This window comes from Mobula birostris, chromosome 15, assembly GCF_030028105.1.
Source record: "Mobula birostris isolate sMobBir1 chromosome 15, sMobBir1.hap1, whole genome shotgun sequence".
Classification (NCBI taxonomy): Eukaryota; Metazoa; Chordata; class Chondrichthyes; order Myliobatiformes; family Myliobatidae; genus Mobula; species Mobula birostris.
The window spans coordinates 20,286,555-20,430,733 of record NC_092384.1 but is presented as its reverse complement, the minus strand read 5'-3'; the positions used below and the strand labels follow the sequence as shown (position 1 = coordinate 20,430,733).

The window sequence follows — 144,179 nt, the reverse complement described above, 5'->3', positions numbered from 1 at the left end:
CATTCAAAAATTTATTCTTTTTTGGAATACACCTGTCTTGCAGCTTCCTCATTTCTCGCATAAACTCCAGCCACTGCTGCTCTGCCGTCCTTCCCGCCAGTGTCCCCTTCCAGTCAACTTTGGCCAGTTCCTCTCTCATGCCACTATAATTTCCTTTACTCCACTGAAATACCGACACATCAGCTTTCGGCTTCTCTTTTTCAAATTTCACAGTGAACTCAATCATGTTATGATCACTGCCTCCTAAGGGTTCCTTCACCTCAATCTCTCTAATCACCTCCGGTTCATTACACAATGCCCAATCCAGTACAGCTGATCCCCAAGTGGGCTCAACAACAAGCTGTTCTAAAAAGCCATCTCACAGACATTCTACAAATTCTGTCTCTTGAGATCCAGTGCCGACCTGATTTCCCCAATCCACTCGCATGTTAAAATCCCCCACAATTATCATAACACTGCCCTTCTGACAAGACTTTTCTATTTCCTGTTGTAACTTGTAGCCCACATCACTGCAGCTGTTTGGAGGCCTATATGTAACAGCCATCAGGGTCCTTTTACCCCTGTGATTTCTTAGCTCAAACCATAAAGATTCTGCACGTTCCAATCCTATATCACCTCTTTCTAATGAATTAATATCATTTCTTACCGATAAAGCCACGCCTCCCCCTCTGCCTACCTTCCTATCCTTCCGATACACCATGTATCCTTGGACGTTCAGCTCCCAGAGACATGCATCCTTTAGCCACATCTCAGTGATGGCCACAATATCATACCTGCCAATCTGTAGCTGTACGACAAGATCATCCACCTTATTCCTTATACTGCGTGCATTTAAGTATAACACCTTAAGATCAGTATTTTTTAAACACAAACAACATTTGGTACTTTTTGCTTTGATTTCACTGCAACTTTATTGCACTGCAACTCATCCCAATGACTACAAATTTGCCCCATCACCTGCCTGTCTTTCCTGACATCTTTACTGCTCACTATCTTCGATTTATTTCTGTTTTCCCCTTCCTCCGCTCTATCATTCCAGTTCCCATCCCCCCGCCAAATTAGTTTAAACCCTCCCTAACAGCTCTATTAATCCTTCCCGCCAGGATATTGGTCCCCTTCGGGTTCAGGTGTAACCTGTCCATTTTGAACAGGTCATACTTCCCCCAGAAGAGATCCCAATGATCCAAGAATCTGAAGCCCTGCCCCCTGCACCAGTCTCTCAGCCACGCATTCATCTGCCTGACCCTACTATTCTTGCCCTCGCTAGCACGTGGCACAGGTAGCAATCCCGAGATTACTACCCTGGAGGTCCTGCTTCTCAGCTTCCTTCCTAACTCCCAGAAATCTCGCTTCAGGACCTCCTCCCTTGTCCTATCTATGTCATTCGTACCAACATGTACCAAGACAACTGGCTGCTCGCCCTCTCCTTTCAGAATATTCTGGACCCGATCCCATATCCTGGCACCTTGGAAGCAACACACCATGCGGGTATCTCTATCAGGCTCACAGAACCTCCTGTCTGTTCCCCTGACTATGGAATTCCCTATGACTACCGCATTCCTCTTCTCCTGCACAACAGCGTCAGGCTCAGTGCCAGAGACCTGGTCACCGTGAGCGTCTCCTGTCAGTTCATCCCCCTCAACAGCATCCAGAACAAGATATTTGTTGCTGAGGGGACAGCCAGACAGCCATAGGTGTACTCTCCACTATCTGGGCATTTTCCTTCCCTCTCCTGACAGTCACCCAATTTTCTGACCCCTGTAGCCTAGGGATGACTACCTCCCTGTAGCTCCTGTCTGTCATCTCTTCACTTTCCCTGATAAGCTGTAAGTCATCAAGCTGCAGCTCCAGATCCCTAACACGGTCTCTGAGGAGCTGCATCTCGGTGCACCTGGTGCAGATGTGGCCATCAGGGAGGCTGGAGGTCTCCCAGGATTCCCACATCTGACACCCTGAACAAAGCACTAACCCTGCAGGCATGCTATCTAATTCTACCGGAATGGAACAGGAAAAATAAGTCTACTCACCCACTTACCTCGCCAAACAGACAAACTTTTTAAACCATTAGCTCGTACCTTTAGCTGTGTGAGCCCTGCTGTTCCTGTCTGTCCAGGGCAATTCGCCAAGGGGAGGGGGGCGCAGAAAGAGTTGGTGCTTCGCTCTCGCCTCTTCCCGTTTACCACCAAAGCCCGTTGAAGCCAAAGCCCTACACTCTGCTACCACTCACTCCGCTGCCCGCTGTATAAGGTAGTCTCCTTTTTAAACTCTCCGCCCTGTCCTGTCTACATCACGTGCCTGCGCAGTCTCGTCCTTCTTGCACTTGAAGAAGTTTTTTAAAAAAACTGCCTTCCTTCAGAATTCAGCTCCCACACCGCTCTGTTGTCCTGATCCAAATTATTATTTTGATGATAAATTTACTTTGAACTTGAACGTCATTACGAGATCGGTAATGGCCCACATCAGTGCCAGTCTCTCGGACAATCTAGAGTCTTTGACGGAAAACTGGTCTTCAAAGGACACATTGTACCTTGCACAGCATTCAGCTCTGAATCAGCTTGACAAGTAGGGCAAATGCAAGCAGGCGTTTTGAGTGATACTAGAAATGGAGGTCATAAGTTAAGGATAAAAGGTGAAGTATTTAAATAGAACCCGAGGTGAACTTCTTCACTCAGAGGGTGGTCCGAGCTGCCACTGAAAATGGTGGATCCAGTTTTGATTTCAGAGAAATTTGGGTAAGTACATGGTTGGGAGGGGTATATGGAGGACTATGGATCAGATGCAGGTCAACGGGACCAGGCAGAATAATCGTTCAACACAGACTAGATGGGCCGAATGGACTGTTTCTGTGCTGTAGTGCTCTGTGATTCTATGACTCCAAGAATGCATATGTCAATATGCTATTCATTGATCACTACACCATAGAACCAAATAGGCTCATCTGTGACTCCTGTACCCTGGTCTCAGGGCCTCCATTTGCAACTGGCTTCTCGGCCTTTTGACAGGCAGACGTCTGTCGGTTAGTACTGGTTATTCATTTCATTCAAAAGGTCAGTGTGCACTGCCCCCTGCTCTACTCCCTGCATCACTAAGACCATATGGCCAAGTACAGCACTCACTCAGTCTCCAAGTTCACCAATGTTACCAGTCATGAGGAGATTGAGGACCTTGTGCCATGGAGTCAGATCACTGACCAAGCCCTTCACGTCAGCAAGACCAAAGAGCTGGCTGTTGGCCTGAGGAAGTAAGGAGTGAACACAAACCTGCTCACATCAACAGGGCTACTGTTCAGATGGTCGATAACTTCACGTTCCGAGGCAACCATATCACCGGTCTCCTCACCCTGACGCAGTGATTAAGAAAGCAGGTCACTGTCCTTCTTAGACTCTGAGAGGATTCAGCTGGTTCACAAGGATTCTCTCAGACTTCAGATTCAGGTTAATTTATTTGTCACACGTACATCAAAACATACAGTGAATTGTGTAATTTGCATAAACAACCAGCACAGCCCGAGGATGTCACACATTCCGGCATGAACATAGCATGCCAACAGGCAATGATAACACAACAACAGCAAGAAAAGAGGCAAGGGGAGAAAAAAACCAGAGGACATGGGTTAAGGGTGAGGAGGGAAAAGGGAACATTAGGGGGTGCTTCTTCACACAGAGAGTGGTGGGAGTATGGAATGAGCTGCCAGATGAGGTGGTAAATGCGGGTTCTTTTTTAACATTTAAGAATAAATTGGACAGATACACGGATGGGAGGTGTATGGAGGGATATGGTCCATGTGCAGGTCAGTGGGACTAGGCAGAAAATGGCCAAGAAGGGCCAAAAGGCCTGTTTTTGTGCTGTAGTTTCTATGGTATGTTTCTAAAAGAATAGTAAAACAAACTCCTTTACTTCCTTTCTCTCTCTCTGTCTCTCTCTTTCTCTCTCTCTCTCTCTCTCTCTCTCTCTCTCTCTCTCTCTGTCTCTCTTCACCCCGCCCCGCCCCGCCCCCTCCCCCCCCAGACTGACAGTCATCAGGCCTCCAACTTCCAGGTAAGCCAACTCAGGGGCTTTGACCACTGGGCCTCAGTGTCTGATTTTTCCAACTTTGGTCTTCAACCTTCGGTATTCAGCCCAGCACTCATTGATCATGGGACTTTAAAATCCAGGCCCTGAACACTGGACTCGCACGGGACTCTTACTCCTGGATTTACCGACCTGGGGTATCACCAGCCCTCATGCCTCCAGTCTGTACGGACCTCCAATCCCGTCACAGGGGCCACTGGTCTTGGTCCTCAGCAGCTGGCGACCCAACATCCATCCACTGTGATCACTGGCCTTCTACTGCAGAGCGTTCCGATTTGGACTCTGACTCCGCAGCCTCGATCCTTTATTTGCCAGCCCTGACTCTCCATCCGTATCCCCAAAGTCGTCTCAAAACTCCTCACGCTGCCCCAAGACCATCCTCATGAACCTAAAAAGCAACTAAGTCTGAGCCACAACCTTCAGAGGTATTGCAGCTTGATGGCATATTGACCGAAGTCTACCGAATTTCTATAAATGTACTGTCCCCTTTCCCACTGGTGCTGCCACATTTTCGTCCTCTGAACTCTCTCCCTCCCAGTTGCTCTGTGATTGTCATTTTAGCATTTATTATTGCACTACTTCAGGTTGCATTATAATCTTGGCATTATTCTGTTGTTTTACGCCTGTTGCTGTATTTATTGTTGTATTTATTATTACTGTATACACTGTTTACTCTGAGAGTTTCATGTGAACAAGGCATTTCATTGCACCCTGGTAGATTTGACAGGTAAAACATAAAACAGCCTTGATACAGTTGATCATCAAAACCCTTCTGGCTCAGCAATACCGTTCAACGATGGAAATTGCCTCTTGTTTTCCGGTCTGGCCTCTGGGTGATACGTTTACAATGTGGTTAAAAAAACCATGCAAGCCACTCTGCTGAGAGCAATTGTGGATGAACAATAAATGGTGGGACTTGCACATCTGATCACATCCCAAATTTAAAAAAAAACACAACTGGTAAATTTCCTGCCTCTAAAGAATATGATCGGGCAGAAACATTAATCCTTCACAAACACTACCCCTCTTACTGATCATTGCCAGAATTTTCTGGATGGCACTGACACCACCAGCAAAACCTCTCAGGTTCATCAATGTATTTCAGTGCAGGAAATCCTCCATTAGATTAGATTATGAGAACACTCAGTCCTCTTTTATTGTCATTTAGAAATGCATACATGCACTAAGAAATGATACATTATTTCCTGGTCTGGTCTCTTATGTGACTTCTACATAAACTTTACGTAAGAAGTTTCTCAAGATGATAAAATTTAAATTGCAGACAGTTGCATTTCATCATTATAGATTTTTTCATGCAACACTGTTCTGTAAAGACAGAAGGAAAACCCACTTCTGGGGAGTTAGTCCAGGGCTGTGAACCTGAGGGGAAGCTCACCCCACAGACATCCAATGAAAAGCCCTCGTCCTCAGAAAAAGAGTCTGCCCATCTATCTGATCCATGTCCCTCGGTTATAGCAAACTCCTGAGACTCCAATGCTCGAACAGGAAACAGGAAACCCAGCCTCTCCAATGTGTCCTCACACACAACCTTTTTCCAAAGCCTCAGGATATTCCAAGTGTCCTACATATCGTGAGATATTTCTGTGGTGTTCACATGAACATATTAAAACACATTCCTCGATCTAAAACTGAGGAAGGGTGAATATAAGATGCATGGGTCATTCACTTAGCTTTAACTATTGTAAAAATATGAAAGCTTTCAAGCATTTAACACAAACAAGAAATAATGTATCTTACCACATAATATTCCAATAATGAATATAAACATAATAATGCTTCCTCTTTTCCATTTGAATATACCACTCCTTCGGTTCCCCATTATGTATATATGATCTGGTTCAAAGATAAAAACCAAACAATGAACAAAAACAGATAACATGCAATAGATGCTTTTCATGGAAATAATAATTTGAATTTTTGAAATCTAAATACAGCTTTGCATAAAATGTTATGCAGGGTGAATAACATTCTGCCTCTGATGAACGTTTCTTGGTTTGTATTGAAATGAAAATGTGGTGCATTCTTGACGTTACTGACATGGACAGTTCAAAGCAAATTTACATTACCATGTACTACTTGAGATTCATTTTGTTGCAGGCATTTACAGAGAAAAAACTGCAATAGAATTTTATGAAAAGTTGTATACAAACAATGAATGCCAAACAACCAACGTGCAAAAAAAAGACAAACTGTAAATAAAAATAGTGCTGTGAACCTGAGTTGCAAGAGTCCTTGAAAGTCAGTCTGTAGGTCGCAGAATCAGTTCCTAGTGGGGAATGTAGTTACCCACTCCAGTTCAGGAGTGACATAGTTGTAGGGAGGAAGGAGCAAATAAATGAACTCCCTCAGAACATTCAAAAATCTCCCAGTACAGTAGATCCACTCTTAAACTAACCCTGGTTAAACTGGGGAGTCATTTCTTTTGAAAACCTATTCAAATACTTCTAAAAACAGAAAATATTGCAGCTCTGACATTATCTGTGGAGAGAGGATCAGAGTTAACATTTCAGATTGATGATGTTTCACCAGAGTGGAAAAGGTTGGAAAAAGGCAAATATTTCTATTGAGAGAAACCTGAGCAAGTGAGGTAAATGCCGTGATTGAGACAGTTGAATAAACCATAAGACCATCAGACAGAGGAGAAGAAATAAACCATTCAGCCATTGTAGTCTGCTCTGCAATTCCATCATGGCTGATTTATTAACTCCCTCAACCCCATCCTCCTGCCTTCTCCTTTGTAATCAAGAAACTATCAACCTCTGCTTGAAATATACCTCATAGAGGGGGTTGTGGAAACCAACAACATAATGGCTCTGAGATATGTTGGAATATCAGAATCCATTGAATTCAATATTGTATCTTGAATTGTCAAAGGGCTTTGTTAGACTTACGTAGATCTTCACCAGAAGAGGTGAAGGAGACAAATCCAAGGACTTTAGAATTGGGGTGAATGAGGAATTTATGTCAGAGACAAGTGAAATTTAAAGTCACACTTGTGAACTGTATTACGTGACTACAAGTGGCTATCTAATCCACACTTGGCCTCCCAGAGGGAGAGAAGACTACAGTGTGAGGAACAAATGGAAGAAATACACCTGAAGAGTGCTTGAAGCTTGAGGAAAGAGTGAGACTGGGGCAAGGTTACAATCCTCTGCTCTGTGTGATACCATACCATGACAAAAACAACAGTTCAAGAGGAAAGCCCTAGTTTAACTTCAGGTACGGCTCAGGCTTCAGAGAAGCACATGCACAGAACCACGATCATCTTTCCAGATACTGCGGCATGTTGATTGCTCAGGGATACTGTACAAATTCTCCAGGATAGCAGGGAACATGCCTCCAGATACAGTTATCTGACGTATCAGACTGGAGGGGCTCACCACGGCAAGGCAGGTGGATGCCTCTGGAGCTCAAAGGAATGGATCTGCTGGGTGCTGGGACAGGCGAATCCTGTGCCCCAGTTACAAAGTGATAAATGTTGTATTTGTTCCTGCTTTCTCCACTTTCTCTGGCACCTTGATCCATATATGCATTTTCCTGCACATAAAGTCCCGTTTAACTCTTCCCGTCTCACCTCAAAGATCTACCTGATACAATTTCACTGCACCTTATCGTGACCTCTCTCTCGTACAGGTTTCCCGACCTGCAGGGGTGCCATTGAAGACCAAGAGGGTTCATTTCCAGCCACTGTCAGCTAATGGGTCCTTCACACATTCGTAAGGCAGTGAGTTGGTCCAGTAACAAACAATAGCTTGGACCATACACAAACACACATCACTGAGCTGCACTTGATCAGGTGGACATCCAAAAGGTTTAGACAACATGAAATCCATTGCAGACATGTTAAAGATGAACCTCAGCACTGAACATAAACTAAGACACAACCCACAACCTCATGTAAAAATAGTAAAGGAACAACATCTACACTTGATTCAGACAGCCACAGGGAGCAACGTGATGAGAATTTTTATCGAGTCATTCAGCAGGGAAACCAGCTCTTCTGCCTGACTGGTCCACGCTGACAAAGATGCCGGTCCAAGTTCGTCACATTTGCCTGGATTTGGCCCGTATCCCTCTGAACATATCCCAATGAGCCTGCCCGAATGCATTGCAAAAATTGCCATTGTACATGCCTCAACTACTTCCTCCAGCAGCTTGTTTCATATCCACACTACCCTCTGTAAAAACGATGCCCCTCAAATTCCCATTAAATCTTTCCCCTTTTACTTTTAACCCCTGTTCTCTAGATCCTGATTCCTTGACCCTGAGAAAAACACTGAGTGTATTCACCCTATGCCTCTCAAAGTACCTCAACATTGTATAAATCACCTTCCTCGATGTACGGTCACACCTTATAACTGGGAGTGTATCAAGGTCTGGGATAGTAATGGTTGATGTAAGCAGTCATTGAAAGTACTTGTCTCTTGCAAACACATCTGATTGTGTATAGGATCGAGCTCTCAGTACTCTAACAGTATCAAGAGGTCCTTTCCAGGGTACCTGGAAGTCAAGAGCCAAAGAAAGATGCAGGCTGAAGCAATCTGTAGTCATTGTGGTGGGAGGTGCTGGTAAGCACACTGTGGGGCCACTGTCTGCTACTTCTTTTGTGTCCACGTTTCCTCACAAATGCCCTGAAGTGGAATTTGATGCCATAGAGAAAGAGTCTTCTACAGACCACCTGAAGGTGGCAGTACCACCCGGGGCAGGAGAAGAGCTGCCCCTGAGCCCATCCCCACACAGCACCAGCTCAGACATGGTGACCGGGTGGGAAAAGATCAAATCAGAGGGGTGCAGTTCCAGAGGGGAGACACTAGCAACACTGGGCTGTGGGTAGGTGGGAGAGGGAATTAGTTACAGCTGCCAGGTTGAATCTGGTCAGTGGTCTAGGTTTGGAGAGATCTGGTGACCAACAGATGTGGAAGCAACTAAAATACCTGGAGCCTGTCAGAGCTGCTGCAGGAGATGCCAGAAGATGCTAGGGAGGGCAGAGCTGGCCGTGCTGACTTTTTCCCAGGGGTGGTGCCCAGCCAGGAGACCGTGATTCTGTCTTCCCTTCCAGGCAACATTAAGGAAATGTGAGGTTGAAGGAGCAGATTTTGCCTCATCTGAGTCCCCTAGGGATCAACAAGTCCTGCACCAGCATCTGGTTTAGTCCATGAACTCCCAGGCTCAGATGTTGCAGCTTCTGCATAAGAATGGAACTTTTGGGGCAGGGGTGGGGTGTGTTTTGCTGTTGATGACCATGGCCAAGTCAAGCAGGGCATCATGGAGGAAAGATTCCCTCTGGAATGTCTTTGGATGAGAACTCTCCACAGATTGATAGGCTGTCAGAAAGCACGTCAGCTTTATCACTTTGTTCACAACAGGGACAAGATATTAAAGCTGATGAGTGCATGTCAAGGACCAGATCCTGGCTGGGATCCCAGCAGTTGTATTTTCAATGTCAACTTACATGTGGTCAAGAAATCTAAACCAAGCATCACCTTCCAGCTATGGAGGTCAAACATTCAGTGAATAGGTCATGACATTCCCATTCATTAAAAAAATTTCTATATTGTATTTCCATAAGACCATAGGAGCAAAATTCAACCTTTGGCCCATCGTGTCTGACAATAGACAACAGACAATAGGTGCAGGAGTAGGCCATTCTGCCATTCTATCATAGCTGATAATATTCCTCTCAAGCCCATTCTCCCGCGTTCTCCCTGCAACCTTTTGATGCCATTACTAATGAAGCAGCTATCTAGCTCAGCTATAAATCTACACAATGACTCGGCCTCCACGGCTGTATGTGACAATGAATTACACAGATTCACCAGCCTCTGCCTTGAGAGATTCCTCCTCTTCCCTGTTCTCAAAGGACATCCTTCTCTTCAGAGTCTACACCCTTTGCTCCGAGACTCCCCACATCCTCTATATCCAGGTCTTTCAATATTTGATAGGTTTCGATGAGATTCCCCTCATTCTTCTAAACTCCAGCAGTAACAGGCCTGGAGCAATCAAACATGCATTTCCAAATCTCGTTGAAGGAAATTCCCTCTCGGTTGACTTGGCCAGTGAAAATATGTCTTGATATGTAAAACCTGGCAACTAATTGATCTGCCAATTTTATCTGACCAGGCTGTTCATTAGTCACGTAGATACCATCTCTTATTTCCTAATGTCCATTGTGGAAGTTTCCAATATCCCATTACTTTTCCAGCAGACGGACTGTCACTGGAAATATACTGTACCAGAAATCAACTTCCAGTCACTCTGATTCTCCCAGTTTTTCCTGGGTTCTCGTCATAAAAAAAGACTTTGTTTACATGGTTAGAGTTTGTTTCTTCAAATGAGAAGTAGAGGGTTCTCACATCAGGGAGAGAAATGGGGAATTAGTGATGAGCTGAAGTTCATTATTAAGTCACAGGTTGCAAACTACCTCACTCAGTTTCAGGTTGCTGCCAGGGAGAGGGATGGGGCTGGTGACAATGGAATGGAGTTAGCAGCTGCCCAATTTAACGTTCACTCTAAGAACAGCAAAGCTGATTCTGTTCTTCCACAGAAATGGAGACACTGATCCCTTCCATAACCATGGTCTGGTTCAGTTCATCCTTCACAAAGAGGTACAAGTAAGAATTGAAAGTGCTAATTAATGGCTTTGGGGCATTTGTTATGAATATTGAGTAACTCCCACACAAATCCATTTGTAACCCACCACATTAGGGACATAGTCTCATCAGCACTGACCACTGAACATCATTTAATAACTCACAAATGATTCGAAGATGAGTGAACCTCTTTTCACAGACAGGCACAGATGATGTGGTTGAGAGTTTCCTCACAGGGGCACAAAACCAGGAAGGAACGAAAAAATATTTCTACATCGTGCATTGCAGGTGAACTTGAATGTCAAATGTAGAAGTTATCCAAAACACAAAAATGATTTGGTATTTCATAGAAACTTGGCTATTTCTGTCAATACATGAAAAAATATTTTTTTGCTTTCTAACAGTAAACTTAAACCTCTAAAAGGAATTCCATACAGTTTGTTTTGTCTTGAAGCGACTGTACCTGTCAACAGGATTATTATTGTCTTTCTGGATAGTTCTTGGGCCTTCTGTCATGTCTCTTTGTTCTACATCTGTTCTTAAAATAAACGACCCTGTTGGTGCTTCTGAGCTCCAGCTTCTTGTACAAGTTTGGATTTCCCCAGTTACTATTGCCCTCCCATCTTTGGTAACTCTACAGCCTGTTAGGCACTTAATGTTTCCAAACATAATAAAAAAAGAGAAAGGCGTAAACACTCAGAGGGACAGGCATCACACGTGGAAAGCAAAGGTACTTGGAATGATTCTCTAGTTTTACCTCAGACTTGCAGCATCTGCAGTTTTCTGATTTTCAGTAACGATTTGCACCTTTACTTTTCCCCGGTGTGCTTCAGGAACTTAGTTGCTGTTTAGACCAGGTCTGGGTTCAAGCATATGAAGCATCATCAGGGTTCAGAGACTGGGAATGCATTCACTTCCATAGGGTCTCCATGGAATTCGAAGGAAACGTTTACCTTTGCCTCTCTACCACCAGCCATCTCTCAAACCTCTGATCCCTTTCAACAAAGTCCAAGGATCTTAAAGTTTACCTTGCCATTACAGTTGAATCGATGTATTAAATGCCTCCATTTCTTCTTCCCAGCATTTGCCCAGGCTCCCCACAGCCTAGAAACTGGCTAAAGACAGGCCATTGCCTATAAACATTAGCTCTGATTTTCTCTGTCTACATATGCCAGCTGAATGCTTACGTCTCAAATGAATAGTGTTACAACTTGAGGTAAGTTAACCACAGCAGGGCAATTTACAACAACCAATTAACCTACTAATCTGTACGCCTTTGGACTGTGGGAGGAAAACTGGAGAACCTGAAGAAAGCCCATGCATTCCTTGGGCAGGACATACAAAACCCTTCCAGGGGATGCCAGGATTGAACTCCAAACCCAGATGCCCCGAGCTGTAACAGTGCCGTGCTAACAGTTACACCACCACGGCGTACTGTGAACAAAGAGATACGGATGTACTATAGATCCTCGTTTACAGATAACACCAAGCTCTGGGGTGCACTATTTCAGCCCTTCTGTGAAAAAAATTCAATGCTCAACATTAGACTTTTGAGGTTTGAGGTAACGTGCTACTGAGCTTAGTCTGAGGCTAAACAGTAAAGTTTTTAACAAATAATGAAAAATAATGATGTACCGACACTTACCCTGGAGACAGCACTTTCAGATATGCAGGTGTACCTCTGACACCAGTTCTCTTTACTTCAGGAAAAAAATGTGGAAACAAAAGTCAGTCCTGCTTTTTCTTGACTAACTGATAATGTTCAGTCCTGGAGTTAGCCTGCTGAAGGTAATTAACCTCCTGATGAACTGGATAGTTTCTCTCAGTTGGGTTGGATTAAATTCATTTGCATAATCAGCAAAAATATTCAAATCTCCTAATTAATTCAGCACAATTGAATTTTATCTCACAAGATTAAGTAAACATTGTGAATATCATATTTGCATAAGACCATAAGAAATAGGAGCAGAACTAGACCATTTGGCCCATCAAGTCAGCTCCACTATTTCATCAAGGATCCTGCCTGCTCCTCATATTCCTTGAGGCCCTGACTAATCAAGAATCTATCAACCTCTGCCTTAAATATACCCAATAACTTGGCCCCCCACAGCAATCTGTGTCAATGATTTCCACAGATTTACCACTCCCTGATTCTTCCGAATTCCAGTGAGTACAGGCCCAGTGCCATTAAATGCTCTTCAGATGACCAGCCTTTAAATCCCAGAATAATTTTCATGAACCTTCTTTGAACCCTCTCCAATGTAAGCACATCCTTTCTTTGATAAGGGGACGAAAACTGCTCACAATACTCCAAATGAGGACACACCAGTACTTTAGAAAGCCCTAACATTACAACCTTGCTTTTGTATTCTTTACTTCCGCCTTTACTTCCTGAGGAAGCTAAAGAAATTTAGCCTGTCCCCTAAAACCCTCACTAATTTTTATAGATGCACCATAGAAAGCATTCTTCTGGGGTGCATCACAATCTGGTATGGAAGTTGTCCTGTCCAAGACCAAAAAAAGCTGCAGAAGATCATGAACACCGCCCAGCACATCACATAAACCAATCTTCAATCCTTGGACTCACTTTACACTGCACGCTGTCGGAGCAGTGCTGCCAGGATAATCAAGGACACGACCCACCCAGCCAACACACTTTTCTTCCCTCTTCCCTCCGGGAGAAGGCTCAGGAGCTTGAAGACTCATACAGCCAGATTTAGGAACAGCTTCTTTCCAACTGCGATAAGACTGCTGAACGGATCCTGACCCGGATCTGGTCCGTACCCTCCAAATATACGGACCTGCCCCTCGGTTTTTTTGCGCTCCCTTACTTTCCCTTTTCTATTTTCTATTTATGATTTATAATTTAAACTTTTAATATTTACTATCAATTTGTACTCCAGGGAGCACAAAGAGCAGAATCAAATATCGCAGTGATGATTGTACGCTCTAGTATCAATTGTTTGGCAACAATAAAGTACAAACGTTTGTATAAAGTGAAAGTATTCTGGTACTCTTGAAATGAATGCTAATGTTACATTTGCCTTCCTCACTACCGACTCAACCTACAAATGAACCTTTAGGCAATAGAAACATAGAAACATAGCAAATACGTGCAGGAGTAGGCCATTCGGCCCTTTGAGCCTGCACCGCTATTCAGTATGATCATGGCTGATCATCCAACTCAGAACCCTGTACCTGCCTTCTCTCCATACCCCCTGACCCCTTTAGCCACAAGGGCCATATCTAACTCCCTCTTAAATATAGCCAATGAACCGGCCTCAACTGTTTCCTGTGGCAGAGAATTCCACACATTCACCACTCTCTGTGTGATTGGGAATCCTGCATAAGAACTCCCAAGTCCCTTTGCACTTAAGATTTTTGAATTTTCTCTCCATTTAAAAATAGTCTACCCTTTTATTTCTTCTACCAAAGTGTAGCTTTTCGTCTTTCTCAAAACTATCTGCCCTTCTACCTACCTGCTATTCATTCACAAACTTTGCAACAAAGCCATCAATTCCATCAATTCCATCATCCAAATCATTGACATATAACATAAAAAGAAGCAGACCCAGCATAGACCACTGTGGAATACCACTGGTAACCAGCAGCCAACCAGAAAAGGCTCCATTTATTCCCAATCTTTGCTACATGCCTATCAGCCACTACTTTATCTACGCTGGTAACTTTCCTGCAACTTGTTAAACAGCTTCATGTGTGGCACCTTCTCAAAGGTCTTCTGAAAAATCCAAGTACACAACATCCACCAATTCTCCTTTGTCTATCCCGTTTGTTGTTTCTTGAAAGAATTCCAACAGATTTGTCAGGCAAGATTTTCTCTTAAGGAAACCATGCTGACTATGGCCTATTTTATCATGTCCCCAGGTACTCTGAAACCACACCCTTTTACAATTGACTCCAACATCTTTCCAACCACTGAGGTCAGACTGTCTGGCTTATAATTTCCTTTCTTCTGCCTCTCTCCCTTCTTGAAGAGTAGAGTAACATTTGTAATTTTCCAACCTTCCGGAAACATGCCAGAACCAATCGATTCTTGAAAGATCATGACTAATGCCTTCACAATCTCTTCAGCCATCTCTTTCATAACCCTAGGGTGTACACCACCTGGTCCAGGTGACTTATCTACATTCAGACCTTTCAGTTTCCCAAGAACCTTCTTTCTAGTAATGGCAACTCCACACACTTCTGCCCCTGACACTTGGAAACTTCCAGCATACTGCCAGTGTCTTCCGCAGTGAAGACTGATGCAAAACACTTATTCAGCTTGTCTGCCATTTCCTTGCCCCCTCTCCAGCATCATTTTCTTGTGGTCCGATATCTACTGTCACCTCTCTTTTACACTTTACGTATCTGAAACTTTTGGTATCCTCTTCAATATTATTGGCTAGTTTACCTTCATATTCCATCTATTCCTTCTTAATGACCTTTTTAGTTGCCTTCTGTTGGTTATTAAAAGCTTCCCAATCCTCTAACTTTCCACCAACTTTTGCTCGACTATATGCCCTCTCTTTGGCTTTTATGTTGGCTTTGACTTTTCTTGTAAGCTATGGTTGTGTCTTGTTGTCTTTCCTGCACCTTCCGAATTGCTTCCAGAAATTTCAGCCATTGCTGCTCTGCCTTCATCCCTGCCAGTGTTCTTTTCCAGTCAATCCAGCTCCTCTCTCATGCCTCTCTCAATTCCTTTACTATGACATAGATGGAAATAATTCTGTCTCTTGAGTTCATGCTGGCTTAAAGCCTACAAACTGCTTGAAAATTATTTTCCCTCTGTCCTCATCGAGTTTCCCAAGATGTTACAGAAAATAAAGATCAAACATAAGTTAACCTACTTCTTGAATTTGTGCTGTCAATTAATTAAATCTTAATTGACTCTGCCTCAAACCCATTTTACCTCCATACAGAAAATTGTGAGAATTCTCCCAACAAGTATATGTCACAGTTTTGGAGAGATCCAGTTGCCGTTCTATTCACTAATGTCTGAATATTGCTTCTACTGTTTGAGTGCAGTATATATCAGATAATCCAGTCCCCTCAATACCAGAGACCTGGAAGGCTACCCGTAGGAAGTGCTGCTCCTGACTGGCACTTTGAAAGATCTGGAGCTGGAGTTGGACTTGATCAGGATTGTCTAGGATTCTGATGGCATCATAGTCAAGAGCTTTAAAGAGTTGGTTACACCTAAGGTCCAGGTTGCAGATAGTTGTGTGAGAACTGAGGAGAGTATGTGGAAAAGGCTGACTGTCCATGGTGTCCCTGTGACTATTCCCCTCAACAATAAATGTCCTTTGGATACTGCTTGTGGGGGAGAACCTTTCAGGGAGCAACAGCAGTAACAGGTTGGTGACACTGTGACTAAATCTGAGGCTCGACACATAAAGGTTAGGTAAGGCAGGATGATGGTGATAAGAGACTCACTAGTTAGGAAGACAGACAATAGATTCTGTGGCCACAAGTGAGACTCCAGGATGGTATGTTGCCTCCTGGGTGCCAGGATCAAAGATGTCTCAACGGGGAGGGTGAGCATCCAGAGGTCATGATGCATGTTGATACCAATAACTTAGGTAGAAAGTGGGATGAGGTCCAGCACAGTGACTATAGGAAGTTGGGAGAGAACCTACAACACAGGACCTTAAGGGCAGTCCCTGGATTACCCAGGTGCCACGTGCTAGTGAGGGTAGGAATGGAAAGCCAGCTCAGAGGCATGTGTGGTTGAGGAGCAGGTGCAGGGAGCAGGTATTCACATTGTTGAACTACTGGAACTTAATCCTGGGTAGTGGTGATGTGTACTGGAGCGATGGGTTGCAATTTCACTGGAGTGCGGTAACAAGGCTGGGAGATTCACAAGAGACGACGTGGCAGCAGCGTGGTTACCGTAAAGCTATTACAGTGTCAGACATAAGATCAGGGGTTGATTCCTGCCCCTGTCTGTAAGTATAAAGCAGTCTGTGTGTCCTCACCATGACCACGTGGGCTTCCGTTTCCTCACACATTCCAAATACGTACGGCCAGGGTTAACATCAGTGAGTTGTGAGTTGGCGCCAGACGCACGGCGACACCTGATTTAATTTGATGCAAATGACGTCCTGACGAAGGGTCTCGGCCTGAAACGCCGACTGCACCTCTTCCTAGAGATGCTGCCTGGCCTGCTGCGTTCACCAGCAACTTTTATGTGTGTTGCTTGAATTTCCAGTGTCTGCAGAATTCCTGTTGTTGACGTATTTCACTGTATGTTTCCATCTATATGTGACAAATAAAACTAATCTTGTTCTCCTGGGGGTGTGTGTGTGCGTGTGTGTGTGTGTGTGTGTGTGTGTGTGTGTGTCTGTGTGTGTGTGTGTGTGTGTGTGTGTGGATGTGCGCGTGTGTGTGTGTGTGTGTGTGTCTGTGTCTGTGTGTGTGTATGTGTGTGTGTGAGTGTGTGTGTGAGTGAGAGTGTGTGTCTGTGCGTGTGTGTGTGTGTGTGTGTGTGTGTGAGTGTGTGTGTGTGTGTGTGTGTGTGTGTGTGTGTGAGAGTGTGAGAGTGTGTGTGTGTGAGTGTGTGTGAGTGTGCGTGTGAGTGTGTGTGTGCGTGTGTGTGTGTGTGTGTGTGTGTGTGTGTGTGTGTGTGTGTGTGTCAGGGGGTAGGGGGTGGAACCCTGAATGGCAGAGTGGCTGATGAGAAATCAGAAGATGATATGATGCCAGTGAGAGCAGGTTCAGTCATAATGATAGACCGGAGCACAGTAAAGGGAGAAGAAACGCCGATGGTTTAAACAGCATTTGTTTCAACGTTGGAGGTAAGGTTGATGAACTCAGACTGGCCAGAATAGAAACATGGCTGAGGGAAGGGCAGGACTGTCAGCTCCATGTTCTAAGATCCAAATGCTACAGGTATGACCGAGGTCCAGGTAGCACGGGAGCAGAGAAATCCCTTCTTGGTGAAAGAGGATATAAGAATGGCCCTTAGAGAAGATAATTTTTTGGGATCATTCAGTGAGGTCATACGAGTAGAACTTAGAAGACACAGAAACAAGAAGTGGACAGTCCCTCTGATAGGATTGTGTATGGGTCCCACTGCACCACCACCCCTGCCCACCCATCCAATGGTCAGTGGGAAAAATAGTCCGTGTTTTTCCCTGGCAGGCTCCATGAACATACTGCACATAAACTGGTTCCCCCTATTGTCCAGGTCTGGGCTCAAGCAATTCAAGCTTCATCAGGACTCTCAGAATGAGAATATGTTCACTTCCACAGAGTTACGATGGAACTCAAAGAAACCTCTACCTTTGCCTCTCCACTGCCAACTATCTCTCAAGCTTCAGATTCCTTTCTCTGGTGTCCAAGAATCTCAACGTTTACCTTGTAGCTATGATTGAATCCGTCCATTCAATGTCACAACCGGGGGTCATTTTTAAAAAAAAGATTTTTTTTCCGTTAGCATGTGGATGGTATTTTCTCCATGTCACCTCATGGGTATGCAGTGTTCCTTGGATTGCTTTTGTCTTTGGACTAGCTCTGTTCTCCCACTTTGTCTGATTTGGTACTTGGGGATTGTTAAGCTCTCTTCGTATTTATCATTTTATTCAATTGGGGGTAATTAAATCAGCACGGGATTTTCAATGAATTGCATTGTAGTTGCTGCCTTTGGGGGTTATTAGTTCGTCTGGACTCTGGGGCTGTCTGATTGGTCCTGAATTCCTACATGCTCCGGGATGTATTATAGCGGAGCGTGCCAACCCTCTTTGTTTGGTCACCGTGGATCCTTGTCTGGTGAAACTCTGATCGAGTTCTTCTGTGTATCATGAGTGATTTCAGTTCTTCACTATTCTGTATAGTTTACCTGAGTTCTCATGGGTTTTGCTGGTTAACTTCTGTAATAAATCTTTTATTTTGTTTGAATTGCCAAAGTCCCTGTGAGTCCTGCACTGGAATTCACTGGTGACCCTGACATTCAATGCCTCCATTTCTTATTCCCGACCTTCACCCAGACCTGACTATCATTGGAATATCAACCAACATATGGAATAGGTGGGAGATTGACCAACAACAGGCCATAGTTGACAAACAGTGCCAGTGTGATTAGGCACTGCTCAAACACTATCTATAGATTTGCCAAGGACAACTATTGTTGGCAGAGTTTCAGATAGTAATGAGGAGGCAATCAGGAATGAGATCGATGAGCTTGGTGAGTCGTGTTACAACAAAACGTCAGCAAGACCAAATAATTGATAGTGGAGTTCAGGAAGGGGGAGTTGAGGGAACACGTACCGGTCCTCATCGAAGAATCAGCAGTGGAAAGGGTGAGCATTTTCAAGTTCCTGGGAGTCAACATCTCTGAGGATCTACCTGGGCCCAACATACTGATGCAATTACACAAAAGACATGGCAGTGGCTATAGTTTATTAGTAGTTTGAGGAGATTTAGTGTGTCATCAAAGACTCTCACAAATTTCTACAGATGTACCTTGGAGAGCATTGTAACTGGTTGCATATATAAAAGAATTATAGTTTTTTTATTTTTACTATGTATTGCAATGTACTGCCACCACAAAACAACAAATTTCATGACATATGCCAGTGATATTAATCCTGATTCTAATTCTGAATCATTAGCTATGATTTTCTCTCTCTACATGTGCTAGCTGAATGCTTACATCTCAATTGCATGGTAATCTGTGTTACAACCTCAGAGTTGCACCAAAATATCAATGTCTTGTTGAAAGAAAGAAGAGATGTACGTCTCTGTTTACAGATAACACTAGGTTCAGCAAGGCACAATTTCAATCTTCCTGTGTAAAGGCTTGATATCAGATTTCTATGTTTGAGGTAATGTGCTATTGGGTTTAGTGTGAGATCAAACATTAACATTCTTAGCAAACAATGCAAAACACCCTGGAGAAACTGCTTTCAGCTCTGCAGGTACATCTCCAAAACTAGTTCTCCTTAGCTCACAAAAAATATAGGAACAGACATTAGGTATGTTATTTCTGGACTAGCTGATTATGCTCATTTCTGGAGGTTTAATTCATTTGCACAATAAACAAAAATATTAATTAATAAAGCAGAACTGAATTTTGTCTCGGGAGATTAAGTACACATTATGAGTGTCATGTTTCTTTACAACATAGACAGAATTCATTCTGGCTCAAGGAGCAATCACACTCTTCTACAAACTTCTTACGAACGCTTCCCTTTACATCCTGATTGACTTGCCCTCATGTTATCAGTCACTTTTGGGACAGGTGCAATTTGGACAGTCAATTCGGCCACCAACCCACATGTCTTTGGGATCTTTGGTAGGAGAGTGGAAACAGGAACACCGAGAGGAAACCCATATAGTCATTGGAAAAACATGTAAACTCCAATTCAGGAATTAAGTTTCCAAGTAAAAGACCAATTATTGTCACAATACATGTGGGATTGTGCAGACCTTTATGTGCTCTTCAATATGAAAAAAAAATTCCTGAAATTATTTTTAAGTGCTACTGAAAATAAAGAGTAGGAGTAAGATAATTTCCCTCTTGACTTTGTATTGCCAATTAATTAAATTTTAATTAACTCGACCTTCTGGCTACTAGCTCTATGCAGTAGGTGTGGAGCATTAGGGCACATCTTACTAGGTTCACGAACAGTTAATACTCTACAACCATCAGGCTCCTGAACCAGCACAGATAACTTCACTCACTCAATGCTGAACTCATTGCACAACCTGGTTCTGAGCCTGAGTCTGGTTCTGCCGTGCAGAAGGGAAGGTGGAAAAAGAGGAGAGCGGTAGTGATAGGGGACTCGATAGTTAAAGGAGGTTCTGTGGTCATGACAGAGAATCCAGGATGGTTTGTTGCCTCCTGGGTGCCAGGGTCAAAGATGTCTCTGATCGATTGCATGACATTCTGAAGTGTGAGGGTGATCAGCCAGATGTCGTGGTGCACATCGGTACCAATGACATAGCAAAGAAGAGTGAGGCGGTCCTGGAGACTGAGTATAGAGAGCTTGGTAGGACGTTGAAAAGCAGGACCTCAAGGGTGGTAATCTCAGGATTGCTACCTGTGCTAGGTGCCAGTGAGGGTAGGAATAGGATGCTCTGGAGGATGAACAAGTGGCTGAGGAACTGGTGTAGGGGGCAGGGTTTCAGATTTCAGGATCATTGGGACCTCTTCTGGGGCAGGTGGGACCTGTACAAGAGAGACGGGTTACACTTGAACTACAGGGGGACCAATATCCTTTCAGGGAGGTTTGTTAATGCTATTGGGGAGGCTTTAAACTAGATTTGCAGGGGGATGGGAAACAAAGTGCCAGAGATGACAGTGGGGCTGGGGTTGAAAATAAATGATGTTAAAAGTTCAAGCAAAGCCCCAAATAGAAAGGTTGTGAGTGGTGGTAAAAATCTTCTGAGGTGTATATATTTCAATGCTAGGAGTATTGCGGGGAAAGCAGATGAGTTGAGGGTGTGGATTGACACGTGGAATTATGACGTTATAGCAATTAGTGAAACTTGGCTACAAGAGGGGCAGGACTGGCAGTTTAATATTCCAGGGTTCCGATGTTTCAGATGTGATCGAGGCAGAGGAATGAAAGGTGGGGGAGTAGCATTGCTTGTCAGGGAATCTGTTACAGCAGTGCTCAGGCAGGACAGATTAGAGGGCTTGTCTACTGAGTCCTTATGGGTGGAGTTGAGAAACAGGAAAGGTATGGCCACATTAGTGGGGTTGTATTATAGACCACCCAATAGTCAGCGAGAATTGGAGGAGCAAATCTGCAGAGAGATAGCAGGCAACTGCAGGAAACATAAAGTTGTGATAGTAAGGGATTTTAATTTTCCACATATTGATTGGGACTCCCATACTGTTAGGGGTCTAGATGGGTTAGAGTTTGTAAAATATGTTCAGGAAAATTTTCTAAATCAATATATAGAGGTACCAACTAGAGGGGATGCAATATTGGATCTCCTGTTAGGAAACGAGTTAGGACAAGTGACAGAAGTCTCTGTAGGGGAGCACTTTGGTTCCAGTGATCATAACACCATTAGTTTCAACTTGATCATGGATAAAGATAGATCTGGTCCTATGGTTGAGGTTCCAAACTGGAAGAAGGCCAAATTTGAAGAAATGAGAAAGGATCTAAAAAGCGTGGATTGGGACATATTGCTCTCTGGCAAGGATGTGATTGGTAAGTGGGAAGCCTTCAAAGGAGAAATTTTGGAGTGCAGAGCTTGTATGTTCCTGTCAGAATTAAAGGCAAAGTGAATAGGAATAAGGAACCTTGGTTCTCAAGGGATATTGCAACTCTAATAAAGAAGAAGAGAGAGTTGTACAACATGTATAGGAAACGGAGTAAATAAGGTGTTTGAGGAGTATAAAAAGTGCAAGGAAGTACTTAAGAAGGAAATCAGTAGGGTGAAAAGAAGACATGAGTTTGCCTTGGCAGTCAAAGTGAAGGATAATCCAAAGAGCTTTTACAGGTATATTAAGAGTAAAAAGATAGTAAGGGATAAAATTGGTCCTCTTGAAGATCAGAGTGGTCGGCTATGTGCGGAACCAAAAGGAATGGGGAGATCTTAAATGTTTTTTTGGCGTCTGTATTTACTAAGGAAACTGGCATGAAGTCTATGGAATTAAGGGAAACAAGTAGTGAGATCATGGAAACTGTACAGATTGAAAAGGAGGAGGTACTTGCTATCTTGAGGCAAATTAAAGTGGATAAATCCCCAGGACCTGACAGGGTATTCCCTCGGACCTTGAAGGAGATTAGTGTTGAAATTGCAGGGGCCCTGGCAGATATATTTAAAATGTCGGTGTCTACGGGTGAGGTGCCAGGGGATTGGAGAATGGCTCATGTTGTTCCGTTGTTTAAAAAAGGATCGAAAAGTAATCCGGGAAATTATAGGCTGGTAAATTTGACGTCGGTAATGGATAAGTTATTGGAGGGAGTACTAAGAGACAGAATCTACAAGCATTTGTATAGACAGGGACTTATTAGGGGAGTCAACATGGCTTTGTGCGTGGTAGGTCATGTTTGACCAATCTATTGGAGTTTTTCGAGGAGGTTACCAGGAAAGTGGATGAAGGGAAGGCAGTGGATGACATTTACATGGACTTCAGTAAGGCCTTTGACAAGATCCCGCATGGGAGGTTAGTTAGGAAAATTCAGTTGCTAGGTACACATGGAGAGGTGGTAAATTGGGTTAGACATTGGCTCAATGGAAGAAGACAAAGAGTGGTAGTAGAGGATTGCTTCTCTGAGTGGAGGCCTGTGACTAGTGGTGTGCCACAGGGATCAGTGCTGGGTCCATTGTTATTTGTCATCTATATCAATGATCCGGATGATAATGTGGTAAATTGGATCAGCAAATTTGTTGATGATACAAAGACTGGAGGTGTAGCGGACAGTGAAGAAGGTTTTGAAAGCCTGCAGAGGGACTTGGACCAGCTGGAAAAATGGGCTGAAAAATGGCAGATGGAGTTTAATACAGACAAGTGTGAGGTATTGCACTTTGGAAGGACAAACCAAGGTAGAACATACAGGGTTAATGGTAAGGCACTGAGGAGTGCAGTGGAACAGAGGGATCTGGGAATACAGATAACAAAATTCCCTAAAAGTGGCATCACAGATAGAGAGGGTCGTAAAGAGAGCTTTTGGTACATTGGCCTTTATTAATCGAAGCATTGAGTATAAGAGCTGGAATGTTATGATGAAGTTGTATAAGGCATTGGTGAGGCCGAATCTGGAGTATTGTGTTCAGTTTTGGTCACCAAATTACAGGAAGGATATAAATAAGGTTGAAAGAGTGCAGAGAAGGTTTACAAGGATGTTGCCGGGACTTGAGAAACTCAGTTACAGAGAAAGGTTGAATAGGTTAGGACTTTATTCCCTGGAGCGTAGAAGAATGAGGGGAGATTTGATAGAGGTATATAAAATTATGATGGGTATAGATAGAGTGAATGCAAGCCGGCTTTTTCCACTGAGGCAAGGGGAGAAAAAAACCAGAGGACATGGGTTAAGGGTGAGGGGGGAAAAGTTTAAAGGGAACATTAGGGGGGGCTTCTTCACACAGAGAGTGGTGGGAGTATGGAATGAGCTGCCAGACGAGGTGGTAAATGCGGGTTTTTTTTAACATTTAAGAATAAATTGGACAGATACATTTATGGGAGGTGTATGGAGGGATATGGTCTGTGTGCAGGTCAGTGGGACTAGACAGAAAATGGTTTGGCACAGCCAAGAAGGGCCAAAAGGCCTGTTTCTGTGCTGTAGTTTTTCTATGGTTTCTATGGTTTCTAACCTACAGACTCACCTCCAAGGGCTCGACAACTCGTTGTCCCAGCATTATTTATTTCTCTGCACAACTTGTCTTCTTTTGCACATTGATTGCTTGTCGGTCTCTGTTTATGTGTAGTTTTTAAAATTCAATTGTATTTCCTTATTTTCCTAGAAATAAATCTCAAGATCGTGTATGTCAGCATACAGTGTACATCGTTTGATAATAAATTTTCTTTGCCTTTGACCTTAAGTTTACCCAATTACAGCTCCTGGCTGCCTGCATTTAGGAACTGAGGCTGGAGTTGCAGGTATGGGCTGACAAATGGTCGATGGAGCTTAAACCAGATTGGACATAGTGTAGGTCGGATGGATTGGTATTTGGTTTGCTCTTTTGATTCGGGTTTTGGTTTGTTCAGCACAGCACTGAGGGCCAACTGGCCTGTTCCTGTACTATACTGTTCTATGTTCTACTTAGAATAATTCAAGATGCTGACTGTACCATAGACAAGCCTTTTAGTTAAGTGGTCACATCTAAGCTGCAGGCTGCATGTATCTGGGCTGGAGTGGCCACCTTAGCAACATATAAATGCCCTTTAGACAAGCATATGGACGGGAGAGGTTAGAGGGCATATAAACATGGTTGATAGGAATAACTCTCTTGGCAGCAGTCTGCAGTCTGTTGGGCCGAAAAGCCTGTTTCCATGCTGTATGACTCTATGTTTATTGCTGAAAACTGGGAGATTTTCCTGCTTATTGAATATGAATCGTATTAATACAACAACACTGTGACAAGAGACCTAGGCAAGGAAGTAATCGAGATTACAATTGAAACATGATTTCAAGACTGAGACGAGAACAGGGCTCTTGACTAGAAGCTAGACGGAAACCTGACAGACACAAATCCTAAGTGCGATCACAGAGTGAACCAAAGTTGAGCTGATGACTGAGCACCGAACTCCAGTTCAGGTGCTCTTTAAATATCCAGATCTTGGTGCCAAAACATGGCCGCCCATTAGCGGAACGGGACAGAATCGTTAAAGTGACTGCGTCAGCCATCCATAATCCAGAGAATCTAAATCACAGAGGCTGGCGCGGTCAGGGGCGTACTGTAACAGGACCCTTACCCTACAGCCGACTCCTAACAGCTCTGGCTGCTCAGGGTGACGTTGACGGTAATTATGAATCAGTGCTGAAGGTAATTCGGTTGTCCTGGGAGTCTCCTCCATAAGTTCACTAGAGTCCTTAGTCCAAACAGTGTCCAGATCGGAGACCTTTAGCCGACTCCAGAGACTTGACCAAATCAGAGTCCAAATCCTCATCCATATCCTCGGACGACAGCAACCAGTAGTCTCTGACCTGGTCTTCTCACTGTGACTGGCCGCAGCCGATGAGAGATTCCTATACCCTGTCGGGCCCATGTTGGCTAAACCGTACTGTGACGAGAGGCCTAGGCAAGCTTGGTAAAGATCCCTGTTGGAGTGTCTGAGACTATAACTCAAACATGATTTTAAGACTAAAACCTGACCAGAATGCAAATGAGATAAAAATTCTAAACACAGTCGCAGAGTGGACCAAAGTTGAGCTGATGACTCAGCACCGAACCTGAGCTCAGGTGCTCTTTGATTATCCAAACCTTGGCGCCAAAACATGGCCGCCCATTAGTGGAGTGGACTGGAATCGTTAACAGGACCGAGCCAGCCACCCGTACTCTGGAGAATCAAAGCGCCAAAATCCCGGACGCTGGCACCTAGGGGTGCGTACCATAACAAGCGTCTTTTAAGTTTGCTTTTCCTGTGTTATTTAGTTGCTTAATAAAATTTCCAATGGTCCAGGAGAGATTAAAGGGAGTCTCGGGGGAAAACAATGTGGGTTTAAAGGAAATGTGGGAAGCAGATGCTGGAATCTGGAGCTACAATCAAGTTGCTGGAGAACTCAGTGCTTTGGTCAGCATTAGCTGGGGGAAAGGTCTTTGCTGGGAATTAGACCCTAAACATTGATAATTCTTCCAGTCTTCACAGATGCTGCTTGTCCCACTGACTTGCTGCAGCAGACTGTCTGTTGCTTTGGGAGCCCCAGTGAGATTCAAGATAGCATGGGAAAAGAGTCTGAGTGATCAATGGCAATGGGTTCCCTACCAGGAATGATCTGAGACTCATGGGCAGAATGGCTTCCTTCCCTGTCGTAAGAGGGAAAAAACATCTGCAGATAGAGATGTCAAAAAGGGGAGGAGTCAAATATGGACCATAGAAAATTGAAAGCTGAGTGAAAATGTCAGGAAATTTAAAAAAAGAGTTCTGTGTGCGAGTAAGAATCAGCTCTGAGGCAGTTATCACTGGAGGAAATAGGTGAGGAAGAGAGACTGAGTAGATCAGAGAGACAGACTGTTCCACATGCTTCACAAAGTGACAGGCAGAGCCTCGCACCGTGCAAGTTCTCACGACTGTGGAATTCGAGGAAAGGAGAGGAGTGAAAGGAAGCATTCTTCAAGACAGCTCCTGGAAGACCGTGTTAGGGATCTGGAGCAACAGCTGGATGATCTTCGGCTTGGACGACTCAGAGAGGAGATGATCAATCAGAGTTACAGGGAAGTAGTGACTCCTAAGTTGCAGGCGGCGAGTAGCTGGGTGACTGTCAGGAGAAATGAAAACGTGAATAGAACACTCCTGTGGCTAAAACAAAGGAGCTGGTTGTGGATTACAGGAGGAAGGGAGAGGTGCTAACCCCGATTGACATCAATGGATCTGGGGTTGAGATGGTAAACAGTTTCAAGTTCCTCGGCATCCACATCACCGAGGACCTCACGTGGTCTGTACACACCAGCTGTGTGGCGAAAAAGGCACAACAGCACCTCTTTCACTTCAGATGGTTAAGGAAGTTTGGTATGGGCCCCCAAATCCTAAGAACTTTCAACAGGGGCACAATTGAGAGCATCCTGACTGGCTACATTATTGCCTGGTATAAGAACTGTATCTCCCTTAATCGTAGGACTCTGCAGAGAGTGGTGTGGACAGCCCAGTGCATCTGTAGTTGTGTATTTCCCATGATTCAGGACATTTACAAGGACAGGTGAGTAAAAAGGGCCCATAGGATCATTGGAGACCCAAGCCATCCCAACCGCAATCTACTTCAGCTACTACCATCCAGGAAGTGGTACCGCAGCATAAAAGCCAGGACCAACAGGCTCCAGAAAGCTTCTTCCACCAGGCCATCAGACTGATGAACTCATACTGACTTGAGTGTACTGAATATTACATTGTCTGTTCTATTTATTATTAATTATAAATTACTATGATTGCACATTGCACATTTAGATGCAGATGTAACGTAAAGAATTTTACTCATGTATGTGAAGGATGTAAGAAATAAAGAGAATTCAATTCAATTCCTCAGCAATAAGTATACTGCTTTGGATACAGTCGTGGCGGATGACCACCCAGGGGAATGCCACGGAGACTGGGTGACTGGCACTGAGCGTAGGTCTGTGGTGAGAAGGGAAAGAGGGAGAAGAGGGGAATGGTAGTGATAGGGATCTCAGTAGTCAGGGGAACAAACAGCAGATTCTGTTGTCGTGATCGGGACAGCTGAATGGGATGTTGCCTCTCAGCTGCCAGGGTCGAAGAAGTCCCGGGTCGTACTGACAACACTTTGGAGAGGGAGGGGGAGCAGCCAGATGTCTTGATACATATTGGTACCAATGACATGGGAAGGAAAAGAGAGAACTTAGAGAACTAGATAGAAAGCTGAGAAGCAGGACCTCCAGGGTAGTAATATCTGGATTGTTGCCTGTGCCATGTAACAGTGAGGGTAGAAACAGGATGATTTGGTGATTAATTCTTGACTGAGAGGCTGGTGCAGGGGGCAAGGCTTCAGGTTCTTGGATCATTGAGATCCTTTCTGGGGGAGGTATGGCCTGTTCAAAAGGGAGGGGTTGCAAGCTAAACCCGAGGAGAACCAATATTCTTGTGGGCAGGTTTGTTAGAGCTGTTGGGGAGGGTTTAAACTAATTTGGCAGGGGAGTGGGAACCAGAGTGAAGGAACTCGGGATAGAATGTATGGTAAAAACACAAAGGTAGCAAGCAGTCAGACTGTCAGGAAGAGCAGGCAGATAATCGGACATAATTGCAGCCAGCAGGGTGAGTATCAATGCATTAGGGATGCAGAACCACAAAGAGTAGCAAATACAGTACTCAAGGTGTTATATCTTGACGTACAGTGAATAAGAAATGAGGTGGATGATCTTGTTGCGTTATTACAGATTGTCAAGTATGATGTTGTGGCTATCACTGAACTGTGGCTGAAGGATGGTTGTAGTTGGCAGCTGCACGTCCAAGGTTACATGCTGTATCGGAGGGATAGGAAGGTAGGCAGAGGGGGTGGCATGGCTCTGCTGGTGAAGAATGGCATCAAATCAGTAGAAAGATGTGACATGGGATCAGATGATGTGGAGTGAAGAAACTGCAAGGGTAAAAGGACCATTATGGCAGTGGTTAGCTGGGACGTGGACCACAGATTACAACAGGAAATAGAAAAGGCATCTCAAAGGGGCAATGTTTTGATAATCATAGGAGATTTCAAGATGCAGGTGGATTGGGAAAATTAGGTTGGCACTGAATCGTAAGAGAGTGAGTTTGTTGAATGCCTCTGACATGGCTTTTTAAAGCAGTTTGTTATGGAGCCTACTAGGGGATCAGCTATACTGGATTCAGGAGTTTAAGGTAAAAGAACCCTCAGGAGGCAGTGATTACAATAGGTTTGACTTAAACTTGAAATCCGATAGAGCGAAAGTAAAGTCTGTCATAGCAGTATTTCAGTGGAGAAAAGGAAATTACAGTGGTATGAGAGAGGAGTTGGCCAAAGTAGATTGGAAGGAGAGCAGCAGAGCAGCAATGATGTGAGATTCTGGAAAAAATGAGGAAGGCGCAAGATACATGTATTTCAAAAATAAAAAAATACTCAAATGGCAAAATAGTACAACCATGGCTGACAAGGAAAGTCAAAGCTAATGTAAAAGCAAGAGAGGGCATAAAACAAAGCAAAAATTAGTGGAAGACAGTGAAGCTTTTAAAAGCCCACAGAGAACAACTAAAAGAATCATTAGGAGAGAAAAAATGAAATATGAAAGCAAGGCAGCAAACAATATCAAAGTGGATAGTTAAAGCTTTCAAGTATGTAAAAAATAAGAGATGCGAGTGGACCTAGGGCCACTAGAAAATGAGGCTGAAGAAATAATAATGGGGGCAGATGAACTAAATGAGTATTTTGCATCAGTCTTCACTGTGGGACACTAGCAGTGTGCGAGATGTTGGAGGGTGTGAGGGAAGAGAAGTAAGTGCTGTTACAAGGGAGAAGGTGCTCAAAAAACTGAAAGACCCAAGGGTACACAAGTCACCCAAGCCAGAAGAACTGCACCCTAGGATTCTGAAAGAGGTAGTGGTAGAGATTGTAGAGGCATCAGTAATGATATTTCAAAAATCATTGGACACTGGCATAGTGCCAGAGGACTGGAAAATTGCAAATGTCACTCTACTTATTAAGAAAGGAAGAAGGCAGCAAAAAAGGACATTATCGACCAATTAGCCTGACTTCAGTGGTTGGGAAGATGTTGGAGCCAATGATTAAGGATGAAGTTATGGAGTACCTGGTGACACAGGACAAAGCCAGCATGATTTCCTTAAAGGGAAATCTTGCCTGATGAGCCTGTTGGAATTCTTTGAAGAGATTACAAGTAGGATAGATAAAGGGGATGTAGTAGATGTTGTATACTTGGACTTTCAGAAGGCCTTTGACAGGATGCCACACATGAGACTGCTTACCATGTTAAGATCCCATAGTACTACAGAAAAGTTACTGGCATGGTTAGAACATTGGCTGATTAGTAGGGGGCAGTGAGTGAGAATAAAAATGTCCTTTTCTGCTTGGCTGCCAGTGGCTAGTGGTGTTCCACAGGGATTAGTGTTGGGACCACTTCTTTTTATGCTGAATATAAAAGCTTTAGATGATGGAATAGGTGGGTTTGTTGCGAAGTTTGCAGATGATACAAAGAATGGTGAAGGGGCAGGTAGTGTTGAGGTAGTGCAGAAGGACTTCGACAGATTAGGAGAATGGGCAGGAAAGTGGCAAATAAAATACAATGTTGGAAAATGCACGGTCATGCAGTTTGGTTGTAGAAATAAATGTACGGACTATTTTCTAAACATGGAGAAAATCCAAAAAGCTGAGATGGAAAGGGATTTGTGAGTCCTTGTGTCGACACCCTAAAGATTAATTTGGAGATGCAGAGGGATTTGTGAGTCCTTGTGTCGACACCCTAAAAATTAATTTGGAGATGGAAAGGGATTTGGGAGTCCTTGTGTCGACACCCTAAAGATTAATTTGGAGATGCAAAGGGATTTGGGAGTCCTTGTGTCGACACCCTAAAGATTAACTTGGAGATGCAAAGGGATTTGTGAGTCCTTGTGTCGACACCCTAAAGATTAATTTAGAGATGCAAAGGGATTTGTGAGTCCTTGTGTCGAACAGCCTAAAGATTAATTTAGAGATGCAAAGGGATTCGTGAGTCCTTGTGTCGACACCCTAAAGATTAACTTGGAGATGCAAAGGGATTTGGGAGTCCTTGTGTCGAACAGCCCAAAGATTAATTTGGAGATGCAAAGGGATTTGGGAGTCCTTGTGTCGAACAGCCCAAAGATTAACTTGGAGATGGAATGGGATTTGTGAGTCCTTGTGTCGAAACCCTGAAGATTAACTTGGAGATGCAAAGGGATTTGTGAGTCCTTGTGTCGACACCCTAAAGATTAACTTGGAGATGCAAAGGGATTTGTGAGTCCTTGTGTCGACACCCTAAAGATTAATTTAGAGATGCAAAGGGATTTGTGAATCCTTGTGTCGAAACCCTAAAGATTAATTTGAAGATGCAAAGGGATTTGGGAGTCCTTGTGTCGACACCCTAAAGATTAATTTGTAGATGCAAAGGGATTTGTGAGTCCTTGTGTCGACACCCTAAAGATTAATTTGGAGATGCAAAGGGATTTGGGAGTCCTTGTGTCGACACCCTAAAGATTAACTTGGAGATGCAAAGGGATTTGTGAGTCCTTGTGTCGACACCCTAAAGATTAACTTGGAGATGCAAAGGGATTTGTGAGTCCTTGTGTCGACACCCTAAAGATTAATTTGGAGCTGCAAAGGGATTTGTGAGTCCTTGTGTCGACACCCTAAAGATTAACTTGGAGATGCAAAGGGATTTGTGAGTCCTTGTGTCGACACCCTAAAGATTAATTTGGAGATGCAGAGGGATTTGGGAGTTCTTGTGTCGAAACCCTAAAGATTAACTTGGAGATGCAAAGGGATTTGTGAGTCCTTGTGTCGAAACCCTAAAGATTAATTTGAAGATGCAAAGGGATTTGTGAGTCCTTGTGTCGACACCCTAAAGATTAACTTGGAGATGCAAAGGGATTTGGGAGTCCTTGTGTCGACACCCTAAAGATTAATTTGGAGATGCAAAGGGATTTGTGAGTCCTTGTGTCGACACCCTAAAGATTAATTTGGAGATGCAAAGGGATTTGGGAGTCCTTGTGTCGACACCCTAAAGATTAATTAGGAGATGCAGAGGGATTTGTGAGTCCTTGTGTCGACACCCTAAAGATTAATTTGGAGATGCAAAGGGATTTGTGAGTCCTTGTGTCGGCACCCTAAAGATTAACTTGGAGATGCAAAGGGATTTGTGAGTCCTTGTGTCGACACCCTAAAGATTAATTTGGAGATGCAGAGGGATTTGGGAGTTCTTGTGTCGAAACCCTAAAGATTAACTTGGAGATGCAAAGGGATTTGTGAGTCCTTGTGTCGAAACCCTAAAGATTAATTTGAAGATGCAAAGGGATTTGTGAGTCCTTGTGTCGACACCCTAAAGATTAATTTAGAGATGCAAAGGGATTTGTGAATCCTTGTGTCGAAACCCTAAAGATTAATTTGAAGATGCAAAGGGATTTGGGAGTCCTTGTGTCGACACCCTAAAGATTAATTTGAAGATGCAAAGGGATTTGTGAGTCCTTGTGTCGACACCCTAAAGATTAATTTAGAGATGCAAAGGGATTTGTGAGTCCTTGTGTCGACACCCTAAAGATTAACTTGGAGATGCAAAGGGATTTGGGAGTCCTTGTGTCGAACAGCCCAAAGATTAACTTGGAGATGCAAAGGGATTTGGGAGTCCTTGTGTCGAAACCCTAAAGATTAATTTAGAGATGCAAAGGGATTTGTGAGTCCTTGTGTCGAAACCCTAAAGATTAATTTGGAGATGCAAAGGGATTTGTGAGTCCTTGTGTCGACACCCTAAAGATTAACTTGGAGATGCAAAGGGATTTGTGAGTCCTTGTGTCGACACCCTAAAGATTAATTTGGAGATGCAGAGGGATTTGGGAGCCCTTGTGTCGACACCCTAAAGATTAACATGGAGAAGCAAAGGGATTTGGGAGTTCTTGTGTCGACACCCTAAAGATTAACTTGGAGATGCAAAGGGATTTGTGAGTCCTTGTGTCGACACCCTAAAGATTAATTTAGAGATGCAAAGGGATTTGTGAATCCTTGTGTCGAAACCCTAAAGATTAATTTGAAGATGCAAAGGGATTTGTGAGTCCTTGTGTCGACACCCTAAAGATTAATTTGGAGATGCAAAGGGATTTGTGAGTCCTTGTGTCGACACCCTAAAGATTAATTTGGAGATGCAGAGGGATTTGGGAGTCCTTGTGTCGAAACCCTAAAGATTAACTTGGAGATGCAAAGGGATTTGGGAGTCCTTGTGTCGACACCCTAAAGATTAACTTGGAGATGCAAAGGGATTTGTGAGTCCTTGTGTCGACACCCTAAAGATTAACTTGGAGATGCAAAGGGATTTGGGAGTCCTTGTGTCGAACAGCCCAAAGATTAACTTGGAGATGCTAAGGGATTTGGGAGTCCTTGTGTCGAAACCCTAAAGATTAATTTAGAGATGCAAAGGGATTTGAGAGTCCTTGTGTCGAAACCCTAAAGATTAACTTGGAGATGCAAAGGGATTTGTGAGTTCTTGTGTCGACACCCTAAAGATTAACTTGGAGAAGCAAAGGGATTTGTGAGTTCTTGTGTCGACACCCTAAAGATTAACTTGGAGATGCAAAGGGATTTGTGAGTCCTTGTGTCGAAACCCTAAAGATTAATTTGGAGATGCAAAGGGATTTGTGAGTTCTTGTGTCGACACCCTAAAGATTAACTTGGAGATGCAAAGGGATTTGTGAGTCCTTGTGTCGACACCCTAAAGATTAACTTGGAGATGCAAAGGGATTTGGGAGTCCTTGTGTCGACACCCTAAAGATTAACTTGGAGATGCAAAGGGATTTGGGAGTCCTTGTGTCGAACAGCCCAAAGATTAATTTGGAGATGCAAAGGGATTTGTGAGTCCTTGTGTCGACACCCTAAAGATTAACTTGGAGATGCAAAGGGATTTGTGAGTCCTTGTGTCGACACCCTAAAGATTAATTTGGAGATGCAAAGGGATTTGTGAGTCCTTGTGTCGACACCCTAAAGATTAACTTGGAGATGCAAAGCCATTTGGGAGTCCTTGTGTCGAACAGCCCAAAGATTAACTTGGAGATGCAAAGGGATTTGTGAGTCCTTGTGTCGACACCCTAAAGATTAACTTGGAGATGCAAAGGGATTTGGGAGTCCTTGTGTCGACACCCTAAAGATTAACTTGGAGATGCAAAGGGATTTGGGAGTCCTTGTGTCGACACCCTAAAGATTAACTTGGAGATGCAAAGGGATTTGTGAGTCCTTGTGTCGACACCCTAAAGATTAACTTGGAGATGCAAAGGGATTTGTGAGTCCTTGTGTCGACACCCTAAAGATTAATTTGGAGATGCAAAGGGATTTGTGAGTCCTTGTGTCGACACCCTAAAGATTAACTTGGAGATGCAAAGGGATTTGTGAGTCCTTGTGTCGACACCCTAAAGATTAATTTGGAGATGCAAAGGGATTTGGGAGTCCTTGTGTCGAACAGCCCAAAGATTAATTTGGAGATGCAAAGGGATTTGTGAGTCCTTGTGTCGACACCCTAAAGATTAACTTGGAGATGCAAAGGGATTTGTGAGTCCTTGTGTCGACACCCTAAAGATTAATTTGGAGATGCAAAGGGATTTGTGAGTCCTTGTGTCGACACCCTAAAGATTAACTTGGAGATGCAAAGCCATTTGGGAGTCCTTGTGTCGAACAGCCCAAAGATTAACTTGGAGATGCAAAGGGATTTGTGAGTCCTTGTGTCGACACCCTAAAGATTAACTTGGAGATGCAAAGGGATTTGGGAGTCCTTGTGTCGACACCCTAAAGATTAACTTGGAGATGCAAAGGGATTTGGGAGTCCTTGTGTCGACACCCTAAAGATTAACTTGGAGATGCAAAGGGATTTGTGAGTCCTTGTGTCGACACCCTAAAGATTAACTTGGAGATGCAAAGGGATTTGTGAGTCCTTGTGTCGACACCCTAAAGATTAATTTGGAGATGCAAAGGGATTTGGGAGTTCTTGTGTCGACACCCTAAAGATTAACTTGGAGATGCAAAGGGATTTGTGAGTCCTTGTGTCGACACCCTAAAGATTAATTTAGAGATGCAAAGGGATTTGTGAATCCTTGTGTCGAAACCCTAAAGATTAATTTGAAGATGCAAAGGGATTTGGGAGTCCTTGTGTCGACACCCTAAAGATTAATTTGGAGATGCAAAGGGATTTGTGAGTCCTTGTGTCGAACACCCTAAAGATTAACTTGGAGATGCAAAGGGATTTGTGAGTCCTTGTGTCGACACCCTAAAGATTAATTTGGAGATGCAAAGGGATTTGTGAGTCCTTGTGTCGACACCCTAAAGATTAACTTGGAGATGCAAAGGGATTTGTGAGTCCTTGGGTCGACACCCTAAAGATTAATTTGGAGATGCAAAGGGATTTGGGAGTTCTTGTGTCGACACCCTAAAGATTAACTTGGAGATGCAAAGGGATTTGTGAGTCCTTGTGTCGACACACTAAAGATTAATTTAGAGATGCAAAGGGATTTGTGAATCCTTGTGTCGAAACCCTAAAGATTAATTTGAAGATGCAAAGGGATTTGGGAGTCCTTGTGTCGAAACCCTAAAGATTAATTTGAAGATGCAAAGGGATTTGGGAGTCCTTGTGTCGACACCCTAAAGATTAATTTGGAGATGCAAAGGGATTTGTGAGTCCTTGTGTCGACACCCTAAAGATTAATTTGAAGATGCAAAGGGATTTGTGAGTCCTTGTGTCGAAACCCTAAAGATTAATTTGGAGATGCAAAGGGATTTGTGAGCCCTTGTGTCGACACCCTAAAGATTAACTTGGAGATGCAAAGGGATTTGTGAATCCTTGTGTCGAAACCCTAAAGATTAATTTGAAGATGCAAAGGGATTTGTGAGTCCTTGTGTCGACACCCTAAAGATTAACTTGGAGATGCAAAGGGATTTGTGAGTCCTTGTGTCGACACCCTAAAGATTAATTTGGAGATGCAAAGGGATTTGGGAGTCCTTGTGTCGACACCCTAAAGATTAACTTGGAGATGCAAAGGGATTTGTGAGTCCTTGTGTCGACACCCTAAAGCTTAATTTGGAGATGCAGAGGGATTTGGGAGCCCTTGTGTCGACACCCTAAAGATTAATTTGGAGATGCAGAGGGATTTGTGAGTCCTTGTGTCGACACCCTAAAGATTAATTTGGAGATGCAAAGGGATTTGTGAGTCCTTGTGTCGACACCCTAAAGATTAACTTGGAGATGCAAAGGGATTTGTGAGTCCTTGTGTCGACACCCTAAAGCTTAATTTGGAGATGCAGAGGGATTTGGGAGCCCTTGTGTCGACACCCTAAAGATTAACTTGGAGAAGCAAAGGGATTTGGGAGTTCTTGTGTCGACACCCTAAAGATTAACTTGGAGATGCAAAGGGATTTGTGAGTCCTTGTGTCGACACCCTAAAGATTAATTTAGAGATGCAAAGGGATTTGTGAATCCTTGTGTCGAAACCCTAAAGATTAATTTGAAGATGCAAAGGGATTTGTGAGTCCTTGTGTCGACACCCTAAAGATTAATTTGGAGATGCAAAGGGATTTGTGAGTCCTTGTGTCGACACCCTAAAGATTAATTTGGAGATGCAAAGGGATTTGTGAGTCCTTGTGTCGACACCCTAAAGATTAACTTGGAGATGCAAAGGGATTTGGGAGTCCTTGTGTCGAACAGCCCAAAGATTAACTTGGAGATGCAATGGGATTTGTGAGTCCTTGTGTCGAAACCCTAAAGATTAACTTGGAGATGCAAAGGGATTTGTGAGTTCTTGTGTCGACACCCTAAAGATTAACTTGGAGAAGCAAAGGGATTTGTGAGTCCTTGTGTCGACACCCTAAAGATTAATTTGGAGATGCAAAGGGATTTGTGAGTTCTTGTGTCGACACCCTAAAGATTAACTTGGAGATGCAAAGGGATTTGGGAGTCCTTGTGTCGACACCCTAAAGATTAACTTGGAGATGCAAAGGGATTTGGGAGTCCTTGTGTCGAACAGCCCAAAGATTAATTTGGAGATGCAAAGGGATTTGTGAGTCCTTGTGTCGACACCCTAAAGATTAACTTGGAGATGCAAAGGGATTTGTGAGTCCTTGTGTCGACACCCTAAAGATTAATTTGGAGATGCAAAGGGATTTGGGAGTCCTTGTGTCGACACCCTAAAGATTAATTTGGAGATGCAGAGGGATTTGTGAGTCCTTGTGTCGACACCCTAAAGATTAATTTGGAGATGCAAAGGGATTTGGGAGCCCTTGTGTCGACACCCTAAAGATTAACTTGGAGATGCAAAGGGCTTTGTGAGTCCTTGTGTCGACACCCTAAAGATTAACTTGGAGATGCAAAGGGATTTGGGAGCCCTTGTGTCGACACCCTAAAGATTAACTTGGAGATGCAAAGGGATTTGTGAGTCCTTGTGTCGACACCCTAAAGATTAATTTGAAGATGCAAAGGGATTTGTGAGTCCTTGTGTCGACACCCTAAAGATTAATTTGGAGATGCGGAGGGATTTGTGAGTCCTTGTGTCGACACCCTAAAGATTAATTTGGAGATGCAAAGGGATTTGGGAGCCCTTGTGTCGAAACCCTAAAGATTAACTTGGAGATGCAAAGGGATTTGTGAGTCCTTGTGTCGACACCCTAAAGATTAATTTGGAGATGCAGAGGGATTTGTGAGTCCTTGTGTCGACACCCTAAAGATTAATTTGGAGATGCAAAGGGATTTGGGAGTTCTTGTGTCGAAACCCTAAAGATTAATTTGGAGATGCAAAGGGATTTGTGAGTCCTTGTGTCGAAACCCTAAAGATTAACTTGGAGAAGCAAAGGGATTTGGGAGTCCTTGTGTCGACACCCTAAAGATTAATTTAGAGATGCAAAGGGATTTGTGAGTCCTTGTGTCGAAACCCTAACGATTAACTTGGAGATGCAAAGGGATTTGGGAGTCCTTGTGTCGACACCCTAAAGATTAACTTGGAGATGCAAAGGGATTTGTGAGTCCTTGTGTCGACACCCTAAAGATTAATTTAGAGATGCAAAGGGATTTGTGAATCCTTGTGTCGAAACCCTAAAGATTAACTTGGAGATGCAAAGGGATTTGTGAGTCCTTGTGTCGACACCCTAAAGATTAATTTAGAGATGCAAAGGGATTTGTGAGTCCTTGTGTCGACACCCTAAAGATTAACTTGGAGATGCAAAGGGATTTGGGAGTCCTTGTGTCGAAACCCTAAAGATTAATTTAGAGATGCAAAGGGATTTGTGAGTCCTTGTGTCGAAACCCTAAAGATTAACTTGGAGATGCAAAGGGATTTGTGAGTCCTTGTGTCGACACCCTAAAGATTAACTTGGAGATGCAAAGGGATTTGTGAGTCCTTGTGTCGACACCCTAAAGATTAACTTGGAGATGCAGAGGGATTTGTGAGTCCTTGTGTCGACACCCTAAAGATTAACTTGGAGATGCAAAGGGATTTGTGAGTCCTTGTGTCGACACCCTAAAGATTAACTTGGAGATGCAAAGGGATTTGGGAGTCCTTGTGTCGACACCCTAAAGATTAACTTGGAGATGCAAAGGGATTTGTGAGTCCTTGTGTCGACACCCTAAAGATTAATTTAGAGATGCAAAGGGATTTGTGAATCCTTGTGTCGAAACCCTAAAGATTAACTTGGAGATGCAAAGGGATTTGTGAGTCCTTGTGTCGACACCCTAAAGATTAATTTAGAGATGCAAAGGGATTTGTGAGTCCTTGTGTCGACACCCTAAAGATTAACTTGGAGATGCAAAGGGATTTGGGAGTCCTTGTGTCGAAACCCTAAAGATTAATTTAGAGATGCAAAGGGATTTGTGAATCCTTGTGTCGAAACCCTAAAGATTAACTTGGAGATGCAAAGGGATTTCTGAGTCCTTGTGTCGACACCCTAAAGATTAATTTAGAGATGCAAAGGGATTTGTGAGTCCTTGTGTCGAAACCCTAAAGATTAACTTGGAGATGCAAAGGGATTTGGGAGTCCTTGTGTCGACACCCTAAAGATTAACTTGGAGATGCAAAGGGATTTGTGAGTCCTTGTGTCGGCACCCTAAAGATTAATTTAGAGATGCAAAGGGATTTGTGAATCCTTGTGTCGAAACCCTAAAGATTAACTTGGAGATGCAAAGGGATTTGTGAGTCCTTGTGTCGACACCCTAAAGATTAATTTAGAGATGCAAAGGGATTTGTGAGTCCTTGTGTCGACACCCTAAAGATTAACTTGGAGATGCAAAGGGATTTGGGAGTCCTTGTGTCGAAACCCTAAAGATTAATTTAGAGATGCAAAGGGATTTGTGAATCCTTGTGTCGAAACCCTAAAGATTAACTTGGAGATGCAAAGGGATTTGTGAGTCCTTGTGTCGACACCCTAAAGATTAATTTAGAGATGCAAAGGGATTTGTGAGTCCTTGTGTCGACACCCTAAAGATTAACTTGGAGATGCAAAGGGATTTGGGAGTCCTTGTGTCGAAACCCTAAAGATTAATTTAGAGATGCAAAGGGATTTGTGAGTCCTTGTGTCGAAACCCTAAAGATTAATTTGGAGATGCAAAGGGATTTGTGAGTCCTTGTGTCGACACCCTAAAGATTAACTTGGAGATGCAGAGGGATTTGTGAGTCCTTGTGTCGACACCCTAAAGATTAATTTGGAGATGCAAAGGGATTTGTGAGTCCTTGTGTCGACACCCTAAAGATTAACTTGGAGATGCAAAGGGATTTGGGAGTCCTTGTGTCGACACCCTAAAGATTAACTTGGAGATGCAAAGGGATTTGTGAGTCCTTGTGTCGACACCCTAAAGATTAATTTAGAGATGCAAAGGGATTTGTGAATCCTTGTGTCGAAACCCTAAAGATTAACTTGGAGATGCAAAGGGATTTGTGAGTCCTTGTGTCGACACCCTAAAGATTAATTTAGAGATGCAAAGGGATTTGTGAGTCCTTGTGTCGACACCCTAAAGATTAACTTGGAGATGCAAAGGGATTTGGGAGTCCTTGTGTCGAAACCCTAAAGATTAATTTAGAGATGCAAAGGGATTTGTGAGTCCTTGTGTCGAAACCCTAAAGATTAACTTGGAGATGCAAAGGGATTTGTGAGTCCTTGTGTCGACACCCTAAAGATTAACTTGGAGATGCAAAGGGATTTGTGAGTCCTTGTGTCGACACCCTAAAGATTAACTTGGAGATGCAGAGGGATTTGTGAGTCCTTGTGTCGACACCCTAAAGATTAACTTGGAGATGCAAAGGGATTTGTGAGTCCTTGTGTCGACACCCTAAAGATTAACTTGGAGATGCAAAGGGATTTGGGAGTCCTTGTGTCGACACCCTAAAGATTAACTTGGAGATGCAAAGGGATTTGTGAGTCCTTGTGTCGACACCCTAAAGATTAACTTGGAGATGCAGAGGGATTTGTGAGTCCTTGTGTCGACACCCTAAAGATTAACTTGGAGATGCAAAGGGATTTGTGAGTCCTTGTGTCGACACCCTAAAGATTAATTTGGAGATGCAAAGGTATTTGGGAGTTCTTGTGTCGACACCCTGAAGATTAACTTGGAGATGCAAAGGGATTTGTGAGTTCTTGTGTCGACACCCTAAAGATTAACTTGGAGATGCAAAGGGATTTGTGAGTCCTTGTGTCGACACCCTAAAGATTAATTTAGAGATGCAAAGGGATTTGTGAATCCTTGTGTCGAAACCCTAAAGATTAACTTGGAGATGCAAAGGGATTTGTGAGTCCTTGTGTCGACACCCTAAAGATTAATTTAGAGATGCAAAGGGATTTGTGAGTCCTTGTGTCGACACCCTAAAGATTAACTTGGAGATGCAAAGGGATTTGGGAGTCCTTGTGTCGAAACCCTAAAGATTAATTTAGAGATGCAAAGGGATTTGTGAATCCTTGTGTCGAAACCCTAAAGATTAACTTGGAGATGCAAAGGGATTTGTGAGTCCTTGTGTCGACACCCTAAAGATTAATTTAGAGATGCAAAGGGATTTGTGAGTCCTTGTGTCGACACCCTAAAGATTAACTTGGAGATGCAAAGGGATTTGGGAGTCCTTGTGTCGAAACCCTAAAGATTAATTTAGAGATGCAAAGGGATTTGTGAGTCCTTGTGTCGAAACCCTAAAGATTAACTTGGAGATGCAAAGGGATTTGTGAGTCCTTGTGTCGACACCCTAAAGATTAACTTGGAGATGCAAAGGGATTTGTGAGTCCTTGTGTCGACACCCTAAAGATTAACTTGGAGATGCAGAGGGATTTGTGAGTCCTTGTGTCGACACCCTAAAGATTAACTTGGAGATGCAAAGGGATTTGTGAGTCCTTGTGTCGACACCCTAAAGATTAACTTGGAGATGCAAAGGGATTTGGGAGTCCTTGTGTCGACACCCTAAAGATTAACTTGGAGATGCAAAGGGATTTGTGAGTCCTTGTGTCGACACCCTAAAGATTAACTTGGAGATGCAGAGGGATTTGTGAGTCCTTGTGTCGACACCCTAAAGATTAACTTGGAGATGCAAAGGGATTTGTGAGTCCTTGTGTCGACACCCTAAAGATTAATTTGGAGATGCAAAGGGATTTGGGAGTTCTTGTGTCGACACCCTAAAGATTAACTTGGAGATGCAAAGGGATTTGTGAGTCCTTGTGTCGACACCCTAAAGATTAACTTGGAGATGCAAAGGGATTTGTGAGTCCTTGTGTCGAACAGCCCAAAGATTAACTTGGAGGGGGAGTCAGTGGTGAGGAAGGCAAATGCAACGTTAGCATTCATTTCAAGAGATTTAGAATGCAAGAGCAAGAATGCGATGCTGAGGCTTTATAAGACACAGGTGAGGCCTCACCTTGAGCACTGTGAACAGTTTTGGGCTCCACATCTGAGAAAAGATGAGCTAGCTTTGGAGAGAGTCCAGAGGAGGTCCATAAGGATGATTCCGGGAATGAAAGGATTATCATACTTGTTATGTTTGATGGCTGTGGATCTGTACTTGCTGGAATTCAGAAGGATGAAGGGTGATTTCATTGAAGCCTTTTGAATGTTGAAAAGCCTAGACAGAGTCGATATGGAAAGGCTGTTTTCTATGGTGGGAGAGTCGAGGACAAAAGGGTACAGCCTCAGGATAGAGGGGCGTCCATTTAAAACTGTGGCAGAGAAATTTCTTTAGCCAGAGGGTGGTGAATTTGTGGAATTTATTACCACAAGCAGCTGCAGAGGCCAGGTCATTGTGTGTATTTAAGGCAGAGTTTGATAATTCTTGATTGGACATGGCATCAAAGGTTACGAGAAGAAGGCCAGGGAGTGGGGCTGCGGAGGGTTAAAAAGGATCAGCCATGATTGAATGGCAGAGCGGACTCGATTCGCCAAATGACCAAATTCTGTTCCTGCGTCCTATGGTCTTGTGGTCTTCAATGTGAGAACGTGGGGAGCCAGGGGAATGAGGGCCGTGATGGAGGGCAGCTGACTGGGATTCAATTAGAGAAGGGAACAGAAGACATTCAAATCGCTACTTTATCCTGCTCAAGAACATTTTCAATTTAGCTGTGAGCACCAGATTCCCTTTTAACCAGATGTCCATCATGAGTCCTAACCTCAATCCTGCTAACTGGTTCAGGGTCATATCTTTTGAACACATGTACTTCAAAACTTACAGTGAAATGTGTTGCTTGTATTAACAACGAACACAACCTAAGGATGAGTTGGGGCCGGCCCGCAAGAGTCGTCACACATTTCGGCGCCCACATAACATGATCACCATACTCAGCAGAACAACACAGAAGACAACAAGTGACAAAACAATAGCAAAACACCTTCACCCTCAGTTACCTACCACAGGGCACCACTCAATCCAAGACCAAGAAGGCAATACACACTGCAGGACTCTTCACAAAGGGCTGGAGAGGTTCTATTCAAGTCCCATATTTCTTACAAGCTTGAGGAGATTTAGCTTGGCATCAAATACTCTAACAAATGTCAGATGTGGGAAGTCCTGGAGACTCCCAGCCTCCCGGACAGCCACATCTGCTCCAGGTGTGTCGAGCTGCAGCTCCTTAGGGAACTGGAAATGCAGCTCGATGACCTTCGTCTGGTCAGGGAGAGTGAGGAGGTGATAGAGAAGAGCTATAGGCAGGTAGTCACACCGGGGCCTCGGGAGACAGATAAGTGGTAACAGTCAGGGGAGGGAAGGGCAGGAGTCAGAAGCTTGAGTACCCCTGTGGTTGTCCCCCTTAACAATAAATACTCCTGTTTGAGTACCGTTGGTGGGGGGGGGGGGACCTGGGGGAAGCAACAGTGGCTGTGCCTCTGGCACAGAGTCTGGCCCTGTGGCTCAGAAGGGTAGGGAAAGGAAGAGGATGGCAGCAGTGATAGGGGACTCTATAGTTAGGGGGTCAGACAGGTGATTCTGTGGATGCAGGAAAGAAATACAAATGGTAGTTTGCCTCCCAGGTGCCAGGGTCTGGGATGTTTCTGATTACGTCCATGAAATCCTGAAGTGGGAAGGAGAACAGCCAGAGGTCGTGGTACATATTGGTACCAACAACATCGGCAGGAAAAGGGAGGAAGTCCTGAAAACAGACTACATGGAGCTGGGAAGGAAGTTGAGAAGCAGGACCTCAAAGGTAGTAATCTCGGGATTACTGCCTGTGCCACGTGACAGTGAGTATAGGAATAGAGTGAGGTGGAGGATAAATGCGTGGCTGAGGGATTGGAGCAGGGGGCAGGGATTCAGATTTCTGGATCACTGGGACCTCTTTTGGGGCAGGTGTGACCTGTACAAAAAGGATGGGTTGCACTTGAATCCCGGGGGACCAATATCCCGGTGGGGAGGTTTGCTAAGGTTATTGGGGAGAGTTTAAACTAGAATTGCTGGGGGGTGGGAACTGAACTGAAGAGACGGGGGAAGAGGCAGTTGGCTCACAAATAGAGAAAGGCTGGAGACAGTGCGAGAGGGAGGATAGGCAGGTGATAGACAAGGGACGCGCTCAGACCGATGGTTTGAGATGTTTCTATTTTAATGCAAGGAGTATTATGAACAAAGCACATGAACTTAGAGTGTGGATCAGTACTTAGAGCTATGAAATTGTGGCCATTACAGAGACTTGGATGGCTCAGGGGCAGGAATGGTTACTTCAAGTGACAGGCTTTAGATGTTTCAGAAAGGACAATGAGGGAGGCAAGAGAGGTGAAAGCGTGGCACTTCTGATCAGAGATAGTATCACGGCTGGAGAAAAGGAGGAAGTCATGGAGGGATTGTCTACGGAGTCTCTGTGGGTGGAAGTTAGGAACAGGAAGGGGTCAATAACTCTACTGGGTGTTTTTTATAGACCATCCAGTAGTAACAGGGACATCAAGGAGCAGATTCTGGAGTGGTGTAATAATAACAGGGTTGTCATGGTTTGAGTTTTTAATTTCCCAAATATCAATTGGCATCTCCCTCGAGCAAGGGGTTTAGGTGGGGTGGAGTTTGTTAGGTGTGTTCAGGAAGATTTCTTGACACAATATCTAGATAAGCGTACAAGAGGAGAGGCTGTACCTGATCTGGTGTTGGGAAATGAACCTGATCAGGTGTCAGATCTCAATGGGAGAGCATTTTTTTTAGATTAGATTATGAGGACACTCAGTCCTCATTTATTGTTATTTAGAAATGTATGCATTAAAAAATGATACAATGTTCCTCCAGAATGATATCACAAGAAACACAAGACAAACCAAGATTAAAACTGACAAAACCACATAATTATAATATATAGTTACAACAGTGCAAAGCAATACTGTAATTTGATAAAGAGCAGACCATGAGTACAGTAAAAAAACAGTCTCAAAGTTCCAATAGCCTCATCATCTCACGCAGACGGTAGAAGGAAGAAACTCTTCCTGCCATGAACTTCAAAGCGCCGCAAACTTGCCGATGCCGCACCATTGGAAGCACCTGACCGCAGCCGACTCTGAATTCTTCCAAAAATTTTGAGCCTCCGACACCGAGCACCATCCTCTGCTGAGCACTTCAACCCTGCCCTGGCCGCCGAGCAACAAGCAAAGCCGAGGATTCGAGGCCTATCCCTCCAGAGATTCTGGATCACACAGTAGCAGCAGCAGCAAAGTAGGCATTTCAGAAGTTTCACCAGATGTTCCTCCGTGCTCTCACGTCTGCCTCCATCAAATCAGGATTGTGCACGGCCCCTACTTGACAGATAACAGACATCACCACCGAAGTGGCCGCTGCGTGCTGCGTCGTGCCGCCATCTTCTCCTCCTCCATTTTGGAGATAGTGATCACAATTCTATCACCTTCACTATACAATTGGAGAGGGATGGGAGCAGACAAGTTAGGAAAGCGTTTAATTGGAGTAATGGGAAATATAAGGCTATCAGGCAGGAACTTGGAAGCATAAATTGGGAACAGATGCTGTCAGGGAAATGTATGGAAGAAATGTGGCAAATGTTCAGGAGATATTTGTTGGAGTTCTGCATAAGTACATTCCAATGAGACAGGGAAAGGATGGTAGAGTACAGGAACTGTGGTGTACAAAAGCTGTTGTAAACCTAGTCAAGAAGAAAATAAAAGCTTACGAAAGGTGTAAAAAAATAGGTAATGATAGAGACCTGGAACATAATAAGGTCAGCAGGAAGGAGCTTTAGAATAAAATTAGGAGAGCAAGAAGGGGCCATGAGAAAGCCTTGGTGAGCAGGATTAAGTAAACCCCAATGCATTCTACAAGTATGTGAAGAGCAAAAGGATAAGTCATGAGAGAATAGGGCCAATCAAATATGACAGTGGAAAAGCGTGTATGGAACTGAAGGAGATAGCGGGGGTACTTAATGAATACTTTGCTTCAGTATTCACTACGGAAAAGGATTTTGGCAAATGTAGGGATGACTTACAGTGGACTGAAAAGCTTGAGCATGTAGATATTAAGAAAGAGGATGTGCTGGAGGTTCTGGAAAGTATCAAGTTGGATAAGTCACCAGGACCGGATGAGGTGTACCCCAGGCTACTGTGGGAGGTGAGGGAGGAGATTGCTGAGCCTCTGGCGATGATCTTTGCACCATCAATGGGGATGGGAGAGGTTCTGGAGGATTGAAGTGTTGCGGATGTTGTTCCCTTATTCAAGAAAGGGAGTAGAAATAGCCCAGGAAATTATAGACCAGTGAGGCTTACTTCAGTGCTTAGTAAGTTGTTGAAGATCCTGAGAGGCAGGATTTATGAACACTTGGAGAGGCATAATATGATTAGGAATAGTCAGCATGGCTTTGTGAAAGCCAGATTGTGCCTTACGAGCCTAACTGAATCTTTAAGGATGTGACTAAACATATTGATGAAGGTAGAGCAGTAGATATAGTGTATATGGATTTCAGCAAGGCATTTGATAAGGTACCCCATGCAAGGCTTATTGAGAAAGTAAGGAGGCATGGGATCCATGGGGTCATTGCTTTGTGAGTCCAGAACTGGCTTGCCCACCGAAGGCAAAGAGTGGTTGTAGATGGGTCATATTCTGCATGGATGTCGGTGACAAGTGATGTGTTTCAGGGATCTGTTCTGGGACCCCTTCTCTTCATAATTTTTATAAATGACCTGCATGAGGAAATGAAGGGATGGGTTAGTAAATTTGCTGACGACACAAAGGTTGGGTGTGTTGTGGATAGTATGGAGGGTTGTCAGAGTTTACAGCGGGCATTGATAGGATGCAAAACTGGGCTGAGAAGTGGCAGATAAGTGTGTGGTGGTTCATTTTGGTAGGCCAAATATGATGGCAGAATATAATATTAATGGTAAGATTCTTGGCAGTGTGGAGGATCAGAGGGATCTTGGGATCCGAGTCCATAGGACACTCAAAGCTGCTGCTCAGGTTGACTCTGTGGTTATGAAGGCATACAGTACATTGGCCAATCGTGGGATTGAGTTTAGGAGCTGAGAGGTAATGTTACAACTATATAGGACCCTGGTCAGACCCCACTTGGAGTACTGTGCTCAGTTCTGGTCATTTCACTACAGGAAGGATGTGGAAACCATAGGAAGGGTGCAGAGGAGGTTTACAAGGATGTTCTCTTTCAATATTTTTATTGATATTATATAAATTGCATGAATACAAATACAAAATTCATAAGCATACAAGTAAATAATACCAATTACATTACATTTTAATCACAATAATATGATCACAGGATCCCATATTCCAAATCAATCATGCAGAAAAAAAGATTGAGTTAAGAAATGAAATAAAATCAAATAACTATTTTAGTAAAAAAATTCTACCCACCCCCCACTACCAAAATGAGCTGCTTGGTAAAAAAAAGGAAAAAAGAAAAATACCTTACCAGATGATATTATAATAATAATGGCTCAGATCGGTACTTTTATAACAGTTCAAAGATAATGAAAATAATTCAGAAAGGGTCCCCATAACATTAAAAAATCATGTTTAGAATCAGAGATCGAACAGCGAATCTTCTCTAGATCAAGGAATAACATAACATCAGATAGCCGTTGAACATGAGTGGGTGGGGCGGCCTCCTTCCACTTGAGCAAGATCACCCTCCTGGCCATAAGAGACATAAAGGCCAATTCCCGCAAATTAGATGGCTTCAATTTTGTAGCACTATCCTCAACAATACCAAACATGGCAGTCAAAGGATTGGGCCTAAAACTCACATTGAAAAGCACAGAAAAAGTTTGAAATAGATCTTCCCAAAGTTTTTCAAGGTTCGGACATGTCCAAAACATATGAATTAGTGTGGCCACTCCATTAGTACATCTATCACAGTAAGGGGAAATATCTGCATAGTAACGAGAGAGCTTGTCTTTAGACATATGAACTCTATGTACCACTTTGAATTGTAATAAAGAATGACGAGCACATAATGATAAAGAATTAATCAATTTTAAAATAATCGTCCACCTCTCTTCAGATATGAAAATCTGTAAATCCTTTTCCCAATCTCCTTTAATTTTATCTAAAGAAGCTTTTTTCAGTCCCAACAGTAGACCATAAATGTAAGATATTGAACCATTATCAAAGGGTTTCAGATTAAAAATTGTATCTATTATATTCTTATCTGGACTTGTAGGAAATGTATGTAATTGAGACCTTAAAAAATCTCTGATCTGTAAGTATCGAAAAAAGTGAGTATTGGAAAGGTTAAATTTCATTGAAAGTTGCACAAAAGAAAAGAGATACCTTCCATCAAACAAATCCTGAAATTGTTTGATACCCAATCTATCCCATTCTTTAAAAGAAAAGTCAATTAAAGATGGTTTAAAAAAACAATTAGAAAAGATGGGACTTGAGAGGGAGGATCTCAATAAACCAAAATGTTTTCTAAACTGTAACCAAATCCTCGACGTATGTTTGACCAACACATTGTCTGTTAGTTTATTTAAGGATAAAGGAAGCGAGGATCCAACTAAAGAAATAATGGGAAATTTCATAACAGAGTTGACTTCCAAAGAAACCCATAAAGGGCAATTCTCATGGTTAATGTAATATATCCAGAAAATAATATTTTGTATATTAACTGCCCAATAATATAACCTAAAATTGGGTAAGGCAAAGCCTCCGTTCTGTTTTGTTTTCTGACTGTGAGCTTTACTTATACGAGTCTTTTAAGGAGCCTGATAGAGTTCTTTGAGGAGGTGACCAGGCATATAGATGAGGGTAGTGCAGTGGATGTGATCTATATGGATTTTAGTAAGGCATTTGACAAGGTTCCACACAGTAGGCTTATTCAGAAAGTTAGAAGGCATGGGATCCAGGGAAGTTTGGCCAAGTGGATTCAGAATTGGCTTGCCTGCAGAAGGCAGAGGGTGGGGTGGAGGGAGTACATTCAGATTGGAGGATTGTGACTAGTGGTGTCCCACAAGGATCTGTTCTGGGACCCCTACTTTTCGTGATTTTTATTAACGACCTGGATGTGGGGGTAGAAGGGTGGGTTGGCAAGTTTGCCGACGACACAAAGGTTGGTGGTGTTGTAGATAGTGTAGAGGATTGTCAAAGATTGCAGAGAAACATTGATAGGATGCAGAAGTGGGCTGAGAAGTGGCAGATGGAGTTCAACCCAGAGAAGTGTGAGGTGGTACACTTTGGAAGGACAAACTCTAAGGCAGAGTACAAAGTAAATGGCAGGATACTTGGTAGTGTGGAGGAGCAGAGGGATCTCGGGGTACATGTCCACAGATCCCTGAAAGTTGCCTCACAGGTGGATAGAGTAGTTAAGAAAGCTTATGGGGTGTTAGCTTTCATAAGTCGAGGGATAGAGTTTAAGAGTCGCGATGTAATGATGCAGCTCTATAAAACTCTGGTTAGGCCACACTTGGAGTACTGTGTCCAGTTCTGGTCACCTCACTATAGGAAGGATGTGGAAGCATTGGAAAGGGTACAGAGGAGATTTACCAGGATGCTGCCTGGTTTAGGAAGTATGCATTATGATCAGAGATTAAGGGAACTAGGACTTTACTCTTTGGAGAGAAGGAGGATGAGGAGAGACATGATAGAGGTGTACAAGATAATAAGAGGAATAGATAGAGTGGATAGCCAGCGCCTCTTCCCCAGGGCACCACTGCTCAATACAAGAGGACATGGCTTTAAGGTAAGGGGTGGGAAGTTCAAGGGGGATATTAGAGGAAGGTGTTTTACTCAGAGAGTGGTTGGTGCGTGGAATGCACTGCCTGAGTCAGTGGTGGAGGCAGATACACTAGTGAAGTTTAAGAGACTACTAGACAGGTATATGGAGGAATCTAAGGTGGGGGCTTATATGGGAGGCAGGGTTTGAGGGTCGGCACAACATTGTGGGCCGCAGGGCCTGTACTGTGCTGTACTATTCTATGTTCTATGTTCTATGTTCTTTTTATTCTTACATATATAGGAAGAAAGAATTGAATCCAAAGAGTCAAAAAAAGATTTAGGAATAAAAACAGGCACAGCTTGAAAAAGGTTTATAAATTTAGGTAAGATACTTATTTTAATAGAATTAGATCAGCCAATCAGTGATAAAGAGAGAGGTGACCAATTCAGAAGTGTTTTTTAACATAATTCATTAAACTTAAAAAATTTTCTTAAATAAATCTTTATAATTCTTAGTAATTATTACTCCTAAATACATAAATTGTTTTCTTAAAATTTTAAAAGGAAAGTTAATATCAGTTGGTATTAAATTGTTTAAAGGAAACAGTTCACTCTTATGTAAATTTAATTTATATCCTGAGAACTGACTAAAATTAGTCAGTAAACAGAACACAAATGGTAAGGAGGTTGTAACATTAGATATAAAAAGCAATAAGTCATCAGCATAGAGCGACACTTTATGAATAGAACCTCTCCTTAAAATACCAATAATCTCTTTAGACGCTCGAAAAGCAAATGCTAAGAGTTCTAATACCAAATCAAAAAGCAGAGGGCTCAAAGGGCAACCTTGTCTAGTTCCACGTTGGAGCTTAAAGGGTTTAGAATTCTGAAAATTTAGTAAGAACCCAAGCAGAGGGAGATAGATAAAGTAATTTAATTCAATGAATAAAATTAGTTCCAAAATTAAATTTTTCTAAGGGTGTAAGTAGAAAGTTCCACTCAACTCTGTCAAAATCCGTCTCCGCAACCAAAGATATCACACATTCCGATATTTCCTTAGATGGAGAATGCATAACAGTTAACAAACTCCATATATTAAAATGGGAATATCTTTTTTTATTAAATCCTGTCTGATCATCCGAAACTCTAGAAGATATAATATTTTCAAGTCTGTGAACCAACACTTTAGATAAAATTTTAGTATCAAAGTTGAGTAAAGAGATAGGTCTATAGGAAGAACATTCAGTCGGATTCTTATTCTTTTTGAGAATGAGCGAAGTGGAAGCTTCGTAAAGAGACTGTGGTAATCTTCCTACCTTAAAGGAATCTGTAAGGGTAGAACATAAGTGTGGTATAAGCAAGGAGGAAAATGCCTTATAAAATTCTCCAGAGAATCCATCGGGTCCTGGGGATTTCCCAGAATGCAATTCTCCAATAGCCTGAGCAATTTCCTCCTGGGAAATGGGTTGATCCAATTGCCTATGAGCATCTATCGAAAGATTAGGAATATTTAATTGAACTATAATTATTCATTGCAATATTATCATTAACAGAGTCAGAACTATACAATTTAGAATAAAATCCCTAAAAGTGTCATTAATTTCACGGTGGTCAGTTGTCAAATCCCCATTAAGTTTACATAGTTCTTTAAATTGCCACTCGGCTATAAATGGCTTCAATTGATTAGCCAGTAGCTTACCAGCTTTATCTACATGAATATAAAATTGACTTCTGTCTTTTAAAAGTTGTCTTTCAATTGGATATGTTAAAAGAAGATCATATTTAGTTTTAGTTTCAATACATTTCTTATATGTTTCAGGATCGGGTACCGAAGCATATTTATGGTCCAGTTGTTTTAACTGATTAGTTAGTTCATTTCTCTCTTTGTTAACTGTTTTAATGATGTTTGCCGTATAAGAAATAATTTGACCCCGGATGTATGCTTTAAAAGTATCCCATATAATAAGACTAGATGTCTCTTCCAACATATTTTCTTCAAAAAAAAAGAGTAATTTGATTCTCCGTAAATTTTAAATGGTCCTCATCGGATAACAGAGTTAAATTAAATTGCCAAAATCTACTCATAGGGATAAGACCAGGAAGATTTAAAGATAGAAGTACAGGAGAGTGGTCAGAAATAGCAATCTCTTTATACTCGATTGATTGAACCAACGGAATCATTTGACTGTCAGTTAAAAAAAGAATCAATCCTGGTATAAGAATGATGAACATGAGAGAAAAAAGAATACTCCCTGCCCGTTGGATGAAGAAAATGGCAAGCATCAACTATACCACATTTAGTTAGAAAGGATTGGATAAACAAAGCTGATTTATTAAGTATGGCTGGTTTGATAGATGAGCGATCTAATACTGGATTTAACCAGCAGTTAAAATCTCCTCCCATCACAAGAAAGTAAGTACACAAATCTGGCAAAAATGAAAATAGACGTTCAAAAAATCCTGGATCGTCTACGTTGGTGGCATATACATTAGCAAAAACAATCAATTTGCAGTCTAAACTCCCTGATACAATAACAAATCGACATTTAAGGTCCAAAACAACCTTATGCTGAACAAAGGAAACTGTATTATCTACAAAAATCGAAACTCCACATGATTTTGCATTGAATGAATTGCATTACCCTTCCACTGAGTAAAAAAACGTAAGCTATCGCGGCTGCGTATCTGCGTTTCTTGTAAGAAAATAATGGGTGCTTTTAATTTTTTAATATAAGCAAATGCTTTGTTCTGTTTAATTGGGTGATTCAGCCCTTTCACATTCAGACTAAGTAATTTAATATTTCGAACCATTTTAAATACCAATCAACATGTAATTAAAAGATCTGGCCATAAGTTAATAAAACTAGAAAGCAAACCATAAGGTAAGGTCATCAAACAAGCAATCATATAATCAACCCAACACAGCTCCCAGAGAGAAATAGGTCCTACCCCCTCCCCTACCCAAAGCAAGAAAGCTGATCAATAAGCAGTCCGCGAGCTAAGAACTTAGTTCCCTCCCCAAAGAATCCTGTTGACAAAACTCCGGTCCTACAAGGTCATTATGTCTCCACCAAGACTCCAACATAAAAAGAAAAATAACTCAGTAACAAGGATGTTGCCTGGATTGTGGAGCATGCCTTATGAAAATAGGTTGAGTGAACTCAGCTGTTTCTCCTTGGAAAGATGGAGGATGAGAGGTGACCTGATGGAGGTGTATAGGATGATGAGAGTCATTGATTGTGTGGATAGTCAGAGTCTTTTTCCCAGGGCTGAAATGGCTAGCATGATAGGGCACAATCTTAAGGTGCTTGGAAGTAGGTACAGAGGAGATGTCAGGGGTAAGTTTTTAATGCAGAGAGTGGTGAGTGCATGGAATGGGCTGCTGGCAACAGTGGTGGAGTCAGATAAGATAGGGTCTTTTAAGAGACTCCTAGACAGGTACATAGATCTTAGAAAAATAAAGGGTTATGGGTAAGCCTAAGGTAATTTCTAAGGTAAGGACATGTTCAGCACAGCTTTGTGGGCCAAAAGGCCTGTATTGTGCTGTACATTTTCTATACCACCACTGAAAGTATCCGGATTGATTTTAGCATGGTCTGGTGCAGCAGTTCAAATGCGTACGCTCACAGGAGGGTGTGGAGAGCAATGGACACAGTCCGGTACATCCCAAGCACGGTCCTCTCCACCTTTGACAACATCTACTGGAGGCACCATCTGGCTCATGCTCGTTCCTATTGCAAGCATCAGGCACAGAATCCTAAAGCTCCACACCTCCAAGTTCAGCAACAAATAGTTTCCAACAACCATCAGGTTGTTGGACAGCTCGAATCCTATCTCAGCTATGGACTACCTGTGTCTTGTTTCTGACTGTGATATTTGCACAAATGTCTGGTTTTGCACAGGCTTTTTCTTCCATGTCTTGTATAATTTATGCCCAATGGCCACTTTATAAGGTACCTGCTGTACCTGGTAAAGTGGCCACTGACGGTATGTTGATGGTCTTTTGCTGCTGTAGCCCGTCCACTTCAAGGTTTGCCGTGTTGTGTGTTATGCTCTCCTGTACACCACTGTTTTAACATCTGGTTATTTGAGCTTCTGCTGCCTTCCTGTCAGCTTGAACCAGTCTGGCAATTCTCCTCCGGCCACTCTTTTTAACAAGGCATTTTTTACCCACAGGACTGCCACTCCACTCAGTGGAAGATTTTTTTGTTCCTTGCACCCTCTGTGAACTCTAGAGATTATTGTGTGTGAAAATCCCAGGAGAACAGCAGTTTCTGAGATACTATCATCACCACATCTAGCACCAACAATAATTCCATGCTCAAAGTGACTTGCATCACATTTCTTCTCCAATCTGATATTAGGTATGAACAACAAGTAAACCTCTCAACCATGTCTGTGTGCTCTTATGCATTGAGTTGCTGCCAAATGAATGGCTGAATTTGCATTAACGAACAGCTGTACAGGTATACCTAATAAAGTGGCCACTGTGAGCATGTTCTGTGTATTGTTTGAATCGACATGACTGAGATGCTGCTACAAGCAAGTTTTTCCTTGTACCCTGTATCTCACCATACATGTGCACATGGTAATAAACGTGACTCATGTTATTGAAACCTCAATGACAATAACTTTTCTGTTCTGCTCCAGCCCTATATTCCATGATGAGTCAGGCTTTATATTTTAATATCTTTCTTTTCATCTTTTCCAAGAGCAATTGTACTACCTATGTTGATCGAAACCAGATTCAACGCTTCCTCCTTTCCTGCCTCTCCGCAGCTGTCATTTTCTCCTCCGTGCTGTGCCGCTGCTCAAGAAGCTCAAAATAAATCTATTATTAAGGTACAGAAATGTCACCATGTACTTCCCTGAGTTAATTTTCTTGCAGGCCTACTAAGTAAATGCAAGAAGCAATGTCAATTGAATCCAGGAGTCAATAAAAGACTGCACCTGACAGGATGGACAAACAGCATGTGCAAAAGACAACAAACCGCAAATACAAAAGAAAAAAATAACAATAAATATTGTGAACGTGAGATGAGGAACCCTTGAAAGTGAGCCCATAAGTTGTGGGAACGGTTCAGTGATGGGGCAAGTGAAACATAGAAAACCTACAGCACAATTCAGGCCCTTCGGCCCATAATGCTGTGCTGAACATGTACTTACTTTAGAAATTACCTAAGGTTACACATAGCCCTCTATTTTTCTAAGCTCCATGTGCCTATCAAGGAGTCTATTAAAAGACCCTATTGTATCTGCCTCCACCACCGTCACTGCCAGCCTATTCCATTCACTCAGCACTCTCTGCATAAAAAAAACTTACCCTGACATCTCCTCTGTACCTACTTCCAAGCAGCTTAAAACTACGCCCTCTCATGAAGCTGAGTGAAGTTATCCACTCTGACTCAAGAGTTTGCTGGTTGAAGGATAATAACTGCTCCTGAACATGGTGGTATTGATCCTGAGTCTCCTGTACATTCTTCCTGATTGTAGTAGTGAGAAGAGAGCATGGCCTGGATAGTGGGAGTACTTGCTGGTGTATACTACCTTTCTGCAACAGTGTTCCGTGTAGACGTGCTGAATGGTGGGGAGAGTTTTACCCATGGTGGACTGGGCTGTATCCACTACTTTTTGGAAGATTTTTCATTCAAGGGCTTTAGTGTTTCCATACCAGGCTATGATGCAGCCAGTCGAAGTTTGTCAAAGTTTTAGATGTCATGCCAAACCTTCACAAACTTCTAAGGAAGTAGAGATGCTACCTGCTTTCTTCATAATTGTACTTGCGTGCTGGGCATAGGACAGATGCTCTGAAATGAGAACATTGAGAAATGTGAAGTTTCTGATCCTCTCCATCTCTGACTTCCCAATGAGGACTGGCTCATGGACCTCTGGTTTCCCCCCACTGAAGTCAATAATCAGTTCCTTGTTCTTCCTAACATTAAACAAGAGGTTGTTGCTGTGGCACGACTCAGCCAGATTCTCAATATCCCTCCTATATGCTGGTTCATTAACATAAATGTCAGCAGACTTAAATATGGCATTGGAACTGTGCTTAGACTCACAGTCATAAGTATAAATTTATAGAGTCATTGAAAGTAAGTCTGTAGACTGTGGAATCATTTTGGTGTTGAGGTGAGTGAAGGTATCCACGCTGGTTCAGGAATCTGATTGTTGACGGGTAACGACTGTTCCTGAACCTGGTGGTGTAGGGCCTAATGTTCCTCACCCTCCTTCCCAATATCAGCAACACGACCAGTCCATGCTCTGGGTGGTGGGGCTCCTTTATGATTGATGCTGCAGTCTTGTTGCAGCTTGGGCACAATATCACCATTTTACTCCAGTTCCTCCTGTATTTGTTGCCGTAGTATTGTACGAAACTCTATTGTTCCATAAGATACAGTTGCATTGAGAATATTCCAGTGCTCTCCCATTAAGATTGGTCACTGCATCACACAAGCAATAGCCACAGTACAGCTGACCTGCTGAACAAGGATCAAGGATCAACTTTATTCACCGTATGCGTTTATGTGTATTAGGAACTTGCTGTGGTGTGTTGGTGGGACATGCAACAGAATACAACATTCGACAATTATAAAGAATCATATAAAAAATAAGGTTAGAGGTTAAAGTACAGATACAAAGTAAAATGTGTTTTAATACATAAATACCAGCATGTATTTACAAGGCAAGGCAAGGGTTAGCAAAGTCCAGGCAAGAATAGATTGCAAATAGATTGCAGACAGCTCAGGCAAGAAAGATCTTTGAAGAACCTAGCTTCCCTTTTCACAGCAGGTAACTGGAGCCATTTTAGCTAACTGCGATCAGATAAGAATAAAACAGAAGGATGCAAGGGGCACGTACACCAACTAAGGGACGATAACTTTTCTAATTTCCAAGTCATTAGTTTGCAGTTTCTATAGACTTTTAACACCTGTACTGTGAATGGTGATTGATTTTGCAAGTAAGGAATTCAAACATGTATAGTTTACCAAGTGATCAATATCTGTCACTGCTGGTCAATTCTGTATAAAAATGGCATTCCTCTGTTGATACTTCACAACAGTATGGTTGCCATGCTGTTCTCCCTGTGCACAAGTAAAATGAAGTATGATTGAGGAACATGTGTGAGTTTTCAGGGCCCAGTTGATCTGTGATGCCACTTGGAGGGATTTGAAAACAAGGCTGAGTTTGTTATAGTGGAGACAATGCTTCTCCAAGAAGCAGCATAAATCAGTGGAACATGGATAACGTGTTAAAAGGAATTTGGTGTGATCTAGGTACAAGGCGATAGAGCTATAGTTGACCTTAAGGACATTTAGCATCGAAGAAGAGGAGCTAGCTGGGATAATCAAATCTGGAGGTTACAAAGGCATGAATGAGAAACTTAGCTGCAGGTGAAGAGAAGAAGGGCCGTGTTCTGAAGTTGTGAACTAGTGATTTTAAAAGTGGCATGGATACATTGTCCCATATGTTGAAACACTACCCTATCCTCTTCAGATCAACACCAGCTCTTTCACCCTGCTGACATCAAGGTTGGTGTCTGTTGTACTGACACAGTAGCGGAAAGTTTGTGATCTCTTTCCCATGCTCCATCTCACCATTGTTGTTGATTTGGCCAGCAACGGTGAACTCAAAGAACAGAAAATGCTGTAAATACTCAGCAGCCGGGGCGTATCTGTGGGAAGAAAAATAGTCAATGTTTCAGGATGCATGAATATAAAGTCTTGTTGCAGTGATGAAGGTGGCAGCTTTTATTTTGTACAGACAGATACGTCAACTTATATAGAACAGTGCAACACAGTACAGGCCCGAGAGCCCATAATATTGTGCTGACCTTTTAATCTCCTACAAGAGAAATCTAAACCTTTCCTCCCACATGGCCCTCCTTTTCTCTTTCATCCTTGTGCCTGTCTAAGAGTCTCTGAATTGTTCCTAGTGCATCTGCCTCGACCTCCACCCCCGGCTGTGTATTCTATGCAACACAATGCTCTGTGTGTTTTTAAAAAAAGGAAAAAAAAACCTATCTCTGACGTCCGCCTTAACTTTGCTCTAATCACCTTAAAATTATGCCCTCTCATTCAAGCCATTTGTGTCCTGTGAAAAGTCCTGGGTCAATGCTTCATAGAATCTTATTCACCTCTATCAGGTCACCTTGCTCCAGAGAAAAGCCCTAACTCACTCAACCTATCCTTGTGGCATCAGCTCTCCAATCCACACAGCGTTCTTGTAAATCTCCTTTACAGCCTCTCCAAAGCTTCCACATCCTTCCGATAATGAAGTGAGGAGAACCGAACGTGAACACGAGATCCTGCCGATGCTGGAAGCCCAGAGCAAAGCACAAAAATGTTGGAGGAACTCAGCAGGTCGGGCAGCGGCTATGGAAATGAACGATGTTTTGGGCTGGAAGGGAAGGGGGAGGATGACAGAATAAAGAGGTGGTGGTGGGAGGGGAAGGAGTTTAGGCCAGAAGGTGATATGTGAAGCCACGTGGATGGGAGAGGGGGTGAAGTATGAAGATGAGAGGTGATGGGTGGAAAAGGCAAATGAATTTCAAATGCCATTTTAGCAAACTCCAAAGACCTTGTTTTAAATCCATGGTGTTTGTTAGCAGTTGGGCAACATTACAAGAAATGCACGTCGCTCCAGGACTGTGCCTGGATTATTTGAGGTGCAATGCCTCACTTCATTTCCACAACGACTTGACAAGCAAATTCTTGACAAACCAAAATGCAGTCTGACAGAAGGTAAATTCCTCAGTCATTCTGCAGTGATGGTCAGGTGGGAGAACTCTTACCCACCTGATCAAGTAAAGCATGTGTAATTCATTAAGATTTACCTTTCTGTGTGGTTCCTTCAGGTTGTTATAGGCAGGGATTGTAATGTGGACAAGCTCCCACTACCTATTAAATGCTCCCAATGGTGTGCACCTCAAACAGCCTCTGACAAGCAAGCCCAGCTCCTGGCCTTCATGGGTGGCTCAGCTACTAAGCCCAGAGGAACCGTTTCTACTGACAGGAGAAGGGGCAAATGGGGGTTACTGGCGCTTTAAAACCAGTCACTTCGGGCAGATGGAGCTCAGTTGTCATGGTTTGCAGCTCGGGTAGGAGAAGGAAAACTCTGATTTCAAACCTCTGCTGCCTTGCAGCTGTACCCACTCATGGGGAAGGCTTCAGGAGTAAACCTCAAGGGAAAAATCTGGAACTGGAGTCCCTAAGGCAGTCCCACATTGAATTCAATGCTGACTGGCAGCTCCTGAGATGCTGCTGGTACCAAACTGTATTGGTCTCTGGTGTTCCTCTGGCAGCTGCGTGGACAAGGGGGAGCTTGCTCTCCATATCGTACTGCCCAGGCGTGCTCTCCATATCGTACTGCCCAGGCTTGCATAGCTAGACAGCCAGGACACAATATCCATGGTCAACTTTGACCGACGGAGGCCCTCACTCACTCACCTGTCTGTGAGCAGAATCCTTTTCCCAATTGGTTTATGCCAGCTACAAATTGTACACAAATTTCCTTTTCAAGTTGCTGGTTTAAAGTTACAGTTTGTTGTTGAAACTATCTCAACATGGAGTTGGAGACAGATGCAAATAAAAACTGGTTTGATTATAAAGGCTGAACAGTTGGAAGGGAGTAGTAACAATTACAATTAATAAGCACTTGTAAAACAGCTAATTTATTATTTCATTTCCATAGATGCTGCTTGAGATTTCCTGGCTTGCTGAGTTCCTCCAGCCGTTTGCGTGTGTTGCTTTGGATTTCCAGAACCAGCAGACCTTTTCATGTTTTAAATTTAGTACTTGCATTCACAGAATATTTGCACACAGTTACCAGCTGATTTTTGGTAAAGGAACTTCAGTACTCTGACGTTCTCATCTCTCTTTGGAACAAAGCTCAAACCAATCATTCCTCTACCGCCCAGCTGCTTAGCTGGAGGAACTGGTTGGCAAGCTGAACAACTTCCCCCTTAGAATTTCTTTCTTGTTTCAAACGAAAGGGGACCTGTATCTTTTCAACAACAGGATGAAGTAGTGCAGGTGCTGGAAAACTGAGTGAAATGTAAAAATAATGAAAGCAGAGGAGTACTCAGCAGGTCAGAACACAAAGAGTCAGAGTTATACATCACAGAAACAGGCCCTTTAGTCCTACTTGTCCATATTGACCAAGGTGCCTGTCTGAGCTGGTCCTTTCTGCTTGCATTTAGCCACAACTTTCTATCCATGCGGTTGAGCAAATGATTTTTAAGTGTAATTGTATCCATTTGTACTGCTTACTTTGGTAGCTTGTTCCACATACCCACCACTTTCTGGGAGAAAGGTCCACTCCTGACATCACCTCTAAGTCTTTCTCTTTTCACCTTGATACTTTGCTGTCCACTGTTAGACTCTACTACCCTGGGAGCATTTCTGTGACTATTCACCTTCTTTATGCTCTATATGTGTCAGCAATTATAAATCTCCAGGAGGGCATCCCTTGGTCTCCTTCATTCCAGAGAAAACAGTCCCAGCTTATCCAATCTCACCTCACAACTCAAGCTCTCCAGTCCCGCCAACATCCTTGTGAATCTTTTCTGCGTCCTCTCTGTTTGAATTGCCTACTTCTTGCAGCATGACAATCAAAACTGCATGTAATATTTCAGTGGTAGTCTCACCAAAGTCCTACTTCGCTGCACCATGATGCCCCAACTTTAATACTCAATGCACCAACAGAGGAATGCAAGTATACCAAACACCCTCTTCACATTTTCTACCTTAGTCACACACTCAAGGAACAATCTACTTGTTTCCTACGTGCCTCTGTTCTACAATGCTCCCCAGGACCCCACGTTTTACTGCACAAGTCCTGCCCTGGTTTAACTTTCTAAAGTGCATCACTTTGAACCTGTCTGACTGAGGGTTTGACCAACTTCCCTGTTGATTTAGATCTGCAGTAACCTTGGGCAACCCGTTTCACAGTCCACCGCGTCAAAATTTTGGTATAATCTATATACTCACTGATCTCACCACATACAATCTCAGCCAGATTGTTAGTATAAATATATATATATATCAAAGTAAGATTTATTATTAAAGGACATGTATGTTACCATATACTACCTTGGGATTAATTTTCTTGCATGCATTTATAGGGAAATAAAGAAATGCAATAGAATTTATGAAAAACTATATATATAAACAAAGACTGACAACCTTTATAACACAAAATGGGACTCTGCATTGATTCTTGTGACAATTTCTACCAGCCTGCCCTTATCAAATGATTTCCCACATACAAAGACTATCCTCAGTGCAACTTGCCCACCCAAATGCAGGTCTATCTGGTATCTCAGAATACGTTCCCATCACTGAGTTGAGGCTCACCAGCCTATAGGTTCCTTCTTAACGAAAGGCAGAGCAGTAGCCACCTTGCAGTCCTCCAATACCTCACTGGTAGCTAAGGAGGATACAAGTGTCCTCTGCTGGGCCCCAGAATGTTTCTTTTCCTTTTCCTTGCAGCCAACTCCTCCTCCCTTCTAACACTGATGTGCTGCAGGGCATCACCGTTCTCTGACCTGAATTCCTCACCTTGCTTTAGACTTAGTCCTTCTCCTAAGGCTTCACACATACTCGACCAAACTGATACTTAAGGAAACCTGTCTCTCCCTAGCTACACTTTGGCCTTAACATATTTATAGGATGTCTTGGGATTCTCCTTAATCATATCTGACAAAGTTACCTCATGTCTCCTTTGTGCCCTCCTGATTTACCTTTTTTGCACTCCTATGTCCCAGATACTCCTCAAGGGATTTGTTAGATCCCAGCTCTCTAGAACTAAAATAAGTTTTCTTGTTCCTGACTGAAGCCTCAATATCCTTCATTAGTGAGGCTTCCCTAATCCTGCCAGCCTTGCCCTTCACTCAAACAGGAACACACTGGCCCTGAACTTTCCCTATCCATATTGACTATAACACACCTTTACAGAATCTTATATTCTCCCATATTCCATCAACTTCCTCAAAACCTTCCACACACCTGCACACTAGGGATCTTCTGTGGTCTCCTTTTCACTGGAGTAGTTAAAATTACCCAACACATGAGTGATAGCAGCGTACTCACCATCAAGGATGTATAAACAGAAAGGTCCTCCCCCTCCTCCTTCCCCCGAAGGTGAGGACTGTACATTTAAATGATTCATCCTTCTTTGGGAAGAAACCTGTTTTTTAAGACATAAGATAAAGAGGCAGAATTAAGCCATTTGGCACATCCAGACTGCTCCACCATTTCATCATGGCTGATCCATTTTCCCTCTCAGCCCCAATCTCCTGCCTTCCCCACACCCACTGTATCCCTTCATGCCCTGGCCAATCAAAAATCTATCAACCTCTGCCTTAAATATACAGCAACTCACTCTTATTAATTAGACCAATCAACCTTTAAATGTTTCAGTTGGAAACTGTGGTGGCATTGCAGTTAAATTACCAGACTAATAACCCAGGACTGAAAGAGACCAGAGTTCAGATCCCATCAGATAGTGGTGGAACTTAAATTCAACTTGGAAAGGAATAAACAAACAAACAAGTAGTCTCAGCCAGTGAACCTGAAAGGGAGAGGTCTAACAGAGCCTGTAGGGTGAGCCAGGGTTAGAGACGTATGGAGCAAAGAAGCAAGTAACCCAGGAATACGTGACAGTAGTCGGCTGCAGGGTGAAGCAGGCAAAGCAGGGTGTTTGGAAGTAGAGTCAGTAATGTGAACTGCTGCAGGATGGTGAGGCAGTGCACCAGCTAAGGGAAGTAGAGACAAACAGAGTAGGCGGTGGTTAGTGAAAGCAGGGCACGCAGGTGGTGGGTGGCAGGAGACCAGCAGCTTCAGATTACAACTGTTCACCTTTCAAGAGAAAGTGAGAGCTGCCCTGTTACTCATTATCAGATTGCCTATCGCAATATAGCTACAGGAATCAGTGCAGTAAACATCATGGACCAGCTCTGTTCACTTGATCTTTTATGTCAATTACCAGCAAAATAAAAACGGCTTTTATTCCAGGATAATTATAAAAGAAGAAGAGAGAGCATAAAAGATAGCTAGCAAATCAGATGAAAACACAAGTACAACCTACAGGCATACTAAAAGGATAGTATTAAAGTTTTGGAATAACTTGAAGCTATTTTTCTTTCCACAGACACTATGTGACTTGATGAAGGGGTTCCAGCATCTGCAGATTTCCTTTTCAGTTTGCTTGGAATAAAGGGCTCCCAATTTATACTTCCAAGTTTCTGCCTGATAGCCTCATATTTCCCATTACTCCAATGAAGGTTCATTCACAACTGACAAAGTGTGTGTATTGGGGGTGTCAAGGTGAATGGGGGCATTGCAGGCAAATGGCAGAGCAGGCCACAGGGGGAAATGGACAACCTCTGCACCTCACATGGTTTTAAATATCAGAAGAGTTCCCAGCACTCTGAACAACCAACAAGAATAAAGGGGAAAGTATCTGACCTGCTGTCAGGCTGCTGAAAATGAGCTGTGACATGTTCCATGTTATAACACTGACTACACATCAGAAGTGGTTCACTGGACAGAAAGAGATGTTCTATAGTCAGGGGAGGCTCATTTAGAGGAGTTCCGGTATGTGTGGACCCACATGTCAGTGACAGAATGTAAAACGGGGGATCACAGTGACGCTACAGCAAACCTGTTTTCTGAACTGAATTAGATTATGTGCACATGATTAAATCCTCAATGACATTGGATTTGGTCCTTAAATTACCTGCCAGATGCAGACAACTATAATAAAATTTTTTAAAAAGCTCTAAGGCATTCAAAATCCTTATGATCCATATACTTGCTATATATATTTATTGTTCAAAGTCAATCTATTATCAATGTACACATATGTCACTCTATACAACACTGAGATTCATTAAACACTCAATAAATACTTTGAATAATAACCATACAGAATCAATGAAAGACTGCACCAATTTGGGTGTTTAACTGGTGTACAAAAGACAACAAACTGCGCAAATAGAAAAAGAAAGAAATAATAATAATACTTTAATAACTAATAAATGTCAAGAATATGGTCACCATGTTCTTCTTCGACACAAGTGTAACTGAAACCTGGTAAGCGGAGAGGTTAAGGATATCAGTGAACACTCCAGCCAGTTGATCAGCACAGGTCTTTAGTACTTGGCCAGGTACCCTGTCTGTGCCAAATGCTTTTCATGGGTTCACCCTCCTGAATGCTGCTCCAGCGTCAGCCTCAGAGACTGAAATCTCATTCTTGCTTCAAAATATTTAACTCTTCCTACCCTTTTGGCATTGAAATTCCAGTTGTTGCTGTATATACCAAGCCACGTTTCTTAGTATTTAATCTGAGGTGTCCACTGTTATTTGTTAGTAGGTCTCGTCTAAATATCCTCATTACCAGAAAGCTGGCAACATCATAAACAAATTCAATGGCTCAACTTTTTCTGGAAAACTGCACTTACATCAGGCCGTGTGCTGTATTCCAAATGTTTTCAAACTAATTCTTGATTGAATCCTGTACTGTGGTCATTTGAAAGTGCAGGAAAGCTGTTACAATGGAGCTCCCATCAGTTATCTGTGGACCCATTCAATCCAAACAGGGTTTCTTCAACTTAGAGCAAATGTCCAGTCATGAAGAAATGTCAGGCAAGCAATCCATTTCACCAGAAGAGTTGAAATATGAGAGTGAATAATTAGCATGAAGAGTATCGTCAGCCCCTCCTGTCAGTCAGCCAAACTTCTATCTATGCATGTATCCACCTTACATGCAATACCATGGGCTCTTATCTTGTTTAACAGCCTCATGTGTGGCACCTTGTCACTTTGTTAAAGTATCCACTGACTCTCCTTTGTCTATTCTGCCTGTAATTTCTTCAAATAATTCCAACAGATTTCTCAAGGAAGATTTCCCCTGAAGGAAACCATGCTGACTTTGGCCTATTTTATCATGTGCTTCCAACAGCCTGAAACTCATCCTTAGTAATGGACTGCAACCGCTGAAGTCAGGCTAACTGGCCTATAAAAATTTCCTGTCTTTTGCCTCCATCCCTTCTTGAACAGTAGAGTGACATTTGCAATTTTCCAGTTCTCTGGAACTATTCCCAAATCTGGTGATCCTTGAAAGTTAATTACTAATGCCTCCAGAATCTTTTCAGCTATTTCTTTCTGAACCTTGGGATGTAGTCTATCTGGTTCAGGTGACTTATCTACCTTCAGACTTTGTAGCCTCCCAATCACCTTCTCCTTAGTAATAGCAACTACACTGACTCACTTCCACAGCCGGAACATCTTTGGAACGTGGGAGGAAACGGAAGCACCCATGGGAAACCCATGTGTCCTTGGGGAGAACGTACAAACTCCTTACAGACATTGTCAGAATTGAACCCGGTTCATTGGTACCACAATCGCGTTACACTAACCGCTAACTACCGTACCTTAAAACAGTGATGTGTTCAGCTGTGTTCTCATGTTATTGAGAGGACTCAGATTTACTGGAAAAGATGTAAAGAAAATTTACAAGCATTGAAACTAAGTCTCAAGAGTGGTAGGGATTAAAGAGGGATGGGTGGCGTTACTAAACAGGGAAAATGTCATGGCAGTGCTCGGTCTGGACAGACTAGAGAACTTGTCTACTGAGGTGTTATGGGTGGAAATGAGAAATAAGAAAGGTATGAACATGTTAATGGGGCTATATTACAGACCACCCAAAATTCCCAGGGACTAAAAGGAACAAATTTGTGAGAGATCGCAGACTGTTGCAAGAAACATAAAGTTGTTATAGTAGGTGATTTTAACTTTCCAGTATTGACTGGGACTCCCATACTGTAAAAGAACTAGGTGAGATGGTGCTTGTCAAACGCGTTCTGGAAAGTTTCCTTTATCAGTACGTAGCAGTCCCAGTGAGAGAGAGTGCGATACTTGATCTCCTGTTTGGGAATAAGGAAGAGCAGATGACAGAAGCTTGTGTAGGGGAGCACTTCGCATCTACTAACCACAACGCCATTAGTTTCAACGTAAATATGGAAAAAGATGGGTCTGGTCCGCAGGTTGAGATTCTAAATTGGAGAAAGGCCGATTTTGATGGTCTCAGAAAGGATCATGCAGTGTGGATTGGGACAGGCTACTTTCTGGCAAAAGTGTACTTGGTGAGTGGAAGGCCTTCAAAAGTGAAATTTTGAGAGTACAAAGCTTGTGTGTGCCTATCAGAATAAAAGGTAAAGAGAACAGGTGTAGGGAACCTTTGATTTCAAGAGATATTGAAGTCCTGGTTAAGGTAAAAAGGAGGTTCAGAGCAGTTATAGGCAGGTCGGAACAATTGAGGTGCCTGTGGAGTATAAGAAATGGATGAGAACACTTCAGAAAGAATCTGGAGGCTAAAATAAGGCATAAAGTTTCCCTAGCAGGCAAGCTGAAGGAGAATGCTAAGGGATTCTATCGATATGTAAGAGCAAAAGGATTGCAAGGGACAAAATTGGTCCTCTGGAAGATCAGAGGAGTGGAGCCGAAAGAGATGGGGGAAATCTTAAATAATTTTTTTGCATCTGAATTTACTCAATGATGGACACAGAGTCAAAAGTAGTGAGCCAAAGCGATACAACTTGTCGTTGCTGAGGTTGCCAGAGTGAAGGTGTAAACAACGTCAAACTGCCTTAGGGATCCTGACTCTGGATTTCTTCCTCGAGGTTTACTCCAAAGCCTTTCCCATGGGTGGGTATGGCCACAGGGCAGTGGAGGTTTAAAATCAAAGTTTTCCTTCTCCTAGGCAGGCTGCCGTCCAAGGCTGACGAGCTCCATGTTGGAGCAATTTGTGTTTAAGCCCTCACCCCGAATCTGGCTTTCAGTTGGGTCCCAGTCACCCTTCCAATTATTATTGTTCAGATCAGGACACCACAGACAGGAAATCCCTCATAGATGGTCGGTGAGTGTCTCAGATAAGTTCAGGCCTGGGCAGCATTTCAAGTGAGAGCTCAAAGATATTCCAATGATCCCAAATTGACTTCCAGCTTGTATTAATATTCTTGTTGGAGTAGTTTTATGTGCATTTCATAATGTCATCGGTCACCCACTTTTCTTAGTAGTGTTTGACCTTAGTTCTATCCTTGCTGCTGTTGCCTCTAACCGTCTGACAAATCGACTCTGCTTCCTTCACCAGACAGCCGTTTCTCCCCATTCACCCTGCAACTAGGTGTTCTAATTTATGGTCTTGCCCTTCAGTTTTGTCTTAGATTATCTCATGTTCAGTTCTGCTGTACTTAGCTATATTCCAACATCTATTGTTTATCTCTGCTCCAGTTGGCCATGCCTTGTCATCAAAACACTTCCCCAATTTAAGTACAACACCATTTCTTCTCCTTGACTTTTCAGCCAGCTCCATTAGTGGTACTTAATGACTATATCACAAAACTACCCAATTTTCTTCTAATTCCCAGAGATTTCTTCTTCGGTGAAACCACCCACTGACATGGACATTTGTTGTGGACTAATTGTGTGAGCCACTGTAAATATGACATAGGAGAAATTGTTTCTGGTCTCTAGTGCTAAATGCACAAGAGAATATCAGTCACCAAATACCTAATGCTGAGGGGAGCACAGGGTGCAGCCGGTATTCCGGTGAACAAATGCAACTGGAAAACATCTCGTGCTTTCAGTCATATTAAAGTCTGAACTTTTGGAAACCATATCGTTCAGCCGATCAGCTGACATCTGGCAGATGCTTGTATATCGCAATGACCAATCTTTAAGAAAAAGAATTGAGAATATTCTTAATGCAACATTACCATATTGAATCAATAGTATTTATTATTATTTGTTGTTTATTATTGTCATAGTTCAAAGTTCAAAGTAAATTTTATTATCAAAATACATATATGTCACCATACACAACTCTGAGATTCATTTTCCTGTGGGCATACTCAGCAAATCTATAGAACAGTAACTATAACGGGATCAATGAAAGATCATCCAGAGTGCAGACAACAACAAACTGTGCAAATGCAAATATAAATAAATAGCAATAAATAACATGAGATAATGAGATTGGGTGAAGAGCCAATGAGATGGTACTTATTGTGGACCTATTGCTCCGGTAGGCAGATTGAAATGGATCCCAGTCACCTCTCAGGCAAGAGCTGATATGTTTCATTGCCCAGTTAAACAGCAAGTTCAACTGGGCAATAGTTATTGAGACAAGTCACCATGCTCTTCTTGGGCACTGGTATAACTAAAGCCTGCTTGAAACAGGTGGGTAACACACACTGCCAAAGCGAGAGGTTAAAAATCTCAGCCTGTTGGTTAACACAGGTTTTCAGTATGTAACCAGGTACCTCATCTAGTCTGGACGATTTCTCTGGATTCACCTTCCTGAAGGCAGTCCCCACGTCAGCTTCAGGTACTGAGATTAAAGGAGCATAACGAGATGTCGGGGTCCATGATGGTTCTTCCGTGTTCCGATGGTCAAAGTGAGCATAGACGTCACCGAGCTCATCCGGACGCAAAGCCCTGCTGTCTCTCATGTTGCTTGATTTAACTTTGCAGGAGGTGCTGGCATTCAAGCCCTGCCATAGATGTTGAGCACCCCTCACTGATTCAGTCTGGTCTGGAATCTCCACTTCACCCATGAGATGACTTGCCGGAGATCATACCTGCACCTCTTGTAGCTTTCTTGTTCTCCAGGCTTCAATGCCTCTGATCTGGCCCTCAGCAAAATTCTGATCTCATGTTTCATCCAGGGCTTCTGAACGAATGGAGAGACACTCATTTACAGCTGGTTTAATAAAGTATTATAACCATGGTGCATTCATTCATTCAGATCTATAGATGAGTGATTGAACACAGCCCAGTCCACTGACTCAAAGCAATTCCATTATCGCTCCGGCAACCATCTCTTAGTTCTCCCAATCTCTGGAGCCTTGCTTTTTAAGCTCTGCCTGTAAACAGGTAGAAGGAGAACAGCCAAGTGATCCAAGTTACCAAAATGCCGTCTGAGCAAGGAACAGTTGGCATTCCTTATCTTAGTATAGCAGTGGTCTAGTGTGTTGGGACCTCTGGTGCTACAGGTTATACGCTGGTGATAACTGGGCATGGTTTTCTTCAAACAGGCCTGGTTGAAGTCTTTGAATAGAATTTGAAATGCATTGGAACGGGCTGTTTCTTGTCTGCGGATGATATTATGCAGTGTTGTGAGTGCTTGATTATACTCGATCACTGGTGGTATATAAGCTGCCATCACGATCATGGATGAGAATTCCCAAGGTAAATAGAATGGTCTTCATTTGACCATTAGGTGTTCCAACTCAGGGGAACATGAGCTCAACATAACCATTTTGTCAGAGCAACAACGAGAACTGACCAAGATGCAGTGAAAGACATACTTTGCAATCCATCAATACACATAATTTCAAAACACAAGAACATTCAGGTGATTGGTTGTCTGCTGTATCCGACAATGACTTTTGAAATGTGCACAGGTTGGTTTTTAAAGTTGAAAAGTCATTCCACTGGGGCTTTTCCACACTCTCGATTTTGGAAGTCTGGGTCCGGCAGTATGAGTAGTCATCACAAATGGGGTCTTCCTTGGCTGCAGTGGATGATCATGACTTCCTCTGTGCCTTGTCGTGTCCTTTGCTCTCCACAAAGGTTTGCAAAACTGCCTTCCTGGTAGTTGGATCTCACTAATGATCTGACCAGAACTGACTTTGCATGCTGGGACGGGCACTGGGACGGGCACATCCCTATCTTAGTTGGGTATGAGACCTGCTAACTACCCTCACCCGCTTTAGCCTGCCTGTCAAAGAGGTTTGACGGGCTCTGGCCACTGTTGCATGCAAATAGCTATTTGGAACCACAGCTGAGTCACATTGAGGTAGGACAAAGGAAAAGCAATAATGGGATATGAAGTATAGTGCTACAGTTAATGAGAGGGTGCAGTGCAGGTAGACAATGAGGTTTAATGGCCATGATGAGGTGGAAGAGTTCATTATTAGCGTGGAAGTGGTTTGTCAAGGGTGTTATAACAGAGGGATAAAAACTGTCCCTGAGTTTGGTTGTGCACATCTTCAAGCTTCGGCCCAATGGACAGGGGTGGGGTGGGGGGAGAAGTGGGAATGTCCAGGGGTTGGATGTTGGATGATCAGGTTATAACAGTGGAAAGCAGAAAGGGGAGGTAGTAAAAAGGTGGATTTATGCCAGAACGTCTGCACAGTGCAGAGGTTTATAATGAGCAGCTTCAGACAGACAAAGGGAGGAGGAGGCAGCAAATCCAGTCTTGAACACATGATGGTCCAACTGGAAGGTTAAATATTTAGAAACATAGAAAACCTACAGTACAGTACAGCCCTTCAGCCCACAATGCTGTGGCGAACATGTCCTTACCTTAGAAATTATCTAGGGTTACCCATAGCCCTCTATTTTTCTGAGCTCCATATACCTGTCCAAGAATCTCTTAAAAGACCCTATCGTTTCCGCCTCCATCACCGTCGCCGGCAACCCAATCCACACACTCACCACTCCCTGCACAAAAAACTTACCCCTGACATCTCCTCTGTACCTGCTTCCAAGCACCTTAAACCTGTGCCCTCTCGTGATAGCCGTTGCAGCCCTGAGGCTATCCACACGATCAATGCCTCTCATCATCTTATACACCTCTATCAGGTCACTGCTCACCCTCCGTCGCTCCAAGGAAAAAAGACCGAGTTCATTCAACCTTTTCTTATAAGACATGCTCCCCCATCCAGGCAACACCCTCGTAAATCTCCTCTGCACCCTTTATATGGCTTCCACATCTTTCCTATAGTGAGGCGACCAGAACTGAAGACAGTACTTCAAGTGGACTCTGACCAGGGTCCCATATAGCTTCAAAATTGCCTGTCAGCTCCTAAACTCAATCCCACGGTGGATGAATGCTGATGCACCTTATGCTTTCTTAACCACAGAGTCAACCTGCGCAGCAGCTTTGAGTGTCCTATGGACTCAGACCCCAAGATCCCTCTGATCCTCCACACTACCAAGAGCCTTACCATTAATACTATATTCTGCCATCATATTTGACCTACCTAAATGAAACACCTCACACTTATCTGGGTTGAACTCCATCTGCCACTTCTCAGACCAGTTTTGCATCCTACTAATGTCCCACTGTAACATCTGACAGCCGTCTACACTATCCACAACACCCCCAATCTTTGTGTCATCAGCAAATTTACTAACCCATCCCTCCACTTCTTCATCCAGGTAATTTATAAAAATCACGAAGAGGAGGGGTCCCAGAACCGATCCCTGAGGCACACCACTGGTGACTGACGCCATGCAGAAGATGACCTATCTACAGTTACATCCTCAGAAACTTCAATCAAGCTCGTAAGGCACAACCTGCCTTTGATAAAGCCATGTTGACTATTTCTAATCATATTATACCCTCTCCAAATGTTCATAAATCCTGCCTCTCAGGATCTTCTCCATCAACTTACCAACCGCTGAAGTAAGACTCACTAGTCTATAATTTCCTAGGATATCTCTACTCCCTTTCTTGAATAAGGGAACAACATTTGCAACCCTCCAATCCTCCAGAACCTCTCCCGTCCCATTGATGATGCAAAGATCATTGCCAGAGGCTCAGCAATCTCCTCCCTCACCTCCCACAGTAGTCTGGGTACATCTCATCCGGTCCCGGTGACTTATCCAACTTGATGCTTTCCAGAACCTCCAGCACATCCTCTTTCTTAATATCTACATGCTCAAGCTTTTCAGTCTGATAGGAGAATATGAGAGCACTCGGAACGTGGTGACACTGTGGACCTAGTTCCTAGTGGAAATGGTGGATAAAGATTCAATGTCAATGTTTAAAAGTAATTTGAATAGGTAGATGGATGGGAAGGGTATGGAGGTTTATGGTCCAGGTGCAGTTGACCAGGTAGATTAATAGTTGTCATGGACTAGCTGAGCTGAAGGGCTTGCTTCCGTGCTGTCGTGTTCCATGTTCTCTCAGCAAAGACAGAAGGAAGATAGAAAACTATAATGAGCAACTTACCATGGAACAGGAGGCTGGAGCAGAAATGAATGATTCTTCTCATTGCCGTTTCAATAATTCGAGTTAAGTTTATTATCAAATACACCAATACAGTGAGGTACATGTTCAAGGAAATCACATGCTTGCTGCAGCATCACAGGCACATAGATTCCGACAACACATAGGACATAAGTTCTAATAAATTATACAGGGTAGTTTAGAAAATAACTTTGCAAAACAAGACGTGTGCAAAATCCACGTTTAGAAACGAGTGGCAGGTAGTCTGTCGTGTTCTGTGGCTGAGGTAGGATTAGGGTTGCCCAAGGACCGGATTGTTGTAAGAATCTGGTGATGTGGGAGTTCAGGCTTCTATACCGCATGGTAACAGTGAGAAGACGGCACCACCCAAATGGTGTGGATATCTGTTGACTAATGCCACAGATTATAAAGCTATTGACCGGTCCTGTGGAATCTTGACAGCAGAATCATTATGACCTTGCATCTTACTGTCTGCCTGCCCTGCACTTGCTCTATATATGTAGCACTTTATTCTTCATTCAGTCATTGTTTTCCCTTGAACTGCCTCAATTCACTGTTGTAAAGAAGCAATCTGTATGAATGGTATGCAAGGCAAGTTTTTCACTGCACCTTGGTACAGGTAACAATAATAAACCAATAAACCAATTTAATAAACCAAACTCCTGACTGGAACTCCAAATGAGAGGTGGAAAATCTTTAATTCAAATAAAGGTAACTTAATTTTTCTGGGGTTTTTTTGCCACTTGGAGAGCTTCCAGCGCCCCTATCCCACCTGACTCATCCTCTCCAGGGACCCTGAGTCATACTGCTCCTCATCCCACTCCAGGATGATCTGAGTGTCCTCTGCTCCCCCCTCTAATTGAAGCCCATCCCCCTGGTTCACCATGTTATCACATTGAACAACTTTTCCTTTCACTCATCTCACTTCCTCTAATTACACAGACATGAGAATCTGCATATGTGAGACTCTGCCTGTCACCTTGTGGTGCACAGGGAAAAGTCCTTGTCCCTCATCTACTCAGTGTCTCTTCCCTACCTGTTCCTCCACAGCGATAGCTGCTGCGTTACGCACCTGGCCACTCCAGACTCTGGGGTTTATATGCTCTGGTTCTCTGGAGTAAGGATAGCTGGTGCAGTCCCTTTAAAGACGCTGTCCCACTCCGCTAATTGGCAGCCATGTTTTGGTGCTAAGATTTAGATATTTTAAGAGCACCTGAACTCAGGTTTGGTGCTCAACTTGGTCCACTCTGCCATCAGAACTTTTATCTCATTTGGATTCTCGTCAGGTTCTCATCTCAGTCTTGAAATCATGTCTCGATTCTAGTCTCCGACACTCCAGCACATGGGTCCTTATCATCCTCGCCTAGGCCTCTCGTCACAGCACAATTCAGGCAACATGATCAGTGATAACATCTCCTCCTCGCTGACAATCAACACTGGCGCACCTCAGGAGTGTGGGCTTAGCCCATTGCTCTACTCTCTATATACAGATGACTGTGTGGCTAGGCACAACTCAAATACCATCTGTAAATTTGCTGATGATACGTCCATTGTTGGTATAATCTCAGGTGGTGACGAGAGGACATACAGGAGTGAGAAATGCCAACTGATGGAATGGTACTGCAGCAACAACCTGGCACAACATCAGTAAGACAAAGGAGCTGATTGTGGACTTCAGGAAGGGTAAGATGAAGGAACACACACCAATCCTCTTAGAGGGATCAGAAGTGGAGAGAGTGAGCAGTTTCAAGTTCCTGGGTGTTAAGATCTCTGAGGATCTAACCTGGTCCCAACATATCGAGGTAGTTATAAAGAAAGCAAGACAGCAACTATACTTCATTAGGAGTTTGAAGAGACTTGGCATGTCAACAAACACACTCAAAATCTTCTATAGATGTACCATGGAGAGCATTCTGACAGTTTGCATCACTGTGTGATATCGGGGGGGGGGGGGTTGGTGGGGGTGAGGGGAGCTACTGGACAAGACTGAAAGAAGCTGCAGAGGGTTGTAAGTCTAGTCAGCTCCATCTTGGGTATCAGCCTACAAAGTACCCAGGTCATCTTCAAGGAGCAGAGTCTCAGAAAGGCAACGTCCACTATTAAGGACCTCCAGCACCCAGGGCTTGCCCTTTTCTCACTGTTACCATCAGGTAGAAGATACAGAAGCCTGAAGGCACACCCTCAGCGATTCGAACAGCTTCTTCCCCTCTGCCATCCGATTCCTAAATGGATATTGAACACTTGGACACTACCTCACTTGTTTTTAATGTACAGTATTTCTGAGTTTTGCATGTTTTTTTAATCTATTCAAAATATGTATACTGCAATTGATTTACTTATTCATTATAACTTTTATTATTTATTTTTTTTTAATTCTCTCTTCTATATTATGTATTGTATTGAACTGCTGCTGCTAAGTTAACAAATGTCACGTCACATGCCGGTGATAATAAACCTGATTCTGATTCTGACATGGACCCAACAGGCTATAGAAAATTCTCGTCAGTCACAGTGAAAGATCTCAAGACAGGGCCTGGAGATACACAACTTCTGGGTCACCATGCGTCAACAGTCACTAGGAGGAAGCCAGATTCACTGGGGTGAGACCATTGGTCACACTGCGCAGCCCAATCCCAGGAGGACAAGGACAATTTGTAGTGCCTTGTTGCCATCGTCCAAGGATACGGTTTAAGATTTGGACTCTAATTTGGTCAGGTCTCTGTAGTTCAGATAAGGACCTCATCTAGGACTCTGTTTTGACGAAAAACTCTAGTGAACCTCTGGAGGAGACTCTGAGGTCTGCTGAATTACCCCCTGTACTGATTCATGATTACCGTCAACGTCACCCCAAGCAGCAAGAGCTGTTAATTGTCAGCTGTAGGGGAGGGGGGCCTTTTACGGTAAACACCCGACAGTCTCCAGTGTTTAGGTGCTCCGATTCTATGGAGTATGGGTAGTTGGTGCAGTCCCTTTAAAGATTCTGGCCCATTCCTCTAATTGGTGGCCATGTTTTGGTGCCAAGATTCAGTTATTTAAAGAGCACCTGAACTCAGGTCAGTGCTCAATCAAAAGCCTAATTTTGGTTCAATCTGCTATAATGCTTAGGATTTCTATCCGTTTGGATTCAGTGTAGTCTCATCAGGTTCTCATCTGGCATCTTGCCAAGAACTCTGTTCTCATCTCTGTCTCGAAATTGTGTAAAATATTACAGTACTGATTAACAGAAAGAAAATGTGATTAAAATCTGTCAGCGTATTAACAAGAGTAGTACTCAATAACCTGGAAAATTTGCCAATCTGGGTACCAGATTATCTGAGGTTTACTGTACTCATCCATTAGAAGGATCACAAGTTGTTGATGAATGAAAGGATTTGTTGAATGGAATTTGAAGGCATGATGTATGGTTCTTTCTAACATTTGTTGGACAATTTTTCAGATTTTTTGTGTAAAGGCAAAAAAATGGGTTTAAGGTTGAGTCAGTCAGGACTTAGTTAACTGAAAATACATATTCAAGGAAAATTAACTTACTCGTTCACTTATTTTTAGATTAGATTAGATTATGCGGACACACAGTCTTCTTTTATTGTTATTTAGTAATGCATGCATTAAGAAATGATACAATATTCCTCCAGTGTGATATCACAGAAACACAGGACAGACCAAGACTGAAAAACTAACAAAAACTACATGATTATAACACATAGTTACAACAGTGCAACAATACCATAACTTGATGAAGAACAGGCCATGGCACAGTAAAAAAGTTCAAAGTCTCTCGAAAGTCCCACATCTCACGCAGACGGGAGAAGGAAGAAAACTCTCCTTGCCATGCCCGACCACAGTCCGACTCTGAGTCGTCCGAAAACTTCGAGCTCCGATCAGTCCTCCGACACCGAGTACCGAGCACCATCTCTATCCGAACACTTCGACCTCAGCCTCGGTCGCCAGCAGCAGGCAAAGCCGGGGATTTTGGGGCCTTCCCTCTGGAGATTCTCAATCGCACAGTAGCAGCGGCAGCGAAGTGGCATTTCAGAAGTTTCTCCAGGTGTTCCTCTGTGCTTTCATGTCCGTCTCCATCAAATCAGAATTGTCCACGGCCCCTATTCAGTTACGGTTTTCAAATTATTTCCTGGAAATGTTTTTTTTCCAAGTTGAGAAACAAATGAGGTCGATCCCATTCTGTGTGCAATTCAACAATAATTGGTCCCTTTTGTGGAATTTCTGCTGCTGAATTGGAGTTGACATGTGCTCACTGTGAACGTATGGGTTTTGTATGGGTGCACCTGCTTCCTCCCTCAGAGACATGCTGAAATGGCCTGTCTGAATTGCACTTAGCCCATGGGCAAATGGTAACCCTGGGAATGCAAGGAGAGTAGCTTGCAAGAAATTGTTTGTAGGCGAGTGCGATTGCTCTTTGAGCCAGCACGAACTCAAGGAATAGAATAGCTTCCATCCATGTTGTAAGGAAATAAAAAATTCTGGTACCTATTTAACCTTTTAAGATGAAATTCAGTTGTGCTGAATAAGTTAGGACAATTTGAATATTCTTGTTGATTGTCCAAGTGAATTTAACCCAACCCAACAAAAACAGTTTATCAGGAATCTTCCACTACAGTGGGGTTTTATTTTAAAAGGATTGACTTTGGGTCAGCAGGGCACCTCTGGAAATTAACATTATCAGTTAGATCAGATAAAGCAGAACGGACAACTATCTCCATATTTCTTTCCTGATGTAAAGAGAAATAATTTCAGAGATACCGCTGCTCAGCTGAAAGCATTCTCTCTGGGATAAGTATCAATATATTATTATTTTCCATTATTTGTTAAGAATTTTAGTATATAAATTCAGAATAATCTCATTCATAACTTATGCTGTAACTAGAAGTTTAATGTTGAACATTAAACCTTTATACAGGAGGACGGAATTACACATTTACACCTCTGATCTTAGTGTTCTTCTTTCTTCAGCAATCTTTTTATTAATTTAAAAAAGTACATATATACAAACATGAGGAGAATTTTCTCAAATATCTGTATGGAAAATAATACATATGAAAGGTAAAATAAACATTATCAAGATCATACATAGTATATAATAAAAAATAAGATAATCAATTCTCTTATCATTTCATAAAAAGAAAAAAGATAAAGAAAATTTTATAATTTTTAAATATATAAAAAGCACTATTTTCTATAAACAAAAACAAAAAATAAAAAAGAAGAATAAGGCAAAAAGGGGACTGGGCAGCCCAAACTGAGATTAAAAGCAAGAAAAAAAGAGAAACTTTCTGATCAAATCCAAATAACTGGAAGAGCAATAAATCAAACCATATGAAAATGTTGAATAAAAGGTCGCAATCTTAGTGTTATCTGTAAACAAAAACAAACATCTCTTCATGCTTTCAACAAGTCATTGATTTTGTGCCCTGAATTTGTAAAGCAGATTTCTTGCAATTGTGGATTTAACTGTGATGTCAAGGTAAATGTTGATCCTTGCCTATTGTTGAAAGGATTCAGAGGCTTGAGAGATGGTTGGTGGTGGAGAGGCAGAGGTGAGAGTTTTATGGTGCCTTTATGAAAGTGAATGTATTTCTAGTCTGTGAGCCCTCCTGAACAAGCTTGATATAGTTGAGCCCGGACCTGGTTAAAAGGACAAACAAGTTCCGTGTGAGGCATGTTCCTGAAACAGCTGGGGAAATGTGAAGGTGAAAAAAATCACTGATGATCAGTAAATGAAGATGCTGCAAGACTGAGATAAAACAGAAATCCACTCCAAGTACCTTTACTTAACACATGTGCTTCCTGTCCCTCTGAGTGTTTACAGCTTTCTCGAATTATATGATTTTTGGAGGCAGAATGTGCCTTACAGGTTACAGCCAGAGTTGGGAAGACAGTAGCAAATGGGGAAATCAACAGTTGTATAAGATGCTGGAGCTCAGAAAGACTGTGAGGGTCAAGTTTATTTTAAGAGCAGATGTAAAACAAAGAGACGTGACAGAGAGGCCCAAGAGCTACCCGAGAAACAGTGTTATTCCTGTTGACAGGTGTAGTAGCTTCACAAGTAAAGAAACTGTATGGAATTTCATTTAGAGGTTTAAGTTTGTTGTTAGAAAGCAAAAAATATTTTTTTATTTATTAACAGAAATAGCCAGGTTTCTGTCTGAAATACCATTATTTTTGTGGTTTGGATAACTTCTACATTTGACATTTGAGTTCACCTACAATGCGCTATGAAGAAATACTTTTTAGTTCCTTCTTGGGTTTGTACCCCTGTGAGGAGACTCTCAACCACCTCATCTGTGCCTGTCTATGAAAAGAGTTTCACTCATCTTCGAATCATTTGTGAGCTATTAAACGACGTTCAGTGGTCAGTGCTGATGAGACTATGTCCCTAATGTGTTGGTTTACAAATGGATTTATGTGGGAGTTACTCAATATTCACAACAAATGCCCCAAAGCCATTAATTAGCACTTTCAATTCTTACTTGTACCTCTTTGTGAAGGATGAACTGAGCCAAACCATGGTTATGGAAGGGGCTGCAGAGATTTTCCAGGGATCAGTGTCTCCATTTCCGTGGAAGAACAGAATCAGCTTTGCTGTTCTTAGAGTGGACGTTAAATTGGGCAGCTGCTGACTCCATTCCATTGTCACCAGCCCCATCCCTCTCCCTGGCAGCAACCTGAAACTGAGTGAGATATTCTGCAATCTGTTGTCCTGCAATGAAGTTCAAGCTCATCACCAATTCCCCATGTCTCCACCCCGTAAAGTTCCTTGATGTGAGAACACTCTGCTTCTCAACTGATCAAACAGGCTCGAACCATGAAAAGGAAGTCTTGATTTGATATATGACGAGGACTTGGGGAAAAAGTCAGAATCATGAAGAATCAGCGTGATTGGAAGTTGAATTCTGATACAGTATATTTCCAATGACAGCCCCTCTGCTGGAAAAGAAATGGAACATTGGGAGCTTCCACAATGGACATTAGGAAATAAGAGATGGTATCCACGTAACTAATGAACTGCCCAGTCAGATAAAATTGGCAGATCAATTAGTTGCTAGGTTTTCCATTTCAAGACATCTATAGCTTCCCAAGACAACCAAGAGGAAATTTCCTTCAAAGAGATTTAAAAATGAATGTTAGCATTCTGTCATGGTCTGGTCCGTGAAGTCCGCATTCTGGTTCACAGTCCGGTCCATGGACTCAGGACTCCGGGTCTTCCGGCTGTCCCTTGTTTGAATTAATCATAGGCACCTGATTCCCATCTTCGGGCTTGCAATATAAGTAGCCTTGGGATTGAGTGTGGGCTGCTGGTTTGTCTTGTCAGTCCCCCTTGGAGCAACCTGCTGATGGAAGGCTAGTAAAACCATTTGTGATCTCTGGACGTGGTTGTAGGACCACCGCTTCATGAAGCCTTGTTGCCACTTGTTGGAGTAGTCTTTGAGGTATGGATTCGGCTGTTTCCCGGGCCAGCTAAGTGGCTGCCAGCCACTCCAAGCTAGGTAGGGAGCTGGCTGTTTCCTTAGCCAGCTGAGGTTACTGGCTGAACTGAGACTCGGAGCTTCCCCGGAGAAGAGGTGGAACTGTCTGTCGTTCTTTGGCGTTTGTCTCTTCTTGTCCTTGCCTCTGTGGGGTAAGCCAGGCCATTTTGCCTTTGCCCTGCAGGGGGATCTGTCTTGACTTGTCCTTGCCTCCGTGGGGTAAGTCAGGCCGTCTTGCTGTTGCCCTGCGGGGGGGTCATGTCTTGTCTTGCCTTGTCCTCGCCTCCATGGGGTAAGTCAGGCCGTCTTGCTGTTGCCCTGCGGGGGGACATGTCTTGTCTTGTCTTTGCCTCTGTTGGGTAAATCTGGCCGTCCTGCTGTTACCCAACAGATGGACCTGTCCCACCTTTGTGTGGAGAAGTTGAGTCCCGGCTTGTCTTAGGATAAGTCCCGGCTCTATGTCTATGTTCTGTCCTGTCTCATGTTAGTGTCGTGTTAAGGATGAGTTCCGGCTTGTTGAAGGATAAGTCCTGGCTCTATGTTGATGTTCGGTTCCCTGTCTGTCTCTGAGCTCCAAGAACCCAAGCCTCGACGGTCCCGCAGCCAAGCTCCAAGAACCCAAGCCTCGACGGTCCCGCAGCCAAGCTCCAAGAACCCAAGCCTCGACGGTCCCGCAGCCAAGCTCCAAGAACCCAAGCCTCGACGGTCCCGCAGCCAAGCTCCAAGAACCCAAGCCTCGACGGTCCCGCAGCCAAGCTCCAAGAACCCAAGCCTCGACAGTCCCGCAGCCAAGCTCCAAGAACCCAAGCCTCGACGGTCCCGCAGCCAAGCTCCTAGGACCCAAGCCTCGAGGATCCCAAGCTAAGCCAAGCCTCGAGGATCCCAAGCCAAGCCAAGCCAAGCCTCAGGACCACAAGCCAAGTCAAGCCTCAAGACCCAGGATCCCAAGCCAAGCCTCAAGACCCAAGACCCTGGCTTCAAACCAAGCCTCAAGACCCAAGACCCCAGCCTCAAGCCAAGCCTCAAGACCCAAGACCCCAGCCTCAAGCCAAGCCTTAAGTCCCCAGCCTCAAGCCAAGGCTCAAGACCCAAGACCCCAGCCTCAAGGCAAGCCTCAAGTCCCCAGCCTCAAGCCAAGGCTCAAGACCTAAGACCCCAGCCTCAAGCCAAGCCTCAAGACTCAAGACCCCAGCCTCAAGCCAAGCCTCAAGACCCAAGACCACAGCCTCAAGCCATGTCATGTCCTTGCCTGGTTCTGGGGTCTGAGCCGGAAGCAAGACCCAGGTTCTGGATCCTTGTCCAGTCTCGGGCTCAGAGTCCAAGCCTTGTCTCCTAGTCCTGTCATAAGGTGGGGCTGGGAACGGACCCAAGTGCAAGACACAGACACTGAAGTACTAGGGTCAGGACTAGGATATAGGGTGAGGGCAAGGACATGGACAAGAAAACCGGGAACCTGGAACAGGACTGGACAAGAGAGCTAGGAGCCCGGGCTTGGACTCCGAGACAGGACAAGGACCCAGTACCTGGGTCTTGCCTCTGGCTCAGACCCCAGAACTAGGCAAGGATGAGGCTTGGCTGGCAAGCAGGACGAGGCTGGAGTCTTCAGGCTTGGGACTAGGCAGGAAGCTGGAGTCTTCAGGCTTGAGGCTAGGCAGGAAGATGGAGTCTTCCTGTCACGTCCCTACTCTAGTCAAGTCCTGTTCCTTGTACTTCAGTGTCTGTGTCTCGCATTTGGGTCCGTTCCCAGCACCCCCATGTGACACATTCATTTTGAGAAGACTAGAATATAAAAGCAAAGATGAAATGCCGAGGCTTTATTGAATATTGAAAGGGCTTTGATAGAGAGGGTGTGGAGAGGATTTTTCCTATAATGGGGGAGTCTAGGAGCAGAGGGCACAGACTCAGAATAGAAGGATGCCCCTTGGGAACAGAGGAGAGGCAGAATTTCTCAAGGTAGGGGGTGGTGAATCTACGTAATTCATTGCCACATACAGCTGTGGAGGCCAAGTCATTGTTTATATTTATAGCTGAGGTAGATAGGTTCTTGATTAGTAATGGCATCAAAAGGTTGCGGGGAGAATGCAGGAGAATGGGTTTGAGAGGGATATTATCAGCTATGATAGAATGGCAGAGCAGACTTGATGGGCCAAAGGCCTAATTCTGCTCCTATGTTTTATGGTCTTATGGAAATACAATATAGGAATTTTAAAAATGAATGGAGATATCATGAACTATTCACTGAATGTTTGACCTCCATAGCTGGAAGGTGATGCTTGGTTTAGATTTCTTGACCACATGTAAGTTGACATTGAAAATACCAGCCAGGATCTAGTCTCATCCAAAGACGTTCCAGAGGGATCCTTTCCTCCATGATGCCCTGCTTGACTTGGCCATGGTCATCAACAGCAAACCACACCCCACCCCTGCCCCAAAAGTTCCATTCTTATGCAGAAGCTGCAACATCTGAGCCTGGGAGTTCATGGGCTAAGCCAGATGCTGGTGCAGGACTTGTTGATCCCTAGGGGACTCAGATGAGGCAGAAATCTGCTCCTTCAACCTCACACTTCCTTAATGTTGCCTGGAAGGGAAGACAGAATCACGGTCTCCTGGCTGGGCACCACCCCTGGGAGAAAGTCAGCACGGCCAGCTCTGCCCTCCCTAGCATCTCCTGTAGCAGCTCTGACGGTCTCCAGGTATTTTAGTTGCTTCCACATCTGTTGGTCACCAGATCTCTCCAAACCTAGACTACTGACCAGATTCAACCTGGCAGCTGTAACTAATTCCCTCTCCCACCTACCCACAGCCCAGTGTTACTAGTGTCTCCTCTCTGGAACTGCACCCCTCTGATTTGATCTTCTCCCACCCGGTGCCCCTGTCTGAGCTGGTGCTGTGTGGGGATGGGCTCAGGGGCAGCTCTTCTCCTGCCCCGGGTGGTACTGCCACCTTCAGGTGGTCTGTAGAAGACTCTTCCTCTACGGCATCAAATTCCACTTCAGGACGTTTGTGAGGAAACGTGGACACAAAAGAAGTAGCAGACAGTGGCCCCACAGTGTGCTTACCAGCACCTCCCACCACAATGACTGCAGATTTCTTCAGCAGCACAATGCTCTGCTGATCTGGAATACTGTACCTGATTATCAAGTGCAGACCTTTTTATCAACCTCGAGAGTTTACATGCATCATTGCTGTCGCAGTTTATGTTCCACCGGATGCTAATGCTGAAGTAGCCATGAAAGACCTCAGTGCTACTATTAGCAAGCTGCAGACATTGCATCCAGACGGAACCTTTATTGTCGCTGGGGACTTCAATCATTGTAACCTACGTACCGTGCTTCCAAGATTTTACTAAAATGTGCCATGCACCACAGGGGGTAATAAAAACTTAGATCATGTCTACACAAATGTGGCTGACACTTACAAAGCCACTACCCTCCCCCACCTGGGACAGTCTGACCATCTTTCATTGTTTCTGTTTCCCAAGTATAGCCCGGTCATTCAACATGTGAAACCCACAATGAAGACTATTCAGATCTGGCTGGAGGGTGCTGACTCTGCTCTTCAGCACCAATTCCAGCACACAGACTGGAGCGCGTTTGCTGCCCATGCCACCACAGACTCTCAGATTAACATTGATTTATACACCAACTCTGTCCTTGAGCACATCAACAAGTGTGGGGATAGAGCGACATCACGAAAACAAATAAAAGTTTTCTCCAGTCAGAAACCATGGATGAACAGAAAAGTTCACCTCCTGCTCAAAGCCAGAGATTCAGCCTTCAGGTCTGGAGACCGGGAGGCTTACAGCTCAGCCAGGGCCAACCTGAGGAGGGGAATCTCTCAGGCTAAACACATATACAGACAGAGAATCGAGGAGCATTTGAACTTCTCGGACCCCCGGCACATGTGGCGTGGTATACAGGTCATTACAGACTTCAAACCTCCTAGTACTGTGCCCCCTTCCAGCTCTGCTTCCCTCCCTGATGAGCTCAATTACTTCTACGCTCGCTTTGACCGAGAGAGCAAGGAGGTCACCCTCAAAGCGGATCTCCTACCTGGTGAACGGCCTCTCTCACTTTCCACCTCCGATGTTTGCGCCACCCTGAGCAGGATGTACGTACGGAAGGCAGCTGGTCCGGATCAAATACCTGGCCGTGCGCTCAGAGTCTGTGCAGGGCAGTTGGCCAGGGTCTTCACGGACATTTTTAATCTGTCCCTGGCCCAGGCAGTTGTCCCCACAAGCTTCAAGATCGCCACCATCATGTCAGTGCCGAAGCATTCCACTGCCATGGGCCTGAATGACTTCCGTCCGGTTGCACTCACCCCCATCATTGCAAGGTGCTTTGCAAGACTGGTTCTATCACACCTGAAATCCTGTCTGCCCACTACCCTGGACCCCCATCAATTTGCCTATTGCACCAACAGGTCAACAGAGGACACAATCTCCACGGCACTTCACTCTGCCCTAACCCACCTGAACAGCCCTAACTCTTATGTCAGAATGCTGTTCATTGACTTTAGTTCGGCATTCAATACTGTGATCCCCTCCAAACTGATCAGCAAACTTCGCCAGCTTGGTATCAGCTCATCCCTCTGCAATTGGACCTTAGACTTTCTGACCAACAGACCCCAATCAGTTAAGTTAGACAGCGTCTCCTCCTCCACTCTCACCCTGAACACCAGCATGCCGCAAGGCTGTGTGCTGAGCCCTCTTCTGTACTCCCTTTTCAACTATTACTGCGTTCCTGTACATGGTCAATAATCAGGTTTGCAGATGACACCACATCAGATGGGATGATGAGACGGCCTACAGGGACGGGGTCCAGCACCTGGCCGAGTGGTGTGCCGACAGTAACCTGGCCCTTAACACCCAGAAGACCAAGGAGATCATTGTGGACTTCAGGCATGCTAGGAACCACACTCACGTCCCCACCTACAACAACGGCGCTGTAGTGGAGCGTGTATCAAGCTTCAAATTCCTTGGTGTCCACATTTCCGAGGATCTCACCTGGTCCCTGAACTCCTCCATCCAAATCAAAAAGGCGCAACAGCGCCTTTATTTCCTGTGGATCATCAAAAAAGCTCACCTCTGTCCTAGGATACTGATGGACTTTGACCGCTGTACCACTGAGAGCATACTCACCAACTGCATCTCAGTGTGGTATGGCAATTGTCCCGTATCGGACCGTAAAGCACTCCAGTGTGTGGTGAAAACTGCCCAGCGGATTATCAGCACCCAATTGCCCACCATTGAGAACATCTACCATAAATGCTGCCTGGGCAGGGTGAAAAGCATTATCAGGGATGCATCTCACCCTAACCATGGACTTTTTACTCTCCTCCCATCCAGTAGGCACTACAGGAACCTCCGCTCCCGCACCAGCAGGCACAGGAAGAGCTTCTTCCTTGAGGCTGTAACCCTGCTGAAGCTCTCATCACAGCACTAAGCAGTTTTGCACTCATATTGTACTGTCTCAGTACTTTTATATTTGTGTGCTGTAGCACTTACTTTTTATTCACAGTTATTTTGTAAATAACACTATTCTTTGCATTTCTGGTCAGATGCTCACTGCATTTCATTGGCTTTGTATCTGTACTTGGCACAATGACAATAAAATTGAACCTAATCTAATTTAATCTAATCTAATCAATGTTCTGTTGAATTACATATAATTTTTACACACCTAGATCTTTGCACCAACATTCCAGACACCCAAAATGAACGTTAATCACCACTGTCTCTGAGCCCACAGAAAGGCCAAACGATTTAGCCCATGGAAAAAAACCGAGCCCAGGATTACCCTTGTTCTGAACTTCATTTTAAATTACAATCCACATTCAGATCTGAAGACTGGTCATTGTTGAAATTTGCTATTTTTCCATTATGTACTCCAGAATACACCCTAACAGTGGAAGTTGGAGTGCAGTACTTGGTTGACAGAGAAGGGTATGGTTCCGAGGAGAGGTCTTGGGCAGTGTTCAGTTACATCTTGCATACATCTATGAGTTCCACCAAACCCATCTGGATCATCCTGGGCCGTCGGGAGCTGGCCGTAAGTGGGGATGGTCCTGTCAGGCCTGCTCTTGCTGACACTTCCCTGCATGCACAAGCAGACACTTCCCATCACCACTCGCTCTAGACTTATTACCTTCTTCACTCATCGAACCCTCTGGCCACAAGCAGTTGCTCTTAGGTTTCACTCTCCCTGCCTAAAGATGGCCTCGTTGCCTGTTGTGTTTATTTTCTGTTCCCCTTGTCTTGTGGCCCTTGTGGCTTGTTATTTTGTGGTCTATAATTGAAGTTATTATTCCTGCTAAATTGTCTCCATCGCTCTGCTTTTGAGTCAGACCTCTACATTTCCTGACATGAACAGGTAGCAATGGACACCCAGGATTAAAGACCAAATCATGTGGCTTAATTTATGAGCAATAACAGCAATTTCTGTGGCAAAAGAGTACTGTTTCCATTTGAACAAATTCGACAATGACACCCCGTTTGCAGACTCTCACACAGTGATGAGATGCACAGAAGTGAGAGACATTGGCTGTCTGAGCAGTGTTAGACCTTGCTCTCGATGTTAGCAGGAGCAAATAGTTCATTGTGGACCTCAGGAAGGGGAAATGAGGAAAACCCAGACCGGGGTTCGTTACGGGATCAGCAGCGGAAAAGGTGAGCAGCTTCAAGTTTCTGTGTGTTGCAGAGATACTTTTCCACTGGTGTTTGGCAAAGGGTTCATCCTCCCTCCCCTTAACCCGTTCTGGGGATATTGCACATGCACACTGTTTTCCATGAACCAATATTCTCATTTCATTCCCTTTGTTTCAGTATTCAGGGAGTTAACTGTACCCGGTCCTGGTCCTACAGCTCTTAATATAGTGCCCGTGAAGTATCTCCCACCCCTTCTCATGCACATTTTAGTGGAGAATACTGCCCCCACCTTTGCCACAGTGGATGGGTAAACGGTGCAGAACTGGTATTTACCTCTGGAATCATTTGCTGCCTCACTTGGCGTTCATGTGGTTTCTATCCTACTTGCCTCATTTTATTATTTGGAATAAAAATACTCCTTCCGACTCCCACTCTTGGCAAGGTCAGTCTGCATTTTACAACAAAAATCACTGAACTCCAAACACCTTATACAGTTGCATTCCAGATAACAAGAATCCTGGCACAACATACGTCAATAATAATAACCCTGATTCTGATTCTCTTTAAACATGAGAAATGTAGGAAATGCAGAGAATCTCTCCAGCCCATAGTGAAGGGTCTTGCAGATTGTGTTGTCTGTCCGTTCCCAGACTGAATGGTGCCCCTGGTGAGTAAGAATCTGAAGAGAAAGCAACACACACAAAATGCTGGAGGAACTCAGCGGGCCAGGCAGCATCTATGGAAAAGAGTGAACAGACGATGTTTTGGGGCCAAGACCCTTCACCGGGACTTGTCTTTGCCGCCATTGTTTACTCTTTTCTGTAGATGCTGCCTGGCCTGCTGAGTTCCTCCAGAATTGTGTGCATGTTGCTTTGGATTTCCAGCATCTGCAGATTTTATGTAACTGAAGGCAAATTCCCATTCTGATATGTCTATCCACGGCTTCCTCTAATGTCAAGATGAAGCCACACTCAGGTTGGAGGAACAACACCTTATATTCCGTCTGGGTAGTCTCCAACCTGATGGCATAAATATGCGTTCACCAGCATCTTTTGTGTGTGTTGCTTGAATTTCCAGCATCTGCAGATTTCCTCGTGTTTACAAGGATAAGTTTGTAGGGGAGTGGGATTGCTTACTGAGGCAGCACAAACTCAAGGGACAGAATAGCATTCTGCCTATGCCGTGAGGAAATTTGACACTTCCAATACTGCTTCAACATTTTGAGATCAAATTCACTTGTGTTGATTAGTCAGGAGAATTTTAATACTGTATTTTGTTGATAGGTAATTAATTTAACTCAATACATCATCAGCAGGTTAACAATCTTCCACAGTAGTGGGATTTTACTTTGAAAGCCCTGCCTTTGAATCAGCAGGCCACCTCTGGAAATGAACACTGTCAGTTAGACTAGAAAAGCAAGTTTCTTCATTTTTTTCCTGAAGTAAAGAGAACTGGTGTTAGAGATACTCCTGCATAGCTGAAAGCAGTGTCTCCAGGGCAAGTGCTAGTGCATTGTTATTTTTTACTATTTGTTAAGAATTTTAGTGTTTGATCTCAGAGAAATCCCATTAGAAATTTACTTCATAACTAGAAGTTTAATGTTGAACATTGAGCCTTTACACAGGAGAACAGAAATACACATTTACACCTCTGATCTTCGTGTTGTCTGTAAACAAAAACATACATCCCCTCGTGCTTTCGACAAGTCATTAACTTTGTGCCCTGAGATTGTAAAGCAGATTTCCTGCAACTGAGGATTTAACCGTGATGTCAAGGTAAATCTTGGACATCGTTGACAGGGATCAGAGGGTTGAGAGATGTTTGGTGGTGGACAGGCAAAGGTGAAGGTTTCTTTTGAGCTCCATGGTGACCCTATGGAAGTGAATGTATTTCTAGTCTGTGAGCCCTGATAAAACTTCATCTGGTTGAACCCAAAACTGGTCTAAGGGGCAAACCAGTTCCATGTGAGGCTATAGTAACTGTGGAAATCAAAAATTGTATAGGAAGCTAGATCTCAGAACACTGCTGTAAATGACTTAGATCAAGTTTATTTTAAGAATAGATGTGGAATAAAGAGTCATGACAAAGACCCAAAAACTACCCACCACCCACGGGTACAGGAACTATATGGAATTTAATTTGGAGTTTTAAGTTTTTTTGTCAGAAAGCTATACAGAATTAGGCAGGGTTCCCTCTGAAATGCCTGACCATTATTGTGGTTTGTGTAACTTCTACATTTGAGTTCACTTGCAATGCATGATTCATCTTAGTTCCTTCCTGGTGTTCTACTCTTGTGAGGAGACTCTCAGCCACCTCGTCTGCATCAGTTTATGAACAGAAGTACACTTAACCTTCAAATAATTTGTGAGTAATTCAATGATATTCAGTGGTCAGGTCCCTAGTGTGTTGCTTTACAAGTGGACTAGTGTGGGAGTTACTCAATATTCATAATAATTGCTGCAAAACCATTAATTAGTATTTTCAATTTTTATTTGCATGTTTTGTGAAAGATCAAGTGAATGAGGTTGTGGAGGGGGTGGAGAGATTAACCAGAGATGAGGATCTCCAGTTCTGTGGAAGAACAATATTAGCTTTGTTTTTCTTACAGTAGAAGTTAACTCTAGCAGCTACCTGCTGCATTCTGTTGTCACCAACCCCACCGTTCTTCCTGGCAGAAATCTGCGCCTGAAGCAGATAGTTTGCATCCTTTGGTTCTGTAAAAACTTTAAGCTCAGCACCAGTTCCCAGTGTCTCTTCTCCTGTAATGTTCCCTGATATGAAAGCACATTGATGAAACAGGATCAAAACACGAATAACGAGTCCTTTTCATGAGCATCAGTTACAAGGTGAGTAAGAGATTGGATTCCATGACTTCTTAAAGGATAATGGTGGTGTGTAAAAGGATTTGGTAATTGGTTTACTATTGTCACAAGTATGGAAATATGGTGAAAAGCTTTGTTTATAGAGAATGCAGACAGACCATTCTATATATAAATACAACAAGGTAGTACGTGACAATGGGGAAAAAAAAGAATACAGGATCTAGTGTGATGGTTGCAATGAGGTAATTTGAAAGATCATATAAGAGATCTGTTTTTTTTTAAGATTATGAGAACACTCAGTTCTATTTTTATTGTCATTTAGAAAAGCATATATACATTAAGAAATGATACAGTGTTTCTCCGGAGTGATATCACAGAAAACAGGACAGACCAAAGACTAACACTGACAGAACCACATAATTATAACATAGTTACAGCAGTGCAAAACAATACCATAATTTGATGAAGAACAAACCATGGGCACGATAAATAAAGTCTGAAAAGTCCCCAAGTCAATCGACTCCTGAGTTCCCGATAGCAGGCGGCAAAAGGGAGAAACTCCCTGCCATAAACCTCCAGGCACAGTCAACTTGCCAATGCCTTGGAAGCAGCCGACCACAGCTGACACTGAGTCCATCCGTCCGAAAACTTCGAGCTTCCGACCAGCCTCTCCAATACAGCCTCTCGAGCGCCATGGCTGTTATATTCCCCTTCCACCGGCTGTGTGTTTCATTTTGTGGAGGAGATCATCCATTTAAAGGAATTTGTAAGTGGCAAAGATATTTCATCAGCAACAGAGCTTTTATGCTTCCTCAGAGAAAAAAAACTTGGTCATCTCAAATGTAAGTATTGCTTTGAGGCTTTACCTGACTCTCCCTGTCACAGGTGCAAGTGATGAACGATCTTTCCTCAAGCTCAGGCTAGTGAAGAACAGGCTCAGATCCACAATGGGACAGGACAGGCTGAGTCATCTTACTCTGATGTCACTTGAAAGTGATCTTATTCAGAAACTGGATTTTAGTGATCTGATCAAGGACTTTGCTGCGAAGAAATCTAGAAGAACTAGGCTTTAATTTTAAAAAACAAGCATCTGACTTTGTAAATATCTAGGCTTCTGTGCCAGTGCTGTTCCTGTTTTTGTGGCAATAGGCTAATAGCTGACTTTACAAACTTAGTAAGTAATAAGTGGTCTTTACTCTGCAAGCCACACAGCACAGCAATAGGTTAGTATGTGCTAGATCTCATTTTTCAAAAAGATTGTTGGAGTATTGTCAAGTTTCCTAGTTTGCCATAGTGCCATCTCTCTTGGCCTTTTTGTCTCTCATTTCCATTTTACTTTTTCAGAACACAGGGTTGAGAAAAATACCGAGATAAAAATGCTTTGGTATTGTTTGAGAAATAAGGCCTTTGGTATGTGCAGCAATAGCTAAATAAAGGTTTAAGATTGGGTACATCATACCTTGTCTCCCTCATAACTTTACTAAGCCAACTAAGCCTAGGTCAATTTTTGAGTGCTTTAGATGCTGTCCCTCAAACTCAGAATCTGCATTATTTTCTGTCCTCCCTCTTAAGGCCTGTAAGTTTATAGCCTACGTATTGTACTAAACCAATGTCTTGGTCCACAGCTTTGATATTTTGACCGGTACAACCTTTGCTCTTGTTCTTGCCTTTTTTTTTTTTTTGCTTGGTACAGCAGCATTTAACGGTGTCGGCAGGAGCCCATCAGGGCCTCCAGCCCAGCGGCCCCAGCCCCACTAAGTCCGGCCCTGGTCTCAGGGTACATGTTCTCAAAGTTTTGTACCTCCTCTCCCATGTGAGTGAAGAGAAGGGAGAACAACAGAGGTGTGGGAAGGATCAATGGTGAAAATGTATTCCACCTTAGTAGTACTTAACAGTGTCACCTATTACCTTTACTGTCCTAAAGCCTGTTGGAGCAATTCAATCAGCAATCAGGATTGATTGACAAGAACAAATTAAAATAAGGCAGGAGCAAGTGGAGTGGCCATTGCTGGAGTGGCCTTTGTGTGAGTGGACAGTGTTAGAGTGGGGATTTTTGAGATTTCAGCTCTGAGGCTTTATTGAGTGAAGGTAAAAAAAAAACTTGTATGTAGCTTTTACCCCCCAGTTTATTTATTGTGTTTATTTCATTATGTTTGCACATTTAGAACAGTAGGGATACCAGGCAGGATAGTTGAATGCTCCTCTTGCACAATGTGGGAAGCCAGGGAGATCTCCAGTGTCCCTGACACTACACCTGCAAGAAGTGCATCCAGCTGCAGATTCTAACTGTCCACATTAAGGAGTTGGATCTGGATGAATTCCGGATCATTTTTGGAGACTGAGGGGGGTGATAATTGGGACATACTCGTAGATCGAGGGACGACTGCATAAGCAGTGGATGTCAGTGACTTAGTCCGGCGCAAAATTTAAAAGGAGACAGCTTTACAGAGCGGTAGTGAGAGTAGTGGAAGACAGAGTAGGAGGGCTTTGGTTCAGCAGAGCTTCGGCGATAACAGGTCGAGGTGAGGTCAGTTACTTGTGAGGAATAGAAACAGGAAGTACATCTGTGAGGCCGGTGTTCTGTACTGGGTGTCAGATGTGGGAAGTCCGGGAGACTTCCAGCCTCCCGGACGGCCACATCTGCGCCAGGTGCATTCAGCTGCAGCTCCTTAGGGACCGGGTGCGGGAACTGGAGATGCAGCTCGATGACCTTCGTCTGGTCAGGGAAAGTGAGGAGGTGATAGAGAGGAGCTAAAGGCAAGTAGACACACCGGGACTTTAGGACACAGATAAGTGGGTAACAGTCAGGAGAGGAAAGGGCAAGAGGCAGAAACTAAAGAGGACCCCAGTGGCAGTCCCCCTTAATAATAAGTACCCCTGTTTGAGTACTGTTGGGGGGACGGCCTACCTTGGGGAAGCAAGTGGCCACGCCTCTGGCACAGAGTCGACCCTGTGGCTCAGAAGGGTAGGGAAAGGAAGAGGATGGCAGCAGTGATAGGGGACTCTATAGTTAGGGGGTCAGACAGGTGATTCTGTGGATGCAGGAAAGAAACACAGATGGTAGTTTGCCTCCCAGGTGTCAGGGTCCGGGATGTTTCTGATCATGTCCACAACATCCTGAAGTGGGAAGGAGAACTAGAGGTCATGGTACATATTGGTACCAACAACATCAGCAGGAAAAGGGAGTAAGTCCTGAAAACAGACTACATGGATCTGGGAAGGAAGTTGAGAAGCAGGACCTCAAAAGGTAGTAATCTCGGGATTACTGCCTGTGCCACGCGACAGTGAGTATAGGAATAGAGTGAGGTGGAGGATAAATGTGTGGCTGAGGGATTGGAGCAGGGGGCAGGGATTCAGATTTCTGAACCCTTGGGAACTCTTTTGGTGCAGGTGTGACCTGTACAAAAAGAATGGGTTGCACTTGAATCCAGGGGAGGGACCAATAGCCTGGCAGGGAGGTTTGCTAAGGCTATTGGGGAGACTTTAATCTAGAATTGCAGGGGGTGGGTGGGAACCAAACTGAAGAGAAGGAAGGAAGAGGCTGTTGGCTCACAAATAGAGAAAGCTTGGAGACAGTGCGAGAGGGAGGATAGGCAGTCGATAGAGACCGATGGTTTGAGATGTGTCTATTTTAATGCAAGAAGCATTATGAACAAAGCGGATGAGCTTAGAGCATGGATCAGTACTTGCAGCTATGATGTTGTGGCCATTACAGAGACTTGGATGGTTCAGGGGCAGGAATGGTTACTTAGAGTTCCAGGCTATAGATGTTTCAGAAAGGACAGGGAGGGAGGCAAAAGAGGTGGGGGAAAATTGCACTGCTGATCAGAGATGGTGTCACAGCTGTCAAAAAAGAGGAAGTCATGGAGGGGTTGTCTATGGAGTCTCTGTGGGTAGAAGTTAGAAAGAGGAAGGGGTCAATAACTCTACTGAGTGTTTTTATAGACTACTGACCAGGGACAGAGGAGCAGATAAGGAGACAGATTCTGCAAAGGTGTAATAATAACAGGTTGTCATGTTGGGAGATTTTAATTTCCCAAATATTGATTGGCATCTCCCTAGAGCAAGGGGTTTAGATGGGGTGGAGTTTGTTAGGTGCATTCAGGAAGGTTTCCTGACACAATATGTAGATAAGCCTACAAGAGGAGAGGCTGTACTTGATCTGCTGTTGGGAAATGAACCTGGTCAGGTGTCCGGTATCTCAGTGGGAGAGCATTTTGGAGATGGTGATCACAATTCTATCTCCTTTACTGTAGCATTGGAGAGGGATAGGAACAGACAAGTTAGTAAAGCATTTAATTGGAGTAATGGGAAATATGATGCTATTGGGCAGGAACTTGGAAGCATAAATTGGGAATAGATGTTCCCAGGGAAATGTATGGAAGAAATGTGGCAAACATTCAGGGGATATTTTCATGGAATTCTGCATAGGTACGTTCCAATGAGACATGGAAAGGATGGTAGGGTACAGGAATCATGGTATACAAAGGTGGTTGAAAGAGTTTAAGAATGAAATTAGGAGAGCCAGAAGGGGCCAAGGAAAGGCTTTGATGAGCAGGATTAAAGAAAACCCCAAGGCATTCTACAAGTATCTGAAGAGCAAGAGGATAATACATTAGAGAATAGGACCAATCATGTGTGACAGTGGAAAAGTGTGTATGGAACCGGAGGAGATAGCAGAGGTACTTAATGAATACTTTGTTTCTGTATTCACTACGGGAAAGGATCTTGGCGATTGTAGGGATGATTTACAGCGGATTGAAAAGCTTGAGCATATACACATTAAGAAAAAGTATGGGCTGGAGCTTTTGGAAAGCACAAGTTGGCTAAGTCTCTGGGACCAATGAGATGTACCCCAGCTACTGTGGCAGGTGAGGGAGCAGATTGTTGAGCCCCTGGCAATGATCTTTGCATCATCATTGAGGACAGGAGTGGTTCTGGAAGATTGGAGGGTTGCAGATATTGTTCCCTTATTCAATGAAGGGAGTAAAGATAGCCCAGGAAATTATAGACCAGTGAGTCTTACTTCAGTGGTTGGTAAGCTGATGAAGAAGATCCTGAGAGGCAGGATTTATGAACATTTGGAGAGGCATAATATGATTAGGAATAGTCAGCATGGCTTTGTCAAAGGCAGGTGGTGCCTTACGCCTGATTGAATTTTTTTGAGGAGGTGACTAAACACATTGATGAAGGTAGAGCCGTAGATGTAGTGTATATGGATTTTAGCAAGACATTTGATAAGGTACCCCATGCAAGACTAATTGGGAAAGTAAGGAGGCATGGGTTCCAAGGGGACATTGCTTTGTGGATCCAGAACTGCCTTGCCCACAGAAGGAAAAGAGTGGTTATAGACAGGTCATATTCTGCATGGAGGCCAGTGACCAGTGGTATGCCTCGGATATCTGTTCTGGGACCCCTTCTCCTCTTGTCTTTTATGAATGATCTGGATGAGGAAGTGGAGGGATGGGTTAGTAAATTTGTTAATGACACAAAGGTTGGAGTGTCATTGAAAGTGTGGAGGGCTGTCAGAAGTTACAGCACGACATTGATAGGATGCAAAACTAGGCTGAGCAGTGGCAGATGGATTTCAACGCATAAGTGTGAGGTGGTTTCATGTTGGTAGGTTAAATATGATGACAGAATATAGTATTAATGTTAAGACTCTTGGCAGTGTGAAGGCTCAGAGGGATCTTAGGGTCCGAGTCTATAGGACACTCAAAGCTGCTGCGCAGGTTGACTCTTCAGTTAAGAAAGCATACAGTGCATTGGCCTTCATCAACTGTGGGATTGTGTTTAAGACCCAAGAGGTAATGTTACAGCTATCTAGGACCCTGGTCAGGCCCCACTTGGAGTACTGTGCTCAGTTCTGGTCACCTCACTACAGGAAGGATGTGGAAACCATAGAAAGGGTGCAGAGAAGACTTACAAGGATGTAGCCTGGATTGGGGAGCATACCTTATGAGAATAGGTTGAGTAAACTCAGCCTTTTCTCCTTGGAGCGATGGAGGATGAGAGGTGACATGATAGAGGTGTATAAGATGATGAGAGGCATTGATCATGTGGATAGTCAGAGGCTCTTTTCCAGGGCTGAAATGGCTGAAATGACAGGGTACAGTTTTAAGGTGCTTGGGAGTAGGTACAGAGGAGATGTCAGGGGTAAGTATTTTTTTTATTTTATTACTACACAGAGTAGTGAGTGTGTGGAATGGGCTGCCAGAAACAGTGGTGGAGGTAGAAATGATAGGGTATTTTAAGAGACAGGTACATGGAGCTTTGAAAAATAGAGGACTATGGGTAACATTAGGTAATTTCTAAGTACATGTTTGGCACAGCATTGTGGGCTGAAGGGCCTGTATTGTGCTGTAGGTTTTCTATGTTTCTATACATGGAAGTAGTTACACGCAATGTGCAGGACACAGGAAACAGGTTGACAGTCAGGAAGGGGAAAGGGGTTAACAGTCAGTACAGAGTACTCCTGTGGGTGAAAACAAGATGCCCAGATGGTAGGTTGTTTCCTCGATGCAATGATCCAGGATAACTCAGACCAAGTCTTCAGCATTCTTCAGTTGGAGGGAGAACATCCAGAGGTCATGGTCCGTGGAGGTACCAATGACATAGGTAGGAAGAGTGACGAGGGCCAAGTTAAACAGTAGGACCCCCAGGGTTGTGATCTCAGGATTGCTACCTGTGCCACATGCTAATCAGGCCAGAAATAGGAAGAATATACAGTGGCTAAGGAGTTAGTGCAAGAGGGAGGCTGTCAGATTTTTAGATCATTGGGCTCTCATCCAGGGAACATAGTAACCATACAGAAGAGAAGGTTTGCGCCTGAACTGGAATGGACTAATATCCTAGCGGGAAGGTTTGCTAGTTCTGCACGATGGGGTTTAAACTAGAGGTCCAGGCAGATGGGAACCAGAGTGCCAGAACAGATAGTGGAGAGGTCGTGGAGACAGACGCTGGTATGACCTCAGACAAAGCGAGGAACTAAAAGTTTGAGCATACTGTTACTAATGTCCTGAGCTGTGTATATTTCAATGCAAGAAGTATCACAGGAGAGGCAGACAAGCCCAAGGAATGGAGCAACTGCTGGAATTGTGATGCTGTAGCCATTCGTGAGGCTTGGCTGCAGGAGGGGCAGGACCAGCAGCTCAATATCCTGCTATTCTGGAGCTCTGTTGTTTTGGATGTGACCGAGAGGGAGGGATGAAAGGAGGAGGGGTGGCGTTACTAGTCAGCAAAAATATTACCACAGTGCTCAGTCATGACAGACTGCAGAACTCGTCAATTGAGGCATTATGGGTGGAGATGAGGAATAATAAATGTATAACCACATTAACAGGACTATATTACAGACCACCCACAGTCCATGGGATTTAGAGGAAGAAATTTATAGAGACTGCAGTCTGTTGCAAGAGATACAAGATTGTTACAGTAGGTCATTTTAATTTTCCAATTGCTGACTGGAACTCCTAAACTGTAAAAGAACTAGATGAGATAGAATTTGTCAAATGTGTCCAAGGCAGGTGTCAGAAGTTTGTGTAGGGGAACATTTTACAACCAGTGACCACAATGCCATCACTGCTCAAATAGTGGGTATTGGCAGCTAAACTCACCATGGACAATAAAAAGGGAAGTGATCTAGCCTTTGAAGAGAACATGAAATAAGCAGGTTGCTTTATGGGTTGAGATTCTAAATTGGAGAAAGGGCCAATTTTGATGCATCAGAACATGTTTGGCAAGCATGATATGAGATAGGCTGTTTTCTGGCAAGGGTGTAGTTGGTAAGTTGGAAGTCTTCAAAAGTGAATTTTGAGAGTACAAAGCTTAAGTCTGCCTGTCAGAATAAAAGGTAAAGATAATGGGCTTAGGGAACCTTGGGTTTCAAAAGATATTGAAGCTCTGGTTAAGAAAAAAAAGGTGCTTGGCAGGTAGAAACAAATGACGTACTTATGAAGAAGAAATGCAAAATAACACTTAAGAAAGAAATCAGGAGAGCTAAAATAAGGCATGAGGTTGCCTAGCAGACAAAGTGAAGGAGAATCCTAAGGGACTCTACGGATATGGTAAGAGCAGAAGGATTGCTTTGGACAAAATGAGCCCTCTGGAAGATCAGAATGATTCATATGTGGAGCTAAAAGGGATGAGTTTAGAGCGGGTAAATGCAAGCAGGCTTTTTCCAGCGAGGTTGGTTGGGACTAGAAATGGATGTCATGGATTAAGGGTGAAAGGTGAAAGGTTTAAGGAACCATGAGGGGAAACCTCTTCACTCAGAGCATCGTAAGAGTATGGAACAAGCTGCCAGTGGAAGTGGTGCATGTGGACTTGATTTCAATGTTTCAGAGAAGTCTGGATAGGTACATGGATGGTAGGGGTATGGAGGGCTGTTGTCCTGGTTGTAGATAGATGAGAGTAGGCAGTTTAAGTGGTTTGACACAGATTAGATGGGCCGAATGATCTAATGTGTGCTGTATTTTTCTATGCCTATGAGACTAAATGACTATTAGAAACACCTTCCATGCAATATAATTTGCTGCAATTCGTTGTTTTTATTTCTTTAGCCATTTGATACTTTCACAATGGAAAACCCAAGGGCATGTACCTGCAGATGGAAAACAGGAAGCATTATTTTGCTTATCTTCATTATTGGAATGATATCTGGTAAGATACATTATTACTTCATTTGTGTTACATGTTTGATTGCTTTCATGTTTTTACAATTGGTAGAAGTGAATGACTTGTGCATCTTATATTCAACCTTCCTCAGTCTTAGCTTGAAAAATGTACTTTCAAAACATTCTCAAGTCAACACTTGAGAAATATCCCACAGCATAAAGACAGTTGGAATATCCTAAGGTTATGAAATGTGCTGAATACAAGGAGGTATTGGATAGGCTGGGGTTCTTTTACTCATTGGAGCATAGGAGTCTCAGGAGTGACTTTATAGAGCTTTCACATGAAACTCACTAAAAATAAATGAATTGTGTTTAAGCTACTTCACTAGCTGGAACTATCTCCTCCTTTGTAGTGGGGGGGACTCACTGCTCAAATAGTGGGTATTGGCAGCTAAACTCACCATGGACAAAAAGGGAAGTGATCTAGCCTTTGAAGAGCAAGTGGTTACACTATAGCCTCACTTTAGTGAGGGCACTTATATCGGATAGGGCTTAAGTTCTTTGTCTGAGTTCAAAACTTCACAGACAGTAAACCAAATACCATCAGTGATATGTAAATCACTATCAAGATGGTGGAGGTGGATGCCTTGTGTAGAAAAAGGAAATTGGATTAAATTGAATTCGTTATTTTTCTTATTATTAACTGAATGTTAATCCACATCTGCCATGTGGCATTTGTGTGGAATTGGATAGATCAATGGCAGATCCAATTTAATCCAGACAAGTGTGTGGTAATTTGCTTCAGGAAGTCACATGCTGGCAGGAAATATCAAGTCAATAGCAGAATCTTTAGGAATATTGATGGAATATTGTGTAAATTTCTGGTCAGCACACTACTGGAAGGATGCACGAGCAATGGAGAGAGTCCAGAGATATTCACAAGGATGTTACCTGGAATGGAGGATTGCAGTTACGTGGAGAGAATGCATAGGCTTGGCTATTTCTCTTTGCTATGTATTACCTCAGGCGTGACCTTACAGAGTTTTCCAGAACTATGAGGGTCTTGGATAAGATAGATGCTCATAGACTCTTTACGAGGACAAGGGAGTCTACAACTGGAAGATACAGGCTGTGAGAGGTGAAATTTAAGCTTCTGCAGCAACTCACTAATAGTGGTTCTCTCTTTCTGCCTCTACAGAGGTAAGTTGCAAGCGTGGATCTAAAACAGGCAACAAACAAGGTCAGTAACTTAAATATTAACATGATGAGAAACTTCCAGCTTTATGAATCCTTTCATTTTAACCAAATTAATGATAAATCTCAATAAACCACAAGTTGTCAGTGGAAACAAAATCCCTGATAAATAGTGAGGTGAAAATACTGGTTGATACAGAAAAAAATATTAGAGCTCTTTAATCAATGAACACAGGTGGACCCAAAAGCAGAACACAAACACATTTTGTAGCATTAGCAAGAATAAAGTTTATTAATTGTTACTAGGAAAGCAGAGAAGCAAGGATTGTTCAGAGGGAGATCAAAGAGTGAGCAAAGCAGAAGCAGGAATAAGCGTGGCTAGACTCAGGATTGGTCTTGGAACATGGAACTTGTGACCTGGACTTGGACTAGGAACTCTGGACCCAGACTTGGACTATGAACATCAGAGCCTGGACTTGGACTCAGGACCCAGACTTGGAACATCAGAGCCTAGACCTTTCTTAGACACAGGACACAGAACATTGAGCCAGGGCTTCTCCTTGAGTACAGGACAGAGCCAAGACTTTTCTTAGACACAGGTCACAGAGCACTGAGCCGAGACTCCTCATTAGACACAGGACATAGAACATTAAGCCAGGTCTCCTCCTTGAGTACAGGAAGTAGAGCCAGGACTCTTCCTTTAGACAGGGGACACAGAACACTGAGCCGGGTCTCCTCCTTGGATACAGGACAGAGCCGGGACTCTTTTCTTAGACACAGGTCACAGAACACTTAGAGACAGTTCCCCACTCAGGTTAGCAGCAAATAGCTGGACCTACCAAGCAGAGACAAGGACACGAGGAGATAGTTCCTAACTCAGAATATAGGCAAAACGGCCAACCTACTCAGCGGAGACGAGGACACAAAGAGACGGTACCACACAATGATAGACAGTTCATACCTTGACACAAAATGGTTCCAAGTAGTGGCAAGCCCTTGATGCGGCCCAGGAACTACAGACAGCGGCTCTAGTCTCACTCCGGCGGGTTAACTTGACGGACCCACTCCGGCTCGATCAGGCAAGGTAACTTAACAGGCTGGCTCCAGTGAGGAGAGGCAGCTTACTGACACTTGCTTCGGGGAGAAGCCCTGGGTAGCTCTGGTGAGGTGACGTCCGATAACGATCTAGCCCCAAGCAACTGTAAGCCCGAGAATCAAGTGCCTTTAATTACAGAGCCCAAGAAACACGGGGAAACAATGAATTAAAGGAAAACAAGGAGTCAACAGTCCCGATCGTGACACAAAGAAAATTTAAAGGGAACCAGGGAATAACTGATCAGGACTGTGAGATTTGTATGGAGAGACTGCATAGGCTTGGCTATTTCTCTTTGCTATGTATTATCTCAGGAGTGACCTTACAGAGTTTTCCAGAACTATGAGGGTCTTGGATAAGATAGATGCTCATAGGCTCTTTACGAGGACAAGGGAGTCTACAACTAGAAGATACAGGCTGTGAGAAGTGAAATTCAAAAGAGATCTGAGCTTCTGCAGCAACTCACTAATAGTGGTTCTCTCTTTCTGCCTCTACAGAGATAAGTTGCAAGCGTGGATCTAAAACAGGCAACAAACAAGGTCAGTAATTTAAATGTTAACATGATGAGAAACTTCCAGCTTTATGAATCCTTTCATTTTTAACCAAATTAATGACAAATCTCAATAAACCACAAGTTGTCAGCGGAAAGGAAATCCCTGATAAATGGTGAGGTGAAAATACTGGTTGATATAGGAAAAAAATGTTAGAGCTCTCTAATCAGGGATAATTTTGGATTTCCAAAACTGATCACTCTGTTTCTTTATCCTTATGGCCCCCATGAAGAGTCAGATAGTCATTGATTACATTTTTATTGACATTTAGGTCCCCTAGCTCCTTGAATCCTCAGGTAACCACAGGTGAAATAAAAAGACGAAAAGTGGTAACTATTGTTCAGCCTGAGAGTTGCAAAGACTGAGATCTTGCAATTTAATTCCTGCTTCAGGATATCCCAATATTCAGGATATCCCTGAGAGGATGACCCTTGGTATACTACTGCTGAAGATGGGAACTGGATTTCCAGAGTAAATTTCCACAATCTACAACTGGAAGATTTATTTAAAGATCCTTTCTATAGTGTTAGATGTGGGATAAAGTAAAATGTGTAACTGTGGTGATGGGAGACAGGACTGTGTTCATTGTAATAAAGTGTCAGACCAGTCTGTGTCTATTGGGTGCATTATTTCAAACTCATCGTCTATGACTTTGGATGTGGATAAAGGATAAAACAATGTCACACTCATCCTTGAATGGAAGCAGAGGATTACTTCAATGGAGGTGGATACTTGATGTGCAATGTAGAAAGGAAAAGATTAAGAATTAGGAGCAGGAGAAGTTTCCTCCTCACTTTGAGACTCTCCTGACAATCAGTGGGGTCATAACTGATTCCTGACCTCAATAGCCTGACTGAATTATGGATAGAGATAACAGTGCTTTGATTATAAACTATTAACTGTAAATAGTGTGAATGGTAAAATATTGTAGAATTGTAATAATGTGATGCTGTAATCAATGATGAAACTTGCTTTGCAAAAGGGAAAAAAAAGGATTTACACTGCTGCAGCAACTCTGAACAGTGGCTGTTTCATTTTGTCTCTTCAGGGAAGCAGATCAAAGACGAATGTGAAAGGATAAGAGTCAAAGGTCAGGGTCTTAAATTTTAAAATCACGTGGAAATTCCAGCTATATGAAAATTTTCCTTGTTAACTAAATTCATGGGAATTAATTCACAAATCTTGTAGTTCTTTCCTCTTCTCTAAGCTGCATGTTTACCTGAAGTAAATCAGAGTGAAATAATGATGGAACACGCTGCCAGTGGAAGTGGTGCATGTGGACTTGACTTCACAGTGATGAAAGATGGCTGCCATGGTCCCAGAAAACTCTGCACCTCTCTCCTTCTCAACTCTTCAACCCCATGTCCAGATCCACACCAATAATCACACTGCTGCAGATGCTGCAAATCGGAAATAAAACCAGAACATGCTGGCAATGAGTAGCAGGAGGGGGAACCTTTGTGAATGGCCAGACATAGGGTTATTATTTCTGCTCCGTCATGTTATTTCATGGTAAAAACAATAGCATTGAGTTACATCTTACTAAATATTATCATCTTCAAATTCCCATTGATTGACTGTTTGTTAATCCAGCTGTTATGTGAGAGCTGTATTCAAGTTTGGGCGTTTGGACTGGCAGTCCAGATCGTTACCATTGATACTAAATGTCCGAAACTTCTTTGACTTTCCAAAATAGATCACCTCGCAGTTAACTCTGATGAAATCCATTTGCCACTCGTCAGCCCAATTCCTTGGTGGTTGGGAGAACAAAGGGAATGTCAGTGATGGAGAGGAGGAAGGGATTAGCAAACCTTCACCATCCTCACTCAGCTGTCTCTCTTTATCACCCTTTTATTGACATTCCCGTTGTTTCTCCACCCTGCTTCTTTCACTGAAACCTGAAACATATTTGATGTTCATCAGAACCTCCCAAAACTGTACCTAGTTATATACAGTGATAGTTTGTACACACATTGTCAAATGGAACCAGACCCACATTCATCAATACTGTACATCTGTGTTGTACAGATTCTGAATCACAAAGTGGTTCTTTGTTTTTGTCTCTGCAGAGAAGCAGTGCAATAAGGAATGTACACAGTTGAAAGACAAAGGTCAGTTACTTAATTTTTAACATCAAGAAGAAATTCCAGCTATGTGAAAATTTTCGTTTTTAACTAAATTGATGGGAAATACCAATATGTACATTGAGAAAATGTGCACAGTTCACAATCTTGCAAATCTTTACCTCTTTTCTAAGCTACATGTTTACCTAAAGTAAATCAGAGTGAAATAATTTGTAAGTGATTGCAATGTGGATAAAAATGACATCTGTATCTGTGCAGTAAGATCCCACCTCAGACATTATGGTGCATAGTCCAGACACAGCGTGAAGCCAGTGATTCTCTGGTTGGCAGGTGGGATTCTACAAACTGCTCGCCAACTGTGACCATGTGTGTGAGGTGACCGAATCTTTGCCATGATGCACCGTGTCCTCAGTGCTTTACTCCACCACTGATCCCATGAGCAATCTTCTCCCACTGTCTCTCACCATGACCAAGGATGGCTGCCACAGACCCAGCAAACTCTGAGCCCCTCTCCTACCCAACTCCATGACCAGGTTGTCCAGATCCACACCAAATTTCACACTGCTGCAGATGCTGGAAATCTGAAATAAAAACAGAAAATGCTGGCAATGAGTAGCAGGAGCTGGAATGTTTGTGAAGGAAGAGACATAGGATTAGTATTTCAGCTCAGTCATGTTCTTTCTTGGTAAAAACAGTAGCATTGTGTTACATCTTACTAAATTTTGATATCATCTTAGATATTGACTGCATGTTAATTCACAGATGTTATGTGAGAGTTGTATTCAAGTTTGGGTGTTTGGACTGGCAGTCCAGGTCATTACCATTGATACTAAATGTCTGACACTTCTTTGACTTTCCAAAATAGATCAACTCGCAGTTAACTCTGATGAAATCCATTTGCCACTCGTCAGCCCAATTCCCTGGTGGTTGGGAGAACAAAGGGAATGTCAATGATAGAGAGGAGGAAGGGATTAGCAAACCTTCACCATCCTCACTCAGCTGTCTCTCTTTATCACCCTTTTATTGACATTCCCGTTGTTTCTCCACCCTGCTTCTTTCACTGAAACCTGAAACATATTTGATGTTCATCAGAACCTCCCAAAACTGTACCTAGTTATATACAGTGATAGTTTGTACACACATTATCAAATGGAACCAGACCCACATTCATCAATACTGTACGTCTGTGTTGTACAGATTCTGAATCACAAAGTGGTTCTTTGTTTTTGTCTCTGCAGAGAAGCAGTGCAATAAGGAATGTACACAGTTGAAAGACAAAGGTCAGTTACTTAATTTTTAACATCAAGAAGAAATTCCAGCTATGTGAAAATTTTCGTTTTTAACTAAATTGATGGGAAATACCAATATGTACATTGAGAAAATGTGCACAGTTCACAATCTTGCAAATCTTTACCTCTTTTCTAAGCTACATATTTACCTAAAGTAAATCAGAGTGAAATGATTTGTAAGTGATTGCAATGTGGATAAAGATGACATCTGTATCTGTGCAGTAAGATCCCACCACAGACATTATGGTACATGGTCCAGACACAGCGTGAAGCCAGTGGTTCTCTGGTTGGCAGGTGGGATTCTACAAACTGCTCGCCAACTGTGACTTTGTGTGTGAGGTGACCGAATCTTTGCCATGATGCAACGTGTCCTCAGTGCTTTACTCCACCACTGATCCCATGAGCAATCTTCTCCCACTGTCTCTCACCATGACCAAGGATGGCTGCCACAGACCCAGCAAACTCTGAGCCCCTCTCCTACCCAACTCCATGACCAGGTTGTCCGGATCCACACCAAATTTCACACTGCTGCAGATGCTGGAAATCTGAAATAAAAACAGAAAATGCTGGCAATGGGTAGCAGGAGCTGGAATGTTTGTGAAGAAAGAGACATAGGATTAGTATTTCAGCTCAGTCATGTTCTTTCTTAGTAAAAACAGTAGCATTCTGTTACATCTTACTAAATTTTGATATCATCTTAGATATTGACTGCATGTTAATTCACAGCTGTTATGTGAGAGTTGTATTCAAGTTTGGGTGTTTGGACTGGCAGTCCAGATCGTTACCATTGATACTAAATGTCCGACACTTCTTTGACTTTCCAAAATAGATCACCTCGCAGTTAACTGTGATGAAATCCATTTGCCACTCGTCAGCCCAATTCCTCGGTGGTTGGGAGAACAAAGGGAATGTCAGTGATAGAGAGGAGGAAGGGGTTAGCAAACCTTCACCATCCTCACTCAGCAAACTCTCTTTATCACCCTTTTATTGACATTCCCATTGCTTTTCAGAATTGGCTTGCCCACAGAAGGCAAAGAGTGGTTGTAGACGGGTCAAATTGTACATAGAGGACGTTGACCAGTGGTGTGCCTCAGGGATCTGTCCTGGGACCCCTTCTCTTCATGATTTTTATAAATGACCTGAATGAAGAAGTGGAGGGATGATTTTGTAAATTTTCTGATGACACAAAAGTTGGAGGTGTTGTGGATAGTGTGGAGGGAGCCAATCTTGTTTCTATCTCCTTCTCACATATTCTCTGGCTCTGCTGTGATATAAACTCTTAGAAAACATATAAACATCGAAAACCAACAGCACAATACAGTCTCTTTGGCCCACAAAGTTGTGCCGAACATGTCCCTACGTTAGAAATTACTAGGATTACCCATAGCCCTCTATTTTTCTGAGCTCCATGTACCTATCCAAAAGTCTCTTAAAAGACCATATCGTGTCCGCCTCCACCACCGTTATCGGCAGCCCATTCCACGCACTCACCACTCTCAGCATAAAAAACTTACCCCTGACATCTCCTCTGTACCTGCTCCCAAGCACCTTAAACCTGTGTCCTCTTGTGGCAGCCATTTCAGCCCTGGGAAAAAGCCTCTGACTATCCACGTTATCAATGCCTCTCATCATCTGCATACACCTCTATCAGGTCTCCTCTCATCCTCCGACACTCCAAGGAGAAAACGCTGAGTTCACTCAACCTGTTTTCATAAGGCATGCTCCCCAATCCAGGCAACATCCTTGTAAATCTCCTCTGCACCCTTTCTATGGCTTCCACATCCTTCCTGTAGTGAGGCAACCAGAACTGAGCACAGTACTCCAAGTGGGGTCTGACCAGGGTCCTATATAGCTCTCGGCTCCTAAATTCAATTCCACGATTGATGAAGGCCAATACACTGTACACCTTCTTAACCACAGAGTCAACCTGCACAGCTGCATTGAGCGTCCTATGGACTCGGACCCCAAGATCCCTCTGATCCTCCACACTGCCAAGAGTCTTACTATTAATACTATATTCTGCCATCATATTTGACCTACCAAAATGAGCCACTTCACACTTATCTGGGTTGAACTCCATCTGCCACTTCTCAGCCCAGTTTTGCATCCTATCAATGTCCCGCTGTGACCTCTGACAGACCTCCACACTATCCACAACACCCCCAACCTTTGGGTCATCAGCAAACTTACTAACCCATCCCTCCACTTCCTTATCCAGGTCATTTATAAAAATCATGAAGAGTAAGGGTCCCAGAACAGATCCCTGAGGCACACCACTGGTCACTGACCTCCATGCAGAATATGACCAGTCTACAACCGCTCTTTGCCTTCTGTAGGCAAGCCAGTTCTGGATCCACAAAGCAATGTCCCCTTGGATCCCATGCCTCCTTACTTTCTCAATAAGCTTTGCATGGTGTAGCATACCAAATGCCTTGTTGAAATCCATGTACACTACATCCACTGCTTTACCTTCATCAATGTGTTTAGTCATATCCTCAAAAAATTCAATCAGGCTCATAAGGCACGACCTGCCCTTGACAAAGCCATGCTGACTATTCCTAATCATATTATACCTCTCCAAATGTTCATAAATCCTGCCTCTCTTATTGATTTGTACATTGAATATATCAGTGACTGAACTCCCACAGTGCAATGAGACCCAGGAGTTCACCCAGGAGTCAAGGTGGCCATTCACAGATCCAGGCAGCGGGTGGTTGAGGGTTGTTCCTGAGCTGATTGCCTGCTAATTTTCCACGCCTACGTCCATGTACGTGTGCCCCTGGGAAAAGAATAACGTGACAACTATGTCTACACTGGGCACCTTCTGGGACTGATGGGTGTCACAGGGGCCCAACTGAATTCTGGATAGAGATAACAGTGCTTTAATTATAAACTATTAACTGTAAATAGTATGAATTGTGAAATATTGTAGAGTTATAATAACGTGAAGCTGTAATCATCGAGTAAACCTGCTTTGCAAAACAGGAAAAAATGCATTGACGATGTTGCAATGACTCTGAACTATGGTTCTTTCTTTTTTGTTTCTGCAGAGGAACATGGCAAATCGATTAATTCCAGGGAACACAAAGGTCAGAAACTTAAATTTTAACAGCAAGGAAGAGATTCCAGCTATTCAAAATTTTTCCTTTTTATCAAATTTTATGGGAAATACCAATATGTACATAGAGAAAATGAGCACAATTGACAAATCTTGCAAATATTTATCTCTTTTAAAAGCTATATGTTTACCTAAAGTAAATCAGAGTGAAATAGTTTGTAAGTGATTGCAATGTGAGTAAATGACACTTATATTTGTGCAGTAAGTTCCTCTATCAGACATTATGGTACATGGCCCAGAGACAGTGTGAGGCCAGTGGTGCTCTTGTTGGCAGGTGGGATCCTACGATCTGCGCACCAACCGTGACCATGTGTGTGAGGTGACTGACTCTTCTCCACACCGCGCCATGTCCTCAGTGCCTCACTCCACCACTGATCCCATGAGCGATCTCCTCCCACTGTAACTCAACATGACCAAAGATGGCTGCCACAGAGCCAGCAAACTCTGCACCTCTCTGATTCTTGCTAACTCCTCAAGCAGGGTGCCTAGTTTCGTACTACTGTCCTGACGAAGGGTTTCAACCCAAAACATCGACTGTACTTCTTCCTATTGATGCTGCCTGTCCTGTTAATGTTCCACCAGCATTTTGTGTGTGTGTTACTAACCCAATTAGTCTGGCACAACATTATGGGCTGTAGTATCTGCCCTGTGCTGTAGGCTCTGTCCTGTGCTGTACTGTATAATGTTCTATTTTCTGTGTTCTGAAGGGATTAACAAGTCCTCAGCAACCTCTCTCAACAAAACACACAAAATGCCAAAGGAACTCAGCAGATCAGGCAGTATCAGAACCTAATGAAGAATCTCGGCCTGAAATGTTATCTATTCATAGACGCTGCCTGACCTACTATGTTCCTCCAGCAGTTTGTGTGTGTGATTACATATTTCCAACATCTGCAGTGTCTTCTGTATGTACAATCTCTCTCAGCTGTCTCTCTTCATCACCCTTTTCCAGATACTCTCTTTGTTCTCTCCGCCCTGCTTCCTCGCTGAAACTTAAAACAGGTTCTGATGTTCATCCAGAACTAATACACTTAGTGTACACTTTATTAGGTACACCTGCACAATAATACATATATCTCTAATCAGTCAAGCATGTGGCAGAAACTCAATGCATAAAAGCATGCAGACATGGTCAAGAGGTTCAGTGGTTCTTCAGACCAAATATCAGAATGGGGAAAAATATGATCTAAGTGACTTTGATCATGGAATGATTGTTGGTGCCAGGTGGGGTGGTTTGAGTATCTCAGAAACTGCTGAGCTCCTGAGATTTTCATGCACAGCAGTTTCTAGAGTTTGCAGAGAAAAACAAAAACATCCAGTGAGCGGTAGTTCTGTGAGGAAAAATGCTTTGTAATGAGAGAGGTGAGGGGGAAGGGCCAGACTGGCTCAATCTGACAGTAACTCACATAAACAACAGGAATTCTGCAGATGCTGGAAATTCAAGCAACACACATCAAAGTTGCTGGTGAACACAGAAGGCCAGGCAGCATCTGTAGGAAGAGGTACAGTCGACGTTCCAGGCTGAGTCCTGACGAAGGGTCTCGGTCTGAAACGTCGACTGTACCTCTTCCTAGAGATGCTGCCTGGCCTGCTGTGTTCACCAGCAACTTTGATGTGTGTAACTCGCATAAACACGTATTAGTGTGCAGAAGATCATTGCTGAACACAGAACATGTTAAATGTTGAAGTGGATATGCTGCAGCAACAGAAGACCATGAACCTACAATTAGTTGCCACTTTATTAGTTACAGGAAGTACCTAATAAAGTGGCCACTGAGTGTAGGTTATCATATGGAGCCAGACTTGTTTCCGTCAATACTTTTCATGTGTTTTACAAACTCTGATCTGTGGCAACAACCCAAGTCTATCAGTAGTGCATCGCAGTTTAGAGATTAACTTGTTTCCACCAGCCCGGTGACCAAGTGACGTATAACAGACTGTCCTCTGGTACTGTGCTCAGTATTGTTCAGTGACAGACCTGTCTATGCCACATTCTCTGTGATGCTGGATGTGGATAAAGGATAAAATGCTGCCACACTCATCCTTGGGTGGAAGCACAGGATTACTTCAGTGTAGGTGGTTACTTGATGTACAGCATGGAAAAGAAAAAGAGTTAGGAGAAGGAGAGCCTAAAGTTCTCTTTGGTCTTCTCCTAACAATCAGTGAGACCTAGCTGATGTTTGATCTCAATACTAGGTTCACCTACTACCCATATATCCTCCAGCTTTGCTAAGATCTAAACTCACATTTATATTGTACATTGAATATTTGGAGGAAGTGAGCTCCCACAATCTCCTGCTGTGCCAAATGATTCCAAAAAGTTGCTGGCTTTTTAAAACTGTGCATTGTGCTCTGGAATTGCAAGAATTGCATTTAAACAGAACCAAATACAAGTTCAGTCCCAGGACACCTGCTCACCTGACAGCACATGTGGACACGTGCTGTACAACATAGAATGTATGGAAAAAGGAGTGTGAGCAACGGGGGACGTCTACTCCCCTCCTAGACCACGTTCTGCCAATTATTGAGATCATCATTGACCATCCAGCTCAATACCAGTTTTCCTCAGTCATCCCCATATCTCCTGCTACTGTCCAGATATAAATCCTATGGGTTTGTGAACCTAGCCCACGTAGCAACTGGACATGCATGACTTTCCCAAGGAATCACAGTGCTGCTCTCACAATTACAGACACTGCCATAGGGTCTGTGTTCTCGCTGGTGGGCTGCAGACTGAGCTCGGCAATCACGCTCATGAGTATACACATTCAACCAACTGGTGTTCCCTGCAAGCATCTTCCCCCAATCATATAATGCTCCCTGCTGGTGCTTAGCCTTCCTTAGCTATCTCGACACCACAACAGATGGACAGAACGGTGCTCCAAGAGTGGGGATCGGCATGTCTATATGTCTAGGTCCAGCTCAAGCCCCTGTCAACGTATCCCCTTCTGTGCCAACTGGTAGCGTAGACCTGTCTGTTGTTCTGGCTGAATATGTTGACCTTCTTGAGGTCTTCAGTAAGAAGCCACCTTCCTGTCAACACATCAGCCATACAACTACGGCATTGCCAACCCAGGTGGGGAATTTTCCAAATGGCTGCTTGTCTCTGCCAGGGTCTGCCCCAGAGAGTTGGAATAGGGTCACCTCTCCCATCTAGCTGGTTATCCAAAAATTCAATGGACCCTGGAATTTATCAAGAGATGATTTTGGCAACCATCTATATCCCAGGATGTCCTGACTTTGTCTCAGCCTGTCCCACTTGTGCCCAGAACAGGACGTCACACCAGCACACTGCAGATCTGTTATGTCCACTGTCTGTGTCTCACGGCCTGTGTCTCAGTGCCACTGGTCCCACCTCTCCGTGGATTTCATCGCTGGTCTGCTCCCATCTGATGGAAACATTACCATTCTGGTGATTGTGAAAGAGCTCTCCAAGGCTGTCCACTTCATCACTCTCCCTAAGCCCCTGTTGGCACGTGAGACTGCCACCCATATGGTTCAGCATGTTTTCAGGCTGCACAGCTTCCCTCAGGATATAGTGTCTAATCAGGACTGAGAGAGAGAATCAGAAGCTGGAGACAACCCTGCACTGCCTTGTCTCTTCTAGCCCCACATCCTGGGAGCTCCCAATTGGTTGGGGAATGATTGCCCAAAATAACCTCCAGTTATCCTCCACTGGCATGTCCCCTTGAAATGCCAGGAGGAATTCGAGGCACCACTTTTTCCTGATCAAGAGACTGACATGGGAGTTCCTGCTGCTGAACATTTGGTCAAACACTATAAGCGCACGTGGAGTTGGCTGATAGATTCTCTGTAGCACACTCAGAAACAATGTGCCCAGCACACTGATCAGCTCTGCCGACAGGTGAGGCCTGTCAGGTCAGGAGAGAAAGTCAGGCTGATATCTAGAGATCTTCCCTTGGAAGTTGAGAGCCGCAGGTTGGCCCCATTCTATGTGGGACCATGTATAATGGAGAATGCTATCAACAAGGTCTCATATACATGGCACCTATCTTCGTCAATGAAGATCCACCCGTCATTGCATGTTTCCCAACTCAAGCCGATGACTACCTCCCTCCCCATCCCCAGCTCCAATTATCCCTCCTTCCTCTTCTTCCCATTCCTTTGTCTATTCTATATTGTGACTCCTGGCATGTTGCTGGATGCATGGCTTGTAAGGGGTTTGGCCCTCAGGAATGTTGTTTGGTTCTGATCCATGTCATCCTGGACAAGTCTCTCATGCCGGAATTTCAGCAGGCACCAGTCTCTAGCACCTTGGGAGCTGCACCTAGGGAGGGGAACCCTGTCACAACCATAGACTCTCCTACAGGGTCTATGTGCCCAAACAGGCAGACTGTGGAATGGGTTCAGCAATCACACTCGTGAGTATGCACGTTCCAGCCAATTGGTGTTTCATTGTGGTGGTATTTAACTCCCTGCTTCTCATTCCAGTTTTGTTGAGACTTTACCAAAAGCACAGCAAAATCTATGCTCCCTGCTTGCCTCCGTCCTTGTTCTGGAAAAGAAGTCTACTGCTTAACTGACGCTGTAAAGGAGCAGTACTTATTTAATATTAAGTTATTGATTCTTCGTTGCAACGTCAGCATTAACTTTCAGTTTGAGAGTTTTGATTAATGGACCTATTGGCCGAGTGCTTATTGTCTTTCCTTTAGTTCCGCGCAGTCTTATCATGTCAGTGAACTGTTCATCGGCTCCAGTGTCTCTCCCTCTGCACCTGGGCTGTAACCTCTGCAGTAACTCCGTAACAGTGGCTCTTTAATTCTGTCTCTGCAGGTATTTGTTGCATATATCACTGTATGGAGGAGGAGTGCCAAGGTCAGCAATTTAAATTTTTAACATCATGAGAAACTTTCAGCACTTTGAATCCTTTCAGTTCCATTTCCCTTTTAACCAAATTAATGATGAATACCAAATCACAGATTCAGGAAAGTTCAGCTATCTTGCCATTATGAATCCCTTTTCTCAGCTACAGATTTTTATCAAAGTTAATCAGAATGAAATACTTTTGGAAATGATTGCAGTCTGAGGAAAATGACCTCTATATTTGTGCAGTAAGATCCCAGTTCAGGCATTTTGGTGTATGGTGCAGAACATGTGAGGTCAGTGGTGCTCTGGTTGGCAGGTGGGATCCGTCTGCTCACCAACTGTGACCATGTATGTAAGGTGACTGAATCTTTCCTACAATGCAGCATATCATCAGTGCTTTTTCACACACTAATCTCCTGAGTGATCCCCTCCCACTGTCACTCAACACGACCAAAGATTGCTGCTACAGTCCCAGCAAACTCTGGGCCTCTCTCCTTCTTCCCAAATCCTTAACCAGAGTGTCTGGATCTGCACCAAAAAATCATAATGCTGCAGATGGTGAAAAGCCAAAATAAAAACAGAAAATATTGGCCAACAGGAGGGACATTTCCTGTGAAGAGATCCATGAAATTAATGTTTCTGCTCAATCACTTTCTTTGGAAACAGGAAAGTTGCCAGTTTTTAATTTGCAATTAGCCCACATGTGTAAGTCCACCATTTATTAGCCCAGTGTCCACTGTTGACTTCTTGAGCACTAGTATTTACCCAATGGGCCAAATGTCCTCCTTTTGTGCAAGAGTAAATCATTATGTTCACAAAACATTGGAGTTTTGAGGAATGTGTTAGGTAACATTTACTGCTGTGTTTGAGAGATGTAGTTCTGATCAGTAGGATATTCATTTTTTATAGACATCTGTTAGTCTCATGAGACCATGGATTTGCGCCTTGGAAGCTTTCCAGGATGCAGGCCTGGGCAAGGTTGTATGGAAGACCAGCAGTTGCCCATGCTGCAAGTCTCCCATGCCACCGATGTTGTCCAAGGGAAGGGCATTAGGACCCATACAGCTTGGCACCGGTGTCGTTGCCGAGCAATGTGTGGTTAAGTGCCTTGCTCAAGGACACAACACGCTGCTTCAGCCAAGGCTTGAACTAGCAACCTTCAAATCACTAGACGAACACCTTAAGCGCTTGGCCACACGCCAACGCAATATTCATTTTAACAAATCAAATAAGCCCGTGGAATACCTTCCTGGATTGCTCCAGATGAAACTTCCAGCAGTTACTCCTGCTGTCAATAAAAATAAAAAAATAGAGTGCTGATGCTTCTCTGAAAACTGAGAGAAAAACAGAAAACGCTGGAAATTTACTTTTATTCTACAAATACCTAACCTAACCACCTCTCTCCTTTCACCTTGTTTCTTTCCTCTTCTCCGCACATCATATTCACACTCCTCCCACTGGTTCCCCACCCCCCACTGTTCCCATCTCCCCTCCCTGCCTTCCTCATTGGGTTTTATGCTCCACCTGCCTCTCCTGACAGATTCCATCACCTGTTCCCTTCAAGCCTCTGTTGCTCTTTGTACACTTGCCTCCTCCATGTGCTCATCACTCCATCTCAATTGGACCCACCTATCCCTTGCCACCTTTTGCTCTGCCCTTTCCCCTCACCCCTCTATATCAACTATCTCCCCTGTACCTTTTCAGTTCCAAAGGATCTCAACCCAAAATTTCAACCATCCATTTCCCTCCACAGATACTGCCTGATCTGAGTCCCGCTTACACAGGAGTTCCCAAACTGGGGTCCACGGTCTCCTAGGTTAATGATAGGCGTCGATGCCGTAAAAATGTAGGGAACCCCTGCTGTAGCAGTTTGTTTTCTTTTGCTCTACAATGGCATGTCATTCAAGAACTTCACACATCCCGAAGAGATCATCTCTCAAGTTTTGAATTTGTGGAGAGTGTTGATCTTGCACAGAGCGCCTTAGCATCGGAGAATCTTCGTTCCCAGGAATCATTTTCTCTTCTTAGATAAAGTTAATGGCTGCATCAGTCCTTTGTCCCAACAGAAGCTACTCCACTCAGTGAATTTCTTCCTGGAGATTATTTGTCGGGGCTGATTCTTTGCTGTCGATCACAGCAGACTGTTCGGCCATACACTGGAGTGAGCTGATTTAATAATCTATAATCGACTATCGCTCTCCATTCTCCATCCTGTTACTTTACCAGCCAGCCCAGTGAAATATGTTCTTGAGGCAATGCTACCCTGTTTGGTGGTTTGACCATAAGAAATGTTCTGGGTTTATTGGGATTGTAAAAGGCTGATGAATAGTTTCACTGCAGCAAAGGTCTGAGAATTGAGGGATGAATGCAAACTCAGTAGAACCATGTGTCTGGTTCTCTGTGGATTTGTACACTTTGTGGGCAGGTCATACTGCAGGGACTGAGAGAACGATACAGATGATTTGAGCAACCACTCTATGTAGTAAGGACATTTTTCACTACAACTGTCCGACACTTTACATACGTTTGTTTTTTTTAGTTAAATTAATTCTCACTGCATTTCTGCATACAGCTGCAGCTTTACCCTTTGTGGTGTTCCCCGTGTAGTTTCACTGTCCACGGTGCCATGATCTGCACTGCACTCCACTCTGCACTCATCTCCATCAGTCTCTAATGTTGGGTACTGAATTGAGAATGTTTGCTGCTGTTTTACCCGTCTCTCCCTACCCTTCAGACGACCATTTAGTCAACGTCCTGGAATATACGATCCGGGAATTTCAATCTCCCTCATCCTCCACGGGGATCCTGAAATCTTAAACCTGAGTGTGATCAATCAGAGGCACTGCCTGTGCAGTATGGCATCCGGAGACACAAGGAGCAGAAACTCCCACATCTTCAGGAATAGTTCCCAGTTACCCGGCCATGATCTAAGAAATATTTTACTCTCCTTTCTCTTTCATAAAGATGCTGATCTTTCATTTGTATCCTTAACTGAACCATTCTTTCCTTGTCATGGTTGTGTTCGATTCTGGGTTACTGATTAAATACTTGGTAATTTCTCTTCAATTTTGTAATTTTGTAACTGTAATTTTGGTGAAACACTTACCTGTCTTTCAGTAACTTAACTCTCTTGCTCTCTGTCCAACAAATTCCAATTCCTTGCTGTTGGCACAGATTGCACTCTATGTAAACCTGTCCTCAATGCCAAGTACAATACATTGATTTCCTCTATAGAACTGATGACCTGTTTAATCACTGGCTAACAAAGGAGAAGATTGTGGGTAGGAAAAGCAACAGGAACACAAATTATTTCTGAAATACAACAAATTTTTCTACCATTTCATTTCAGGTATTCTAAATGTGATCAATCAACGAACAAATTCGAAAAAGAAATGGCCCAGGAAGTATGTTTTAATTGAACTATCTTTTCTACTGATGTTAGAAGTGAATTATAAAGATTTGCAGCTGAAGAATTGTGATCAGGAGAGAAGAATTTCAGAATTGTGTTCTCATCATGTGTGATGTATTTTGTACCTTGTTTACAACAGTCTGAAGTGCAGATTACTCATCACACCCAAATGACCAATACACTGGGGATGAGTCTGTTTATGATACATTACAAGAAGGATCCCTGGTTCAGCCTGGGATGGTCAGATACTCCAGTGCTCTGGGTGGGGTGGATAAGATCATTCATCAGCTTCCTCATAGCCACTCACTGAACCTTAATAGAAATTGCACATACGAGAGAATCCAGCACAATTAGCCTCACCTTCAAATGACCTCTTGACACTGGCCTCAGTTTACACAGCATGGCAGAATATGGGGGTAGGAGCTTGCTAGAAATCATAGATATGGAGACTCTTTCAATGTTAAGCAGTAGGATACCACTGAAATAAATTATTGTGGGATCCTGCTCCACACATATCCAAATTGATGGCCAGTGGAAGAGGACATTTGACCAAACCCCAGGTACCCATGTCACCAGTGGTTGGTATAAATTTTCTCACAGAACAACGGAGAGGAGGGAATTGCCTTTGGTAGGCACAGAAATGCAATTGTGTCATCGCAGAGAATACAAATGCTCTTACTTTGATCATAAGGGACACAATAGGATATTCAGTCCCGCAGGACAGCCCCACCATTCGATATGAACATGGTTAATCTGCCTCTTCTCAGCTAGTTCCCCACAGTTTCCCATTCTCTCAAAAATGTATCTACATCCTCTTTAAGTATCCCCTGGGATCCAGTCTCTACCAACTTCCAGGATAGAGTATTCCAGAGATTTACATCTTCTGCAAGAAAACGTTGCTATGTAATTCCGTTTCAAATAACCATTCACAAATCTTATATATCCCCTTGCTGCAGTTTCTCCCACCAGTGGAAACATCTCAACATCTTCTATTTCTGTTGGATCTTTAATCATTTCCATAACATCAGTCTACGTTATCCAAAGTGTATAGATCTAATTTCTTCAAGCACACGTGATAGAACCAGTGGCTCACCTGCGGAATAGTGATGGTGATGTTGGAAGTAACTCACCTGATCTGACAAGGCATTTGTGGATCTATATTTCTGTGTGAAGGTTCTGTCAAGGTATCAGTGTGGGAGTGTAAACACTCATCCTTAGAGAGGGGAGGAGTTTTGTTCGGTCCACAGATCTACTGGTCCTTGTCCAGATGAGGGCATCTGGTAATTGTGCCGTATAGTCTTGTTACGTTAAGGTCCATGACAATTATTGACCTATCCCAATGATGGGCGCGTTGTGTGTGTGTGTGTGTGTGTGTGTATGTGTATGTGCTTACAAATGTATATACATTTGTGTATGTGTGTGTATGTGCATGTATGTACTTGATATGTTCATGTAGTGTGTGTATCTGTATGTAGTGTATGCTTGCGTGTGTTATGTCTGCTGCATGTGTGTGTGTGTGTGTGAATGTAGCAGCATCAGTAGTGATGATGTGCTGTTAAACTTTACTCTGTTCATTATGCACTGATCACTGGAATCCACCTGCCCTTTCAATCACATGATTGTAGCTGCTTTCATCAATATGACTGAAGAGGTTTGGGTGAGGTAGAGAGAATAGTGAAAGGGATTAAAGAGGAAAAGACTGAATTGAGATGACGTAAATTACTCTCCCATCCGCTGAGACAGCCATAATTTCAAATGTTACATTACTGTTTATACATTTTCATGTCTTCTGGTTTCACAGACTCAGAAGAAAATGCTTCAAAATGTTATTTTTATGTGAGGAATTAAAGAAAGATGCCATAGAAATACACACAGAATATAAAGTTTTGAGAAAAAAGGGAATCCCCAGAAAACAACGAATAAGACTGATTGCCAATTCACTGTGGGTAAGTACAAGGAACTCACAAGCTGTCCACCTATGCTGGAGTTACATATACAACCAATCTTTAGATCACTCATTGAACGTCCCTTGGTTTAACAAAACAGAAAGGAAATTTGCCTAAAAGAAGCAACATATGATATTTATGTGTCATTTTAAATGTTTCTATCAAGATAAATCAGTGTGTTTTTCTTTGTGATGGAGGGTCTGAGAGAGACTGGACAGGCGAGGACTTTATTCCTTTGGAATGAAGGAGATTGATGAGTGACTTTATGGAGATACATAAAATCATGATGTGTTTTCATAGGGTGAACACACAGTCTTTGTCCCAGGAAAGGGAAGTAAAAATCAAAGGGCATGGGATTAAGTTGAGAGTTGAAATATTTGATAGGGACCTGAGGGACAATTTTTTTCATACAGAAGGTGATACATTTATGGCCTAAGCCACCAAAGAAAGTGGTTGAGACAAGTATAATAACAACATCGAAAAAACATTCGGATAAGTATGTGGATAAGGGGGTTCAGAGGGATATCGGACCATTGTGAGAAATTGAGACAAATTAGTGGGCACCATGGTCGGCTTGGACAAGTTGAGTCAAACTTCCTGTTTGCATGCAGTATTACTCCACAATTATAAGTCTTTCCTACTTTACAATCAGATCAAGTGATGTTAAATCTGTACCTATTATCAACAGAACACAGAGTGAATGGTGAAATGGTTTCCCTTTGACTTGTATAGGTGGGTGAACGAACCACCGATAATCAGGATGCTGATGTCGAGGTGATCCTTCCAGCTGAGTTATCTGAGAGAGCTGAAGAGCAACAGAATGACCTTTCAAGGCTCATTTTCACTGTATTTAATGACAGTGAACTATTTGAGGTAAATTGTTCAAAAGTGTCATTGTAGCCTGTATAAATTTACACTTGAAATGAAATGAGATTGTTGTCAGCCTACATTGCTACCATTCAGTTGAAAAGGGCCAGGTGCCTGTGGTGGTCAGTCCTCAGTTTGAATGATTTTCTCCCCTGACCTCACCACCTCCCATGCCTTTCCTTGTGGTTCCTGGTTGGGCTGAGAGGAAGTAAACTCTGAAACAATGTGAATCTAGATCCCAGTCTAATTTGTGATGGTCCACCAGAGTCAGAGGAGAAAATTTGGCCAGATGTTTTGGGCAAAATATAGTCCAAAGTTAAAAATCTCTAAAAATAGTGAAAATTCTGAAAAATATCTGACGCTTTGTTCTTCAACACTGCACCTTGCTGAAAGTACTCTTGGTTTATTTCGCTGTAGGATGAAAATAATAACACACTATTAAATGACCAAGTGTTTGGAATTACTGTGGGAAACACAAGCATTCAGAATTTAACAGAAGGTGTGATGATTAAGATTAATCATGGCAAAAACATGAAAGTAAGTATTTTGACAATAACTCAGAAAAAATCTTTCTAGAATGGTGAAAGGTCTTACGGTCAATTATAGTTTATCTTTTTATTACCCAGACACAAATTGTAACAACTCATTTGGTGTAGTAAAGTATTTCTACTCGGAATTGTCAGCTAAGTCAAAACACTAACCACCCTGGCTAACATTTAATTTACACATTAGTTCATTCTATCAAAACAACCTGTAAACAGCTCCTTTGTATCAATAAACCCACCCTATAAAAGTCTTGTAATATGATAGTATTCATCCTGCAGTTTGAGAGGGAGAAGATAAAGCCAGATGTATCAGTATTTCAGTGGAGTAAGGGGAATTACAAAGGCATGAGAAACCAGCTGGCCAAAATTGATTGAAAGGGGTCACTAGCAGGGATGACAGCAGAACAGCAGTGACTGGAGTTTCTGGGGGCAATTCAGAAGGCACAGGAAAGATACATCTCAAAGATGAAGAAGTACTGTAAAGCGAGAATGACACAACCCTGGCTGACAAGGGAAGTCAAAGACAGCATAAAGAAAAAGAGAGAGTATATAATATAGCAAAAAATTGGTAGGAAGTTAGAGGATTGGAAAGCTTATAAAAATCAAGAAAAGGCAACTTAAAAAGCCATAAGTAGAGAAAAAATGGAATATGAAGGAAAACTAGCTAATAAGAGAACTCCAAAAGGTTCTTCAAATATATAAAGTGTAAAAGAGAGGCAAGAGTAGATATAAGACTGCTGGAAACTGATGCTAGAGAGGAAGGAATGAGGGACAAAGAAATAGCAGACAAACTTAACAAGTATTTTGCATCAGTCTTCACTGTTGAAAATGTTAGCAGAATGCCTTAAGTTCAAAAGCGTCTGGGCATAAGTGAGTGTAGTTGTTACTAGTCAGACGAAAGTGCTTGGGAATCTGAAAGGACTGAAGGTAGATAAGTCACCTGGACTAGGTGGACTACACCCCAGGGTTATGAAAGAGGTTGATCTTTTAAGAATCACTAAATTCTGGAATAGTTCCGGGGGACTGGAAAATTGCAAATGCCACTCTATTTTTCAAAAAGGGAGGGAGGCGGAAGAGAGGAAACCATAGGCCAATAAGCCTGACTTCAGTGGTTGGGAAGATGATGGAATATATTGTTAAGAATGAGGTTTTGGGATACTTGGAGGCACATAATAAAATACCCCAAAGTTAGCATGGTTTACTTAAGGGGAAATCTTGCCTGATAAATCTGTTGGAATTCTTTGAGGAAATAACAAGCAGGGTAGAAAAAAGAGAGTCAGTGGATGTTGTCTTCCTGGAATTTCAAATGGTCTCTGACAAGCCACTGCACATAAGGCTGGTTAACAGGATAGTAGTCCATGGTATTGCAGGAAAGATACTAGCATGGATAGAAGATTGACTGACTGGAAGGAAGCAAAGCATGGAAATAAAGGAGACCTTTTCTGGTTGGCTCCTGATGACTAATGGTTTTTTGCAGGGGTCAGTGTTGGAACTGCTTCATTTCCCATTACATGTCAGTGATTTGGATGATGGAATTGATGGTTTCTGGCCATGTTTGCAAATGATACAAAGATAGGTGGAGGGATGCAATATTAGCATTCATTTTGAGAGGACCAGAATAGAAGAGGAAGGATGTAATGCAGAGGATTTACAAGGCATTGGTTGACTGCACTTGAAGTACTGTGACCAGTTTCCGGCCCCTTAGCTAAGAAAAGATCTGCTGGCATTGAAAGGGTTCAAAGAAGGTTCACGATAATGATTCGGGGAATGAAAGTTTACACACATAAGCAGTGTTGCTGGAGCAGGGCCTGTACTGGCTGGAAGTTAGAAGAATGAGGGAGGATCACATTGAAACCCATTGAATATTGAAAAACCTAAATAGGATATGGAGAGGATGTTTCCTACAGTGAGTGAATCTGAAACCAGAGGGCACAGCCACAGAATAGAGGGATGTCGATTTAGAACAGGGATTAGGAGGAACTTCTTGAGCCAGACGCTAATGAATTTGTGGAATTCATTGTCACAGATGGCTGTGGAGGCCAAGTAATTGAGTATATTTAAACCAGAGGTTGTTAGGTTGCTAATTAGCCAAGGTGTCAAAGGTCACAGGGAGAAGGCAAAAGAATGGGATTGAGAGGGATCATAAATCAACCATGATGGAATGGTGGAACAGACCTGATGGGCCAAATGGCCTCATTCTGCTTCAATGTCTTATGGTCTGATGGTTTTATTTAATTCCCATACATTGAGCTGTTAAGTTAATTTCTATCCGTGCACATTATTGTTGATGCATTGTTAACACTAACATAATCAAATTGATATGAATCAGTTTGGGTGCAGTTTGAGGCTCCAATTCTCAGACTTCAGTGCAGTAAAGCAGGAACAATATGACAGCACAGAACAAGACATCTAATTCCACTTTATAATTGCATTGGGTGGAATAAAGTTAGGGAGATACATCAAAGAGACAAGTCTTTTGCCCAACAATGTCTGCACCAATCATCAACTATTCCACATTTCTCCTATATTTTGTCCTTCCCACATTCGCAGTCGCTCACCCCCATCTGGCCTGCACAGACAGGAACCTCCCGTCTCCAACCAGCTAACAGGACTTACCTGTCACTCGTTTCCAACTCATAACCTGCAGCCTATTTAAACCCAGCGCTCATCCCCTGTCCTTGTTCACCCATCAAACTAGCCAGCCTCATCATGTTTCTCCCAAACTTCTGTTACCTTTGTGTGTTAGGTATCAGTTCTCTCTGGTTTTGTGGCCCCTCGTGACTTGTTATTTAAAAGTATATTAGTAAAATGTCATTCACTACTACATTGTCTCCACCGCTCTGCTTTTGGGTCAAGCCTCCTCTGCATTTCCTGACCACCTCCAGATTCTACAACACACATGAAGACATAATAAATTTACAAAGACCAATTAATCTGCCAACCAGCACGTGATTGGAATGTAGGAGGACACCTGAGCACCTGGTGGAAATATACATGGTCATAGAGGGAACCTGCAAACTCCACACAGAGAGTACCTGGGGCCAGATTCAAACCCAGGTATCTGGAGCTGTGGGGCAGCAGCTCTACTGTGCCACCCCGATAGAACTCCAGCTCTGAGATTCACCATCAATATTTTGAGAACATCTCTCAATTTCTTGAGACTTCTCTGAATTTGTTTTCTGTCTTTTAACAACATCAGAAAGTAAATTTATTGCTGATCTTTACATCACAGTAAAAACAGTTAAGCAGACAAGTGGGACAGGTCAGTTGTACAGTCTTATCAATCAGCAGTTTAGTTCTGTTGTAGCACTAGGACTGTTTTGTACAGACCCTGGTGCCCACAATGGTACATACATTGCTGAACAGTCATTGCAACAGGTTTCTGGTAACACACAAACTAACTAAACAAATACATATCTTTCAGAATGGATCACATCGATGTGTATTCTTGTTTGAAAATGACAATGGTAAGCTGAAAACCAGTTCAAATATTTCAGCCAGTGTTGGAAACCCCAGTTACAGTGTAATCTTTAAACCCTGAATTAACGTTACAGAAAACATCTCAGACTCCTGGAATTCCACGGGCTGTAAGACAACAGTTGAAGCTAATCAAACCATTTGTGTGTGTGACCACCTCACCTTCTTTGCTGTGCTGCTGGTAGGTTTTACATTTTGTTCCATCCCCCACCGCCCCCCAAATAAAGATATGTCGGTCACCTGTAGAAAGCATAGCTGTCTGTCCCTTTCACTGAGTTATATCGTTGATTTCTCCAGCACACAACAGGCTATTCAGCGAAAGTCTGATTTGACCACCCAGAACTCATTTACACCAACCTATAATAATCTCATAATATTCTCCCCCTAACCCCCTCATCCCCCCAGATTCTCCTGCTGCAATTCCCCCCCTCCAGTTCCTCCATACTCACCCAAAGATTGGGGAAATTTACAGTGGCCAAATAACCTACCACCTGCAGGACTTTGGGACACGAAGGGAACCAACGGAAATCCATGTGGCCTCGGGGGGGAGCATGTAAACTTGGCACAGACGGTTCCCAAGGTCAGGATTCACCTGCGTCACTGGAGCTACGAGACAGGGGATCTACTAGCTCTGCCACTGAGCTCCCCACTTTCCTCTTTCATCTCTTTCAACTCTTCATCTTCCTCAGCCAGCCCTGCTCACCTCTCGAGGTCCTCAAAGTCAGCTGCTTCACCAAATCACCCTGTGGAAATATGCTGACCTGAATATGTCTACCCACACAGTACTCAGCCATCCAATCTCCCATCCCTTGTCAGGATGGAGTCATTCCGATACTGAGAATTGGTTAATGATACAGCAAATGTCCGCACTTGGCCAAAAACATGAGCAGCTCTGTGCCACTCCAAGAGAAGACATGAATACTAACAAGGTCCAGCCCAAAACAGAATTTTATCAATGGTGACCTTCAATGACATAAGGGAGAATAGCCACTGGAATTTGTGTTGCCTTTGGAACTTGCAGCTGCTGTTCCGTGATGGGCACAGCAGTGACCATGGGGTCACACAGCAAGGAAACAGGTCAGTGGCTGCACTGTCCATGCTGACCATCAAGCACCCATTCACACTGATCCCATTCACATCAGCTCCCACTGAGGGTTGACATGGTAAGCTCCCCGCTGTAGCTTTCACGTGCTTCATAATACTGACACATAACTGTATGCTAAATATGTTGGTAGGAGAACAGAATCATTTTAAAAAGTAACTCAACTTCCTGTTTGCCTCCTAACCCACTGATGTACAATCCCCCTTGAGATCAATGCAGTCTAGCAACCTGTGCAAGCCTTGTCCTGGTCTAGAATTTGATTAGTGATTTCTGACTGGTGCAACAGTGAGCAGCAACATGATTGGGGTGTATCTGTTGACATTACACCAGATGGCAGTGACAGATTCCATGTGCACCCAAACTACTCACTGAGAGATGTGGCCTCATCTCAGCATGAACAGCAGATGTGTTCAGATCCGCTGTCTGGGACGCCTGTTTCCTGGGAACAGTTCAAGTTTACATCAGATGCATTTCAGGCATTGTTAATTTTCAACCAAATTTATTTTCAAAAATTTAAATTACCTCCAGGAATAGACAAATCAGACTGAGAACAGGTTTAATCATTGCTCACAATCACCATTATTTCTCAAAGGATTTACGCCTGGACAACAACACGTTGGATGAAAAAGATGTGATATCATTAACGTACATCACAGTGACTGGCTGTGCAATCTCTGCTGTCTTCTCAGCCATCACAGTATTCCTTTACTGTGCGATGAGGTGAGTGACCCCATCCAGTGAGTTCTGTGGGAGTATCACTGATCAGACTGCACCCTGTCGTAACCTCAGTCCACACAGCAGCTTGTGTGTTTCACAGATCAGTCTCTTCTGTGAACCTTCTAATTATCTCTCCATGGACCAGTAAAGAAATGGCCACTGATTATTCATCACTCACACCATCACTAACTATCTCTACAAATTACCCAACAATGACACAGACACTGACTACAGATTATCCAGCTCCAACAGTACTTTACCAACCAGTTGACAGCTAAGCTGATTCTTTTACAACAGAAGCGTGTTGGCAGTGGTGTCCTCAGTGTTAAAAGCTGAATGCTCATTACTTACTGGATGCACGACGTTAATTGAGGTAATCCGCATCGGAATAAGGTTACTTCCGATGGCATATTCCTTGTGTTCCATCGCCTGTAACCCAGCTGTGCCCCCCCTTTCCTGGGTCACTGTTAAACCAAAGGGGTGATCAATTCCCTTACCACCTGGCTCCTGATTCCAGTGTGGATCCACAAAGCACAACAAAAGCCTCGGTGATAGCTCCAGGCGTGCTGATGAAGTGTTTCAGTGTGTGAAGCAGTCTGGAGGAGCTCGGCACCACAGTGGCTCGTGGTCACTGCACTCTACAGAATGCAGCTCAGCCTCTCAAATCAGACAGTCTCAAAGGGCTGGGGAACACAAGCAGAGGGAACAAGGGAGGGAGAGGAGAAAAGGGGGAGAAGCAGGGGAGGAGAAGAAGCAATGGCAGGAGAAGGAGAAGGGAAGAGTGGCAGGAAAAGGACATTCAGAGTCAGTGCTGAGAGATGTTTTCTGCCTGGAATTCAGACTGTCCCTTCTGTAAACACAGTTCTGAATCCTGGTTCTCCATGCCACCACCGTTCCCACAGTAACTTCCCTCTTGTTCTGACAGTCACCAAGCCCTTTGAAAATGACTAAAACAGTTGTGTAAAGCTGAATTGTCTGTTTCCATGTGATATTATCTCAGTAGGATCAGAAAGGTTCTTGAAGTATGACTGTAGTTCACAATATTGGTATCTGGTTGTCTCTTTGCTTTAGGAAGAATAAAGGTGATCACACCACCCAGATCCACATTAATCTCTGCATTGCTTGCTTTCTACTGAATATGAATTTCCTGACCAATGAGTGGATTAGTAAGCTGATGGTTGATGGTGTCTGTAAGACGATCGCTGTGTTCCTTCACTATTCATTACTGTGCACTTTAACATGGATGGTAATTGAAGGATTTCATCTCTACTTGTTGCTGATCAAAGTGCTCAACATCTATGTCAAACGCTACATACAAAAGCTGGCTTTGATGGGTTGGGGTGAGTATCAGGCCATTTATTTCACTTTCTCTTGAACACTCGGTGCTTTACACATTGGACATTAGTTGATCCAGTAGAATATTTTTTCCTAAATATTACCAGATGGACAGGTACCTGATGTCAATTGGGCATTGGTACTCCTAAACACAGCACCATCATGAGACCTATATATCTCCCATTTCTGGAGCTGGTGTCAGTTATAAAATTATAAGCCCTAACTAACTTCATTTCATGAAAGGTGCTACTTGCTACTGAATTGCTCCAAACATTAATCATTCATTCTCTTGTTCTGCATTTTGTTTCCTATCACTGTATCATTATGGTAATAGTGCAATGTTCAGAGAGGAAAGCTGATTGACATCATTGTCTGCTGTCATCCGACCATATCCTTGCCTTGGGTTCTGTATTTCAACTGCTTCCCACTCATGTCAATATTTTCTCTCTCCCTCCTGAGATTCTGAAACTGCTTTTGGAGATTCTTATTTATCTAACTCTCCCCCTCTCCCCTCCCCAATCTCCCTCCTCCCCTCGCACCCTCCCTCGCCCCCTGCCCCACTCTCCTGCCCTACAGTTTTTCCCTAACATCTTCGCCGCAGGTTCTAACATTTTTCTATTTACCCTACTGCAAAGATAGTGACGGGAGAGATGTCTATTTGGTGCACATTCCCATTATAACAGAGGCAGAACTGAAGAAGATTTTCAGTTCCTCACCCTTCTTCCAGGATATAAATCTTCTACCATAGGAATTCCATGATCTTGGCTCAGTAATTGTGTGATCAGACACGTCATCACCCATTTCTATATTAATGACCCTGCTTCCAGGTATTTGAAATTGATCCAAAATCGGACAAGAACTTTTGGGCACATCTAATCCATTTTTGTTGAAATTGTGGTCTGCGTCACGTAATAGCCCATGATTCAACAGTAACCGGGGCTGAATTATGACTCTCACTGGGGAATCTGCAAGAATAATCCAATTGCAAAGTTTGGTGCCGAATCAACAATACATTTAAAGTATGATTTTTAAACATCATTCTTCTTCATCTTTCATCTGCTATTCCTGGACATGGATTGAATGCAATAATTGGAAAATAATTCATCACTATGCCAAACCTCCAATCGATAAAGCAATTACAGCTTAACATTCTCAACAGCATACATAGTGAATTATATGTGACGACAACAGGATGAATACGTGTCATTTTCTTCTATTGACAGGCATCCCTGCTGTGGTGGTGTCTTTGTGCATTGCAGTGGACAAGAACAATTATGGACGGTTTCAATTCAAAACGCAGGACATTCACAGCTCTGTTTTCATGTAGGTCTTGTTAACCATGCCAACAGCAATAATGTTGATATTTATCTCCATTGCTCAGTCTGTGACTAGAATTTCAGCTGAGCTAGATGTGCATCGAGCCAAACAGGCAAGGGTGCTCTGAGGTTCTGAGTCAGCTGACATTGGACATTGGGGATGGTGGGAAACAGGTTCAGATTAGCTATGTTGTCCCCAACAATCAAACATCCCACTGGTACTTTTTATCATGGAGAGACATTGGAGGGTGACCAGTAGGCCAGTAAAGCACCAACATCCTTTGGATAGAGTTAGAGTTTATTCTTCAGTAACTCAGTATTAGATGGAGAAACATCGTACCATGTTTGCCATTTCCTTTCCATGGACAAAGGAGATAAATGGTTGCAGTGACTTAGATGCGGAACAGTATGTGGCAGGTTATCGGAGGAGGTTACTTATCAACTTTCCATTAACTCACTTCAATAAACTAATTTTCTTCGCTCCCCACCCCTGTCACAAATGATGGACCTGACACATAAGGAAGGGATTAAGTTAAAGCTTTTTCTGTTCAAGATGCATTTTTGGGCTAGATATCACTTTGCAGTGATTGGTCAGGGCACTGAACATAACAATTGGGAACAAACAAGAGAAAATCTGCAGATGCTGGAAATGTGAGCAACATACACAAAATGCTGGAGGAACTCAGCAGAACAGGCTGCATCTACGGAAAAAAACACAGTCAACGTTTCGGGTCGAAACTCTTCAGCACAACTGGAGAAAAATTGCTGAGCAGTAGATCTGAAAGTTGGGAGGAGGGGAAAGAGAAACACCAGGTGATAGTTGAAACTTGGGGAGGGACGGATGAAGCAAAGAGCTAGGAAGTTGATTGGTGAAAGAGACAGAGGTCCATGGAAAAAAGAAGAAAGTGGGGGAGCACCAGAGGGAAGCAATGAGTGAGCAAGGAGACAACATGAGAGAGGGAAAAGGGAACAGGAAATGGTGAAGTGGTGGGGGAGGGTCAGTCATTAATGGAAGTCTGAGAAATCATTCTTCATGCCATCAGGTTGGAGGCTACCCAAATGGGATATAAGCTGTTGTTCCTCCAACACCTTATCACGACACTGGAAGAGGCGATGTATGGGCATATCGGAATGGGAAGGGGAATTATAATGGGTGGCCACTGGGAGATCCCACTTGTTCTGGCGGACAGTGTAGATGCTCGGCGAAGCGATCTCCTAATCCACGTTGGGTCTCGCCGATGTACAGGAGGCCACACCGGGAGCACCGAACACTATATACCGCCAACAGACTCACGGGTGAAGTGTTACCTCACCTGGAAGGACTGTTTGAGCCCTGTATGGTAGTGAGGGAGGAGGTGTAGAGGCAGTTGTAGCACTTGTTCTGCTTGCCAGTGCCAGAAGGGAGGTCAGTGGGGAAGGATGATGGACAAGGGAGTCACATAGGGAGTGATCCCTGTGGAAAGCAGAAAGTGGCGGTGGGGGTGGGGAGGGAAAAATGTGTTTGGTGGTGGGATCCAGTTGGAGATGGCAGAAGTTTCGGAGAATTATGTGCTGGACATGCAGGCTCGTGGGGTGGTAGGTGAGGACAAGAGGAACCCTATTCCTGGTAGGGTGGCAGAAGGATTGGGTAAGAGCAAACATGGGTGAAATGGAAGAGATGCGGATGAGGGCAGCATTGATGGTGGAGGAAGGGAAATCACTTTCGTTGAAAAAGGAGGACATCTCCTTCATTCTAGAATGAAATGCCTTGTTCTGAGAGCAGATGCGGCAGAGACAGGAATTGAGAGATGGGGATGGCGTTTTTCAAGTAGCAGGGTGTAACGAGGTACAGTCCAGGTAGCTGTGAGGGTCCGTTAGTTTATAGAAACATAGGAACATAGAAAATAGGTGCAGGAGTAGGCCATTCGGCCCTTCGAGCCTGCACCGCCATTTATTATGGTCATGGCTGATCATCCAACTCAGAACACCGCCCCAGCCTTCCCTCCATACCCCCTGACCCCTGTAGCCACAAGGGCCATATCTAACTCCCTCTTAAATGTAGCCAATGAACTGGCCTCAACTGTTTCCTGTGGCAGAGAATTCCACAGATTCACCACTCTCTATGTGAAGAAGTTTTTCCTAATCTCGGTCCTAAAAGGCTTCCGCTCTATCCTCAAACTGTGACCCCTCGTTCTGGACTTCCCCAACATCGGGAACAATCTTCCTGCATCTAGCCTGTCCAATCCCTTTAGGATCTTATACGTTTCAATCAGATCCCCCCTCAATCTTCGAAATTCCAACGAGTACAAGCCCAGTTCATCCAGTCTTTCTTCATATGAAAGTCCTGCCATCCCAGGAATCAATCTGGTGAACCTTCTTTGTACTCCCTCTATGGCAAGGATGTCTTTCCTCAGATTAGGGGACCAAAACTGCACACAATACTCCAGGTGTGGTCTCACCAAGGCCTTGTACAACTGCAGTAGTACCTCCCTGCTCCTGTACTCGAATCCTCTCGCTATAAATGCCAGCATACCATTCACCTTTTTCACCGCCTGCTGTACCTGCATGCCCACTTTCAATGACTGGTGTATAATGACACCCAGGTCTCGTTGCACCTCCCCTTTTCCTAATCGGCCACCATTCAGATAATAATCTGTTTTCCTATTTTTGCCACCAAAGTGGATAACTTCACATTTATCCACATTAAATTGCATTTGCCATGAATTTGCCCACTCACCCAACCTATCCAAGTCACCCTGCATCCTCTTAGCATCCTCCTCACAGCTAACACTGCCACCCAGCTTCGTGTCATCCACAAACTTGGAGATGCTGCATTTAATTCCCTCATCCAAGTCATTAATATATATTGTAAACAACTGGGGTCCCAGCACTGAGCCTTGCGGTACCCCACTAGTCACCGCCTGCCATTCTGAAAAGGTCCCGTTTATTCCCACTCTTTGCTTCCTGTCTGCTAACCAACTCTCCACCCACACCAATACCTTACCCCCAATACCCTGTGCTTTAAGTTTGCACACTAATCTCCTGTGTGGGACCTTGTCAAAAGCCTTCTGAAAATCCAAATATACCACATCCACTGGTTCTCCCCTATCCACTCTACTAGTTACATCCTCAAAAAATTCTATGAGATTCGTCAGACATGATTTTCCTTTCACAAATTCATGCTGACTTTGTCCGATCATTTCACCGCTTTCCAAATGTGCTGTTATCACATCCTTGATAACTGACTCCAGCAGTTTCCCCACCACCGACGTTAGGCTAACCAGTCTATAATTCCCCGGTTTCTCTCTCCCTCCTTTTTTAAAAAGTGGAGTTACATTAGCCACCCTCCAATCCTCAGGAACTAGTCCAGAATCTAACGAGTTTTGAAAAATTATCATTAATGCATCCACTATTTCTTGGGCTACTTCCTTAAGCACCCTGGGATGCAGACCATCTGGCCCTGGGGATTTATCTGCCTTCAATCCCTTCAATTTACCTAACACCACTTCCCTACTAACATGTATTTCGCTCAGTTCCTCCATCTCACTGGACCCTCTGTCCCCTACTATTTCTGGAAGATTATTTATGTCCTCCTTAGTGAAGACAGAACCAAAGTAATTATTCAATTGGTCTGCCATGTCCTTGCTCCCCATAATCAATTCACCTGTTTATGTCTGCAGGGGACCTACATTTGTCTTTACCAGTCTTTTCCTTTTTACATATCTATAAAAGCTTTTACAGTCCGGTTTTATGTTTCCTGCCTGTTTTCTCTCATAATCTTTTTTCCCCTTCCTAATTAAGCCCTTTGTCCTCCTCTGCTGAACTCTGAATTTCTCCCAGTCCTCAGGTGAGCCACTTTCTCTGGCTAATTATAATTGAGATTGGTGGATAAACTGTCTCCAAAGATAGAGACAGTGAGATTGAGAAGGGGAAGGGAAGTGTCGGAAATGGACTGGGTGAATTTGAGGGCACAGTGAAATTTGGAGCAAACTGGATGAAATAGACAAGTTCAGCACAGGTGCAGGAAGCAGCACCAATGCAGTCATCAATGTAGCATGGAAAAGTGCGGGACGGTCACTGAAGGTTTGGAACACAGACTGTTTCACGTAACCGACAGACAGGCAGGCATACCATAACTGGGAGTCATGCGAGTGCCCATGGCTACCCCTTTGGTTTGAACGAAGTGAGAGGAATAAAACTTGGGAAGTCATGTGTGCAGTTGTATAAAACCTTGGTTCGGCCACATTTGGAGAATGGTGCACCGTTCTGATTGCCCCATTACAGGAAAGTCTTGGAGTCTTTGCAGAGGGTGCAAAGACGTACTCCAGGATGTAACATGGGTTACAGAATATAAACTCTCAGAAGGGGTTGGACAAACTGGGATTATTTTCTCTGGAGCCTCAGGGTTTGAGGGGCAACCTGATAGAAGTAAATAAAATTATGGAGATACAGGTACAGTAGATAATGAGAACCTTTTTCCTGGTGTAGAAAAGCCTAACACTGGAGGGCATAGGTTTAAGATGTGGGGAAGAAAGTCTCATGGATGTTTCCCAGGAAAGGCTTTAGACACAGGGAGTAGAAGGTGCCTGGAACGTACTGCCATGGGAGGAGGTAGAAGTAGATAAGATGGTAAGATTTTGGAGGCATTTAGACAGGCACATGATCATGCGAGGAGTAGAGGGATATATTCCACATGCAGTGGAATGGGATTAATCTAATTTGACATCAGGGCTGGCACAGGCATTGTGGAACAAAGGGTCTGTTTCTGTGCTGGTCTGTGTTCTGTGTTCAGAGACCTCGTGGTGTTAAAACATTTCTCCAGAGTGTTGGAGCTGGTTAGGCAGTGGATCAGAACACTGGATGCAATGGGAAATTATTTCCAAACAAAATCTGCAAATTGAATACTTCATGGTTTATATATTTTCACAGGTGCTGGATAACAAATGATAAAGTGCATTATGTTACAAACTGTGGCTTTTTCGGCATGATATGGCTTTGGAACCTGACAATGCTAATCACCGTCTGTGTCAAGTTAGCTCAGATGAGAAAAGGAATCTATTCTGTGTCAAGATCTGTGTGGAAGGATCTGTGGACGGTCCTCGGCCTCAGTTATTTGCTGGGCATCACGTGGGCTTTGCCGTTGATTTTACATGGACCAGTGTATGTGGTTCAAACGTACCTGTTTTGCATCTTAAACTCCCTGCAAGGTTAGTGAGAGATTTACCAGGTATGTTGTGGCAATTATAAATTAACAGCTATACAATGGTAACAAATCTTGAAATATTTCTGCTGTTTTATTAACTTATTAATGTTTCAATTACTTATTTTAAAAATGAGACGATTGAACTGAAAAGTTTTTTTAAGTTAATGGTCACCAGAGGGTATATTTGATATGACTCATTTTATCAGAACTAAAATTACAAGCATATTCAATAGATGTAGACAAATTCTGAAAAAAGTTTAATATCTCAATGCTATTTTCTTCTTGAATCTTTGCAGGGTTTTTTATATTCTTGTGGTACTGCACCATAAAACTACCATCCAAAGAGCAAAGTTCAAATTATACATCAGATAAGTAAAGAAGAAATGGAAATGAAACTGCATTTGCTGGAAAAGACCCCGCTGATTATTAACTTTAATTAAGAGCAGCATTTATTATTTCAACTTGCCATAAAAATCAGAACCAATATCTCTGATTTCTCTTTGCATGTGTAACGTGCATTTTGCACTTGAAGACGTGCCTAGTAGTGATTTGTTGACCTAAGGAGTTATTCAGGTGTTCAATTGTTGAGCCACAATGGGACAATCAAAGCCAATAATGCCACTGAGCAACTTTTTCCACCCTCCCACCCCCACTTTCTGCTTTCTGCAGGCATCACTCCCTACAAGACTCCCTCATCCATTCATTTCTCCTCTCTGATCTCCCTCCTGGCACCTGTCCTTGCAAGTGGGACAAGTGCTGCACCTGCCCCCACAGCTCCTCCCGCAGGTCCCAAACAGTCATTCCAGGTGAGGCGACGCTTCACCTGTGAGCCTGTTGGGGTCATTTACTGCGTCTGGTGCTCCCGGTATGGCCTCTTATATATCAGTGAGACCCAGCATGGACTGGGATATCGCTTTGCCATGCACCTACTCTCCATCTGCCAGAATAAGTGGGATCTCCCAGTGGCCACCTATTTTAATTCCATTTCCCATTCCCATTCCGATATGCCTATCCCTAGCCGCCTCTACTATCGGGATGGGGCCACACTCAGGCTGGAGGAACAACACCTTGTATTCCGAATGGGTAGCCTCCAACCTGATGGCATGAACATCGATTTCTCAAACTTCTGGTAATGTTCCCCCAACCCCCCCCCCCACTTCACCATTCCCCATCTCCTTTTCCCTCTCTCACCTTATCTCCTTGTCTACCCATGGTCACCCTCTGGTGCTCCTCCCCCCTTTTCTTTCTTCCATGACCTTCTGTTCTCTTCTATTACATTCCTCCTTCTCAATAGGTACATTTAATATCACAGAAATATATACAATATACATCCTGAAATGATTTTTTTTTTCACAAACATCCACAAAATCAGAGGAGTGTCCCAAAGAATGAATGACATTAAATGTTAGAACCCCAGCGCCCCCTCCCCCAGCTACCCCTCCCCTCCCACGCAAAGCAGCAGCAAGGCAACAAACTCCCCCACAACCCCACCAGCAAATAGCATCAGCACCCTCCACCGAGCACTCAAGCGTACAGCAAATGTCAATAAAGACACAGACTTGCAGTACCCCAAAACTATTCATTCACCCGGTAATTCGACACACCACAGGCACTCTCTCTCTCCCTAATAAGGGAGAAAGAAATGTCCCCGTTTCACAGCAAGAGCGGAGACGTAACAAACAACTCACCGACTTACGATGTTAAAAATCTGTTGTGTCATTTTTTCCAAGCTCTGCGCCCAGAGAATCAGCCCTAGAAAGGCTCAGATTTCTGGACACACTGCCCATGGCAGCTAACCCGTTCCCCCCGATGTTCCGTGTTCTCCCGCGACTCCTCAATCAGGAGCACCGGCCTAGAATCAACATGTCTCCAGAGCAACGAAAATACCACACCCTGAAGGAGTGCTAGTCTTCCAGGCCATGTCCTTGGGATATCAAAAAGCGGCCGGTCATGAGGCCCTGGGGGCAGGTCCCATTCCCGCAAAGAACCAAAGTCAGAGTGTAACTCCAGGTCAAGGTCTTCAAAAGAACCTTGAAAAGGGAAAAAAAGATATCAAAGATAGAAACAGAGCTGTTTCCACGGATGCAAACAAAGGAGTCGCCATCATCACTCCAGCCCTGCATCTCTTTCACCAGTCAACTTCCCAGCTGTTTATTTCTCCCCTCCCCCTTCAGGTTTCACCCATCACCTTGTGTTTCTCCCTCCCACCTTTTAAATCTACTCCTCAATCTTTTTCCCTCCAGTCCTGATGAAGGGTATCGGCCTGAAACGTCGACTGTACTCCTTTCCTTAGATTCTGTTCCTCCTGCATTTTGTGGATGTTAATGATTTCAATGTTCAACTTGTACACGCTAGTTACAAAAATCACCTACTACTGTAATTTGCAAACGTATCCTTCAGTTGTCGGAATATCTGGTGAAATTTTGCCATCTTTATCGGCATTCTCCTTATAGGTTGGTTCCCTTGTCAATCATAAGCAGGCGGACACCTTTGTGCAGCACATGCAAAATGCCAGAGGAACTTAGCGAGTCAGGTCACAACTATGGAGGGAAATAAAGTCAAAGTCTTTGGCCAAAACCCTTTGTTTTTACCTCAACAATTATCTCTTTGAGCTTCCCACTTTGAGCAGAGGGGAATTAGAATGTGCAACCAATGTACTAGAAGATGAAAATTATATTACACTAACTAAAGCATAGCAGTTTCACGATGATATACCCTCTGACTTACTTGAGCAATTTTAGAAAAAAACATTGCTTTTTTTTAAAAAAGTGGTTTATTACGATTGGTGACAGCTGAATGTATTTCTGCAGGTTATCGAACATTTACAAGAAATTTTATGTCCATACAGGTGTCAATTCTAACCTATATTGTACTGATTATTATGTTTAGTAATTATAACCATTCCACAAACTTGCTGTAACACTTACATTGAAGAGTAAATTAATGGATCACCTGCTGAGAGAGTTGACACCCTGTCCCAGTGAATGGCAGTAAGGGTTTACCCGGTAGGGAAGGGAAAAGTTCAGTTGGTGTTTTGTGGCAGGAGGTCAATGGACCTGATGTCAGACCTGTTTCTTTCTCAGAGCTGCCAGGATTCCAACCCAGATATTACCTCTGAGAAACCCTGCAACTCCGTCCCTCCTATAACTCTCACCCTGGGACTCCCACCCCATTACACCTGCCACCCTGGGGTTCCCTTGCTCCCACCCCATTCACCGAGGATCTTGTAACTTCACTGCCACCTACACACCCAGGGACCCCTCACTCCTGCCCCAGTCACCCTGGGACTCTCTCAATCCCACCCCATTACACTGAGGCTCTTCCAATTCCACCCCACCTTCACCCCCAGGGACCCCCTACTCCTGCCTCAATGTTACCAGAGAGTGCTGGTTTGAAGTACTTGGTAACTTTGCACTTTTAACCCCATACCTTATACTTTATACATACAGTTCATACGTAGTGAATACAATCGTGATATGTCATTATCCATGTGCAAAGTACCAGTAACACAACACGTTCTCTTACAATGAATGGATCAACACCAGTCTCATTCCCCCCCCCCGTTAATTACATGGATGAGGTGCGTGACAGGCAGTTACACAGGGCCCTGTCCTCAGTGTCCCAGACTGTGAGCTGAGTGCAGCACCACAGAGGGTGGGAGGGGAGAGGAGAGGAGAGGCTAGTGTGGGTGAAAAGGGAAACCAAGACCCACACTCCCCTTCAGTACAACATGAAGGATCACACTGCTCGATTTCACAAAGGAGAAGGCCAGATATCCCTGGGTTCTGACCAATATTCATCACTCAAGAAACAGCTCCTGACCAGGTTTATTTGGCCATTAACACTCAGTTGTTTTTGAAGTCCTGTTGTGCTGTGTTGCCTGCATTGTTATAGTGACTGCCCTTCATTGGCTATGATCCACTTTTATGAAATTGGAGGAAGTTTCTTTTGATGTTAAGACTTATTAACAAGTAAAACTCACACTTAAATCACAAATGCCAGAACATTACTCAGAGTGGAACTGAGTCTGATCGGGTGGTTTGTAAAGGGAATGAGTTTGATCCTTGTGACTGCGATTCCAATGGAGAGAATGTGTGAACATTGCAATTTATTTCATTTTGTACATGGCAGCTTCTTTCTGCAATTGCAATAAAGTGTTTATACTTGTATTAAAGATTCTGCAGAGATCTGGGTTACAAAGAAGGAACATAAAATACATCTTACATTTTCTCACATTGTGGAAGGAGGCCATTTGCCCCATTCTGTATTTGCCAGCTCTTTGAGCAAGCCCATTAATCCTGTTTCCCCGGTTATTTCAGAGTGTCGTGCCTCCCTTACATGCCTGCCAACTCCACCCAGAATCCTTTCCCACCTCACTCCCACAGGGCAATTTACAGTGACGAGTTAACATACTGCTATGCTCTTCTTTGGGATGTGGGAGCGGAAACTCCAGCAGTCACTGGACGATCGTACGGACTCCACACAGACAGCACTGCAGGACAGGGCTGAGCCTGGGTAGCTGGTACCATGAGGTAGTCACACTACCTGCTGAGCCACAAATGGAAACAGCAATCTTATCGTGAGGGACAGGAATGAGGAGGGGCCAGGATTCTGAAGTGTGTTACACAGAGACTCTCTGTAGATCTTGTCAGAGATGAAATTGCAGGGAAGATGCTGACCTCAGGTTGCCCATCAAACAGATGCTCCTGTTCCATTTAAGAGTGGTGTTTAGGGTATTTGTGGGTGTGTGGGGTGTTCAGGGATTGCACCTCTGGTGAGAGGGCTTGTCATGACCTTTCTGGAGCAGCGCTGTCACCTTTGGACACCACCAGACACTCAGGTCTCACTAAGTAGTTGTCTGCATGCGACAGTGGCCACACCCCAGTACACTGTTTCTACAGGTGGGCTAAACCAGGAGAGAGAAGCCAGTGGGCCTTGTACCCCGGAGAGATAGGGACATGCCTATCCAAGCATGTGAAGTCAGCTCTGGTGGACTGGGTGGATGGGATCAACAGTGAGATCCAGCGGCTAGGAAGGAAATTCTGTAACGCTTCATGGAGAGTGAAGCAGGTAACAGGGTACAGATAAGTCATGGCCATCTACTGCGACAAAGGAAGTCGCAGACAAAGGAAGTCTGTGATGACCACTTGAACCACTGGACACGGACTTCAGAGGTCAAGAAAGTGGAACTGCCCCAGTGGAACAGCTTTTCTACTTTAAGAACTCTCCCCACAGGTCTTCTGTTGTTATTGGACACAACGGACAACCAACCACTGTAGGGTGTTTGTGATCCCATTGCCAGGGTTCACCTCAAAAACGGCTAAATACACAAAGAGAAAAAGGGTCTACTACTTTCCCAGTGTATATGGCAAATGAACTCTTCTTGGGCTCCCTGTAGCAGAATCTGGCTGGAAGCTTGAGAAAAGTTTATACATAAAGAGTTGTTGAATATCTGTTTATTTGAAGAGGGATGGGTTGCTGCTGAAGGTTGAGGTGTTTAGGTGTGAAGATAACTTGCAGTAAAGCGACAGCATCTCTAGTTTATCGAGTTGCCCTTCCGTCCACTCCACAGACATGACTTGGGTCAATTCTGGAGGCTTCCATTAGGTGTTACTGCAGAAGCAATTACCCTGTCCTACTGAGAGAGAAGTAGTATAACTGATAGCAGGCTGGCATATTTGAAATTGACCCGGGCATTATTTCTCCTCTCTCTCTGGAAATATCAGCTGCTCTGAATCTTCTGAAAGAAAAGCTTATGAAAGATTCAAGAAACTAGGTACTGGTGGAGCACTAGAAAATTACACGAGTGCCAGGAAGGAGCTCTAGAATTAAATTAGGAGAGCTAGAAGGGGCCATGACAAGGAGGATTAAGGAAAACCCCAAGGCATTCTACAAGTATGTGAAGAGCAAGCAGATGAGCCCTGTCAGAATAGGACTGATCAGGAGCAAGAGTGGAAACATGCACATGGAGCCGGAGGAGGTAATGGAGGTACTTAATTAATACTTTGCTTCAGTGTTCACCAGTGAAAAGGACCTTGGCAATCGTGGGGATGACTTGTAGCAGACTGACACATTTGCCTGTATAGTTATTAAGAAAGAGGATGTGCAGGAGCTTTTGAAAGGTTTTGAAAGTTAGATAAGTCACTGGGACCAGACAGGGTATACCCCAGGATACTGTGGAAGCCAGGGAAGAGATTGTTGAGCCTCTGGCAATGATCTTTGCATCATCAATGGGGACAGGAGAAGTACCAGAGGATTGGAAGTTTGCAAACGTTGCTTCCATATTCAAGAAACAGAGTAGAGATAAGCCAGGAAATTATAGACCAATAAGTCTTACTTCAGTGTGGGCAAGTTGTTGGAGAAGATCCTGAGGGGCAGGATTTATGAGCATTTGGAGAGACATAATTTGATTATGGATGGCTTTGTCAAGGGCAGGTTGTCCCTTATGAGCCTGATTGAATTCTTTGAGGATGTAACAAAACACATTGAAGGTAGAGCAGTGAATGTAGTGTATATGGATTTCAGTAAGGCATTTGAGAAGGTTCGCCATACGAGGCTCATTCAGAAATTAATGAGGCCTGGGATCTAAGAAGAGCTTGCTTTGTGGATCCAGAATTGGCTTGCCCTCAGAAGGCAAATGGTGTTTCACAGCAATCTGCTCTGCCCCCCAACCCCCTTGTGATTTTTATAAATGACCTCAATGGGAAAATAGAAGAGTGGGTTAGTAAGTTTGCGGATGACACAAAAAAAATAGGGGGTGTTGTGGATAGTCTGGAGGGTTGTCAGAGGTTATATTATTTTCTATGCAGAATACAAACCATCAATCAGATGCAGAACTGGGCTGAGAAGTGACAGATGCAGCTCAACCCAGATAAGAGTGAAGTGGTTCATTTCAGTACTTCAAATTTGAAGACAGAATATAATATTAATGGTAAGACACTTGGCAGTGTGGAGGATCAGCAAGATCTTTGGGTCTGTATCTATAAGACACTCAAAGCTGCTGTGCAGGTTAACAGTGTTGTGAAGGCAAATGGTGTGTTGGCCTTCATCAACCATGGGAAAGAGTTCAAGAACCATGAGGTAATGTTACAACTATACAAGACCTTAGTTTGACCCCACTTGGAGTACTGTGTTCAGTTCTGATCATCTCATTACACCAGGCAGGATGTGGACACTATAGAGAGTGCAGAGGAGATTTACAAGGATGTTGCCTGGGTTGGAGAGCATGCCTTATGAGAATAGGTTGAGTAAACTTTCCCTTTTCTCCTTGGAGTTACTGTCATGACACTGGAACAGGGATCCAATCACAGACCCAGTACTGTGCACACAGTGATATTAATTGAATAACAAATCCTGAGGTGCAAACAAAGTCAGTGTCAAAGTTCAGGCAGAGATCAAAACATCCAGAGAAATCCAAAAACCAGAATCAGGAAACAGGCAGAGTCGATATTCAGACAGACAGAGTACAGGTACAAATGCTGGAAAGGTTCAGGAAAACTCACTGGCACAATCTGGCAACAAACAGCTGAAAACACAGGACTGAAATACACTGAGCAATAAACAGAGAGGCAGATGATAGGTGGAGCACAATGAGACACAGGTGGCAGCAATACAGGTAATAACGAGAAACATGAGAGACGGAGTACTCAGTAATGCAGGGGCCGGAGTAGAGCAGGAGCGGGGACGGGAGCACATGGCAATACAAAACCACAGACTGACAGTTGGGACAAAATGCACAAAAAGATAGAGTTCATCTGGAGGTACCGACAGTAACACCCTCCCCCCCCCCCCCCACCCCCCACCATCTACGGATGCCTCCCGGAGTGACAGCAGGTAGAGCTGAGTGCTGGTGATGAAAACCCCTAACAAGAGAGGGTTCCAGGATGTTACGGGTGGGGACCCAGCACCTCTCCTCAGGACTGTAGCCCTCCCAGTCCACAAGGTTCTGGAGGCCACGGCCCTGGCGACAAATGTCCAGCAGTCAATGCACCGTGAGGGCCTCTGACCCATTGATGAGTCGTGGGTTGGGGGGGTGTTTGGGGACAGGACACGGGGGTGGATCATGAAGGGCTTGATGTGGGACACATGGAAGGTGGGAAGAATGTGGCAGAGAGTGGAGGGGGGCTTGAGACGGACGGCAGCAGGGCTGATGACTTAAGCAATGGGAAAGGGGCTGATGAAGTGAGGGGTGAGCTTGCAGGAATCCAGCTTGAGGGGCAGGTCTCGGGTTGAAAGCCACACATACTGTCCCTGGCAGTAACACGGGACCTTGGAGCAATGATGGTCAGCTTGACCCTAGCAGAGGCACGGAGAAGAGCAGAGCAAGTCTACCGCCACGTCCGCTGACAACGGCTGTTGAATGCCTCAGTAGATGGAATGCCAACCTCCTTCTCCTGAGCAGGAAACAGTGGAGGTTGGTAGCCAAGGCAGCACTCAAAGGGGGACAGACTGGTGGATGAGGATGAATGAGAGTTTATGGTGTCCCCGGCCCAAGGTAGCTGCTGACTCCACGCAGAGGGTTTCTGGGAGACCAGACTCCGCAATAGTCTCTAGCTGTTGGTCGGCCCGTTCGGTCTGGCCATTGGTCTGTGGGTGGAATCCTGAAGACAGGCTCAGAGGCACCCAGAAGATTACAGAATGCCCTCCAGAAGTTGGATGTGAATTGAAAGCCTCTGTCTGACACAACATCTACAGATAAACCATGTAATTTAAAAACATGCAGTACTAGTAACTTGGCTGTTTCTTCGGCCAAGGGGAGTTTAGGTAAAGGAATGAAGTGTACAGACTTGGAGAAATGATCAGCTACTGTGAGGATGGTGGTGTTTCCATCTGATGGGGGAAGACTGGTGACAAAATCCAGGGCAATGTGGGACCAGGGTCTCTTGGGGACAGACAGGGGTTGTAACAGACCAGCAGGTGACCGGTTAAAGTTCTTGACTTGAGCACAGACCGAGCAGGCTGAGACAAAGTTATGGATGTCATCTCCCATGGAGGGCCCCTAGAACCACTGACTGATGAAGGCCTGAGTATGCTTGGAAGAATGACCCCACTGCAATACCTGTGAGCGGACAGAGCTGGGAACATAAACACGGTTAGTGGGACATTGACGAGGGGCTGCCTCGCTCTGTTGAGCAGTTTGCACCATGGCTTCAATGTCCCATTGCACTGCACCCATGAGACAGTGAGCAGGGAGGATGACATTGGGTACCTCAGGGGTCTCGGGGGAGGGAAATCTTCAGGAGAGGACATCAGGTTTTCCATTCTTGGAACCTGGGCGGAAGGACAGGGTAAAGTTGAATCTTGTGGAAAACAGGAACCAATGAGCTTGACAGGAGTTGAGATGCTTGGCAGTACAGATATATTCCAGATTCTTGTGATCAGTCCAGACTAAGAATGGCATCTTTGCTCCCTCCAGCCAATGCCTCCACTCCTCCAGAGCTAGCTTCACAGCCAGCAGCTCCGGGTTTCCGACATCGTAATTCTGCTCCGTGGGAGTGAGGTGGCGAGAGAAGGTGGCGCAGGGGTGTACCTTCTCATCCCTGGCCGAGCGCTGAGAGAGAACAGCTCCTACACCAATGTCAGACGCATCCACCTCCACAATGAACTGCCGGTCGGTGTCGGGTTGAGTCAGGATGGGGGCAGAGGTGAAACGCTCCTTCAGGTCAGAGAATGCTTTTTCAGCAGCAGGGGACCAGGAGTATCTGACAGCCGATGAGGTAAGAGCAGTGGGGGGTACAGACAGTGTACTGTATTTTCTGATGAAGCGGCGATAGAGGTTAGTGAAGCCCAAGAAGCGTTGCAACTCCAGACGAGTCGAGGGTTGGGGCCTTTCAACCACCGCTTTAACCTTTTGTTGGTCCATCTGAATGGAACCGCCTGAAATTACACACCCCAGGAAGGAGACGGTATTGCGATGAAATTCACATTTCTCAGCCTTCACAAAGAGCTGGTTCTCTCGAAGGTGCTGGAGAATTCTGCGGACGTAACCTGTGTTCTCAGCAAGGGACTTAGAAAAAAAAATCAAAATGTCATCGAGATACACAAAAACAAATTGGTTCAGCATGTCCCCGAGAACATTATCAGGGCTTGGAAGACAGCAGGGGCATTGGTGAGACCAAATGGCATGACCAGATACTCGTAATTGCCTGAGGTGGTGTTGAAAGTCATCTTCCACTTGTCCCCTTCACAGATGTGGACAAAATGATAGGCATTACGGAGATCAAGCTTGGTGAAAACTGAGGCCCCTTGTACTAGTTCAAATGCCAAGGTTATGAGCGGAAGAGGGTAATGGTTCTTAACAGTGACTTCATGCAGTCCCCAGTCATCAATGCATGGACACAAGGAGCTGTCCTTCTTTTCAACAAAGAAAAAAAACCAGCACCAGCAGGTGAGGAAGACAGCTGGATGATGCCTGCAACCAGAGACTCTTGAATGTACTTATTCATGGCTTCTGTTTCAGGTACAGACAGGCAGCCAACGGGGAAGATGTTCCAGGAAAGATGTCAATGGCGCAATCATATGGATGATGATGCGGTAGGGAAATGGCCCAGGACTTGCTAAACACAGCCTTGAGGTCCACATACAGGTTTCCCCCGCCATCTGAAGGTAGAGCGTTCCTGTGAAATGGTTTGTAAGCCAGAATGTCGTAAAGTGAAGCAGCAATTACCATTTATTTATATGGGAAAAATTTGTGAGCACTCGCAGACCCAAAAAATAACTTACCAAATCATGCCAAATAACACAAAACCTAAAATAATAGTAACATATAGTAAAAGCAGGAATGATATGATAAATACACAGCCTATATAAAGTAGAAATACTTTTCTACAATCATTGCCGCACTGTCCACCATAGCGAAAATCTCACCCAAGCACTCTCGGCAGTAACACTCTCCAGTAACTTTTAAACTATGAAACTGCCAAATCATGCCAAATAACACATAAAAAATACACAGCCTATATAAAGCAGAAATAACATATGTACAGTGTAGTATCACCTACCGGAATCGGGAAGACAGCGTCGAGCACACTGATGATGGTATGTTAGGCTGAGTCGTCGGAGGTTGGGGTGGTGCAGTGGTCCCCAACCTCCAGGCCACGAACTGATACCGATCCGCGAAGAATGCAGCGGTACAGCGGTAGCCGGGATGCATCCAGCCCATCTTTAAGAAAAAAGCAGAAATAAACAAGCTACTTAATTAGGTGCTGCCCGGCACGCAATCGCCTCTGATCTGGGCCGACATTTACGTGCCAGGCAGCACCTAATTAATTAGCTTATTTATTTTGGCTTTTTTCTTAAACATGTGCTGGGTGCGTCCCGGCTACCGCTGCACCCTTGCATGCTTCGCGGCAATGTATTGGTCCGCAGCTCGGAGGTGGGACACGGGTGTCATCTCATTATCGTCTGTTTCCATCAGAGCAGGCAGGTCATCTTCTTCTATGTCTGTCTGCCTTGATGTCGAAGGTCAAGGTTCGTCGTCTGCTGTGGAAGGCTTGAAAAACGACAGTATGCTTGACTGCATAGCCTTGCACATTTTTCTATCATACAGTTCTTTGTAAGCACTCAAACCATCCTGCAAATATGCCCGAAACCAATGTACCTTTTCAAAATTAAAGTCGTACTTCTCTGCAATCATTGCAGCGAAAATCTCACGCAGTTGCTTCACGTTCAGTTCCTGGACAACTTCACTTTCGGTCCATTCGCTACTGCATTCGGTTTCGATTATTATCCTTTCCTCTTCCAATTGCATCAGCTCTTCATCTATCAGTTCTTGGTCATAAGATGCCAAAACCTCTTCAACATCATCATTTTCATCAACTTCCACAAGCCAAACTCACTTTGTCCTTACTTCGTTCACCATGATCAAAACGCTTAATTATGTCTAGTTTTGCACTAAGAGTAACACCTTTACGAGCTCTTTTAGGCTTTTCCAATACCTTAGAAATCACCTTGCTAACGGATGCTCAAAATAAATCGTGATAAAGCACAGATGCTCACAAGTTCGTGTTTAAGCAATGCCGGCTAGAATGCAGTTCCAGGGGAGGAGCTTGGCTGCTTGGGGCGCGTGCTTTTTTTCATAACAGTGAAAACACCTTCTATTGGCAAAAACAGGCAAATAATGTAGGTCTTTCGTAACAGTGAGGTTTCATAAAGCAAACGTTTGAAAAGCAGAGGACATCTGTATTCAGGAGGGATGGCACTAAGGTCCAGAAATTCCTCGGGGGGATCTGGGCTTGCAGACAAGGGGACCTGAGCATGGTGGAGGCAGTGGGAGTGACAGAATGGGCTCCAGCCTACAATTTTGCAACTGAGCCAGTCAATGTGGGGGTTGTGTTTAACTAACTAGGGATGGCCCAGGACAATGGGAGTTTGAGGAGAGTCAATAACAAAGGGTTAACTGTTCATGATGGTTGCTGGATAAACTGACTCACCGGGGCTGCGACATGTTAGCCAGTCTCTGACCGTTCAAGGCATTGGCCATCAATGGTGACTGGAGAGTAGATGTGGGTAATCTCCACTGGGCAGCCAAGCCGGAATCGATAAAACACTCCTCCGCACCGGAATCAACCAAAATGGAGACTGCTCACCGTTGGACGCCCCACTCCAGAGAAGCAGGTATGAGAGTGAGTGGCGTCCAGGAGGGCCGGACAGGGGTCACGTTCCCCAATACTCTTCGTCCTACTGTTGAGTGCTTGGCTTTTACTGGGCAAGTGGAGATGAAATGGCCAGGTTGGCTACAGTACAGACAGGAGTGGGCACTGATTCGCCTTTGTCTTTCAATTGGCGTCAGGCAGGTACGGTCAACATGCATAGCCTCGGGCTCCGGAACGGGAATTGTAGATGGGGGCAAACAGGTCAATATAGACTGACGAAGAGTTTGGAAATCACTCAGTGCCCCCCGGATCCCCTCCCTCTGCGGCACTGCTGAAGGCAAACATCAATATGGATGGCTAAATCAAAGGCTTCAAATGTGGCAGGAAGGTCCTAGGTGACCAGCTCATCTTTGATGTCTTCGGAGAGGCCATTCAGGAAGCTCTCGTACTGTCCCTCCGAGTTCCAGCCACTGGAGGTGGCTGGGGTGCAGAACTCTATGGCGTAATTCGACACCGAACTGTGCCCCTGGTGCACGTGCAGCATTTCACGGACTGCCTCTCTCCCATGTTTGGAGCGATCAAACATTTCTCTCATCTCTTCAGAAAATAACTGAAAACTAATGCAGAAAGGGGAGCCTGCCTCCCAGATGGCTGTTCCCCATTCTCTCACACAACCGGGCAGTTGGGTGATGATATAGGCTACCTTGGCTCGATCAGTTAGAAATATTGTTGGTTGTAATTCAAAAATGAGGGTACACTGGGAAAGAAAAGATTGGCAGGTGCCGGACTCACCAGAAGAGGCAGACGGGGCTTTTGAACAGGAGGAGCATGTGTGGAGGTAGAGGGCAGGGTGGA

The 144,179-nt window shown here is 43.7% G+C and overlaps 1 protein-coding gene and 1 long non-coding RNA gene across 2 annotated transcripts; one reads left to right on the top strand and one right to left on the bottom strand.

Moving 5' to 3' along the window:
* Positions 1-56,568: 56,568 nt before the first annotated feature.
* Positions 56,569-61,786, bottom strand: LOC140210252 (uncharacterized). The gene is made up of 3 exons (XR_011889192.1): positions 61,645-61,786; positions 61,164-61,260; positions 56,569-56,746 (listed from the first exon to the last, which is right to left on the bottom strand). It is a non-coding gene; the product is annotated as an uncharacterized lncRNA (long non-coding RNA).
* Positions 61,787-67,488: 5,702 nt separating this feature from the next.
* Positions 67,489-132,639, top strand: LOC140210423 (adhesion G-protein coupled receptor G2-like). The gene is made up of 9 exons (XM_072279376.1): positions 67,489-67,531; positions 84,489-84,646; positions 109,349-109,484; positions 121,157-121,260; positions 122,774-122,901; positions 123,970-124,238; positions 125,457-125,556; positions 130,458-130,655; positions 132,462-132,639. Exons 1-9 carry the CDS (start codon positions 67,489-67,491, stop codon positions 132,637-132,639), a joined length of 1,314 nt encoding a protein of 437 aa, XP_072135477.1.
* Positions 132,640-144,179: the final 11,540 nt, after the last annotated feature.

Excerpts from the sequence above, each read along its gene's own strand:
- LOC140210423 (XM_072279376.1), top strand. The coding sequence starts at position 67,489 with ATGTCGGGGTCCATGATGGTTCTTCCGTGTTCCGATGGTCAAA. Across the intron at positions 67,532-84,488 it reads TCCGTGTTCCGATGGTCAAA|AATACACCCTAACAGTGGAA; the intron begins GTGAGCATAGAC and ends TATGTACTCCAG. Across the intron at positions 84,647-109,348 it reads TGGGCCGTCGGGAGCTGGCC|TGCCACTGGTCCCACCTCTC; the intron begins GTAAGTGGGGAT and ends CCTGTGTCTCAG.